Consider the following 144,179-nt stretch of genomic DNA (forward strand, 5'->3'; position numbering starts at 1 on the left):
CAAATCCACTGAGATGATGAGAACGATACAGCTAAAACATTCTACAGAACTGAAAAATGACTAACATGAACTTACAAAACACCCTAAATTGTACTACCTCACTGAACAAATCTAAACAGCTAAATTTGCTGCATAGCTGAAAATGCATTGAAATTACAACAAATAAAATCAAATAATCATTCAACTTCACTACCATGAATACAAAAAATGAAATGCCTACATATAAATGCCATTGATTGACAAATCTAATTTTGTAGGCCCTTGTTAGTGAAAATTAAAAAATACATTAAAGAATACTTGCCACACAATCAGAACAGTTGAAAAAAATGATGATCAACACCATCTGATAGCAGTAAGTAATTTAACTAACACACACAGCACTGCAAATGAACCTTCAAACATGTACATATTTATTAACACTTACTTTCACATCAGCCACACTCCTGCCATGTGCACAGTGAGAGTTCTGGAATCAAAAGGATACAAATGCAGAAAATGGTGGCTTTACACTTTCCAAAATGAATACAAAAAAAAGGACTATGAAACTCACAGAAATCTATTTTCCCCCACCCGGCCTCTTTCATAGCCACAACTATTTGACATGGTTGCAGACCTTGCTCTGTATCCGAGGCTGCACGAACATTTTTCTGCAAGCCCAAAATCAAACTAAATTGGCCTTCAGACTTTCAAATCAAATAAGTGAACAACTAAGTACATAAAAAAAACATCCAAATAAAATTATGTACTGTATCATCCACATAAAAATGTGATTATTGCATAGAACATGTATGTTTAAAGACGTGTCTTTAAATATGCCTGTGGTTCCAGCCACAACCAACAAAATGATGAATATATAGTGACACGGCTACACATGTGCTTTTTAATAGACACAGCTACAAATACACAATGCATCATTTGCAAGAATATAGCAGTGGCTGCAAAATGGTGCCACATTTACACACGGGTAACAACAATGCGCATAGAGTGGCTGCTGCATAGCCACGCTTTAGCACAACGGTACCATCAACCAATCAAAAACTTGAAAACACACACATCAAACAACCCTGCTCATACAAACTGTTAGAAAATTCAAGCTAGGAATACTTTTCCTGGAAACAGAAAAATTGCAGATATCATGGTTGGTTTGAAAACTGTGTGTGGCTTATTGGAGACAGTTAGCTGTTTTGGTTGCTGGCTTTTTGTGAGAAAATAAGGGGCGATTCATGGAACAATTGTGCGGCGAAATCGGTGGCAGAAGCATGAAAAATCCAGCGCACGCATGCGATTCGCATGCAAGTGATTCATGAAAGTCTATGCGCATGTTTTTCCTGGGAGCTGCGCCTGATCTGCACCTACCTTACATGCCACTGCGACATCCCGAATGCCGTGCGCAATGCACACCGTGAAAGCGCACAACGTGTAGCGCACATACCAAAAAGGGGATGGAACACACGGAATGGGGAACAACGCGTGAAAATGAGGGCATAACTGGGGAAGTACTGCTGGGAAATACATGGAAAGTCCACACGATCGCGAACATGTATTCATGGAATCGAATAAGGAAAACCCACCAACACCAAAAGACACACACAGGCGTAAACATGTCCACCACACGAAAGCAGGTGGAAGCTCCCCGTGCAGTATAAAAGTGCGCGCAAACAACAAACACGCATATACAGCTTCAATGAATGTCCCATTTCTCACAGCAGTGATGTGGGACACCGCAGGAGGAGGAAAATAGCCAAGCCCCACATTGTTTTGCCCAGGACCAGCCTTTTTGGGATGCCTGATGACCAAGTCTATGGCAGGTATAGGGTTGCACCTCATATCATCCTAGACCTGGTCACTGAGTGGGAGGATGACCTCACATCACCCACATTGTGCTCCCAAGCACTGAGCCCCTTGGAAAAGGTGCTCAATGTCCTGCATTTCTTGGCCACTGGGTCATTTCAGCAGACAACTGCCATAGTTGGGGGCGTTTTACAGGCCACGCAGTCGCACTGCCTTCACCAGGTGTTGGCAATTATGACTGCGCGCCCCTCAGTCCGCAGGCACATATATATGCGCAGAACACCTGCAGAAAGGCAGGCCGTGGTCCAGGACTTTTACAGGTGGCACACTTCCCCAAAGTGCTTGGTGCCATTGATTGCACACATGTGGCCCGAGTCCACCTAGGGCCACTGAGAACATGCAAGCACTGGAATTCCATCAATATACAGGTTGCAGGTGATGGCCAGGGAATCATCACATCTGTCTATGCAAACTATCCTGGGTCTACCCATGACAGTTTCATATACAGAATGTCCGCCCTGAGCTGGGTCCTGGAAGCTGCATGTCACACACGGACAAATAAACAAACCCAACTAATGACAACCATCATCACCTCCCCCGGAGACAGTGCCTACCCTCTGAGCATTCACATGATGATGCCAATACAGAACCCCACCACACCACCCCAGGTAAAATACAACACAGCCCATATTGCAACCAAGGCAATAGTGGAGCACACATTTGGCGTGTTCAAGTCACACATCCGCTCCCTTGTCCGCTCTGGCAGGCCGCTACTATCTGCACCCCCAGTAGTGTGCAGGATCATTATGGCAGCATGTGTCCTGCACAATGTTGCAACACAGCGGGGCGTACCGGTGGACATGGTGTTGCCCCCACATCCCCAACCATACGCACAGGTGCTGCGTATGGGAGGGGAAAGGGCATGTGGCGAGGCAGCACAGACCCAGCTTGTGGCCAAATTTTTCACCTAAACTCCCACCCCTGTGGAGTGCACACTGGCCTGGCACATACAAGGTCACAATCGATGATGACAAAGGGACAGTCAACTGTCATAACCTTATCACCCTGAGAATGTTTACACGGAAGTGCTACATTTTGTGCATCCCTAGCTAATTAAACATAACCAATCCTGTGTGACCAAAAAGTAACACATGCAAGGTGCGTAATCCACATTGGGCAATCCAAATGCGCAAATCTCAAAACCATGTGCTGTGTGTGTATCTCCTGCAACACACTGCTCAGCTCACAGCACAGTGAGCGGCCAATGCTTTTGGGATATATCTTAAGCATCATATAAAAAAGGACAGGCAACAAAAATTACCCTGTGAGGCATGTACACGATCCGAAAAATTGTAAGTGATCATGAGCTGCAGGGACACAGCATGGCAGAGAAGGCAATCTGTGTGCACATGTGGGCATGGATGGGTGGTTGTATGTGTGGTGGTGCATTGTGTAAGTCTGTGTGTCAGTAGGGACATGCACTCAATGCATGCATGTGAAATGAAGTGACCCTCAGTGTCCTGTACACATCACATGTGAACATTGCCCTTGTGGACCCCCCAGTCTCATAGACCATACCAATCCTCTGACACCTGAAAAGTAAACCCAACACAGGAACATCCATTGACCAGCAGAACACATCATGTACATATTACCCCACAATGACAATGTCAGACAGTGGCCAATCACTGTAGCCCAAGTTTACCAACTTGACATTGTCACCACACAGCCCCCTCCCATCATCAGTGTGGCTTTGACTGCTAAAGGGTGCAGGCCACCGTCTACAGCATAAAGTGCATCAATCATGTATACAGGCAAGTAATGAAAACACATCACAATCAACTTTTAAAAAAGCACAGTTCAAAAATATACTCACCAAAATTGATTGCAGACATGCCATGGAGAAAAAATCCTTAATCCCCACTAGGGGTGTATACACAAGTAGGACTGCAGACTGGCCACAAATATGATGAAAGTCCAATGCCCTTGGGTAATTTACTGTTCCACTGATCCATCCTTGCAAGCCCATGGAAAGGGGAAGCAGGAGTGGCATATGTATCAGGACCCTACGCCACAAACACATACACGTGACAAGCTTGTATGGGCCAAGCTGGAACACACAGTGGATGCTTTCAAATGTCACAAAGCACCACACCGTCACATGAATGCACAATAGCCAAACAATAATATTTTTAAAAAAAGGCCACATATTACCAGGGGATTGGGGGGGCACCCAGAAGCGGGTAGGTACAGGGTGCGCCTTAACACCCACATGCGATGATGTTGAGATTTAAAAAAAAAACTCCATGAGCTCAAAGCCTGCACAGCCTGACCTGTGTGGAAGATAAGTCGTCATCCTAATCATCCTCTGGATGTAAATCAGAAGGTGGACGTGGCACAGTTGCCTGACCACGCCTATCCGTAGCTTGCCCCTCCATGGCAGCAAGCATGTGGGTGTGGTAAGCCCGGTCCTGTGTGGCAATGGCACGTAGGTCAGCATGGAGCACCTCACATGATACCCCTGCTTCCTCTTGCAAGGTAGCACGTGTAAGACAGAGTTCTGCCTGCATGGCCTCACATGACCTTCGGATAACCTCCCGGCTTGCACGTAGCTCAGCCGAGATGGTGTTTTCAAGCTGCTCCATCCTCTATTCTGATCGCTGCCTCTGGGACATCGATAGCACACCCAGAGTAGATCTGAGGGATTGGTGTTCTTCCCTCAGGGCCTCCCTGTGTACCTCTGCCTGAGCAGCAAGTGCTTCGCGCAGAGACACCATTTCAGCCCAGCATGCCCTGTTTGAGGCCGCAATGCCCATCCTGAGTGAGCAGCACGTGGACTGTGTTGCCTGCTGCTGGAGCTCCACCTGCCTATCAGGGGGGAGCATGGATTGGGCCACACTTTCCATGCCTTGAGCAATCATCTCAATAGCTGCCCCCTGTTGCTGTGAACGGGCATACTTGGCATGTTCCCACTCAGTGCTCCCCGGTGGCGTATGGTCATTACACCTGCGGGACCCAAGGAACCCTGGTCCTTGCTGGATTGGCACTGCCTGTGGCTGCAGGACTGCATCCCTCTGTCGACATGATGCCCCAGGCACATCAGCAACTGGTGTGGCGTGTGACCGTGCACCCAGAACCACCACAGGTGGACGTTCTAACACTGCCTGGCCCCTCACTGCAGTTGTCGTGGACAGAAGATCATCCACATCAGGATCACTCACCGGCAACAAATCGGCATGATGTGCATCCAATTCAACAACATGCTCAGAGTGTTCATCAGAGCTTGACTGATTGCCAGCCCTGGACACAACGGTCTGGAGCACAAATGGGTTGTCGTGGCCTACCATCCCATGACCCCCACTTATGCTGGGTTGTTGATGTAAAATCAACCCTGTGTCTGGAATGACATCCTCATCCTCTGGCTCCATTGCATCATCACCTGTAACATGAACAAAACAAACATGAGTACACATGTCAGCAGCACATAACACATAGAAATCACTGCATCGACAGCCAACACATGAAGCAGACATGTCACACACAACTCGGGCATGCATCCAGTGGCATTGATATGCAATGACATCCGAAAGCAGAAATGGATGCGTGTAAATTGCGAAGCCTACACATGTACTGAATGTAGTATATCACCTGCATCACACACAACCTCTGGCAGGCACATATCGCAGGCAGAAATGACAGATGGCAACAAATAGATGGCACGTAGCATAAGCATGTTTGAACAACCAGATGGCCACAGCTGCAAGTGAATCAAAACACACCATGACACATGTAATTTGCATGTAGACATGCATCACTAAATCATCATCACCAATATAGCTTCATCGATCTGCAGCTCGGCCCGTACTGGTCGTCATGGGCCCTGAAGACATAGTTAATGTCCTGAGCAAAGCAAGGGCCTTCAACGAGGTATGAGGGACCATAACACCCAGTACGGTCCAAGCTGCCACTCCATGAAGCTTTTAGAACACCCTTCAGGGTCTGATTCAGCATATTGTGCAGTGAATGTTCCAAAAACCATGAATCAGTGTGTCAAATGACTACGCCCAGGCTCCATCAGTATTCTCAAGTGGGCCTGGGCGTACTTGCAGTGCACGACAGTGCACTTTCAGGATTGTGCTGGTTTAACATAACGGGTGCAATGCTGAAATCTCAGCAGCATTTTCGTAAAATAACGACATATTAGTTATTTAACAAAAATGCTGCTGAGAAAAAATGCGTAAATAAACACTTTCACACAAACCAAAGTAAGTAGCTGCAATGTTGCACAGCACGACATTGAAGCTTCTTGCATATGTGTATATGAAAGTGTTCAAATACACCCATGTTCATAATTCCCCCGTATGGTGTATTTGAACACCTTCCTATACAGCAAAGCAAGCAGCTTCAACGCTGCTTGCTTTGATGTATGTGAAAGTGTACACATACACACATGCAGGCAGCTCCACGGTAATTACAACCCGATTTGTGGGCTATAATCAATCTGCGGGCTATACCAGTTAGTATAGCCCGCAAATTGACCAATCAACTTTGCTAGACACCCGCTAGTGTGTTCTAATACAGAGTACATGTGTCACAGGATGCACCTGTGCTAGTGCGTTTCATAACAGTGAAGGGATGAACATCTGAACAGACATGCCAGGTCACTTTGACATTGCAGCAGTGAGTAGGCATGTAGAATGGTGTAATATGGCTCAGAAGTGGGTGGGGCAGTGCAGTACATGTGTGTGTTACCAACATTCTACACCATCAACAAATACGTTCTGATGTCAATCACTTAACATGACAGCAGTGTAAGGGCAAGTTCAGCCATCATGTGCTATGTGCATGCACTGGGTTGCAGTTAAAGTGAAAATGCAGTGAAAAGTTGACCAAAGAACTGTGTATGAGCAGACAGTTTTGGCTAGCGTCAATTGCATTATCTCAGTCAACTGACACCACAGCAGATGAGAATGGGACAGTAAACAGGACACATGATGAACCCTCAGTAGTACACCCATTCATGCAGAAGGCTCTACACCACTTGAACAGAGTCAGGGGGCCTGCAACAGGGGGAGGCCTGTTCCCCACACAGACAATGACACCCTAAACATGTGCGTGATGCAGGACTGAGCCAGAGTGAGCATGGAATGGATGACCAAATGCCATGATACGTATGTAATCCCGAACACGTACTACAATGATCATCCTGCCAAGGACACAGGGGCGTGCATGGAATGCACATGGAGCATGAATGGGCACTCATGTTGCAGGGGAGCATCTGCCATCTGCACAGACAGAGTGAGACACCCTGCATCAAGGACAAAGGATGTGCCCCACAGTATGTGTTTGGCAGGTTTGCAGAGGGAAGTGTGCATGTACACAGGAGCGTGGAACAGGTCATTACAGTAGTCCAACAGGTTACCCACCAGTGCCATGGTGAAATTGAGGTGCAGGTGGGTGGAGGGGGAAGGAAGCATGCCCGTGTGGAGAACCCTCATGCAGGCTGAACACACATGCACGTCAATCATGCGATGACACAGTCCGAGTGCTGAGTGGAAAGACACCAAAGGCTACATGCGGACAGGTCAGTGAGCTGAAACATGGAGCGGCGGGGCAGCGGGGTGACTAGCATGTGTGTAGGGTGCATGATGAGGACAGTTCCCGTCTGCTTCACATCCAGCATGCATCACAACAGGCATGCATCAGTGAAGCATTGCATGAGTTGCACATGACAAACATGTACACATAGCATGTAGTGGCAGTCAAGCATAACACATCACACAAGCAAACAACACATGGGCTGGAGGAACACGAAACAACACTCACCGCACGATGCATCATAATCCAGCATCTCTCCCACTCAATTCTGCCTGGATGAACTCTGCAGCGATCTCCTCGTGCGGATGGAGTTCTTCCTCCTCCGGTGGTGGCCCACTGCCAGTCACCTGAGACATGGCATATTTGGAGGCACACTTTTGCTTTGCACAGCGTCGGAGGTCATCCCAATGCTTTTTGCAGTCCTGAGCTGTGCGCACCTTATATCCATATGCATTAACACCATTCGCAATATCCTGCCAGTGGATCCAACACTGGGCAGGCGTAGTATGGCAATTTGGGACCACTAGTATATTGTGGTTGTGTTCCGACATGTAGCCCACAAGGAAGTCCAGTTCCTGCTTGTTGAAAGGCTTCTTCCTCGACATGCCGGAGACCAGAGCTGTGCCTGGGGTCCCAGCCTCTTGCGCAGGAGCAACCTTCCTCCTTTGGGCAGTGGTAAGGACCCTCCTGGCAAATGCCGCCATGATCAGTAGGGGCAGTGACACTGGTGGAATGGACCAGGGGAGGGGAGTGGCTGGTGGAACCAGGATGGAAGCTCTGACTTGCATCAGTGGCTGCCGGGTGCTGTTGCCAGGACCCAGCACAGGAACTGCAGCAGTGCCAAGGTCTGTGACTGACACAGTCCTGGCTGCCAGACTCACAGCCGGGGTGGTGTTGGCTGCATCTGCCCATGCAGTTACCAACAACCGGCTGCCTAGGGCAGCAGATGACAACACTGCCCCAGGGACATTTGCTTCGGTCAGAGCATCCCTGTGCGCACATTGCTTGTGCCTCCTGAACACCTGGAATTCAGCCTGGGTGTCCTCAGGTGCCAATGCATTATGCACTGGCTGACCCAGAGACTGGGTGGCGGTCGCCACAGCTGCACCTGCAAATACCACTACCGTTGGGCCTGTGACAGTAGAGGGAACTGATTGCCGGGTCACATGGGTGCCAGTGTCGGATGCAACAGCTGCATCTCCCGGAGCCATAGTGGGAGGTGGCATCACTGCACCAACACGTGGCAGAACATCCTGCCCAAGTGGCATACCCCTGCCTCTTCCCCCTCTACAGCCACCCTGGCAACCCTGAACTCCCCCTACTCCCTAGTCACTCCGTCCACGTCTCTTGCCACGCCCAACAGGTGGAGGACACCCAACTGAGGCGCCCCTCACCTTTCGTGGCCTCCCAACCATGGCACGGATATATTAGTGCCAATGGGAGGTGCACACGACAATTGTCCTGGCCAATTGCGGTGAAGGGGGTTGGGTACGTGAGGTAAACATCAACCCTGTGTTCCTGCAAGGCTGTATGTGACCCCTGGGGGAAATGACGGGCCACGCAAAGCTCAGGCACCACAAATATACAATACAACTCTGTATGTGACCCCTGGTAGCCCATGTGTGTGGAATTAACCTCCCGCAGTATGTGGTGGCACCAAGGGACACAAAAAACATGTATGCGTGGGACTCAGGCTACTATGGCCTCGAAAGCGGGTACATGATAGACAGGGGGACCTGCAGTGGGAAAAATAGTGTGGGCGACTCAGTGTCTGACTAGCGTGTGAAAGAAAAACCTGCATAGGCAAAACCTCCACCAAACAAAGAGGTACGTCCTCGATTCGCTGTGAAGTGATGGCGTGTGAAACAACAAGAAGCAGCAAAACACATGCTTTGGTCTCCACGAAAAGCAAGTACCGCGAACTGCTGACCCGTGCTCACCTTTAACCTGTGCCGAGGGAAACACCTGCGTGCGTCACGCCACTTACAAGCTTACGCGCTAACAGGCCTGGACTGGCCCACCGGGACACTGGGATTTTCCCCTATTTTGTTGGGGGAAGGATACATAAAGATCAATTGCTTCCATCCTGAGCCCCCTGGGCAGTTCGTTGGCACCTGCTTCCAGGCTGTGCCCGTGGTTCGCCTCGACTCTGCACATTGTGTGGGGCCCCACACCACACGTGCCCTAGTATGCTTGTGTCAAGAGGTACAGAGAAGTGGGGGTGACTTTTGAGAAAGCTGGTATGAGTAGTTAACTCCCTGATGGTGTGTGCCTACATGGCAGAGATTTTGCGGGGAACGGAGGACGAGCAATGGAGACCAGGTGACTTAGATGGAATCCGGTGTGTGCAGTGGGCTGAAGCAAGATGGGGTATGGTGGGGTGCAAGGGGGGCAATACCTGTGAACTGCCCTCGAATGTGGGGACACACCTGCTGGAGCTGGACCGGTGTGCTAGAGTGACAAGAGAGCCCTCCCACCCCCCCCCCCCCCGCAACGACACTGGGGAGTCAGTACAGCCTCTCTTGGTGACTGCCTCGTAGCAGTCATAGGCACGTGTTACAGACAGGTCATGGGCACTGCCTCTCAGTGGCTTACGGAATGGAAAACACTGACGTGCCGACTGCCGGACATGTGTTGTAGACACCAAAGTTGTTCTCTCCCTGGCTGGGACCAGTACCATGTGTCTGTGTGTGTGTCTGTGTGTATGCACGCTTAGCACTTGTTTTGAATATTCATCAGTCGCTGGTGGGGAGGTGTCCGGCACTGGCACAAGACTACATGCAGTGCCCTTGGCTGAGCACATCTGAGCGGTCTCTTGCCCCGGAGTGCCAGGGTGCTGTCACACGATGCCCACAAAGACATTCTAGCTGGAAGATGGGCGGGACGTGGCCCCTCGGCGATACCTTCGAGGTACCTTCTCATTCTCATACTGGACAAAGAGACACCGTCATTGCCAGCCTGGGCCTTGCTGGAGGGGGTTTTATCACTGGCCAGGGACTAAGCCCCAAGCCAGTGATAAAGGGGGTGCTCCTTTGGGGGGATTATCTTTAAGACCAGAGGGCATTGCAACGGGTAGGCACTGCAGCAGAGTGGACATTACGTATATAGTCAACTCACATGTGGCAGCACCCTACCTGTTGGTGCCATTGGTGCCCAGTTGCTGCATGCACAGTTGCAGAGGTGTAGCCTGGCGCCGCCGACGCCAATGCCCTGCTCCGTCCCATGGACGAGGTAGTCAGCTGCTGCCTGCTGCATAATCCGGACCATCCGTTGCAGTTCCACACAGGTGCGTGTATTTGTGGCCTTCATTCATTTCTTCATGCCAGATGCTGTGACACTGGAATGGGCGCAGTGTAAGGCTCGGGGGGGGTTGTCAGGGCCAATGGGAGGCAACGAGCATTGCTTTTAGTAAATGTGCCGACTGCTGCAGCAGGTCAGATTGAATGCCAGTTTGCGCTTTCTTGAAAGTTCAATCAACACAACTAGATTACACTGGCAACAGTTCTTCTTTGCATCCTTCCTTCTCTTTATGTGCTTTCAGTATTCCTTCCTCGCTCTCTTTTCTCCCCTCTTTTCTCCTGGCGTTCTTCTGCTCTCACGTTGTTCAAGCTCTCTGTTTTTAGAATTCCATCTCCTTTCTGGTTGGTGACAGCAAAGGACCGATCTAGTGCGACTGCTCCTCAATTCTGGCTCTTGGGTGCCTGCAGCTCCACTCACATCCTGTGTGATTTTCTGCCCTGCTGCCTGCCCTTCTGGCATTATGCCATAATGTGCTAATAAAGTGGCTACATTTGCGTTATTTGTCATGGTAGGTCTAACACGTGACTGACTTTGTCCCATCCCTCTCACCTGTTCACAGAGATGTGCGTACATTTTCAGATCTCGCTATTGGTGTCAATGGCTCAAGTTAAAAATGTCTCAAGACTGAGTCCGGGACTCAGTGCAACACATGGTGTGGAATACAGTGTTTTCCGTTACCTTCTACACACTTTGCTTGCAGCTCACCTACTGGCAAATGCACAGACCCGAGGGAAACTCTATGCCCTTCAACAACTACAGTCATGACAACACTGTATCTTTGGACGCTGCAGCTGTTTGCCTTAAAACGTCTTTGGATTGCATTCAAAGAGCACTGGACACCACTTAAGGAAGGTGTGGTGTGCCACCCGTTTTAAGATAGTCCCTCCCAGGGCTCTTGCCAATGTCAGATGCTGTGTCCATGTGACTCACTCAATAAAAGCGATGAGCGGTTTCCCGCTCATCAGTCAATACCAACGGATTCCCTGCCTGCCATGTCATTCTTTTGCAGCGCAATGCTGGCACTGTGTAGCAGGCAGAGGGCATGCCCTGCAGGGCCCTCTGCCAGGAAAGTGCCCCCTGCAAGGCAAAGCTGTCCCTGATGCCTCCATGTGAGCAGAGACCATGCCGTGCAACTCTGCAACTGTATGCCGGAGCCCCTGCTGGTCAACTCTGGCGCTGTGTGTCATGATGTCTGCGCCCACAAGCCATGGTCCGACAGGGTGCCCATGCTCTAGTAGGGTGTACCCTGCACCCAAGAGTCTTGGCTGGGTGACCCCCAGCCACTGCATGCCTGGACCCTGGTGCCTCCGGGATCCCAGCACAATAGTAGTGAAAACATGTGCCAGGCTTACCACCCTTTCCCATTACACTTGTCACAGGGCTGCTGACAATCGCTGGCATTAAACTTTTAAACATTGCAGCCCTAATGTGATGCAACGTCCGAGCCAAGTGGGGAGATGTGGGGGACGTCAGTGGTCTCTTTTAGATCTTGATTAGTCTCCCCTGGTGCCGACCAAATATTGAAATGGTATGGACACGTAGTCCACCATGGTGACCGCTCCACGTCATCTAGCACCAAAAATGACAAGCACCATAATTTCATAGAAGAGGTCCGTCATTTCACCAAAATGCCAGGAGTAGCGAAAGTGACATCACATGACCGATGACCTCTGATGACATCAGAGGAAGTGACATCCCGGGAAGTGATGAAACACAGATTTCCACCCCTCGACAAAACAGAAAGTGGCATCACATAGCAAGGCCAAACGATAATGATGTGTTATTATATAGCACTTACGCTTAAGCGCTCAATATGGAACAAATATACATACAATATCACCCAACCTGTGTTGGTACTCATTTATCAACCTCAGCAGGATGAAAGGCAGAGTCGACCTTGCTGGGAGTCGAATCTGCAACCTGCAGATCACACACACATTGTGGCACCCAGCGCTCAACCCACTGAGCTATTTTACCAGCTATAGCTGTCAGAAAACCAGCCACTCCAGAAAAAAAGAGCCACATGCTGCTGACCGCAGCCCATGAGCCTCAATAAAAAAATAAATAATAATAACGTTTGCAAATTTTATATTAGGGGTAGCAAGGGAGACCACAGGGGTCGCAAGGGAGGACTCAGGGGTCGCAGTGGCGACCCCTAAATGACGTCTATGGCAGTACATGTAATTAAACAGCACTTTTCAACAATTCTGCGAACCTTTTGGGGGAATTATGCACGTTTCAGCCCAACCTAGGCAAGACTGCACTATTCCATCGCAAGTATGACAGCCCTGCTGAGAAATACTGTTGGATACTCCCGAACCCTGCATAGAAGAGTTGGGCTAACGTGCTGTGCTTGCTCTTTCTGCAAAATATGGGGCCACTTTGAACACTTTTCCAGAGCCACTTTTGGTTCCCAGTCCAGCCCTGTGCGCTAAGGCCCTTTCCTTGAAATACACGCAATCTCACGCTGACGTGCTGTTTTTGCATGTGTGGATTCACTCTGCATCACGCTGGCCACGCAACAAAACACAGAAGACCACACTCCTTCCCAGAAGGCTATTTTCCTGCCCCCAGAGCCCCAAGTAGCCTCCCATGAGCCATCTGCTGCTACCTGCCTGCTGCCCACATGCCCTGCTATTTGGTGCCTCACATCAGCCATCTGCAGGGGTCCAGTTGCTGCGACTACCCCTGCCGAAACAGAAGACTCCCGACTGGTGTTCCATCGCTCCACAGCCCAGCCCCAGGATCCAGTTGCCCACCCACACCTGCCTCATGGGTTGCCATGTTGGAGTAAACTCCATCTGGGACCACTGGCAACCCCCAGCCGGAGAGGCAGAGGGCTGTCAGCTTCTCAGCCAAAGAAGTTGGCATCCTGGTGGAGCAAGTCCTGGGGCATTATAATACCCTTGACAGACGACCGTGCGCTGACAAGGAAGGAAGGAGGGGGATATGGTCAGACATCATGGTTGCCATCAACATGGAGGGGGTGGCAACCCGCGACTTGAAACGCATCCAGAAGCACTGGGAGGACTTCAAGTCAAGGACCCTCGGGAATGCCCGGTGCTTCTTGGACACAGTGGATGCTGTGGGCCCAGTTTACCACCGACCAGATGAGGGTCCTGGAACGTATTCGCCCAGTGCTTCTCCACCAGGTGCTCGAGATGCAGACCCGTTAGGAGTCGAGCGGTAAGTGTCCGCGCATTCTCATTCCAAGCAATGCATGTTGAGGTGTGGCAGAGGTGTGCAGCTTGGACATATGTGTGACATGGCCCATTCATGGATGTCTGTGTGCAGGCCGTAATTGCCGGGTAGTGATACACTGTTTAAGGCATCTCAAATCATCCTCATACAATGATTCTTTGCATACAGTTTTCGCAGTGTGAGTTAGTGCATCTGGTGACTTTAGAATGTGATATGGTTGTCTTCACATCTGTCCAGTCGACACACAATGGTGTTTCTGGCACACTGTGGTTGGCTAGTATTCTGGTGCCGTCTTCAGGACAAGTGTAGGGGACCTGGTAGTGTTCATCGATGTATCACAGGGTGGGACATCTAAAGGTAAGGAGGTACAAATTAGAAACTGGGTGTGTCTCTACAAGGACCGTGGTGCCTAGAAATTGTGCTGGGCTGTATCCTAGCTGAGCCAATTCTTTACAGTGTCACAGTTTGGTGAAGAAACCAAATCGAGTTCTTCGCTCCAAGCGCCTTCTGTGCGCTTTGTTAAATTCGATCCTGTGTGTCTAGGATCTGGTCCGCAGCTGAATAGCTGTTAAACAAGATAATTAATATCTATGTTTAAGAAAATGAATTACTGCACTAGCATTTATAGTGCAAATGTCGCCATTTCTGGCTGTGGTGTGAAACCATTGTCGGTGCTTGCTATTTGGCAATGGTGGGGTGCTGTGAAGCAACATTCGACTTAATTCCCAGTGTTTAGCTGGTTCGTGTTGATGTGAGCCCATTGTACAGTGCCCTAGGCATACCCTGGGCATACCATCTATCTAAGCACTTGTATTCTTTTGTTTCAAGTTTCATTAAAATAACAGCCAGGTTAATTCTGAAGGTGGTAGTATCATAAACGTCCATAAGAACATATTGCCAAATATCAAACCTTGAGATCCCAAGATATCCTTTGCATGTCTGATGACTTTTTGCACCTTGAATGACATTGGCATGGGAGGGTAGCACAGGGGCAACATGCTCGCCTTGGAAGCAAGACGAAGCAGAGCAACACGGGTTCGATCCCTGGGCCCACGCTTAGAAACCTCTGGGTATTAAGCACGTTATAAATAACCAATCATATCATATATCATTTCTGTATAACTGTTCACATTGTTGATAGACCCACTGGCTCATCTGAGAGTCAAACGAGTAATCAAGGGATCTTTTAGAGTCCATGATTGCAAACGCATGCACCATACTAGAAACAGCCATTGCACCACATGCACTAGACCTTGGCCACCTATTAAGCTGCCATCCACCTTTTGTGTCTCCTCCAGACACAATCCTTCCCCATGAATCCCATAAGTAATCTTGGATATCAAGTAAGTGAACATTACAGATTTGGCACAATGGCACTTATCATTCAAGAGAATGAATCCAGAAAGGGAAGCATCAAATACAACGTATAATTAAAGATTGCTAAAATACAAACATTAGATTTAAATCCGAAATGGTACAAAGCCAAATGTGAAATATACACATTTGCTAGCAACCTAATTCACCTAACATGCTTCAATTCTACCATGCAGCATTCCAAAACGCTCTGTGTTATCTCCATTCATGGTCAATGTTTACATTAGTTATTTGCCTTCATTGACTGTAAGTTTAGGAAATCCACACCAATTGTAGTGGTTGATTCTAAACGAATATCAGGATCAGGCAAAGATAGGACCAGTTCCAGCTGTTTGCATGGTTCAAAAACATGAAAAAGGTGTGTCTTCTTTCTGGCACATTATTCATGGACTAATTCGATGAGAACCCCTCTTTCCATTGTGTAATGTCAGGAATCTTACCATAACCCCTTACTCCAATATCCTCTTCATCCCTCATGTAGATTAAATGTCTGACGTTGGAACCTACAACATACTAATACATATACTAGTGATCATCAAAATCCATCAAAAGATTAATTTATACAATGCCTCAGTATAAACCAAAATCAATTATATCATAGCATGTATGAAACAGAGCCATTTGTAGAAGGTATACAGAGATGCCAGATAGGTGATATGTGGGCCTCATTCTGAGGTCGGTGGTAACCTGCCAGTGCCACCGGTGGGTTGCAGCTGACCCAGAAACACTCCACTGCCTGACCTCCCAGTGCCACCGGGACATTATAAGTCCTGGTGGTGCTGGAAGTCAGGTGGCAGTTTTGGTAAGTCCCCATTCCAGTGGAGTCCCATAGGACTCCACAGCAGTGGGGAGGCAGAAGCGCCGGCACTGTTAATAATGGTGCTGATGCTTCCATGAAAAGTCTGCCTGCAGAGTTGGCTGATGAGTAAGTGACCATGGATATACCACCAAGAAATCTGTGAAAGGTCCTGTGAGAGATAGAGAGTTGTGCCATGAGAAGTCAGAAAAGACCCTGAAGTTGGGAGTCTGTGACTGGTGCATCAATTAGAATTAGAACTGTACAAGATCCTGCATGATCATGACATCTTAAGCAAACGGAATTTGTGCAACTGTGCATGAAATTGCTTTTGACCTTACAAAAGGATTCACATATTGTTGTAATGAAGGGGAATGTGGAGTAGCTTTTGGCATATTTTCGTGTCCCTTGTTTTAAAGTCAAGGTCATAACTTTCATGTAACATGTGCACAAGGAGAATGAGTAAACACAGTGTGATCTCATTCAAAAGAGGATTTGCTATCCATGTGCAAGGATGCACTAAAGAGAGACTGTTCAACCAACAGTAGCACACCACTTCAGCAAATAAGGTTATCAAACTATCCACACTCATTTACCTCATTTACAGTGCCATAGACTACTTCCTGTTGATGATGCAGGAGAGGAGGATGCAATGATCAATGGTGTTGAATGCTGCCAAGAGGCCAAGGAGGAAGAGGCAGCATGATTCGGCTTTATCCATGATTGGGAGAGCATCATCCACCACCTGGATAGTAGCAGTTGATGCTACCCTTGGTGTGGAACTTCCGAGTGATAGTAATCTAGGAGGTGTCCTTGTTTGATTCTGGCGAGTAGTTGTGCAGCAACAACATTTTCCAAGATTTTGATGATAAACGGGAGGTTCATAATGGGCTGGTTGCTGGCTAGGTTGTTTGGGTCTAGAGCAATTTCTTTCAAAACATGCCACATGAGATCAATCTTGAGGGCTTACAGCAATATCCCTCCAGTGAAGGAGGCATTAATGATGCTGGTAAATGCACCAAGTGTCAGGCACATCAATTGTTTAATGACAGTGGGCTTTAGAGTAGGAGGTAGGTTGTCAGGAGGAGAGTTTTCTTATGAGGTCTTGCTAGAGAGAGGGGAGAATTCTGTCCACAGGGTCAGTGTGTGCAGGGGTGCAGGAGGGGCTAATGCTGTAGGAGTTTGATTTGATGATCTGTCAAATGTTGTCTATTGTTTCAATGAACCGGTTGTTGGTTCGGTTGCATTTTCTCTTGAGTTGCTGGTACCTCTGGGTCATGCGAGGGTCGTTGTGCAATGCTTTACTCTGCTTTTGACTTGTTTTTTCATTTCAACTTGCTTTATCATGCATCACTGAAACTTGGATTTCTTTTACAAACACCACTACACTGGTTTCTCTTTCCTCCATTTCTACAGCTTTCACACAGACCCCCCAAATGTCTTTACCACTCCTCCTTCTCCCTCTTACCTTCTTCTGCAGTCTTCCTTGTGTTTCCATCTTTTAAGTATCCATTTTCCTACTTTACAGTACATTTCTCTGTTGCTTTCCTTCTGTTATATCAATCTCCCAGCCCTATGAATTATTTTTGCTATGTTCTCAATGCTTTTCTTTCTGTGCTCCTCCCCTTAAATGTCCCTCTTATCCTCCTTGGAGATTACAATCATCTTTCTTCTACTCACTCTACCGTTCCCTTAATTTCTATTCTTGATTCCTATCATCAATCTGTTGTCTCTTCACTGCCATCCCATAACTCTGGGTACTCTTCTGATCTAATATACTATTCCTCTTTTTGCATGACCTCTATTTCTCACCTCCTATCTATTCTTCTGACCATTATCTACTTTCTTCCTCAATTTTCTTGCTCCTATTTAGCCTGTATGACCTAAGTCCTTTCTTCAACACAATCTATGCACATTTGACAAGCTGTCCTTCATATGTACCTGTACTTCTTCTCTTCCCTCATTATCTGATATTGCTTTTCTTTTATACGGCAATGCAGCTTCTTCACTTTTCTCTTCTCTATCAGTGACCCTTGATGCTCCCAATCCTGCATCTCCCTTATCTCCCATCTGTAAATCCTCACAACCCTGCCTCAGCCTGCAGCTTTGGTCCTAACGGTGCTTGCTCTACCGGGCCGAACAATGCTGGAACAAATCCCATGCTCTCTCTGATTCTCCCAACCGTTCTTCTCTATCATTTTTCTTTTGATGCCCCTCCACCAAGTGTTCTGACTTTTCTGATCTTCTGCACTCCGACTGATCACATCCTCATTGCTTTTCCAAATTCTGACTCCTATTCCCTCTCACCACCTCCTGACCTTGCTTTCTCTTCTTCTCTTTCTGCTATTGTCCTGGCTTCATATTTCTCTTTTAAAATCGCTGTCCTTCTTTCTGCTATTACTCCCTCTGATTTCCCCTGTTTTTCCCTTTATCTGTCTTTATCTTCTGCTTCCCTGTCACTCTTCAGCCCCTTCTTGGATACTGGTAGCTTTGCTTTGCTGACTAAGGCACACGCTACCTCTGCCCCTCTTGATCCCCTTCCATCATCTCTTATCCTTAAAACTGATCCTCTTCTTCCTTTTCTTACTACTTTGTTCAATAGCTCCATCATGAACTCTGTTTTTCTTCTTCTTTTAAACTCGTGACCATTCTTTCCATTCTGAAAAATACTTCTTTACACTCCTCTCTCCCATCTTGCTTTCATCCTACGTCCCTCCTCCCTTGTCTGTCTAAACTATTGGAGTGCACTGTTTATTCTGAAGTGTCGTCCTTTATCATCTCCAACTCTCTACTTCCCCATACCCAATCTGGATTTTGTCCACATCATTCTACAGAAACAGCTCTCCTCTCAGTGTGTAATTATTTTCTATCGCCTCGCTACGCTAATCACTCCTCCCTCTTAATACTTCTTGATCTGTTAGCAGCGTTTGATACTGTTGACCACTTTCTTCTCTTTTCTCTCTTTGTTGTACGAGATAAGGTCCGCAACCTCTGTGGTGTGAGTGACTGCTGATTGAATATTGAACAACATCAAGGAACGTGTGTCTGGAATAAGGGCGATATTGATGAGGTTTGCTAGGGTAACTTACTGGGACTGCCCAGGGAACTTCACTATTAAAACCCTAGCAATGGTGGACATAGGCTGTGAAGGGAGGAGGCACACAATGATGTATTTTGGGGAGTGGTATTAGTATCAACCACTTAGAAGGTGAAATGCAGGATATCAGATCTGTCCCTTGGCCCTTCAGGCCCAAAGAGGCACAAACAGGTGAGGTAAATGTCTTAGTCCATCCTTTGCTGAGGCAATGAGGATGCCTAAGGAGAACTGGTGAAATAGGTGCTGGGTGCAGCTGCTAAATGGCAGAGACTCATCAAGTGACCAGTCTCCTCCTCAGTACTGTCTGCCTGGAGCAGGCATGGAGTCCGTAAGTAGTTGCATAAAAGTTATGAAATCTTGTAGTGGGTGCAGCAGCTTAATGGCAGCACCTGGGCACATGCGTATCAGCCTCCTCACTGCTGTCTTGCTGTCTGCCTACAGATGTACTGCAGTTCATAAGTAGCTACGTTGAAGGCTCAAAAGCTAGTGATGAGTGGCAGGTCCTAGTCACGTGACCAGTGGCCGGAACAATGCTGGACTGGAGTCCTTAAATAGCTACCTCGAAAGCTCAAAAAACAATATTTGAGAAAGCAGCTGAATGACAGGGCCAGGTCACGCGACCAACAGCCACCTCAATGTTGTCTCATTTATGTTTATACAAACTCTGTCAGTTTTTCATGTCTCACCTTTTACTACACTAATTTCCATCAACGTACAAAAGGTTATGGTCAGTCTGGCGCATGTGCAAAGGTTCTTGCAAAGGTTATTATTATTATTATTATTATTATTATTATTATTATTATTATGGAATTTATTGAGCCTGGACCTAGCTTCAGCAAGCAACAGAGCACTTTACAATCATAGGCGGAAGAACAAGGTTACGGAACAGCGAAACAAAGTGGGGATCTAACAACAGGGGAGGGAAGGCAATTGTCAACAATCGGTATACAAGTAATTAGGGAAGGAAACAGTGGGGATCAGATCACCCTGTCTCAGGTATGGTGGTTAGTGGATGGTGTACGGGCCTAGGTGTTAGGGAGGAGCCATTCCTTGAAGAACAGCATCTTGATCTCCTTCCTGAACAGTACAAGCGAAGGGACGAGTCGGATGTTGATGGGGAGGCAGTTCTAGAATCTTGGGGCACAGACAGAGAAGGCCTGTCTTCTGTTTTTTTACTTCCTGTATAGGTTGAGTATTAGACTCTCTGCCTCACCCTGACAGTCATACCATTCAGAAAGCTGAGGAAGTCCCACACCTATGTCTACATGGTCAGCCAAGTAAACTTTTGTTCAGCATAAAAAAAACTTTAAGTACAAAAATTGGATATTATATGAAAAGTATTTTTTGGTTGTAAAGTACAATTTACAATAAAAGAACTTTAGATGCAAAGACAAGTAAGAATTTAATGTAATAGACTGTCTATAAAAACACATGTGTTACCAATAATTCTTAAAACAGGTACTTCAGTTAACTCTGAATTGTAGTATAACAATTATTAAAAATAAACAAATAATCAATGGCAAATTCATACGATGGCAAATATAATATACTGCTCCCGGAATAAAGCACATAAATAGAAGTTGCAAAATCATTCCTGCGTGGAAAGCATTTCTTGCAGCCTCGCAGGTGGTGACATGATCTATGAGGACTGACTACCCGGGCCCTACAATGGCATCTGTTGCCTCTGTGAGAGTATCCTTATTGGACTCATTATTTTGGGAGGAGGAATATTTCAGATTCCTCAATCTTTGCAACCATGCCCTTTATGTATATCGCACTGTTACAAAGACAACATGAGGCTGCATGGACTGTCTTAAGAATGTAATGGCCTCAGCTGAGGAACGGACGCTAGCTTCCCTCAAACCGGTTTCAAATAAGAGCATCTCATGTTTAGAGTCATAGGGCAGATCAGTAAATAATGTGTTATAGTTTCACTTACTGCGTCACACAAGGAACACAGCTTTGACCCTGTGTCATTCCATGATTTTGTAAAAGATGCTGTTTGCAGTATCCCCAGCCTCAGGCGTACATATTGTGATCGTTCACATGCTGGCACAATCTGCTCAAGAAAGGTGTTGTGCCTGGCCATCGCCTGAAGCGTGAAATACTCTGTTTTTAGGAGCACTGCTTTCACCTCAAGCTGCTCTTTTGCTCTTATTCTTGCATATTTTTTCAATCTTTTAGCAGCCGATCTTTTTTGGACTTCCTGGTGATCCAATAAACCTCTGACTCCTAGGCCAAAAAGAGCATTCTTAATGTTTGCAACCCATTTGGAACTTTTGGGCAACCAGGTCTCCGATCGGAGTGAAATCAAGCTCCAAATAGACCAGTACTGATGGGGCACTGTTCGGGAGAAGTACCCATTTTTTCAAAAACGTGCGTTCAAGTGTGTCCAGCTTCACTATATTGGCATAGCCCCATAGCTCAGAGCCATCGGCGGATGCGGGTAGTGTCTGTTTCTTATTTAGATCCAATGCAGGAGATACAGCACCACTGCAAAGTCTCATAAAAACGAATTGAATAGCCCCACTCTACTTCCCCATGGTGATACCCTACTTTTGCACCTGCTCTGTTCATCTGCCTGGCTGTTAAAACCTGAAGCCAAAATAGTCAAAATATTTGACCTGCTCCAGTTTTGTTTCATTCACTTCAATTGGCAGAGGACAATGCTTTGTGAATTGTGACTTAAAAAAGCATGACCTTAGTTTTATCCATATTTCGATCAAGATGTAATTCATTACATGTGAAAACAAAGAGGTGATAACTGGAAGGTTTAGAATGAATCTTAACCACTGGCATTGCTCTGGGCAACCCTCCAGACCACCATTCTTCGTCTGCCAAGCCATTACAGAAGTGGAAAGACCGTATGCAAATCAGGCTTGGCCGAACCTCAAAAGGGGCAGCCCAGCCCAAACTGCTATGCCACATCCCTTCTGGACGAGACCACAAGCATCCCCAAACATGTTTCGCCCTTGTTGGGGCTCAACAGTGAGGAGTAGCTTGGGTCCTTAGGCCCAGCAGGCACGAGACGTGGACCCCTTGCTCACTATTCTTAAAGAGGCACAGCTCCTCCCTACTGATGAGGTCCAACCGGACCGAAACACATGTCTGGGGATGCTGTTGGTACTCTTGTTCAGAGGAGAATTGCTTAGCATTTCGGTGCTGGACTGCCCCAGGGTGGGCAGGACAAAGACTGATATGTTTGGGGTATTACTTCTCTGTGAAAGATAGTGAGCTAAAGACTCTGGGTAAGTCTCTCGTAACCAGGACTAATGTCTGGCGGAGGGACTCCCAGGACCCCCCTTGCTAATTTGCATATTTAAGTAACTTTGGGTCTCACCCTAAGTTACTAGGGGAATCCAGACGTGGACCCCTTGCTCACTATTCTTAGAGAGGCACAGCTCCTCCCTACTGATGAGGTCCAACCAGACCGAAACATGTGTCTTGGGATGCTGTTGGTACTCTTGTTCAGAGGAGAATTGATAGCATTTCGGTGCTTGACTGCCCCAGGGCAGGACAAAGACTGATATGTTTGGGATATTTGTTCTCTGTGAAAGATAGTGAGCTAAAGACTCTGGGTAAGTCTCTTGTAACCAGGACTAATGTCTGGCAGAGGGACTCCCAGGACCCCCCTTGTTAATTTGCATATTTAAGTAACTTTGGGTCTCACCCTAAGTTACTAGGGGAATCCAGACGTGGACCCCTTGCTCACTATTCTTAGAGAGGCACAGCTCCTTCCTACTGATGAGGTCCAACCAGACCGAAACACGTGTCTGGGGATGCTGTTGGTACTCTTGTTCAGAGGAGAATTGCTTAGCATTTCGGTGCTGGACTGCCCCAGGGCAGGACAAAGACTCATATGTTTGGGATATTTCTTCTCTGTGAAAGATAGTGAGCTAAAGACTCTGGGTAAGTCTCTCGTAACCAGGACTAATGTCTGGCAGAGGGACTCCCAGGACCCCCCTTGTGAATTTGCAATCTTTACATGTGGTCATAAAAACGTGCATTGACTTTTTCAAGACTTGAGGTGTGGTTGCCAGGATGACTGCATCATTCGAGTAAAATAATGCTGGTTATTTCTCTGCCGCCATCCTTGGGCAATCTTGACAGTCCCCAGTAGTGTGTCAATGATCTCCTGGATGTATCTACAGAAGAGCAAAGGTACTAATGCACCCCCTCCCATCTCACACCCTTCTTAACAACAAAGGGTTGTGCCTGCTCACCCCTGAGGCCATAGCACACAGTGGCATGGTTCTCGTTATAGAGCAGTTGTATAGCCAAAACTAACTGTTGTGGTGCATTTTGTGTTGACAAGATTTGCCACAGGGTATTCTTCGATAGAGAATCAGATGACATTCTCAGATCAAGAAATTCAGTGCGCAGCACAGTGTATTTCTGTATCAATGAGAACAGCAAAAAGCATTGATCCATAGTCCCCCTATTCTTCGAAACCCTGCCTGGAGGTCACTGGTGACATATTTTCCGTCCACCAATTCTTGAAGATGACTAAGGACCACTTTCCCAAAAACTTTTCCTGTGCAGTCGAGCAGAGATATTGGGCAGTAATATCCTGGGGAACCTCTGCCACCCTTTTTATATGTGGGTATTTTCACCATTTTAGCCAGGATTTTGGGAGTGTCCCTAGTCCAATTACTGCATTGAAGATTTTACATAATATTGGGGCCCATATTCCATCCTCATCTTTATAAAGGTCAATTGGTATTAAGTCCGGACCAATGGCTCTTCTGCTTTTTTGGGATATCAGTATCCTCTCCTTTTCCTGAATTAAAATGTTTGAGTGTTGTAGTTGTAGGTAGAGCTTCATTTTGTGTCGAGGGTGCTGGAACTTCAGGGCATTTATACAAGCTAGAGAAGTGGAACTGCCAAACATCAGTGGTTATGGAACACTGCTGGGTCTGATCACCTCTCAGCTCATTGGCAGTGACCATTTTCCAGAATAGGTGTTATCACCTTCTTCTAGTGCTTTCTGGAGAACACTACACTGGTCTAGAGGAAAAATCCCTTTTTTTGTTATGATTAAGCTCTTTTGATAAAATATTAAATGGTGCAACAAGGCTTTGTCCATCCCTGAATCATATCTGGCACAGGACACTATTTTCTTTGTGGTCCTTGCACATGCATCGTGGTACCAAATGGATTTGATCAGTGTTTTCCTGTTTAAACTTGCTACATGTAGTGAGATATGGGGGATCAGGTTAGGACCAAGTTTATCAAACTCATCCAATATAACCATTTATGTGCACTTATCACTGCATATAGCTCCCATATTTTCCAGAATTGAATTATAAATAGCTGACTTGTTTATTTCTTGGTTTGTTTATTTATTTGTAATGCGCGCCAGACCCAAGGGTAACCGGCGCAGCGAGGTGAATATGCTAAGCTTTCAATGTTACATGGAATTACAAGGTGACATCATTTACAATGGTAGAGAGATAAGTATGTACAAATTTAGCAGGATACAGATCTGATCAAAGTTTAAGGTAATGCTGTCGAGCGAAGCAGTAGGTTATATACAGTGTTACTATAATTATTTACATTTATGGTATATCTCTAATAATACGTATATACAGTTCAGATAAAGTAGCACAACAAAGGTGTCTAGCAATACATTACATATTTTCGTCATTGAGGTGTTTGATAAGTAGGAGAAAGGTTGGTCTGTTCTCAAGTTGTGTGGCAGGGCTTTCCACCATTTAGTAGCTAGCACAGGGAAACTGATGCCGCCAATATTAGCAAGTTTAAATCTAGGTATTACCAAGCAGTTGGAGTTGGGGGTTCTTGTAGGTCTACTAGAGACTTTTCTTTTTATTTTGTCCATTAGGTAGCTGGGAGGAGCGTTATTGAGAGCTTTGTGCATCAAGGAGATCATTTTTAAGTGGATTTTGTTGTCGGTGGAGAGCCATTTATATTGGTGTCTGATGGAGGAGATATCTTCCCTTTTGTTTATGCCTAGAGCAGCTCTTAGGGCATTGTATTGTAGGATTTGTAACCTTTTGGTGATAGTTTTGTTGGCACCACTGTAAAGGGCATTACAATAATCAAGTCGGGATAATATTAAGGCTCTCGCTAGGATCATGCAACTATCATTAGATAAGAAGGGCTTACTTGCTCTTATTTACAGGTATATGCTGTGGTGGAAGCTAAGGAGTTAACTTGTTTGGTGAAAGACATGGTGGAATCAAGATAGAAACCTAGTGTTTTTACTTCCCTTGAAACCTTAATGCTATTGCCGTCTATGTTAAACATGGAGCAGTCTTTGCCTAACTTGTTGATATTGGCCTGAGTACCCAGGATAATCAGCTCAGTCTTATCATCATTTAGGCAGAGGCCATGGGATGCCATCCATGCCTGAATAATGAGGTACACCCTATTCACCAACCCCCTGTCCTTGCTGTGATCCCCAGAAAGCGGGAGGAGAATCTGTGTAACATCTGCATAATTAGTGTAGGTGATACCTAGAAGGTCCAGATCATCGAAGAGAAGTTTAGTGAATATGTTGTTTAAGGTCGGTGAGATGCAAGAGCCTTGACGGACTCCGCAAGTGATTGGTAAAGGGTCGGCCACTGCCGCAGGGGAGAAGACTCTCATTGTTCTCTCGCTCAAAAGGGATTCAATCCATTTAGTGGTATGGGTGGAGAAGTGTGCAGCAGTGTCCAAGTGTTTGCAAAGGACCTTGTCGTCCACTAGATCGAAAGCAGCTGAGAGATCAAGTAGAAGAAGGAGTGCTGTCTTACCTTGATCTCTCAATTCATCTATTTGGGTCTTTAAATCAATGAGGGCAGTTTCAGTTCCATGGAGTGGACGGAAGCCAGATTGTCTAGCTCCCAATAGATTATGTAATTCAAGGTGTCTTTGAATTTGTGTATAGGCAACTTTGTCTAGTATTTTCAGTAAGAAAGGTACTGTAGTAATGGGCCGGTAGTTGGTGGGGATAAGGGGGTCTAGAGTCTGCTTCTTGAGGAGCGGGAGCACCCATTATTGTTTTAGGTTATCCGGGATGTTACCTATGGCGAAGGAGGCATTTATCAGTTTGAAAATGAACGGTGAGAGGTCTCTGGCAGCGTCTTTTATTAGTTGTGCTGGGCAGATGTCACCTTTGCAATTAGAGGGTTTGAGAGAGAGGATGGTTTTCTCTACCTCTAAGGTAGTAGTTTTAGTGAAGGAGAATTTGTTGGTAGAGTCGTTGAAGGTGTCATTAAGTGGCGGCTTATTTGGGAGGTTTAAAGATTCTTTTTTTAGTTGGATTTTGTTTTGCAGCGTGGTCATTTTATTTGCTAGGGAAGTTTGTATATCTGTACACCAAGTCTGGTCCTTGACACAGGTATCTGGTGTGGCAATGGGAGATTCAAGTTCTTTCAGAATGGGAGAAGAGTTCCTTCATGCTTGAGTTAGAGTTGGCAATGCGATCATTGTAGGAGTTGTGCTTTGCTAGGCAGATTTCATTTTTGTAGTGCCGGGAGATGTTAGTTAAATTAACTTTGTTCTCCTCAGTTGGACAGAGTTTCCAGTCTGATTCACATTTTCTTTTTGTTTTTGTTAAACGTAAGGCTTTGAGTTCTGTTTAAATGTGCCTTAGGTTTGCTTGTTCACATTTTGAGTGGGGCGACTTTGTCCATAGTAGTACGCATGATGCTATTGCATTCATGGACCAATGCACTAGGGTCAAGGTTGTCTGGCAGAGCATTTAAGGTTGGAAGGATCAGGGGATTAATATTATCCACTGTCATGTTCTTTTTATTTCTTGTGGGGCAGGATGGAGCCGCCTGTAAGGCTGGAGTAGATGGTTTGATGATTAGTAGGTTAAAGGACACCAGGGAGTGGTCGGTCCAGGATAGGGGCATAATAGAGGAGACTATGGCCGTACAGTTGGAATCAGCGATCCAGTCAAGTATTCGACCCTTCACATGGGTAGGGGTGTTAACATTTTGGGTTAGTCCTAAGGTGTTAAGGGTATTGGCATTCGATGATGCATGAACATATGCGTGGTCGTTGAAGCTAAGATTAAAGTCCCCTAGTACCAGCAGTTGTGATGTAGTTTTGATATTGTTAGACAGAAGGCTGTGCAGATCCTCCTAAAAGGTTCCAAGAGGACCCGGTGGTCTGTAGGTTAGGTGAATGGATAGAGATTGGGTATTGTTTATGGGGATTTTTGCAGTGAGATTTCACAAGATTGCAGAGTTGTGGAAGGGGCTAATCTTAATGATAAGTTCGTTTTGGTTATAATGACGATTCCACCTCCATGGGAACCTTCTCGGTCTTGCCTGGATATGGTATAACCATCGGGAATGGCCAGCATAAGTGATAGACCTGCCGCATTGTGTAACCAGGTCTCGGTTGTAGCGATAAAGTCTAGATTGGCTTCTATAATTAAATCAGCAAGGTCGATGGCATGTGCCACTAAGGATCTTACATTAAGGAGTGCTCCCTTAAAGGAATGTCCTTCAGAATCCATTTTAGTTAGGGTAGTATTTGATGGGTTAGTATTTGTCTTGGGCTTGGAAGTTTGGATGTTTATGTTCGCTGGTAGGGAATGAGGAAGATTGGGACCATTACATATCCTGTATGTTGGCCTTTCATTGTGCGCTTTATAGCGGGAAGAAATCTTCTGCGAGGTTCATACATTTTATTGATTCTGGCATGTAATTTGAGGTTTCACTCGTGAGTTGGAATGGGCTGAGAGTTATTGGCTAGTTGGCCTGGTATGGCCTGGTGCATAGGGCTAGAATGGCCAGAGTAGTTGAGTACCTTGGGAGTGATGGGTGGGGGAGAGGGCGCAAGAACTGACTTGCATAGGGGGAATTCTGTATGGAACTTGTGGGTACTGGGGGCATAAAGTGTGGCCATGACCATTATAGTATAGATATTGAGTAAACTTGACATAGTGCAAAGCTATCACTGGTGACTAGCAGTGCCACTTAGTATGAGCAGGCTAAGATTTCAGGCAGTCTAAATTTCTAAGTGTCAGATAACTATATGGCTAAAAACAGTCAAGTTAAATGGCTAGGTATGTTTCTACCAAGTATGGCAGAATATATTCAATCTAGATGCCATTTACTAGTATGACCACACATATATATGGCAAGAAAAAGCAAGTTAAAAATGCTAAGGTACATTTTACCAGGTGTGGCAGAATCTATTCAATCTAAATGCCATTTACTAGTATGACCACAAATCTATATGGCAAGAACAAACAGGTTAAAAATACTAGGGTACATTTTACCAAAAGTGGCAGAGTCTATTCAATTTAGATGCCCTTTACTAGTATGACCACAAATCTATATGGAAAGAACAATCAAGTTAAAATGCTGGGGTACATTTTACAAAAAGTGGCAGAGTCTATTCAATCCAGATGCCCTTTACTAGTATGACCACAAATCTATATGGCAAGAACAATCAAGTTGAAAAGCTAAGGTACATTTTACCAAGTGTGGCAGATGTGATACAATCGGGGTGGCATTTACTAATAAGACCAGTACAGGCAATGGTTTGTGTACATTATGCATTCGAAGAGGGTACTATAAATTAGGAGTATAATGGGACATCCGGTGTTACCATTAGTGTTTTGACACGTTGCTGAGCATGTGGGCAGATAGTGTTCAATACAGCGTATTTTCGGCATACGAGAAGAGTTAATGTCTATGCGAACTGTGCGTCAGGTTTTGTGCAATGCACTGGATGAGTGACGGGAGGCCACGTGTGGCCGGAGACCAGATTCCTAGTTAGTGGACTATTAGAAGCTATGCTGGTCCGAAGGCGGGTTAAAATTGGGTTTAGACTGGTAGCAATACCTGGGCAATACTGGGCTGGTAGGCATATAATTGTACCGATAGTGGTGGCCCGTACATATGCAAGTCACACAATGTTTAGAGGCGCAATAGTAATGCAAAGCCAATACGTGGCCATAGGGGTGTGTGTAGGTAAAGGGAGCAAACCTCAGGTGGGCGAAGGCACTGCAGATGCAAGGGGGCTGGCAATGGCAAATACCGGCATAAACAGGCAAAAACAGGAAGGAGCCTTACTTCTGTGGGCCTTGCATGAGGTGGGCTGGCTACGCCTGCCGGCGGCCAATCAGGGTAGACATCCGATCGGAGAGCTGTATCAGGGCCTGGTTGGGCTTGGAAGGCACCCATCAGCAACGGGCGGCCATCTTTGAGCGGATTTGGTACCTCGTGTACCTTAATGGCGATGCAGCAAAGCAAATGCTGACTTAACTTCTTGCTTGATAATAGTGGGCCATTTAAATGATTTACAATCATGGCCCTGTATCCCTATTAGTTGGTTGCTTTTCGATACCAACACTTTGTCTTTAGCCAGCCTTATTCCTGAACCACCAATTGTTAGAGGGTAACGATCGATTTCTGATCTCACACAGACCTCAAAGTCGCAGACCCTAACCCACACATTACCAGAAATAAAGATATAATCAATATGGGAAGACCTGTTAAAACCTTTGAATGTTAAATTGGCCGCTGGTCACTAGGTAACCGGCCATTAAATGCCCTCAGGTTTAGATTGAATAGTAAACACGTTGACTCTGCTGCTAGTTGGTGGAATGTATTAGGGGGAACAGCAATCAGATAGGGTATGTCCCAAGACAAATCTTAGTCTTCCCAAATGCCATCTGTTTGCTTTAGTGGTTTAATCTGTAAATTCACATCCCCTGCCACCAGGGTATAGTTCTTCCCTGTCATGAGGGGATTTCTTGCACTTATTAATACCTGGAGTCTATTGAGCGTTGTCATTCCTTGGGGTTCTTGAGGCCTATTATAGATGTCAAACAGCGAAAAGCCCTCTCCCTCACCAGTTGTTATGGACTGAAATTGAAGTGTCAGGGGAGTCTGTACAATGATCAATCATCATTCAATGTAGAGTGACATCGATCCACAGTTGAAGTCCACCCCTTAGTCTTCCTTTATTTTATTTGTATTCATTTATTTATAAAATGTTTGTTACAGCCAGACCCGGAAGTATCATAGTGTTTGTACCAGAAAAGAAGTCGAGAAAAAACAAAGCAGTACGTAAGAGTACATTAGTGAAATGTCATGAACCATAAGTTGAGGTCTGATATGATATGATTGGTTATTTATAACACACTTAATACCCATAGGTTTCTAAGTGCGGACGCGGGTATCGAACCTGTGTTGCTCTGTGTCGTCTTGCTCCCAAGGCGTGCACATTGCCCCTGAGGTATCCTCCCGAGGCTGGTGGCAAGATATGTGCCCAAAAGTCAGATGGGAGCAGGATCACAGTAATGCACCTTGGCTGGAGAGGTTAGTCGTATTTGTCAAATAACCAGGTTCTTACCAGTCTGTAGAAAGTTGAATAGGAGACTACATTCCTAATGGTTGGTGGTAAGGAGTTCCAAAGGGTGAGCATGGTGACACTGAAACTCGTGCCGCCTTCTCTGACAAGTTTGAAGCATGGAGTGGAAAGTGAGATGCTGCTGGAAGACCGAAGGAGTCACTTCTGTTGTTTCCTTGTGATAGTGCTAGTCAGATACAGTTGGGCTTAGTTGTAGATGCAACCGCGGGCAATCGAAAGAGGCTTAAAGTCAATCTGGGCTTTTATGGGCAACCAATGGGAGTCGCAGTGTGCTACTGTGATGTGGTCCGAGCGGCAGAGTCCCAGGGCTTTGCACATTGCTTTATTCTGGAGGAGTTGGAGTTTAACAAGATTGGAATTTGACATGCCTTTTAGAAGCACATTTCAGTAACCAATTTTTCTGAGAAAGAGGGCTCTCGATAGAGTGAGGTAAGGCAGTTGTTGGTGGAGAGAAACTTCCTCCTCTAAGATGTGTGCTTGGATGTATAGGCTGTTTAGGATTCAATGGCACTGATGTGCTTTGTCATGGTGAGATTGGCATCTTGGTAAACCCTGAGGGTTTTAACTTGTTTGAGGACTGGGATAGTGACACCATTGATATGGAAGGAGGAATAGGATATGTCCAGGGATTGGAGGGGTTGGGAAGAGCCAACAATAAGTGACTCTGTTTTTTGTCATTGAGACAGAGGTTGTGTGAGGCCTGTACATTTTGGCTATTCTGGTAGAATCCTCAACATAGTTGCCTGAGATAGGAATGAAGATTTGAGTACCATCTGCAATGTTTGTGTAAGTGATGCCAAGGGAGTCAAGGATGTCAAAGAGTGGTTTTGTGTAGGTGTTGTAAAGGGTGGGGAAGAGGCTTGGGGGAAACCAAGGGGGACTGGGATGGGGTCCACGGCTGTGTTATCTATGGATTCTCTAGAGGTACGATCACTGAGGAAAGAACTGATCCAGGCGCTGGCTTCCATGGATCAGTGGAAGAGGGAGCTGAGGTGCTGTCAGAGTGTGTTGTGATCTACAAGATCAAAGGCTGCTGAGAGGTCAAAGAGGAGGAGGAGAGCAAGGTTGCCAGTTTCTCAAATCCTGTCCAGGTGAATTTCAAGGTTGAGTAGGGTAGTTTCGGTGCTGTGCTTTGGTCAGAAGCCACAATGTCCGATCCAAGTAGGAGGTGATGTTCTAGGAATGTATTTGTGTGTAAGAAATGCAGCCTAGTATCTCGAGTAGGAAGGACACGGTAGTGAAAGGGCAGTATTTGGTGGGTGTAGCTGGGTTCAGAGAGGGTTTATTAAGGAGAAGCATGTCCCAGGCTGATGTCATACTACTAGGGACAGTGCATGCTTTAAAGGAGACATTTACAAAGTCTATAATCATGGGGGTCAGGGAAGAGGCACAAAGGTTAATGATATGCGTGGGCAGACATCTCGCTTGCAGTTAGAGGGTTTTAGAGATTCAATGATCTCTAATACTGTGTTTTGGGACTCTTGGGAGAAGGTGAAGAGTCGCTGAGTTGCCATAGTAGTAGAGGTGACTGGGGTTGATCCTCCATGGGAGGCTTGAGTGGTAGGCTTGGCTACAAGGTAAGTGTTTTCTAGGATACATTTGTTTTGCGAGGCAAATCAATTGTGTTAGCTAGAGCTTCTTGAATGCACAAAGGTATGTTGCCCTAGTGTGAGAGTTGAGTCTCTAGTTGTCTTAGAATAGTGAAAAATGATTTAGTATTAAAGCTCACGTCTGATATTCTGTTGTTATAGGAGGCAGATTTGTTGGAGATAACTTCTTTCTTATAGGCCATGGTGGCATTGGCTAGGTTAAGAGAGTTGCCCTGGGGCAGGTGTCTACTAGCTAGATGCTCAAATTATGTCTATGGAGTTTGATAAGCTCAGAGAACTAGATGTTAGTAGGCTTGTGGCGTTTTCTGTTTTAGTGGGGCATGTAGGTCAATGGTAAGGCGGAAGCCATTGTTGTAGTGGTTTGCTATGTCTTCCAGTTTGCTGGAACAGGGTGGGGTGAGGGTGAATGTGGACAGTAGCATGGGCTTGAGTGTCTCGTGTGTATCATGTGTTAGTTTCTTAGTGTTCCTTATCATGATCTGGTTGAGTGTGGGCCTTTTTTTTCCAGGGGCACATTTGGTGTGCAGAAGATTGAATTCTCTTAGGTGATGGTCTGACAAAGACACCAGGTAGATTTTGATATTAGAATTGGTAGTGAGTAGCCAGCGAGGATGCAACCCTTGACGGGCATGGGGGAAGAAACTAGTTCAGAGAAGCTCATGTCTTTGAGTGCCTATGCAATTGTTGTAGTTTTGGGATCCGTGGGATCATTGTAACCCAGATGTATGCCACATAGAATAATACATTTGGATAGGGTTTTGAGGAGGGGGTGATGAGCAGTGGAATGTCAGATTCCGGTGCATTGAGTGGATTAGGTTGACGTTAGAGGGGGAGTATATTGTAGGTGGTCTGTGTATTGATGTCTAATTTTAGCAACTGCTTTTTGTAGCCTGTAACAGGCGTTGTTAGGGAACTATGGATAGACCTCGAGGATCTAGCAATGAGGGATACACCTCCTCCAACAGCGTTGGTGCAATCTGGTCTGAATATGGTGTAATCAGGGGGGAAGGAAAGTGCAAGCTGAGGACCAGATGCACTATGCAACCAGGTTTCAGTGGTGGCAAGTATAACAGATGTATCTTTTAAGTGGAGTGCACACTTAAGGGAGACATTTTGGGAAGCTGGAGTAAGGGTATATGAGCAGTGAGAATGGTGATGGGAGGAAATAGGGGGCTAGTGCGTGTTGAAAGTGTTAACCTTCTAGGTTCACCTGTAATTGAGTAAGAGAAGCACAACATGGGCAAGTGTCGCGTGTAGGTTCTGCTGTGTACATTCCATAACCTAAGGGCACCTAATTGAGATACAGAGGGATTGGAGAGGTGTTCCTGATGGGATTTGTCCTCTGTCAATAGGGAGCAAGCTTCATAGGTGAGTGCTGACAACGGTCTGTTGTGGCGGGTGGTAGCACCAGTGGTGGCTGAGAACTCTTTGTTGCAGGTGGATGAGCAGATGGAGTTGGGCTGGGTTGGGGGAATGGGAGGGACAGTCTTGTGACTAGGTGGGGAGGTAGCGGCTACCTTATAAAGTGTAGGCAACATGCACATTTGTAATAGGCCACTGACTGGACGTGTGGTTGGCAATGCAGGAGGCAGAGCAGAGGGCAACAAAGCATGGTAAGGTGCTGTATTTGGCAATACAGGTGTCAGACCAGAGTGCAACAAGGCACAGTAAATTGATGCATTTGACAATGCAAGCGGCGGAGGGAAACAAGGCATAGTAGAGGGCTAACGGGGACAATGCTGGATGCAGAACGGGTGTGGGCAGCAGGTACGGACACTGCTGGGAATGCAGGAGTGGCATGCTGGGCACATATGTAGCTGTGAACTGACCGCTTGAGGTGGCTCGCTTAACGCTGATGAGCACATCTGCCACCATGTTTGTGATGACAAGAAGCAGAGAGGCGGCAGGTAGCATTGAGGTGTATGGTAAGCAGACATCAGGAGGAGAGTGTAGTGGGAGAAGTAGAATGGCTCTGGGGAGAGTCAGCACAGGCCATGCGAGCACGGAGGTAGAGTGAGTTGTGTGCTGGTGAGTACTACAGAGTTGTATTTCGCAATGGACCAGAGAGAGTGCATGTGTTTGGTGCACTTGTAGGTAGTATTACAGTGGTTCTCAGTATACTGTCAGGAGTCAAGGCAGGCCATGGGAATAGTGTGAGCTTCAGGCAAGCATGGCAATGCTGGGTAAAAGGGTGTTGCATGGAGCGGGGAAACAAAAGACGCTAGTGCTGGGTAGGGGAATGAGGCGGGTGCAGTCCAAACAGACGAGTGGTGATACAACACCAGCAATGCGCATGGTAACAGATACCCCATGAGGTAGCTGGTGATCAGGCTTACCTTTGGTGGGAGTTGGCAGCAGACATCTGCTTGAGCAACAAGCGTGGTGGCAGTAAGACAGTCCCTGTGGAGACCTGCAGAGACTTGAAGCAAAGGCCTTAATGGCTGCTAGGCTTCACCTCCCGGCTCAAAGGGGGTGGAAGGGATTATTCACACTCCATCTAATTCTCTGCCATCAGGAAGTCAGTGGGAGGCTGGGAGCTCAACAGAGCTCTCAGCCCTGTGGCGGAAATCTTCAGATGGATGCAAGGGACTCCAGTCCCAATGCAGAGCTGGTCTTTGCAGGGCTCCCTAGGTTGCCCTTTAGGCCCTTTTGCAGCTGGGATAGTCTGACCATATGGGTGATGTCTAAGGTGGAAGGTCATGTGATCCACCTTCACCATCTTAATGAAAGCCTTATCCTGCCTTCCCCCCCTCTGTGTGAGCAGGCAATGGTGAAATTGCTAGTGTCACCCCCTCCTGACACTAATACTGTAAGAAAACATCTCTGGGTCCATCCCCAGGTGCTCTCCATTAGCAGTGTCCCTACCAATTCTCCCCTCTATCCGTCATCTACCTGCATTTCTGTAGCTACTTCCTCCTGTTATGATTGGTGTGCCATCTCCTCCATGATTTATCCAATGGGAACTTAGTCTCCCTCATTCTTCAGGACCTCTTTGAATGTCCCTGCATCTACCACAATTGCACCTGCATTGATTGCCTCATTGATCCTATCCAATCGGCTACTGTATCTGGTGCAAGGTCTCCGTGACTGACCATCCTCTTCCTCACACTTCCCCCTCCTCACACTACATGTCAACATCATTATGCCTCCCTTCTGATGCTGCCTCCAACTCCTGGGTGACTTATTTGGCCTCTGACGCAGAAGTGGTGGAGTAGTAAATCTCCCCATCTACTCATGAGGATCCACTGCAAATAAAAGGGCACGATGAGTGTATCAATTGTGATTTTGGTTTCATATATCGCAAACTAGCCAGGAAGAAATGGAGTGTTATACATATAACTGAGGTTAGCATATGAGGTATGAAGTGTAAGAGGATTCAATTCAACACTACAGCTAAGTCAATGCCTAGTCTGGGATACTGAATGGAAACCCTTATTGATATATCTTTATGTCCAGTTCATGAGTTCTGGATGACTACCCCTACATAACACCCCTCTATTAGAATCCCCATGACCCCACTGAGCCAAGAAGTAGTTCTGTTCTGCAAGTTTAAAAGGTTCATTTGAGAAATAAAACAAAATATAGATACCACGCTTTTATAATAAATTAATAATCGATATCGCCCTTATAAATATAATGTTAATCAACAATGGGTAATCTGACACTAGCACACTTCTTTATAATCAATGAGGGGTTAGTATAGGATGGATAAAGTAGCAAAAATACTTTTATGATTTCAAGGGAAAAGCAATGAGGAATAAAATGCAGTACAGAAATACTTGATATGATTTTAGCAAAAGATAAGATAATCACTTTTTCTCTGGCAATTCACCCTCCTCCCCTATGCAATTTAAGAAATGGAAGGAGATGGAAGTAACACACACAGTTCTCAGGAATGCAATCAAATACAATACGAAATTCAATTCCCACCCCAGCAAGCTTAGAGAAAACCGATATTAGTTTTAAAACACAGGCACAAGTGCTTTAAATGTGGTGGCAATGAAGTAAGAAATATGCTGAAAATGCTTTTAATTTCCTTTAGGAGGTTCAGGGTGAGTGAGAGATACTTGGGATGAGCTCAGGCTCACTTTAGCAATGATTCAGGGATGGTTATTAAAAGGCAAACTAATTTTTAGCAGAGGAAAGCAAAAAGCTGCTATCTTTTTACAGGTAAAGAAATCAGGCCAAATAGCAAATCGCGGCAAAATTCGCGAGTGCGTGAATCGTGATTACGGCAAGTTCTACTTAGGTTAAAATAGTTTGGATTAGATTATTTTAACTAAGAGATTGGTTCTGCACAGTTCTACTAGGTACTCACAATATAAATTTGAACTAGGCCTCGTCACGGATCTGGTCAGGTTTTGGACTGGACTCCGGTTCTGGTCTCGGCACTTCACAGTGATCTGGGTCACTGGTTCTGCTCACAGCGGTCTGGGTCACTCTGGATCTCTGGTCTGGTTTCTGGGTCTCTCTGCTTTCTCTGGGTACAGCACTGCTTCTGGATCTTTCTGGCGCAGGGTTTCAGGCCAGAATCAACAGCTCAGCCCAGCTGTGAATAGTCTGCAAATGATTTTTAGGCCTGCTGACAAATACTTTTGCTTGCAGTGGGCCTTCTTGGTTCAAGGTTCTGTAGTCTCTGTTTAGCTTGGAAGTCTAAGTGTTGGATCTCTGGATGTGAAGTCGTCGGTCAGCATGCTCCGCAGCAAATGGAATTGAATATCTCTACCTGTCCCAGCAGTCTCTTTTTATGTGTTTTGAAAATGGGTGTGTGCCTGGGCCTAGCTAAGCCTGCCCCTCTCTACTTGTCATTGGCCCAATTCTCCCCTCTCCCATGATTGGGGGAAGGAAATGGATTGTCAGCATGATGAAGTCTGTTTATGGGTCAGAGGATCCTCCCCTGGTCAGTTTGCCCACAAATCTATATTTGATTCAAATACATCCTTCCCAGATATACAATTTGTTGAAATTACATGTGCGCATTATATATTCCTTATGGTCCATGCTTGTCTGCATCTGATCTTCCTGGGGGCTTGCATTAAAAAATGACAACATTTTGCGCTTTTTAACTGGTTTTGCAATATCGGACATTTACCCAAAATTACACACATGTGCGCAAGGAGTATGGACATTAATTGATGAAGTGTCAGATTTTTAACATGCAGACATTTGGAGTGAGACCCTATTTTCCGCTAGCAACCCCCAAAATACACCACAGGGTCCTAACGCCTCTCAAAATGTTCACAGAAAAATCACAAAAATAATTTGAAGCCCGGCCGCGTAAAGGGCGACTGCAGAAACTCCTGCTGTTTGGCTGTGCTGCGCTGCAGAAGCGCAACCTCCTGCTACTTGCTTCAATATTCAATATTGAACTTCCGATCTCCAACCTACCCTTAACAGCGTGTTTCCCCTCGCGTCCCTTGCACTCTGCGAGGTCGACTGTGTGCGAGCGAGTGAACCGCTGCAATGCGACAAAGCGGGTGGAAAGCCCCGCCCATCTTTTGACTCCGCCCATTCCGGGAAGTGAGGCCACAAAACCAGATCCCAGCAACCCTTGCGGCGTGAAGCCCGGCCGCGTAAAGGGCAACTGCAGAGACTCCTGCTGTTTGGCTGTTTGCTGCTTTACTGCCGTCTGCCCATCACGACATTCTCCCAAAAAGTCGCATAACAGGAAGAACAGCAAGACGGAACGCAAGGGAGCAATCCTTGTGCCCATTCTCCATATTCTGCCGTATAGTCTGTGTCCTTTTCTGCTGTGGAAACACTAATCATGACCTTATCAGCTGACGGCCCTCAAACTAGGAAAAGAGCTTCACAGCAACAGCATATGACCAATCCTTGGGCAAGGATGAAAGCCGCGGCCGGGTCAAAGGTAAGCAAAACTGCCGGCCGTGCGCTTATAGCCGAAAGCAAGTCACCTGATCCAATTTTCCTTGTAACAATCAGTAATATGAACTCTTTAACATCTTCACTTTTAACAACCGCTGACAAACGTTCTGCTCCGGATGATGTTTCAAAGGCTTTGGCGCAACAAATTGTTCCATCGGATGCTTTTGCATCCAACTCAATTACCCAATGCTTGGCAGCTATGTGTATCTCCAATCCTAAAAGCAATTCACCCTTCAACGGCAAATCCCCTGCAAACGTGTCTCCTATCGTATCTGATGTTCTGGCTTCTCAAGCAGCCATTATGGACCGGCATAAGTCACTTAATGCTTTGGTGCTAACATCGGCGCCCTTCTCTGACGCAAGAGCGTCGGATACACCATATACGACAAATTCAGTTTTGTCAGCTAATATGCCCTATAAAAACAGAACTTCTCAGAATGACGTCAACGTCCAGAAAGAGAAAAGTAATATACAACAAACAGTGACTGATGAAGAACTATTAAAAATTGCAAACTCAGAAATAGAAAACTTTCAGCTGAACAACTCGAAATTCAAGCAAGCCACGAATGCCAAACGATCAGTCACACCCCCTCAGGCACCAATTTCTCACTGTATTGGTAAAAAAACTTCTTTACACCAAAAAATATCGAGCAATGCCTTGGTCAAGTCCGGCGGTTCTCAAATCAGCTTGGTCAATTCAAAAACTGCATCGAGGCTCCCTGTAAACATTTTATGTCCTCCACATGCGACCAACTCACCTGGCCCTCGAATAGATTTAATGCCACTAAAATCTGTAGGCCAAGTGACTTTGGGTACCTCTCTTGATGGAACTGAGTTTGAGAATGACAGTGCTTTAGCTTGCCAAGCACCCGAGGTTAGGCGGTCTTCCACATCAAGTACAAATGAACCGCTTACTGAGTCCAACTTTGCAAGCACTCCGCAAGTCTCAACATTAAAAGCAAACTCAGTCTCCACACATCTTGATCGGAGTGCGATTGCTCGCGCTGGCCGTCTTCAAAGAGTAGCCGAGCTTAAGGCAAAACGTATTTCCACCATGCACTCTCTGCATGAAAATCCAATGATGAATGTTAGCACTTCTCACCCCATGCAGTCTCAATCAGGAGACAAAGACAATTCAATGAATGGCGTAAAAAAAAGCTCTTTATTCAATCCACAATACAACTTGGACTACTCGACTTGTTGTTCGGCATTCCAGGACTTTCAACCTCAATCGCTCGGAATGTCACCTGAAGCACTCCTGCAGATTCATAACAATGTGTTGGCTGCATCAGCCGTTGCTCTAGCACCATTTACAAATATCTTAGAGTCACTGATAGGAACAATAACTGATAAAGGCGCTGCCATATCCAACCTAACGACTAAAATCAACAAGCTGGAAATCTTCTCAAGCTTCTTACAAGATCAAATGACAAGCAATGCAGAAATCGCAACGAGATGGCAGGAAAGGTTGAGCGATTTAGCCGCACGGCACCACTGCCAAAATGATGCCTTAATGGAAGGTCTCTTAGACTCGGTGAAATGGATGCATAAAAACACTATCAGCATCAATGCTGGCGCCCTGCCGACACGAAATGGAGTGTCTGGATCACCTCAACCTTCATCGTCAACTGCCTCTGCGTCAATGCCTAACAAACCCTCACAGTCTGGATTACCATCGAGCTCGTCAGCTCCAAATCATGATGTTCAAGATTCGAACCAGACTTCACATGGTTTGGGTTCCAATGCTAATTCTCTCGTCCTGAATGCTATCCCACCTAAAGAAACCGCAATAACCCAAACTCCTAAGTCAGTAAACTCATTTAACATTTTTAAAGGTCCAGCGAAAACAATTCTTATAGCAAATGAAAAAAGTTTGAAAAGACTTCCTGTGAAGCAAACTCAGCAACACAAAATAAAAAAAGATATTCCAGTGAAAGGATCACAGCAAAAGGTTAAAAAGTTCATAAGGAATATTACAACTCCAAAGAAGACAAGCCTGTTTACTCAACCAGTTCATATAACCAACAAAAAGAGCACTTTTGACAATGGCCCATGAAGTTCGTCAGACACTAATGCGAGCATACCGAAGATCTCAGTAAAACGCCGGCGAGTTGCCTCAAATGCATCTCTATCAAACTACGGGGCTTCAGATTCCTCGATAGATCTGTGCAATCTATCAACTTACTCAGCTGATCCAGAAAATTCCATCTCAGCTTTTCCAGAAGACCAAGCAATCAGAAAAACTAGGCTTCCCTGGAGGAAAACCCAAGAGGCCACTAAATTACTGAAGTCCTCGCAAGCAAAATCCATTGACGGTCAATCTGCTTCTGCGGCCAAAAGAATCTCTCAGCAAGCGCTAAGCTCGAGGTTAAACCCTAAACAAACATCGAACCAGCTAACCTCACGCTCGCGTTTAGCTCGGCAAAATTCTGGTCCCGGAACCTCTGAGGCTCAAACATGCAAGTAGAAACTTCGGCTTCAGAATATTCATTCTGATGATAATGAAGTTAACTTAAACAGAGGAAACATCTTAAAATTATTTGCTTGTATTCCATCACTACGAGTGATTTCATTGAATGATATCAAAATCGTGGAATACATTTCTGAAAGGTCCTCTGATCAGGTTCTCCTACATATTTCCTCGGTGGCTGTAAAAAATCTGCTACTTCATGCAAATGAAGACCTTTTGGTCTATGGCTTTGATCTAACCATTGAGTCAACTGCCTTAAAATCTTTACCTTCTAAAACAAATCTTGAGCATGAGGCAAGTCCTAGAACCGTTAAGCGTTCTGCTCTGCGTCAGTCTTTAGCCTCCTCTCCTGACATCCTTGACACCGCCATGCACCAGTCATTCGAAAGAAGAGCCATCAACGCGAAAAGACTTACCAACGGACAACGTAAATAACAATGAATACAATCGAAACAGCAAGAGCTAATTCTGCTGTCATGGAACACAAGAGGATTCACACATTTATTTAACACATTCCCAGTCTCATTGGAGAAAGTTTTCATCATATGCTTACAGGAAACATGGCTAAGAGATCCTCCTACATGCAATGGCTTTTCGATTCAGTTAAATCCTGCTGGGAAAAATCTGAAGGGCCTGCCCTTTTCATGCTTAATAACTTTATTGAAAATCTGGAATTGGTGGACGCTGGTGACTTCGACAAACCCAAATCCATTTGTGCAAAGCACTTTGATTAGACTGTCACTGAGAGACATGGATCTCAATCTCCTGATAATAAATGGATATTGGAATCCGGCTATGATTTCATCTGAATCTTTTATCCAGTCAGTAATTAATGAAATTGACCTCGCCTTCTTAAAGCACGAAAATGTTTCTGTTCTCATCTGCGGAGACTTAAACTGTAGTTGGTTTAAATTTGATCCATTCATTAAATCAAATGTGCTTTTGTCAGAGTCCGAAGTTATCTGGAGAGGTCAACGCTGGGGAAAAGATCTTTTGGATCGTAACTGTCACATGCTAAATGGATCTATCCAAGGTGACTCTCCTGCAAATCCAACGTTGCATAACATGACTCGGACAAACACACTCGACTACATCTGGGCTTCGTCTGATTTTCTTGAAAAATCTATATCCTTAAATGTGCAACCAATGACAGCCAGTGATCACAATATGCTGCAACTAGTTTGGTGTGAGGAGCCATGTCACATACAAGACAAATACTTGTACCCATTACAAACAAACGCAGCTGGTAATCGACTGAGAATAAATGATTCTTCTAACGCCAATTTAAAACTAAACCTGAACGAACTTCAGACGGTTGAATATTTACCTCTGCTAACAGACCACACTCAGACAACGCTTAATTTTAAAGTGCTTGGGACAATACCAAAGCACTTATATAGCTCTGAAATAGCAGAGGCAAAAAAATTATTAAGGAGAGATCTCAAACGAATAAAGAGAGTTTTCTGTGATCCAACTCGCAGGGCCTCAGAAACGAAGAACCGACGGCAAGTATATCAAAATTGGCTCAGATCGCATCAAATAATAATTGATCAGGGACGTGCAAAAACAATGTTAAAACTTCTTGTGCAGAAAAATACACGAGAAATTTGGGCCATCTTAAACAAAAACCACACGAAAGCAACCCATCGATCTCAAATGAAATCTCAAGCGACAAATGGCGCGATCATTTCACTTCAATCTATGAAAACCCAGTGACTGAAGTTTCGCTACTGCCTATAATGTCAAAATCAAGTTGGACCATAACACCCTCGTGCGAAGAGATTGAATCTGCAATTGCAAAATTAAAAAACTCACGAGCTGCTGGCCCTGACCAAATATCAAACCTTATGCTTAAAAAGCACAGGACACATTGGGCCAAATTCATTCACGAGCTGTTCTCCCAAATTGCAACCAGTAAGAGGCTTCCCTATTCATGGGTTAGGGCAATCCTGGTTCCCATATACAAGAAGGGCTGTCGGGCAGATCCTGTAAATTATCGCCCGATCGCGCTTCTTGACACCATCGGCAAGATTTTTGGATCTTTTTTACGACAACAGCTGGTAAACTGGGCCACTTCATTGGGATCCTTTGATATTCGACAATCAGGATTCACAAAGGATGTGGTAACGGACGCAAATCTTACTCTTTTGTCATTTTTAAAATTATCAGCATTGATGACAAAAAACAGAATATTTGTTGCATTTGTTGACCTTCAGCAAGCCTTTGATACCATTAATCGGTCCAAATTATGGGCAAAACTACGCTCATGGGAGTGCCCACATCATTTGCTAGAACCTATCATTGCCCTGCACTCCAATACTTCGATTCAAATCAGAGTTAATTCACAAGGCGATCTTACAGACCCAATAAGAGCTTTCAAGGGAGTCAAACAAGGCTGCCCTCTTGCAGCTGACCTTTTCAAGATCTTTTTAGCCGATTTACCAGAATGGCTGAAGTCTGTCCATTGTTTTCCTCCTAAGCTTAATAGTCATACCGTAAAACATCTAGTCTATGCTGATGACATAGTATTGGTCGACCAGACTCAGATCGGCCTCCAACATCTTCTTTCACGTCTACAAGAGTTTCTATCTGCCAACGACCTATGCATGAACACAGAGAAAACAAAAATGATGTGCATTGGACGATCTATGTCAAGGAAAGATAAATCTTTCAGATGGCAAATTGAGGAAAAAACACTACAAGTTGTCAAATCAATCTGCTAGCTAGGCGTACTGGTCAACGATTCAATACGTAAAGCCGCCTGGATCGACGACCTACTGTCTAAAATAAAGATCCTAAGTCTACAAGCGGCTAAAATCAACACTGACTATGGGAAATTTTCTATAACCCCTGTCATACTGTTCTACCTTCAAAAGGTAATTCCAACTATCACCTTCGGAGGTGAAGCTGCTTTGAACATTAATAATAATGTTTGGAGTCGTTTGGAAGGAAAATTCTGGCGACGTGTTTTGAACCTCCCGAATTACATTTCAATATCAGCAGTGAGATATGAGCTGGCGCTGAGCTCTATATATATGACAATTGTTTGGAAATCGTTAGCTACCCTGCGTAAGAATCACCTAGGGACTTCCACCACGTCCTACAACAATTTCAAGATAAACAAAGAATCAAAGGAAAATGCCTTGATCGAAGTCTGGAAATCTAAATTAAATCTGATCATGGCTGAAGCGGGCATATCAAACGAAGAACTAATCCAACGTCCACAATTGGCCAAGAAGAAGCTCGCAAAATGGGACTGGATTTCAACCTATAATTGTCGTACAGCCCTTAAATCCACCCTGCCTTTATTTGGTAATATGATTAAATTACATCATCAACCAAAATTCTTAACGGATTGTCCTTCGCGTCATCATAGGGCACAATTTTTAAGGTTGCGATTGAATGCCCTAAACACTAACGAGATGTTCTGGATGCGAAAGAACAAAGACACAGTTGACAATAAATGCAGGTTATGTAAAAGAGAAGCTGTTGAGTCTCTAAAACATCTGGCTGCAGAATGTCCTATGCTAACTACATTTCGCGAAAAGCACTTGAAGGAATTCAAACCAATATCTAGTGACTCAGAAAATTAGTGGAATTACGCCGTGGCTGGGCATAACATCAAGCTGTCTTGTAACTTAATTAACTTCTTTGATGAAGTGCTAAAGACAGCCTCTACCTGATTGGTGCACTTATCAACTGAAGGCTACGTAATCATGTTGATGGTGCCTTTAAAGTTTCTTCTTCTTATATTCTTCTTTTTTTTTTTACTTTGACAAGTTTAGGGAAGTGATTGATTGGATGAAATGTAACAAAAGCATGATATAATATATCATTGTTGAAGTTTTACAATAAAAATAAAAATAAAAAAAATAAAATAAATAATGATATTACTTATATAATTCTGACAAGTCCGCACTATGAGTTATCTATCTTTTTAAAATAATGCTGTGGTCAAAAAAGGGGTGTGGCTTCCCACATCACAGGGTGGAATAACTGGTTTATCCACTTCCCCCAAGCTCAGCTGCTAGCAGAGGCACTGCCCCTCCCAGTTTCCCCTAAGAGGAAGCCACTTTACAGCCCCCCAATGTAACATTTTCCTGAGTCCAGGACACGTCTTTGTTCAACTCCCTGTAGTCCCCAGCTGCTCCACCCCTAATCTAATCAGAGAGGTGACAACTCCTTTTGGCAAGGGGAGTGGCTGAGCAGGTTTCAACTCCTGTCGGGGGTAGTTGTCAGGCAGAATCCAGTTTCATTAAGCCAGGTTTCAGCTAAATGTCACTTTTTGTTCCCAGTTTTCTACATTCAAATCAAACTGACAATTTTTACATATACATTAAATAATTACTTCCTTCAAGTCATTTCAGAATATAGTTTTACATTGTATCCACCTCTTAGCAAGTCTTTCCTTGATCTGGTTTTGTTTCATTTGTTCAGTTTTACACAAAAGTCTGGTGGTTTTAAAACGCCGGCTTTCTGATAGTGGTGAGTACTGGTAATGCAACCATTTTTGGGATTAAGAAAATGAATTCCCCACAGTTCTGAGTTGCTTTTTTGGCAATCAGCATTGCCATTCCCAATGGTTTCAGGCTACTGTGTGTGTAGCCCAATGGTGGTTTTAGGCAGTGCCCTCCTGTGCTCACAACATAGGCAAAAATGGGTGGCAGCCTATTCTTCATGTTTTCCCTGTGCACTCTCTGGGGAGTTCTGGCCATCATGATGTTTTCCATGCCAGTACTGCACAGTTTTATTGTAGGGCTTGGATGCATGGGTAAAAACATCCCACAAGCCCCCCCTCTTGCGATGGCCATTCTGTCCTTTTGCTGATGGAACTCGCACGATCTGGGATGTTCGCCTCCTCTTCTTCCAATTCCATGGATGGCACAGTTCAGCATCTTTTCCTCCCTCCAGTTGATCAATCAGTTCTCCTTGCTGGTCCTGATGGGAGGATTGGGCGGTACCCCGGGCCCCTTGGGTCTCTGCTCCCGGTCTCCGGATCGTCCGCCTTGGCCAGTCTCCACATTTTCTTTCTCCTAGGACGACAAAGGAAAAGCGGCAATACCTATTCGTAGACATTTATCCATCACTACTAATGGTGTGGCAGACATATACATTTTATACTTTAACATACCTAACATTTTACTTTTGAGATACAAGTTATCATTCAAAGACAGTGGCTTACAAGAGTATAATATTTTAGAGACTATATGTGGGATATTTTAGGGTTGGAACTGAATTAATCTGGAGCGGCCCCCTCTGGGATTCCAGTGGATTCCTCCAGTTGTTGCAGAGTATGCCTGGGATGGCAACACTTTAGCTGATTTATATGTACCCACTTGTCTTCCCCCTCTGCCAAACTGCATTTGGGGATGCGGATCTTGTTGGCCACAGGGGAGATTTTGTCTATAATTTCAAACGGTCCCTTCCATGTAGGCAAGAATTTTCACTGTTTGGCCCCGTTCCTTCGGAAATTGTATAGATAGACCCGATCACCCACCTTATATTCCTTTTGGGTAGTTTTTAAATCATAGTGGGTCTTCATGCTCTCGGCTGATCTTTCTAGATTCCGCTGAGCATAGGCAAAAGCATGCTGAAGGTGTTTCCTTAAATTCTCCACATACTCATGAGTTGTGGAGGCATTTATCAACGTTTGCTCTTGGGTTCTGTAGAGCAAATGCTGGGGAAGCACCATCTTGCGTCCAGTCATCAACTCAAATGGTGACATTTTGGTTGCAGATGAAGGGGTAGATCAGATGGCCATTAGGACCAGAGGTAATCGGATATCCCAACTTTGCCCAGAATCTGCCTCAAACTTTTTTAAGATGCTCACAATGGTTCGGTTATATCTCTCCACTGCTCCAGAAGAAGCTGGCCTGTAAGCAATATGTAACTTCCTTTTGACCCCCAGTATCTCCCACATCTTTGTCATTACTTCACTGTTGAAGTGGCTACCTCTGTCTGACTCAATCCTTTGAGGTAGACCAAAACGGGAAAAGATGTGGTTAATCATCAGGGCAGCTGCTGTTTCTGCCTTGCAATTTGGGGCCGGGAGACATTCCACCCACTTGGTAAACAAGCATGTAACGGTCAACATGTACTTGTTTCCTCTAGACAAGCGAATCACAGGGCCTACAAAGTCGATTTGCAAATCTGACCATGGCAGTGTCATCCCCCTCTTTTGGAGAGGCGCACGGTGTGTGAGGGATGATGGCTGAAATTGTGCACACACAAGACACCCCTTCAAGTATTGGTCGAGGTCCTGCCCCATGTGTGGCCAGTATGCAACCTCTCTTAAGATTTCCAGTGTTGTGTGAAACCCCCTATGACCGGCGGTGGCCGCATCATGGGCGTGACTTAACATCAGGCTTCGGAATGAGGTAGGAACCAGCCACTGATCATGGCCAGCTTGGGATTTCCTTCCCAACAAACCGTCTTGGATTGGGAACATTTTTGGACATTTCATCAACACTCTTTCCCAATGTAATCGGTATCCGTCAGGGGAAAGTTCTCAGGGTCCTCAAGGTGTTGGAAAAACTTACCAATAATTGGATCCCCCTTCTGAGCTGTAATTAAATCAGCATCAGGGGTCTCCTTACTCCATTGTGCAGTTGAAAGATAATTGTGAGCATTTGTCTGGGACCTAGTGATAGCAGTGACCTGGACTTCCCCCAAAAGGGACTCTATTTCTATTAGATCCCCTTGGATGGCCCCGGTTTTGGCCAGCTGATCAGCTAAGTCATTTACAGTTTTGTCTGGTCCCTCTACTTTGGAATGACCCTTGATCTTTTTCCAGTAGATGGTCATCCCATTCAATGTGACCATATCATCAATGTTTTGGATTAACTTCCCATGTTTCAAGGGTTTGGTATTAGCACATAACATGCCTCTGGTTTTCCAATTAACCAGGTGCTGCACGAACCCGTTCAGTACATAATCCGAATCTGTGATTATGACCAGTTCGTGGAGTTGATGTTGGACAGCAGTGAGGATGGCCTGATCCACAGCCATCAATTCTGCCACCTGACTACTTCGGGGACCAATTTTGTATCCAGCGGAGGGTTCTGGTGACTCATTCACCCATGCATTCCCTACGCCGGCCACCAGTTCTTTCTCCCCATCGTTGTCAACATGGTAAGAGCATCCATCCACATAGACAGTGGGCATTCCCTCATACTTGTCTTCTTCAAAGACTTCGTGTGGGGAATTAAGGTATGCCTCCATGTTGTCCTTGATTTTTAGACTTTCGTCCTCGAGACAGTTTTCTCTGGCACAATCATGCAAGTCAGCCAGACCTTGCGCGAGGGGACTCTTCTTGTTTTGGCCATATCTGACCTCCACAGGAAAGCCTTGCATTGACAGAATACAGGAAGTAATTCGGGAATTACTCACATTTCCGGCCCGGATTCTGTCACTTTGGAGATATTGCAGAGGCTGGTGTGGAGTCTCCACTATGATGTGTTCCCCCTGGATAAACGAGCGGTAATTCTTCAATGCCCACACCGTTGCCAGGAGTGCCTTCTCACAATCATTGAATTTTTCCTCCACAGAGGATAAAGTTTTGCTCGCATAGGAGATTACTTTATTGACCTTGTCATGCTTTTGGTATAATACTGCCGTCAAGCACGTATTAGAGAACCCCGTCTCCAGGAAGAATTCCTTGTTTCTGACAGGGTAAGCTAGGCAAGGCGCTTGTGAGAGGCTTCTTTTGAGTTGTCTTACTGCCTTGGATTGTTCTGAGCCCATTCCCACTTGACCCCCCCCCTTCAAGAGATGAATCAGGGGTCTAGTGATCTCTGCGTAGCCTTCAATAAACTTTCTGCTGTAATTAGTCAGTCCGAGGAGGCTCCTTAGTTCCCGCAGAGTTGTGGGGTCTTTCAGTTTCTGAAGTGCTTCCACTTTCTTTTCCTGGGGACAGAGACCCTGAGGAGTAATCTCATGCCCTAAGAAATTAACATGGGTTCTACACCACTGTGCTTTCTGAAAGGAAAGTTTTGCTCCGGCGGCCCTCAACTGTGTCAGAACATAACGGATCTCCGCTATGTGTTCCTCCACAGATGAACTTTTGATGAGGACATCATCTACATCAGCCAGGTTACCCCTCGCACCCAGGTCGGGCATGGCCTTATGTAGGAAAATGTTGAATTCATTGCCGGAGTTGAGGTATCCGAAGGGAGTCCGGGTCCATGTGTACTGCTGGCCCCCAAAGGTAAAAGCCAGTTTGTATTGGTCCTCCCTACTGACAGGCACGGTCCAGTATCCATTGGTCAGGTCTATTGCTGTGAATACCTGTGACCCCTGAATCTGGGCCAGCCCTTGGTCAATGTAGGGCAGAGGACATTGGGAAGTATGGACCCGTTTGTTGAGCTCCCTAAGGTCGGCGCAGAGTCTCCACTGGCCGTTTGGCTTCAATATTCCCAGCACCAGATTATTGAAAGTGCTGTGGACTGGACGGATTATTCCCCGGGACTCAAGGTTCTTAATTATTTCAGTAAGGGACTCCATGGATGCGAGAGGCAAGCAATATTGCTTCACAAACACTCCAGGGTCTGTGGGAATTGTTGTGGTGTGGATGTCGGTGCGACCACAGTCATATGAGTCTACCGCAAAGAGATCTTGGAAATCCAAGAAAACTTGTTTCAACTTTTGCTTCTGTTCCAGAGTCACGCAGGCATCAGCTAGGTTGACTCTCTCTTCCAACATCTGCCTGAAGCCTGGAAAGACTTCTGGTTTGGCTATCTCAGCGGCCTCCTCCAGCTGGGTGGAGAAGTCCCTGGTCAGAGTGCTGATTTGGACTGGAGGCTTCAGGTGGGAAAGGCAGCCCTCATGGACCTGGACAATCACCTCATCCCTCCTGAAGTCACAAGTCACATCTTCCTTACCATAAGGGCAAGAAGTGTACACCAGGAAGTTCCCCCCATGCCGGGTGAAAATCCTGTCTGGTGTTGTATTGTCCTCACTGTCACTGTCAAAACAGTCCTTGGGGATTGGTCCTAACAGTTCATTTCCTAAATCAATGGAGAAATGTCTGTCATCAATCGCCATTACAATAATGGTGCCTGCGGCTAGAGTAATACTCTTTAAGTCGCTGTTATCCACCTCTATTGGAATGGTGTCATGTTATATGTTGACTAATGGTGTTGGGTTTACCCCTAACCCTTGCTGTTGGAGAGAAGCATTTAGATGCATATAAGCATCAGGGTGTTTCAATTTTTGTCCTCTTTTAACTTTCACTTCCAGGGAGAATTGTCGGGTCCTTTCTGGGATGGTGACTTCCTCTTTAATCTGAATTTCCACTACATAAGATAGCAATTGAGCTGACCTAAATGCTTTTTCTGGATCATCAAAGCCCATGGGATTATCCGCTAATCGGGACCAAGCTTTGAAGTTTATTAGGTCCAAACTAATGGCAAAGCGATTGAGAATGTCACTGCCTAAGTAAAAGGCGGCAGTGACGTCTTGCACAACCCAACAATTATGGACTATGCTCTTGTTGCCAATGGAGATTTTGAGCATACACCTGCTTGGCAGGGGATGTTTGGAATTAGGTGCTTCCAGGTCCATTTCCCATTTGTCTATCAGTTTGAATGTGGGAATGGCTGGATCTTTTGGGAGTTGGCGGAACATGGCTTCGCTGATGAAGCTCTTACCGTTGTTCACACACACTCAAGCGAGAACAGAGTCCTTCCCATCATTTAACTCAACAGGGATGAACAACTGATCTCCAATTTGCTGAATATCAGCCAGGCTCTGAGCTGATTTCACATCTTTCTGGATTATAGGAGTGGGAGTGTCTGATTGTGGATTGGTGAAGAATTTCAGAGTGTTTCCTTCCAGTGTGGAATACCACCTTAAACTGGAAGGAAGGTTGATTTTCAGAAATAGAGAGGACCCCCCATCACCAGTCTGTTGCCCTACTGCTATTACTGTCACATCTGGAGTTTGGTTGTTCTGGAAGTGAAGTTCTACTTGGTCAGATTTTTGTTCAACCATGTGGCAGGTGCCGTTTAAACTAACATGGTTGACACTCTGTTTTAATTTTATTGGTCGGCTAGTCTGGGTCCAGAGGATCTTGTTTACACAATCTATTAGGGGTGACAACCTTCTCAGGAGGTCATTCCCTAGTAAACAAGGGGTGCCCTCTGGAGTCAATACTATGACCGGGTGTTTCACCTTGTGTCGCCCAATTTTAATGTCCAAGTCTGCAGTCCCCTCAACGGGAAGTTCCTTCCCGTCAAAGTTCTGCAGTTGTCCAGGAAGAGAGGTGAGAGGAATTCGGTAATTCTCCCCCCTTCCTGCATTTAGTTCCTCAAAGGCCCTTTTGGACAGAAGGGTAGCTTGGGATCCAGTGTCCACCAGTGCCAAAATTGTACCCTGCCCCTGTACTTGTACTGGGGCATAGTATCTTCCCTCCTTCTCCTAAAGGGGGCACAGATAATGCACATTTTTGGACAACTGGTGGGCTAACTTTCTGGTTTTGGACATTGCTAGCGAAGAGATTTGGGCAGAATTCTGTGGAGAGCCTTGGGAATCTGAAAGAAAAAGTTGGCAACTGGAGATCAGAGCCATTGTGGGTTCCCCTGGTTCCGGTTGTGGGCCGCCCCCCCCCCTTTTTGGAGGCAGTCACCAGGATGGGTTTGAACAAGGGGATTTTGGTATGGTTGGTTCTGGGATGAGATGATGGGCGGCGGTAGCTCAGTCTCCACATCTCCCCAGTCTGAATTGGCATCCCTTGGGACCCATTTTTCCTTGGGAGGAGTTCCCCCATCTCTAAAGGAGAAGATCCTTTTCCCAGGATCCTCTGAGGATCCCTCTCCCTCAAATTGGAAGATCTGTATCTCCTCCACAAAGTGGGTCTGTTTGGGTCCTTTGTTTCTCCTACCCCCCCTCTGCTCCTTGAGAGACAGGCTTTCAGGGGCAGGAGATTTTGTTTCCGGTTCCTGGTTTTGCAGGGGCTGTTTACAAGTTGGGATGGAAGTTTCCTCCAAGGCTTTACACCCCCATTCCCCTTGTGCCTCCTCCCTGGGAACCGGTGTGTTATCGGGGTGCTGCCCCCGTCATTGTTCTGGAGCACCAGGTCCAGGGTTTGGGGCATTCTGCGGTGGCATGCTCATCTGAGGGTTCCGTTGAGCCCTCAGTATGTGACCCAGATCCTGTGCCATATTTTGGACCTGGCGCTCTAACTGTGAAACCCGCTCAGGCTGATACGGGGCTCTATTTTCTCCCCTGGGCTGATCCCGGGAAGGGTAGCTATCCCTTCTCTGGTAGTACCCCTGGTTGGGAAGATTTTGGTACCCCTCCACCCTTGGCCTCCCCTCTCCCGGATTAGGTTGTCTGGGCTCAGGGAATTGGGGAAAGAAGGATGGATGATTTTGGGGCGGGAAATTGGGTGGATACCTGGGGAAAAAGTTCTGCCCAGGATTTGGAGAATTTCTGCCCTCCTGTGGGAAGTTGGGAGGGAAGTTCCCTGGGTTAGGTGGTTGGCTGGATCCCCCCTTGGGCTGGATGCGTCCACACATAACCCATGATTGGTCGGTTTCCCTTATAGCGGGGACTTACATAGTCAGGGGAGCGGGGGACCCCATTTGTGGGAATACCTCCTCGACTCCCGGTCTGTGACTGGCCCAAGGGCCTTCTGGGCTGTGAATTATTTGGTGCAGGCAGGTTTTTAGGCCCCCCCATCTCCAAATCTAAAACAGGGGCAACCTTTACCTCTGCCACCTTGGCAGCAGCAGGGGTGTTCTTGGTTTTGGCGTTTTTCGGCACGTTATTTTTATTTTCGATAGGCTTCTGCACCTCATAGATCCGGGTAGCCTGTTCAATGACCCAGTCTAAAGATCTTTTCTCATGAAAATCTCTCACGAGCTGGGTCATTATGTATTTGGGTAAGGCATGGAAAAACGTATTGATAAATTATCTGCTATCCGTGCGTACCCTTCTGGTAGTCTGCGCAAAAGCACGCTTTAATTCTTGCACAAACTCTTGTGGGGCCTGATCCTCCCCACATTGCAAATTGTAGGCTGCCTTGCGAGCCTCTTGAGGATTTCTGTGCACAGAAAAATGTTTCATGATGGCCGCTCTGTATGTGCACCACTTTGAATGGTTTTGATCCTCCAGCCCCGCAAAGAAACTGGAGTATTCTGGTGAGAAGGTCCACTTTACATATTGAATACAGCTTTGGCTGTCCTTCAAATGAAAAGTCTCCATCATTTGCTCATAGAGCTCCAAGTGTTCCCAAACAGAATACTTGGCGTTCTTATGATAAGGCGTGATGACACTCCTTATTGCCTTTATTTGTTTCAATGGGTCCTTAAGCAAGACCCTTTTTGCCTTATTGGCCTTTTTGGTTCGGGTAACCCTGGTCCATTCATCCTCCGACTCAGAAGCGCTGCTCCCAGAGGTGCCCATCTGATCTTCCAGGTTTTCCTGGATTCTGCAAGCCTGGGAATGGCTGGCAGAATGTGGGGACCTGGTCTCCTGTGTCCTGTAATGCTCAGAGAAGTCTTCAGATCTCTCCTTGCTGCCAGGATTTGATGGGTACCCCCCCACTGACCTAACTGGGCAGAGGTTTTCAGGATACCCTTAATGGGCCTACTATCCTGGGGTTCCCCACTAAATTGCACTGTGCTTGGGTGCCCATACCTGAATGCCCATCCATCCATTCCTGGGAGGTACTGGCCTATGAGCCCCCTACTTCTAGCTAGATAGTAATCTGCCATCTCCGTGGCCCTGGGCTCATGTGCGCGAGGGGACATGGGGGTGGCAGAGTCCAGGGACTGGGAGAGATGAAGGCCTCTGGTACCAGGGCTCCTGAGGTTATGCTCAGGCGTTTCCCTTTCCCAGCGCATCTCGTCTCTATCAGCCCCTGCTCCATGTTGCAATGCAAGAGCCTGCACTTTCAGTTCCTCAGTTAAGGCCTTACTAGACTCTATCAGTCTCTCCTGCATCGCTACCTGTTGCTGGAGCCTATCATTGTGCTGACAGAGAGCATCATTTTCTCTCTGTGCCTCCTGATTGGTCCTGGAGTACTGGGCCAGTCTCTGCTGCAGGAGGGTTACCTCCTCAGTCCCATCCCTACTGGCCTGCTCCTTTCTTGCCAGAGCATCCTCCACCCTCCTGGTGTGCTCTAACAAGTTCTGGTGTTCTTTTTGGAGGTCACCCAGTCCCTGGAGGGCCAGGTGATTTTCTTCCATTTTCCTTTGTAAGTGGCAGACTTCGTGGCCTAAGGTATCCCTTTCCTGACTAAGAGCCTGCATCTGTGCCGCCAGGTCGTCCCTTTCCTTTGGAAGGCACCACCTTTCTGGCGCTCCTGGTCAAACTCTGCCTGGGTATCCAGGTCTTTCAAAATCAGTTTATTGCTCTCTGCCTTCTCCCTATCTAGGTGGCTTTGCAGGGTGACTACCTGCTCGACACATGCCCTATTGAAATCTAATTGTTGCTCCAGCTTTTTCTGGCTCTGCAGTAGGGAGTCCAAACCTTCTTGGTACTCCTTCTGCAAGGCCAGATATCTGGTATCCTCGTCCGCCATTTCCTGCTGCAGCACATCCATATCCTCCTTTATTTTAGTGATGTACTGTCTGCTGTCCTTTTCTGACTCCTGGCTCCTGAGCAGCCTCTGCTCAGAAGAGTCCAGATCAGATTGGGCCTTCTCTAACGCCATCTGTTGCCTATTTGCCAGATCTTGGCCTTCATCACATTTGTTCTGCATGGCTCCCATATATAGATACAAATATGCCGCTATCCTGGCAATCTTATTATGTTCATCTTTGGCTTTAGGAGCCATATATAGTTCACTCAGGGCCACATGTAGGGGACCCTGATCTCCCAATATATCTGACCCTGTTTCAGTGACCTGTTGCGCGATTGCCTGCAACCAGATCGTTTGGTCCTGATGAGTCCACTCACCTCTCACAAATAGCTTATGTAAGAAGTGCTCTCTGGCTATTTTGATGTCTACCAGTGTCGTCATTCTGGAATTTGAGTTCCTTCCTGACTTACAGAAGTTTGTATTTTATTTTGCAAAACAGACCGTTTCCTTAGAGCGTTCCTTTCAAGAGTTCTTTACAGCGTAACACAGCGTGATGATCTGACCGGATGTATGTCTCCCGTCAGTTAGCACACTGTATTAATCTGCACAAGTGATATATCTACGCCAGAATATCCCAGACGAGCCCCCACTTTGTAAGAGGATTCAATTCAACACTACAGCTAAGTCAATGCCTAGTCTGGGATACTGAATGGAAACCCTTATTGATATATCTTTATGTCCAGTTCATGAGTTCTGGATGACTACCCCTATATAACACCCCTCTCTTAGAATCCCCCTGACCCCACTGAGCCAAGAAGTAGTTCTGTTTTGCAAGTTTAAAAGGTTTATTTGAGAAATAAAACAAAATATAGATACCACGCTTTTATAATAAATTAATAATCGATATCGCCCTTATAAATATAATGTTAATCAACAATGACACTAGCACACTTCTTTATAATCAATGAGGGGTTAGTATAGGATGGATAAAGTAGCAAAAATACTTTTATGATTTCAAGGGAAAAGCAATGAGGAATAAAATGCAGTACAGAAACACTTGATATGATTTTAGCAAAAGATAAGATAATCACTTTTTCTCTGGCAATTTACCCCCCTCCCCTATGCAATGTAAGAAATGGAAGCAGATGGAAGTAACACACACAGTTCTCAGGAATGCAATCAAATACAATACGAAATTCAATTCCCACCCCAGCAAGCTTAGAGAAAACCGGTATGAGTTTTAAAACACAGGCCCAAGTGCTTTGAATGTGGTGGCAATGAAGTGAGAAATATGCTGAAAATGCTTTTAATTCCCTTTAGGAGGTTCAGGGTGAGTGAGAGATACTTGGGATGAGCTCAGGCTCACTTTAGCAATGATTCAGGGATGGTTATTAAGAGGCAAACAAATTTGTAGCAGAGGAAAGCAAAAAGCTGCTATCTTTTTACAGGTAAAGAAATCAGGCCAAATCGCAAATCGTGGCAAAATTCGTGAGTGCGTGAATCGTGATTACGGCAAAAGTATAAGGAGAAGGAAGTCGGCTTGTTGGAAAGCTTAGAGTCTAAGCTTTCAGAGGAAAGTTAGATCTCGTTCCTAGCCCAAACGGTTCCAGAGATACGGACGATTAAATAGAGGTAGTTTTTCGGATTTAAAGTAAACTCAAAATGACAGGTGACAGCTTGCAGCTTCAGAATTGACAGGTGACCGTTGTGCAGCTTTACAAATGACAGATGACATAATTTCTAGGAGGCAGTTCTACTTAGGTTAAAATAGTTTGGATTAGATTATTGTAACTAAGAGATTGGTTCTGCACAGTTCTGCTAGGTACTCACAATATAAATTTGAACTAGGCCTCGTCACGGATCTGATCAGGTTTTGGACTGGACTCCGGTTCTGGTCTCGGCACTTCACAGTGATCTGGGTCACTGGTTCTGCTCACAGCGGTCTGGGTCACTCTGGATCTCTGGTCTGGTTTCGGGGTCTCTCTGCTTTCTCTGGGTACAGCACTGCTTCTGGATCTTTCTGGCGCAGGATTTCAGGCCAGAATCAACTGCTCAGCCTGGCTGTGAATAGTCTGCAAATGATTTTGAGGCCTGCTGACAAATACTTTTGCTTGCAGTGGGCCTTCTTGGTTCAAAGTTCTGTAGTCTCTGTTTAGCTTGGAAGTCTAAGTGTTGGATCTCTGGATGTGAAGTCGTCGGTCAGCATGCTCCGCAGCAAATGGAATTGAATGTCTCTACCTGTCCCAGCAGTCTCTTTTTATGTGTTTTGAAAATGGGTGTGTGCCTGGGCCTAGCTAAGCCTGCCCCTCGCTACTTGTCATTGGCCCAATTCTCCCCTCTCCCATGATTGGGGGAAGGAAATGGATTGTCAGCATGATGAAGTCTGTTTATGGGTCAGAGGATCCTCCCCTGGTCAGTTTGCCCACAAATCTATATTTGATTCAAATACATCCTTCCCAGATATACAATTTGTTGAAATTACATGTGCGCATCATATATTCCTTATGGTCCATGCTTATCCGCCTCTGATCTTCCTGGGGGCTTGCATTCAAAAATGACAACATTTTGCGCTTTTTAACTGGTTTTGCAATATCGGACATGTACCCAAAATTACACATGTGCGCAAGGAGTATGGACATTAATTGATGAAGTGTCATATTTTTAACATGCAGAGATTTGGAGCGAGACCCTATTTTCCACTAGCAACCCCCCAGAATACAGCACAGGGTCCTAACCCCTTCAAAATGTTCACAGAAAAATCACAAAAGTAGTGATATTACTTATATAATTCTGACAAGTCCGCACTATGAGGTATCTATCTTTTTAAAATTATGCTCTGGTCAAAAAAGGGGTGTGGCTTCCCACATCACAGGGTGGAATAACTGGTTTATCCACTTCCCCCAAGCTCAGCTGCTAGCAGAGGCACTGCCCCTCCCAGTTTCCCCTAAGAGGAAGCCACTTTACGGCCCCCCAATATAACATTTGCCAGAGTCCAGAACAGGCCTTTGTTCAACTCCCTGTAGTCCCCAGCTGCTCCACCCCTAATCTAATCAGAGAGGTGACAACTCCTTTTGGCAAGGGGAGTGGCTGAGCAGTCGGGGTAGTTGTCAGGCAGAATCCAGTTTCATTAAGCCAGGTTTCAGCTAAATGTCACCTTTTGTTCCCAGTTTTCTACATTCAAGTCAAACTGACAATTTTTACATATACATTAAATAATTACTTCCTTCAAGTCATTTCAGAATATAGGTTTACATTGTATCCACTTCTTAGCAAGTCTTTCCTTGGTCTGGTTTTGTTTCATTTGTTCAGTTTTACACAAAAGTCTGGTGGTTTTAAAATGCCGGCTTTCTGATAGTGGTGAGTACTGGTAATGCAACCATTTTTGGGATTAAGAAAATTAATTCCCCACAGTTCTGAGTTGCTTTTTTGGCAATCAGCATTGCCATTCCCAATGGTTTCAGGCTACTGTGTGTGTAGCCCAATGGTGGTTTTAGGCAGTACCCTCCTGTGCTCACAACATAGGCAAAAATGGGTGGCAGCCTATGCTTCATGTTTTCCCTGCGCACTCTCTGGGGAGTTCTGGCCCTCATGATGTTTTCCATGCCAGTACTGCACAGTTTTATTGTAGGGCTTGGATGCATGGGTAAAAACATCCCACAAAAGGGCGGGCGGGATTATGATATGTAGCAATGGATGTTTCCGGCCATCGGTGGCACCCAGGTATTGACTAAAGAAAAATACTGACGAAGTGTCAAAGCCAATAAAGGCATTCACATACGTCACACAATGGGAAAGGGTTCTAAGAATTGTTACAAACCCAATGAGTGTGTTATCTCTCCCCAAAGGAGGGGCAACCAACTTTTCAGACTATGATTAATGCCCCCTAGAGCATAGAGTATGCAGGATCCATCTGGCGGTAACTCCCCCTTTGGGAAAAGGGAAACCCCAGGGAGACACTTTAGTCAAATCCCACCCCTACCAAGAATAACACCTTCATGGGGTTTGTCAGAACTAAGATGTGTGAGAACCCGTTAACAATGGCTGTCTCGGCTTCTGACCCAAACCTCCTTTCATCTCCTTCAGGGAAAACAGCAGAACGACTGAATAACCAGCCTCCTGAAGTCACATCAGGTGAGGAACCATTCACAAAAGAGTATCCACACAGCCCACAGATATTTATTTCGCTGCCGCACTCAGTGAGGAGGGAGAGAATGCCAGACATGCTGTCTCACACAGAGGTTGCCGCTAGGAGAGTGCAATGCTTCCCGTCAGACGAGAAACCAGAGCAGCAGGGTGTGGCATCCTGAACAAGAACAGAGTACATCAACGGGCTCAGGCAGAGCCCATAGGATGAACCACCGACAAGCTCCCACACTAGCCAGCGGGAACCAGGGGCAGATGCCCACTGCCATGGAGCCAAGTTGAGGAGTTGTGCAAATGGCTCCATGTGAGATGAGAAAAAGCCAGCCTAAATAGCCCTACCATGGAGCACCGCTCATCAGATTCAGGTATACTGAGGCTTCTGTGGAATAGGAGATGGGTGGCAAGGCCATAGGTAAGAGCCACAGTGTGGGAAAGAAGAAGTAGAAAAGCCCCAGAGGGGAGAGAAACCTGGAGAAACAGAAAAGAACCCTTAGTGGAGAAAGAGTAAGCAGCACTCCAGAGAACGGGAAAAGCTCCAGAGCACAGAGAGACTGGTAACACCCCAGAGCATGGTGTAAATAGGAGAAGAGCCCCAGAGAGTGGAGATACTTAGAACACCCCAGAATGGGTAGTATGAAGGAGAAAAGTCCCAGAGTGGGAAAGGACTAAAAACACCACAGAGTGAGAGTATGAATGAGAAGAGCCAGGCGTGGGGGAGAAACAAAGAAACCCTAGAGTGAGGAGAGAAAACAAAATAAACCCCAGTGTGTGGAACAAGCTAAGACACCCTAGAGTGGGAAGAGAAACAGATAGAAGTCTCAGTGTGGGAAAACAAGACATAGAGAACCTCAGTGTGGGTAAAAGGACCTAGGAGCCCAGAGTGGGATATGAGCAAGAGGGAGTCTCAGAGTGGGAGAAGAAGAGAGTGATGGAACCCTAGACTGCTGTGAAGAGAAATATATACAAATGTCTCCCCGAGGTGAGAAGTACTGTGAGAAATACTACTTTCATGGAGAAACCGAGAGGCCCAGCTTGAATCCAAGGATGACACTCCAGCCATAAATTAATGACATGTTTTGGTCCGATAACATAAACAAAGACCCATGGAAAAAGAGACTAAAGGGTGGAGGTCAGTATCCAGAAGCTATCCCTTTCCCTTGGGCAAAGCCCAAAAGTATGTCTTGGTTGTTTATATTTTATTTTTTGGGGTAGGTAGATAAAGTAGGTTAGAATAGAATTTCTGGAAAGAGGACTTTTGTTTTCATGTTTGTCCATCTCGACATACTGAAAAGTACCCCTTTTTATCTTAATGTGTACGGGCTAGGGCTTTGCATCGCATAGTAAGGGAAAGATTGGATGATTTGAATCTGTAGAGGAAATGCACCTTTATTTAACAATCAAGCCTGCGTGTCTGTTTCCTTATTTCTGACCGTTCACAGAACCCATAAACACGTGGAAAGGTACATGACTCATACATAGCACAGGAAGACTTCTTGGGTTCGCAAACAGGAAATGGAAGGAGTAAAGTGTTAACCTGTTTAGTTGTGTAAATGTTCTTGGTGATACAAAGTAAAAAAGGATCAGATGAAGTACAGGAGCGCCTATTTCGATGTATTTTTTACATATTTAAGAAAGGGTAAAAAGTTAAGATTGGAGAAGGGTCCTAGAACAAAGATGAAAGGTCTAAAAAACAGGGATGAAAACACACAATCAACAGATACAGCTACACACAGATAAACAATATTGAAGCAGGGATCAACAAACAGCAAAACCTATGCACATAACCAACAAACCCCTCCAATAACACCCAACATGTTCCTATACTGACCAGAGGCACACCAAATCCCCACAAACCCACCCATGAGTGAGACTGTCTGGCACGCTTCCTTCTGATCAGCTAAACAAAACCCACAATTGATTAAATCTGGCCCTTATAAAGTCCATCGGACCTAGCTTGGCATGGTTCCAGACCTATGTTTGGTGTGTTTAACTCCCCTAGAAAGCCACAGACCTCTCTATGGGATAGCATGACCCACACCCAGCTATTGCAACTGGAGGTGGGGTTTAAACCTTTATAAATCCTGCAGGAGTCCATCAAGGTGGTTCAAAAACGCTTGCAAACGTTCTACCTTTACATGGGTCCGTTTTATGGAGGGTGATCGAGCAACACTGAAGCTAAGAGAGCTAGGCATTAACCAATACCCTAACAGTTCTGTAAATAAATTGTTGGACCTTAAGAAGTGAAGGACCTCTTAAACAGGAATGAAAACCGAACAATCAATAATGGATGAATAACTTTTCCTTGACATCCCTGAAGAACAAGAGAGGTGGTTGCTTAGAGAACCAAGTAGATGTTCTGCTGCTGATACCTCACACCCTGGAAACCACGTTTGCCACAAGAAACAAGTATGCCCTGGGGGTGCATCCGGAGATGTCAGCCTCAGTGAGATAAACAGAAGAGAGCTACAATTTAACACCCAAAAATAAATATGTGCTATTTCTGGCATTTTCGGTTACCTAGTAGACCCCAAAACCATTTGAGACAGCACTGAGCTAGCAAGTCATCATGAAACCACCAGTAGAACCAGCAAGTCCCCAGCAGCGCATATCCACAAACGCCAGCAAAGCCCACTTGCTACTCGAGCCATTTGTGCCAGATACTTCAATTGCACTGCTTGAGCAGCATTATCAAAGCTATCACTGCACCATCAAGCAATCAATCCAATCCAATCCACCAAGACACCACCCGGAAGACAAAGGTCCTGTGACTGAGTACCAAGAATTTCATTGTCCCCTCCACATCAAAAATACTACTAGAATAACCCAATATCACAGAGCTAATTTGAAGACATTGATCCAGAGATAAATAATTTTGACATCCCTTCTGCTTTCAAATTGACAGTTTGCTTATTGTGATAATCAGTCTGTGCTGTGTTTTTCCTGCAACAGTATGTCGTTAATGTGTTATAGTGCATTCTGGAGGTCGTGTTCTATAGTGGTGTTACGTTAATGGAAGGCATAAACACTTGAGTAATGCTTTAATGCCTTCCATTCATGCCATGCCACATTTGAAGTCATTTGTATGGCAGGGAGGAGGGGTGGAACGCAACTTGCATTTCAGCCACCTCCTTCCTCTCTGCCATACAAATGATCCAGCGTTTAGGGATCCATTCTAAATGCTGCCTGCCACGTAGCATTTACAATTATAATTAAACCCTGCCTGGCATGCTCGCCTATCAGGCAGGGTTTTAGTGTAAATACTGTTTACCATGCAGGCATGGTAAGCAGTGTTCCCAGGTGAAATTAAACTGCTCGGCGCGCAAGCATTTCAGGCAGGGTTTAAATGTAATTTTGAGAGCGCTTTCCATACAGAGATAGATAGCTGCACTCGCAAATAAAAGTAAACGCTGTATGACGTGCAAGAAAGTTTACTCTTTGCATGACTGGGTGCAAAAATATAGGGCAAAAGGCGGCACGCACATGTGTACACTGACTTTTGCCCTGCAGGTCTGCACTCTGCAGTGCTAACAACATAAATTTGGCAGTGGGGAGCCATTTACCCTACAGTGCTAACGTAATGACTCCCCACTGTCAAATTACACTTATGAGCAAAATGAGCTGTGTTTTAGTAGCGAGTCCTGTTTTTGGGAATGGGGCATTCAATCAGAGTCACCCTGTTGGGACTCCCGATATGACAACCATTTGCAGTCAAGCAGGTCCATTACATAGCCATGTTCGGTGGGGGTTCAATGACGATTTGATTAAAAAAGTGTACAAATGGGTGTTCTGGGACAAATAAAAGGAAAATAAAATGGGTTATGAGGAGTCAACCATGGATGAGAGAAAGGGGAAAATCACAGGGAAAGACAGAAAGTGGTTCAGCTATTCCATCTGTAACTCAGAGAACATGATTTCTCCTCACACAGGCACTGTTACCTTTAGAGATTTTCTGGGCTGAAAAAAGGAATACAATTGCCGTGAAACCCTGGGAAAATCAAGGCATGCAAATATGTCATGGTAGAGGAATGCTGTTCTGAGATAAATTGTTAAAGATAGCACAAAGACAGTGCATCAAAGAGGGTGCCTGCAAGAGGATCAGCAATGGAAGTAGATTAGTGGCTCAGAACGCCCTGACAATTCTCAAATTTCCAAATCTCTCGAAGCATGGCTTTTTCAACAACATCTGAATAAGGACTAATTCCAATGGGTGCACATACCAGCCCACTGACCACAACTCACAGAACTGCACTACTGTTAAAAGATGGCAGCCCAAACGCTCTCGAGCTAGTTCCACTCTTTAAACAATAAAATAAGTTACGCTTAGATCTGATAATATTTTGAACTTGTTTAACATTCTTTTTATTTAATACCTACTGCACTGTGATTATTTGAACACACATCTGTTATCCCACCTCTCTTGTGAGTATAACCTGTCATCACAAGCAGAGGAGTGAGCAGGCACCGTTTTGGTATAATAACACTAATTCCGTTCACTAAGTGGAAATGAAGTCAATACGCATGCGGTGCACACCCTCTCAAAATTGCTTTCCCGCTGGGCAGTAACATACATACACCAACTAGACCTGGGCTAAAAAACCAACAGTGAGGGTTGCATTACCTTTGTCTATCCAAAGAGTCAGGGAACTTTGTCTTATGTATGTTGTATAAGCATAGTGATACTAATCAACTGTTGTCAAGTAAAACAAAATTCACTTGTAGTTAAAGAAGTAAAACGTGTTCTATAATTCATTGTTTTTTTTTTGGTTTTTTTTTAATACAACATTTTATTGGTTTTTGGAAACACAAAACATACAGCCCCATACAGCGGGGTAAACAAAACTTCCCATACCCGCCCGCCAACAACTCCCCGCTGTGGTCCCTTACCAACGAGCTTCAAAACATGCCACAACATTTTGTCCCTTTCGTATTACACCCACCAGTTCATTTGCAAGTCTCTGGATAGGGTAACGGTACAGTATAATAAGTTACTTTTAATGTGCCTCTTCCCAGCTTTGCCATATTTTTTGCACTTTTTCTGGGCACCCCCTGGCAGTATAAACTCTTTTTTCCATCGCAATGCCGATATCCACATCCGTGATCCATTGTTCAAGGCTCGGTGGCCTCTCAGAGCCCCAAAGTTGCGCTATGTTCCTTTTAAGTATCGCTGTGGTGGTAGATAAGAACGCTCTCTCATACCTCGTTAGATTAGTGTCTCCTTCTATCCCCAGCAGTAATTGCTTTGGATTTACAAGTATCCTCTTGCCCATTGCCCTTGACAGTTCATCACAGCACTGTTGCCAGTATTGTTGAATGATGGCACAGTCCCACAGAATATGAGAATAGGAGCCTTCCTTCCCCTTACATCGCAAACAGTATGGATTCGTGGCCTTTCCGCACTTGAACAGTGCCACCCTTGGGTAATAAATCCTATGTAGTATCTTCAGTTTAATTAATCTAAGCCTGGAGGAGATAGTTGATTCTCTGGGGTACATCAACGCAGTCACCCATTCCTCTGGGAGTATATCACCTACCTCCCTCTCCCATTTGGCTTTCAGGCTCGACAGCTCTTTCGTAGCAAAGGAGTTAATAGCACTGTACATAGTCGATGTGACTTTCTGTTTAAGCAGTTCTGGGAATACATTACGTTCTAGTGGAGAGTAATCAGGAATGTCACTCAATTCAGGGAGATGAGCCTGCAACGCATGTTTGAGCTGGATATAGTGGTATTGTTCGTTGGGTGGGAGTGCGAAGGTGGCAGCTAGATCCGCAAATGCTATTATTACATTTTTTTTCATCACATCGCCAATTTTCGTAATACCTAGTTGGGCCCATGCTTGCCATTTAGGGAGTTTGTTCACCTCCGGGAGATGTCTGTTGTTCCAGAGTGGTTGTGCTAGAGTTAGTTTTTTATCCCAACCTAGGTACTTATGTGTATCTGCCCAGACTAGGGTTATATGCGACAACATGGATGGGTCAGCGGGTCGCTCTTTTTTCCGGTAGAGGAGGCTCATGATGGGTCTTTCCTGTACGTCAGTGTCCTGTATTATGTTATGCGGTAGAGTGGTATCCCCATGCAATTTATCATTCACTATTGCCATTTGACTGGCCCAGTAGTAGGTCTGTAGCCGGGGGAGGCCAATCCCGCCCTCCCATGTGGATCTTTGTGGGGTAGTAAGTGCCATTCGTGGGTGCCCCCCTTTCCATAACAACCTCCTAAGTGTTTGATCTATCTTATGGAACTCACTGGGTGCTATTGGTAGTGGTGCATTTTGTAGTACATAGAGAAAACGGGGAAGGGCCATCATTTTGAAGAGTGCCGCGCGTCCCAGTAATGTGAGTGGTAGGGACATCCAGTGGCGAACATCATCCTTGAACCTGGTCGCAACTGGATGTAAGTTTTTCCCCACATAGTCCGTTAGTTTGTGTGTGATTTGTATACCGAGGTATCTAAATTGTTCCCTTTCAATACGGTAGGGGCACACGTCTGGTATTGCAATATCTATATACTTCACCGGGAATAGTATGGACTTTGACCAGTTGATGCGGAGTCCGCTGAACGCGCCATATCTCTCTAGTAAATGCGACACAACGGGACAGGAAACTCTCGGGTCCGCCAGATAAATTAACAGATCATCTGCGTATAAAGACACTCTGTCTTCCCAGCCTTCCGCCCACCTGAAGTCACTCCATGTTTGCCTGGATCCTAACAGGATTGCTAAAGGTTCGATTGCTAACGCAAAAATCAAAGCTGACAGGGGGCAGCCTTGTCGCGTGCCTTTACCTAGCTGGAAGGGTTAGGAAGTATACCCATTCACTCTTGTTACTGCTACTGGAAGGTGGTATAGTAGTTTAACCCAACTCATGAAGTAAGGGCCTATGCCCACTCGTCGCATAATTTCCCAAATTGCCTCCCAGTGCACAGAGTCGAAAGCCTTTTCGAAATCTATAGACAGTAGGGCTAGGGAGTTTGGTAGCTTAGGTGCTTTTTCTAGTGCTGTGTGTAATCTATATATATTTTGCCTGGTGGATCTTTGTGGCATAAATCCACATTGGTCAGGGTGCACTAGTGTGTGTATAACTCGCTGCAGCCGATTGGCCAGTACTTTCGCCAGTATTTTGGCCTTGCAGTTTATAAGAGAGATGGGTCTGTAGGAACTGCACTTGTCAGGTGGCTTATCTGTTTTTGGCAAAACTATTATTGTAGCTTTTCTGAGGTCTGGGGGGAGGCAACCCTGCGAGTGCGAGTGTTGAAAGAGGTGCAGTAGTTGTGGAGAGATTATGTTTACACCTATTTTTTTCCATATTTCGACAGGAAAACCGTTCGGGCCTGGGGTCTTCCCTGACTGGAGTTCTGACATTGCACAGGTTACATCTTCCTCTCTGATTTCTTGTTCTAGTAGGACCGCCTGTTGTTCGTCTAGGGTAGGAAGGATCATTTCTTCTAATATATCGGTCGGTGGCAGTGCAGGTGGTGCACTATACAGTTAAGCGTAATCTTTAGCAAATCCCTCCGCTATGTCCTGGTCTGTTACTAGTGGGTCTGGTTCTTCTGTTGTTAGTTTCCTAACTTGGGTGAGGCCTAAGTCCCTGCGCTCCAACCATGCCAGAATGTTCCCCGCCTTGTCCCCAGTTTCATATATTTTCGCTCGCATTGCTGCATGCGCTTGTTTTGCATTGTCTAAGGCTATGTGCTGTAGCTGTTTCTGTGCTAACTGCAGTGCACGTTGTGTCTCGGGTAGGTCATGGGCCAGGTGAGCAGATTCTGCATTCCGTACCTTGGTTTCAGCTGCACGTATCGCTTCAAGGTGTTTTTTCTTGTGGGCTGCAGTCCAGGCTATGATTTCACCCCTTAATACTGCTTTTAGTGCCTCCCATAGCGTTGTTGGGCTGTCCACAGAGTCAGTATTTATTTCAAAGTATGTTTCGGTAACCTTTTGTATGTGTTTCACCAATTCGGGAAATCCCAGGTAATAACCATTCAGTCTCCAACTGGGTGGGGGGATTGGCCTGCTGGTCTTAATCATTAACATGAGTGGGGAATTATCTGAAATACCTCTGGGGAGCAGTTGTGCATCACACGCCTCATGTATGTTACACATTGGTAGGAAGAAGTAATCCAACCTGGATAGCGAAGCATGTGCACCGGAGTGGTACGAATATTCTCTTGTGTTGGGATGTAGGGATCTCCATGCATCATGTAACCCCAGTGCATTGGTAAATGTGGCGAGTTTAGTGCATATGTCTGGATTTCTGGATCGTACATGTGTCCTATCCTACTCTGTGTTCATGACTTCGTTAAAGTCTCCTCCAATCAACGTGAGGCCTTCAGTGTTGTCAACAATTAGGGGTGTAATATTGTTAGTCAGGGGGGTTAGGAGGTTAGGTGGTGCATATACGGCGATCATATAGATAGTGCGTTCCCAAAGGGTTCCTGTCGTGTGTACATATCTACCTCCCTGGGTGACTGCAGTGGGGCTATAGGGGAGTCTTTTGTGTACTAGGATCAATACCCCACGTGATCCCATGGTGAATCCGGCATGAAAGGCTTGTCGGTAGTTTGTGCGTCTTAACAGTGTGCATCTTGTGCCCGCCAGATGTGTCTCTGTTAAGAAGGCCACATCTGGTGAGTGATGGTTCAGTGCTTGTAGGACTAGGCGTCTTTTAATACTATTTCCAAACCCGTTAACGTTCCATGTCATCACCCGGATGGCTCTGCTTTTATCTGCGTTGGTGCTCTGCACCATGTAACTTGTGCATGTGTGGTGTCAGTATATTGTATATCTAAGAGTGTTCCATGATCCACCAACCCGGGCAGGGATTGAGCTGGATCGTACATCTGTTGGTTCAATGTCGGGACTCGTTTGCTCTTTCGTTCCATGCGGGTCATACGCGAGGGAGTTATTGCTATGTACTTCTTGAACTTGGTGCAACTTTTAACATAACAACGCTCACCCTCCCAACCCCACCCTATACTCCACCCAACCTGAAGCATCTGTCACCCAATACAACAATCAAACACCTTGTCAAACGGACAGGTAACTCATTAACTAATAACCATTACCCAAGTGTCTGTGCTTCTGCTTTAACCAATCTCCAACTGTCTTACTTTGGTTGTTCCGTTGCCAAACTGACTGTTCTTGGTCACAGTCTAAATTTAAGTTCAAGTTCCTGGGAGGTGGCCTCGGGCAGCCACCGTTGCTATGTTGTTTTTGTGATGTTATTTGTGGCTCGGGTTGAGAGTGCATCATCTTGGCTGGTGCTCGGTGGGCTCCACTGCTTGTTCTAGAGCCACTGGTATCATGTCCGCCGGGGATCTCTCCCGGGGGGCCCGGTCCAGACGAGGCCAGGGTCTACCTTCCTGTCTCCTTGGTCGCCCCAACCAGTCGCCCTCAATGTGGGTCTCTGCCCATTTCCAGGCCTCCTGGGGGCCAGTGAAGTGTGTGGTCGTACCTTTATGATAAATCTTGAGCTGAGCTGGAAATAGCAGTCCGAATTTTACTTTCATGAGGGATAGCTGCCGCTTCAGTGGTTCAAATGATTGTCTTGCGCGTTGCACTTCTTTTGTGTAATCGGGGAAGAAGGCTATCCGGGAGCCATTATAAGTGACCGTTCCCTTCGCACGGGCCATCTGGAGCAGCGCATCCCTATCATGATAATTAAGGAGCTTAGCAATTACAGTCCTGGGCGGCATTCCTGGGATGGGCTTGCCGGAAGGTATCCTGTGGGCACGTTCTACTGAGAAAAATTTGGAAAAGGAATGTGGATCATAAATGTCCACTAGCCACTGTTCCAGGAACAGTTCCATGCTCGGTCCCTCCGTCCCCTCCGGGATTCCGAGGATACGCACGTTGTTGCGGCAAGACCTGCCCTCTCCCTCATCCACTCTGGCCTCCAGGGTCTTCAACCGGTGCAATGTCTGTGACAATTGTTGGTTAATGTTGCTAATGTTGTCCTTTGTACCTGAGATGCGTTGTTCCGCTTCCCCCATGCGGGAAGTGAGTTTTTGCAGGTCATGGCGGAGGAAGGACACATCCGCCGCTATACTGTCTATTTTCGTTTCCATGGAGGTGCGGGAACTCGCAATGGCCGCCATTACATCTTTCAGAGAGAGGGCGTCCTCCGCGTCTGGAGAGTTTGACAGCGGTGCTTGTCCGTCGGTTGAGATGTCGTGGCAAAAGCATATTGGTCCATTCTGCTTTGTATGCCCGATTTCCGCGGTTTGTCTTTCCCCATTCTGTAGCGTGGGAGGTGGCGGTATGGTGTGTGGGAGCTTGCTCTATTAAACTCTTTAACTGATTTCACAGGTATTACCTAGATATGCGATTGCTATGCTGGCTGAAATGTGCTGCCGCGCCCCCGCAAGGGGCCTCCTGTGAGTCCGCCTTGGCAGTGTCTGGTCCAGGCGCTGTGTAAGCACCTCTCCCTAATGGGCGGTGTCACCCGCACTACCCCTGTGCCTGCACACCCTGACTGGGGCAAAGTGGGTTTAACGCTTCGTGCTTTCTGGTGTGATTCCGTGCCTGTTTCGCTTCTCGGTAGCTGCTGAGGTAGGAGTTGTGTTTGAGTACTTTCAGGAGTGTCCCTGTAGGCGCCGGTTCTGGATCTATTGTTGCCTCTCTGCCCAGTCCGTGGGATGCAGATTTTCTCCAGTTCTCCCCGCGAGGGCGGGGGGCGAGGATAGGATCGGCCGTGGGCCGCAAAACCAGTGCCACTCACGGGGGGAGGCTGCTTCACGCCAACTTGAGCCTCTTGCTTCGTCCCCAGAGCGGAGTCGAAAGGATGTTCTCCGGTCTGGGGGATCGCGCACTCCAGCTGGGGGAAGGGGGGATCCATCCGCTCCCTCTAAAAACAGCGTCCCTTCCTACCTTCTTTCCGGGAGGCACACGCAGCGCTGTGCCATCCACTCTGCGTATCACCCGCCACTCCCGCTTCTCCTAGCGTCTCTCCCTCCGTCCTGCACCGCAGCTCCGTGCACGTTGCCTGCCTCCTTGGTGTTGGGCACACTAACCGGGCGACAGCACAGCCACATTCCCAGCCCCTTCGTGGACGCTGCAGCTCTCTTCTGCAGCTCCACTAAGTCACGGCGGCCATCTTGGTATCACGCTTTCGCGCCCGATCGGGTTTCGTTGTCATCGAATATCTCGGTGAGAGGCTGGTTTTCTGCTTTCCAGCTCCGTGTATCTGTTCCGCACCTTGTCCTCTTCACCACAGATGTGTTTGAAGCCAAATATGTTCCACCGAAAAGGATGTTTAAACAGGATTTCGTTGGCGGTCGCAGGAGCTCCACGGACTCACGTCCTGCCTGCTCGCATGCGGGCCACACCCCCCCTATAATTCATTGTTAATCGAGGATATTTAGTCAATGTGCCAATGCATTTCAGACATGCAAGTCCTTCATCAGGGCAATTTCTGCTCATATGCCGTCTCAGACACGTTGTTCTTCTTAATGAGGTATAAAAATGATTCTACGGTTCATCCTAGCGGTCCATACAGTTGATAGCGAGGGAATGCGTGACCACCTTCTGCATGAATTCAGTACATTGCTGCTGTCCCATATAAATCAAAAATGTCAAAACTGGAAACATTTGCTGCCAAGTGCCGAACACAGTGAACATCTCCTGTCCCGCGCATTTCGCACGTGGTGCTGTACTTAATTTAAGCAAATGGCAGTTAAGAATTCACTTACTATCAACAGTACAGACCGCTAGGATGAACTGTTAAACCATACACTTTCCAGGAAGTTCCAGAGAATTTTAGGTACGCTCAGGATGATTAGTGTGATAAACATGCATACAGTAACGTAAAGGGCTTCAAGAAATGAGATGAAGGATGGGGGAAAGAGAGAGGGGTAAGATGCTTATAGGTGGGCATAGGATTGGTTCTGTACATCTGTGAAAGTTATCTAAGTATGACAGCACGTTACACCCTGTAGTAAAATATCTCGATTGATTTGTCTACTGCAGAGAGTTATGTGTACCTGCTCATCCAAGGTGTGAATGTGGCTAAGGAGGACTCTGTCTTTTGCACTTCTGAAGGTGACCAAATTAGTAAATTCAATTGCATGCCAGACCAGAAGAATCATTAACATGTGGGTCATGCCTGGGTCTAGTTTTCATCATTTAGAGTTGACACATTTTGTAGTATTACAATATAGGAATTCACAATACACATGGTTCTCTAAAAGGCCTCTCGGACTGTGTTTGCTTCTGTGAGCACTACTGAGGATAATGTTTTTAATAACTGGAAGATCCCATGTATATACCTCAATGGCCACAGAAATGTTAGTAGAGCTCAGGCATAGACAGGAACATGCCTAAAGTTCATGATTTGGACTCAGAAATTACCTAAAAGACGACCGTTTATCTGGGAAGGATTTCAATGGTGTGAGCTCTCTACTGCCGAAAACACATAACACATATCTACACTTAATGTTTAGATGTGCAGGGAGAGCCATAGCTGCTCCCAGCCTCAACTATGAAAGAGGGCTGTCAGATGCATTCACCTTGTTTGCTGCAGCACAGCCCCCTGGAATTGTGTGGGAAACCTTTATGAATAAGGTGACCTGCACATTTCTGAGTAAGCAACCTATCTTTCAATCCTAACACCAGCTGGGTTTAGCCCAACTCAGGAGGGTGCTGAGACATTCACACTTCATCTAGGTGTGGAGGAGGACTTCAAAGGCTTTGAATGAATTTACAACATGCACCTGGAGCCTGCACAACCATGGCTATTAGGGCTGAGTATTAGCAAATGCTGCATGTGAGCTCAGGACAAGTGAAAGGCAATTCCACCCCTTTGTAGCTTTCCCAATATTCCATGTTGGCCACCAAACAACTGCACAAAAATCAGGTTACCTGGGAATTATGGACAAATAGGACATTCCTGAAAGATATTATCACATTGGACACTACATGGGAGTTTGGAAACCACTAATGACCTTGTAGGGTTTGCAAAATAATAATGAAGGAAATACCTGGTCTGTTGGTGACTTTTGCTAGTTTATTGATGCTTCCTTCAATAAGGTTAAAGACAGGAGAATCAAGAAGGGAGAATTGCCTTCCCCTTAAGGCAATAATGACAATAGTTGATCCTGCCTGTAGCTAAGGCCCAGAGACACAGAATGCCCAGACACCAACAGAAAAGCGGTGTGAGTTGTAGTGTCTCAAAAGTCTTCAACCTGAGCTTAGTGACTGTCATGATCCATTCCAGTCTGTAGGTGTGTATCCAGTCTGGGATTCTGTTTGCATTCTGGGGCTTGTAGTTCTGCTTTACCCAATATAAAAACTCAGACTGTAAAGTCCCAGGATTCAAAGAAAAAAAACTGGACTGGATAAGCACCTGCAGATTGGAATGGATCATGTTGGCAAATACGCCTGAGGGGAGAGATGAAGAGAACTCTAGTTCAAACGAATCATGTAAGAAGGAGCTGAGCACCCAAAAACAAGGAACTGTTACTAAGAAGTGCTATTTCATACTGCTGATGTCCAACACACTCTAAAAGTCATTCAAACAAGCATTTAGATGTAGTGCTGATATCGACCGCCCAGCCAAATCACCTTGTCCACATATGACCGCCTGCCACCAGAGAAATCGACCTGTCCAACCTCTTCAAATTCAGCACTGCACCATCTGAAAACTTTTTGAAACCATATAGCTACCATCTGAAACACAACCAGCTGCGCCAAGGTGTTCTCTCAATCATGAAGCCATTCAAATCAAAATCACCACTGTGACAACAAAGTAATGCTGCGCTGACTTGACGAAATAAAACCACTGCTTTTCGACTGTGGTCATTCCTTGTCTAGCACTAATCAGTTACATTTTGTTAAGTACGTCAGTAAATCCTTTTCACCTTGACACAGAGTGAAGAGATCTTTAGGAATTTATTTAAAGCGGCAACTATGTTGATTGCAAAAACAAAAAAAAACAGTCCTGTCATTGAAGAGTCAAGCATCTTTCTGTTCCAAGGGATGATAGCCATACTGATGTGTCACTTGTAAAGTGCATTATCCCCAAAGGTGTTTTGGACTGATCCAGTGCAAAAGCCGAAAGATGGGTCTGGAAATACTATTGAGACTGTGTGAAGAAGGTTTGAAAATATGACAGCGTACATGAATACCTCTCTGTGGCTGCTATGGAAATTCATATTATAGATAGTAGCGCAATTTGGTCAGTTGTTTGCTCCAAAAGCCTCCACTTTGCTTTGTAACACTTGTAATGACTTGAAGATGTCCATAAACAACCTGAGTCATTGGATCAATTTTGCTGAGCTTGAGTGAATGCATGCATTCTTTCTGTTTTTTTGGACAGCTACCATACTGGAAACATATTGTTGAAAAACTTCAAAAAGTGTTATGTGCACCACAAAGTGACATGTGCTTATTTTTACATATCCCATCACATTTTTTATTTCACCAGATTAATTGCGATGTTTTTGTATTTTGAAATTATTTAGTCTATTTGTTTCCACAATCGATATAGTACAACAGCAAAAAAAAAAAAAACTTTCATCTATGGTAGTTATCATAATCTCTCAGTAGTTTCTTTTTTTCTTTTTTAGACAAGAGAAGCCTAATGAGTGTCTGCTTTCATAGCAACCGCATTAATGGAGTTGTTCTTTAACCCAACATGTTTATGTCCAAAAGATCTACTGTTCACGTTTATGGTCATTCTGCAGGGGATTTTGAACACGCTGTTATAATGGCTGCAAAAACCACTTAGTCAGGCCAAAGATGAGTTGTATTTGTGGACAAATTCAAACAGATATATTCCTGTTTAACAGTTGATGGCTTGTTCTTGTGTTTCAAATGCAATGCTGCTTCTGTATGCATTCAACAATTCCGCCATGACTTATGTGGTTGTAGGTAAAGATATAGAAGATCAATTCCTCAATCACTCCTTCCTATTATAAGCCTTATGATGTGGTTGGACTTCAAGTTAGAATTCATGTTGGACCCATATTTGGTGAACAGTAGATGGAGTATAATAGTGTCATTCTTATTATTGTGTATCTTCACTATCTTGCAAGCACTACATCCACGCTCTTTTCAAGTGTTCATTTCACCCACAGTTTATAGAGTCATTGGTATCAGTGGCTTTAATTTCTTTGACGTTCTCACTTGCATGGCGTCCACACGCTGTGGGTTGCTCAGAGTACACATTGAATCTGTTTGCCTTTTTTAATAATTATTCCAGATACAATTCAATATGCAATTTATAATGGTTACATAGCCTTTCATCTGAATTCCTAAGAGCCATTTGCATGAACAACTGTCCAGGAAGTGTGTTGATGGTACTTACTTACCAAGGAGGAACCTCTTGTTTTGCCCTGATGTCCCCCATCTAACAATAGATCCAACAACTCAGATATCATAAAACACATATCTATACACGGTCAATAAAAGGGAGAACAATTATTCAAACTAATCCAAACCTCAAAATAATAGTCTCATGAACACAACAACAGACAGATATTAACACTGAACAACATGTGCGTCATTATGAAAAATTCATGTGCAAACAAGAACTATGAATTATTTCAATATGGTTCTACTCCAAACAATTCCTACTTGTGCATTTTTCACATTTAAATATCATTTTTCCAACATGTTTCTGTTGTCACTGTTACATTTTTTATTTTCACCAGCAACAAACATTACCTGTGCATGTCTGTCTGCCCTAGCGAGTCAACCACCCATCTCGCAGTTCAATAGGCTACCCAAACTATGACTTAATGGTTTATGATGTTATCACACGTGAGAAGGGGGTCACACAGAGAGTTTTTTAATTAGATAACACAGAGTTTAGAATGATCTTCACGTAGTTTGCATATGCATTTCTTGTTGTTTTTAAAATATTTCAGTTCTGAGTCACCAGATAAAGCCAATGTTCAGTCAATTAGCAGGTAGCCTTTCAATCAAAAATATTTATTTGATGATTTTCTTTATTTTGTGGCTTTTATGATTTTAAGTAAATTAATTGTGCTTTATCCAAGTTTCACGGTATAACATACCTATGCTTTAATAATTTTGAGCTTGTCATTAAAGGGATTCAAATATAATGATTTGTTGTTTAGAATAGTTGTTCACTTATGATAATGTATGGATTGTTTTCTCTTTGTTTTCTCTTTGTAAAAAAATGCTATTTATTCTTTCTATTCTTCATATTGATTGGCAGGAAGAACAATAGGTATGGTGTATTATCATGACAAGCCTTACTGATTTGCAGTATTTTGGTTGGTGCCCCTGTTGTGAATTGGAGACCATTTTCATTTAAATACATTATATTCTTTTGAAAGGAATAAAACTAAAATATTCTAGCCAAAACCATTGATTTCTTGTCCCAGATTGTTTGGCGGGATTGCCTCGCGGGGACTGTTAGGGAGAATTCTCCAGAATGGCTCATTTCCCTTACCTACTGAGTCCCTCAGCAGCTTTACTGGATTTCTAGGATTTATTTTTTTCACCTGGTAAAAGTGTGAGCCTTTTTCCCCAATCTTACATGTGTCTTGTTGTGTGTTTTACATGTTTGTGTTCATAGACTGTGGACCCTCACCTACTCCATAGGCATCATCTTTTTACTATGTGTCATACATCACCTTTAGTGCAGTGACAAAGGGTTGTCTTTTTCAAACTTTCCACTTTAAACTCCATTTTCAGGGGCTGACTACTGTCTCCCAGAACATGTAAAGTTGCAATTGACTTTATTAGTCTTTTTAAATTCACAGACCCAGTACAAACTATCTTCCATAGAGTACTGGAAAGTGTTAATAGTTATCCCTTTTTGTCTGTTTCTCATGGAACATTATTTTGTTCCCCTTTCTTTAAGATTTGGCTGGTGGCAGTGGTATCTACCATATTTTTACTACTGCGTCTATGAAAATAGCCTTGGTACTGTTTTAGGCTAAGTTAGTAGCCTCAAACTTTAATCCGCTGGACCCCATTTAATTTTATTTGGTTCCAGCTGGGTTTATTCGCCATTTCTTTTTGTAAAGGTTTTTCTTGTGTGTTGCTCTGTGCGCCAAACCACGCTTGGTTCCTTTGTTCGCCGTCCTTTGGCGGGTTTCTGCACAGAAGCCCTCCTTAGGCGCCTGAGAGTCTACTAGGTAGACAGGATGTGAGGGAGGGGTTTTAGGCCCCCTGCACAGGGTCTCCTTGGATACCAGAGTCGCACTCTTGTTTGATTGGCTAGGTGACTGTCCTGCCAAGATAGCCACCCTGCTGTGTGATTGACAGCTAGGCTGTGTGAATGGGGGAAAACTGCATAAAAACCAGGTCTCTGGGACTTGGAAGGCAGAGTCTCCACTGGATCGAGAGAACCGAAGAGAAGCTGAATGAATAGGACTGCTGCAACTACTGAACCTCCCGGTGAAGCCCTGCTGCGGGTCCGAATCTCCTAAACTTCGACGACAGAGAAGATCTGCAAGGAATCTTCTTCCCTTGAGCTGCTGGGACCAACCAGTTCGCCAAACACCAAGCAAGGCCTCCCTCCCCTAGTCGAATTTGTGTGCATCGCTGAAGTGAACCGGGTAACCAGGAGGACCGGACCATGTTTGGGTTTTAAGGAGCGCACCTTTTATTTGTTGCTTTGCTCTGCTGCTGGTTTCTTCCCTGGACAGTGCAGGACCCTAAAGTCTTCCTCCTTCATGTCAGTCTGACAGTTGGTTCAGGAACCGTGAGCCTGCAGGATCTGCCAGGAACTTCTGCCTCATCTACAGCATTCTTCTTCTTCTAAGGTACTGTTAAAACCCGGTTGTTTGTTCCGTCCAACCGCAGTGAAAGTGAAGGTGTCCCTTGTGTGTCCGGGGTATCCTCAATTCCACAAACAGACGAGCCAAAAAGTCAAATATTTGACATATTTAAAGGAACCACATTTCAGAAATCAGGCCCAAGGGCCTCCAAATCAGGACAGACAAAAAAAACAAAAAATCAAAAAACTAAAAACCAGAGACTTGGAAATAACTCAAGAAAATTTCTCCGGAACCTAAAAACTGTCAACGTCACTGTTAACAATACTCTCACAGATGAGCGAGGCCCTGCACCGAAAAAAGATCTTCCCATTGACAATGCAACTGTAAAGAGTAAGATCCCGACATTGTCTTCTGAACCTGCAGACGAAACTTCCATTGACCTCACTAATCTCTCTGTGTATGAGGACCTGGATTCCGAGGTCTTAGCTGCTGATACGGGAGTAGATGTCCAGGCAGTTGCTCCTGAATTACAAAAAAAAACAAACAATGAATATGATCTGGAAATCACCCAACTACCAACTGGAGCCTCAAGAATATGTACTTTGCCTGAAATGTCCACTGTACAGGAGATGCAGAAGGTCGTCCCTGTGAGTCCTACTTTTAAAACTTTGGAGGACAGACGAAAAGCTCTTGTGCATTTGCAGCCAACTTCTAAACTGATGACGAAAAGGGCTCTAGATCTGGAACAGGGCCTAAGAAATGATGGCGCCCCAAAAGGAGAAATTCATGATGGGCCTGATCCTAACAAAGAGAATAAAATTAGATCAAGACCGGCCCGACATGAGACCAAGGACTTAGGTCATGGCTTAGACCTAAATGAATGGCGCCAAATAAACAAGATGGACAAAGGACGCAGCGAAAAAGGCTGATCACTCCACAAAGCCCGGTTGGAACGCATTGAACATAGCGACAATCTCATCTTAAATCGAACAAACGTTCTATGCCTATTTCAGCATGTGCCATCTCTTAGAACGATTCGTTCCGATGACATCAAGACTGTAGAATTTAAGAACGAGGATCAAAATGATAAAGTCATCCTTCACTTTAGTTTAGATCCAGAATTGTCCTGAATATTGTCACGGATGCTGCATCTGCACTCATGTCCATGGGCTACGACATTTCAGAAGTGTCTGAGAATGCCAAAACGGATTACTCGACAGAAACTCACAAATTTAAACCGGACAATGTACATCAAGAACTGTCTTCTGTAAATAGAGACTCCGAAATCACTTCGTACCACAACTTAGAAATACTTAGTAAGAGTGAACTACACCTTGGACCCGATAACAAGAAAATGCAATCATCCTGTAGTTTCACTGGGAATGATTTAGGAAAACTCTCAAAAGACGATAACATTAAGATCACTATTAAAGGTATTGGTGCCACTGAACAAAGCTGTGGTGACTCAAAAACCCTTAAAAACTCAAGCACTAATCAAAAAGACTGGTCCTGGCTGGCGGAATCACTATGCAGACCCTCAAGAAGATAATGCCATGTGGTAGAGGAGCAACTGGAGTTCAGGATTGGATCCTGGAACACCAGGGGCTTCTCCCACCTCCTTGAAGATCCCTGGTCGGATGAGCTTGATGTGGTCTGCCTCCAGGAAACATGGCTAACTACCTGTCCGACCGTGGACACCTATGAAGTGGCATTTAATCCGGCCTCCAAAAAAACCAGAGGAAGACCCATGGCAGGCCTGCTGACACTAGTCAAAAAAAGTTCTAGATGCCGTATTATAAACACTGCAAATCTGTCGCCATTTATTCAAGTAACAACAATAGCTTCGACAGGTCCTAAACCGGACAATTTAATTCATTTCCATCTACTGAATCTATACTGGAACCACACTCAGGCCGGCACAATTCCCTTTATAGATCAAGTCTCATCAATAATTGACGACCTGATGCTCAAAAATGAGTCACATAACATAATCATATGCGGAGACTTGAATATCAACTGCATAGACATAAGACGGAAAAACAACGAAGTTCTTAATGCACCGAATAACCTGGCCGTAAAATGGATGGTAGAAATGGAAGCCAGAGACCTTGAAATGCTTAACGGAAACACTGCCGGCGACATACCTGCCGAACCAACATGGAGACGACTCACACAAAAATCTATCTTGGATTACTTTTTCGTCTCAGAAAAGATCCAACAATCAACTTTGTCATTCGTAGTAAAGCAGATGACTCAAAGCGATCACGAGATGATAATTCTAACCTTGCGAGTCGCGAAACAACCACTTGACAAATGCTGGAACCACCGGATCTTGGTAGAGCCTAACCGTGTGAGGCTCTCACTCCACCCTGACGAAGTCGCCAAAATCTCAGAGACATTTATCAAGACTGACCTTGGAGTGGAATATGTCCACCTTCTCAAACTGTTTGTGGAAAAAAAACATGGATCGAGAAACCCTGGATTTGCAAACAAACATAAATTCGACGTAGAGGTTATGAGGAGAAAGAGAGAACTTTGTGCAACCATCAGACACATAAAACTCAGAGACCCCACAACTTTTTTGCAAGGAAAACATGCTGCAAAACAGAATCACAAAAACTGGATTCGTTCTCACAAGGCTCTGATGCTCCAAAACGATGCTGAACTGATGCTGCAAAAGATGAGAAATAAAAACTCATCTGAATTTTGGAGCTTAATTAACAATGAAGGCTCTCCCCAAAGAGCACTGACGACAAACATAGTTTCAGAAGCAGGGTGGACCTCACATTTTGAAAATCTGTACAGCAAAAAAGGGAAATGGTTGTCCCCGATGACATCAAATCTAACAAAATGGGACCTCACTTTCCCCAAAGCGGATCTACTTCAAATCATTAAGAATGTTAGCGCCTCAAGGGCCCCAGGGCCGGACGGCCTCACTAACTTTACTATAAAGCAAAGTCCAGAGCAATGGGCAGAGTTCTGTGAAGAACTATTCACCCGAATCAGCAGAAGATGTGCAACTCCAAATTCTTGGAAATCTGCAATAATAGTTCCCATCTTCAAAAAAGGAAATCGCCTTGAGCCCAAAAACTACCGACCAATAGCGCTTCTGGACGTATTAGGCAAAGTGTATGCAACAATGCTCCAACAGAAACTGTCACAATGGATTGCAGATAGCAATCATTTTGACGTACGACAGACGGGCTTTGTAAAAGGGGTTGGCTGCGGCCTAAATTTTTTGCTAATAAATTTGCTAAAGATGGAAGCAATCAGATCTGGCAAAAAGGTCTACTTAGCCCTGATAGACTTCTCCCATGGTTTCGATTCCATCGACCGCGAACTTCTGTGGACCAAGATGACAAACTGGGGCTGTCCGGAGAGCTTATTAGCCGCCATTAAAGAAATCCACACTGCAACCACCATTAGAGTGCGCCTTGACCAACGTGGAACTCTTACAGAGGAAATTAACACCTTTTGTGGAGTTAAACAGGGCTGCCCCCTGGCGGCAATCATATTTAATTTGTTCCTCTCGGATATCGGCATTGCAATTGATGAGCCTCGATCCTTTTCCCCTAAAATACACGGCTCTGCCCTGAGTTGGATGTTGTACGCTGACGACCTAATCCTGCTAGACACCACTCCAATCGGCCTTCAGCGTAAAATGTATGCAGTAGAACGCTATGCGGATAACAACGGTTTGTACATCAATAACACAAAAAGTGAAATTTTGACGCTGCAAAACCTGCAAATGGGCCGCCACCGGAAAAGCAATACATTTTGTTGGCATTTAGGAAAAGAAAAACTAATCACGGTAGAAAGCACAAGATATCTCGGCATGCATGTTAACACAAACTTAAACGATAGCCCCTGGGTGGAGATTGCGAAAACAAAATGCCGAAATTTTGCTTCCCAAGCCATGATCCTAAACAAAAGATATGGGAAGTTCTCGCTCAAGCCAGTGATATCCTTCTATCAACAGAAGGTTGTCCCAGCTCTCATATAAGGAGCCGAAAATGCCTTTGGGTGTCCAGTGGAACTCTGGTCAACCCTAGAACACATCTTCTGGGTGAAAACCTTACACCTACCAAACAGCACTTCAACAGTGTGCTTACGATATGAGCTAGGCTTGATATCCATTGAGGCTCGGATTGCGTGGAACGCCCTTGCTCTATTTAGGAAAATCACGCTGCCTGACGCCGCTCCACAATATAAAATATTGAGCAATCCTGGAAACGCGAACCCAGATGGGCTGTTAGCCATATGGTCAAAAAAATGTGAAGAGCTTCTGACCATGTATGAGACCAATATCAAAACGCTGCAGGACAATCCACTCATGGTAAAGAAAAAGATCTATGAATTAGACTGGATTCAAACCAGCATAGACCGGAGGTCTTCGAAAACAATGAGAGATGCCCCTAGCGAAGCAAGAGCGCTTAACAAACTGCAAAATTATGTGGTCTTATTCCCAGACAACAGGAGGAGGGCCACCTTCATGAGATTTCGCCTAAATCTGTTTAGAACAAAAGAACGAATAAAGAACTGGGCTGGAAAGGACAAGTCAGACACAGCATGCAGGTTCTGTAAAGCCTGCATTGAAACACTCAAACATCTTGTCCGATTCTGCCCTTTCCACAGATCCTTAAGAACAAAACACCTAGGCCAAATGTTAAATGAATACTCACTGAGGAGTGCTGAAGAATGGTGGCACTTGATGTTTACGGGCTCCAATACAAAACTGACAAGGGTGCTGACCTTATTTTTGCATGAGATTGAAAGGAGCCTTGAGTTATCTGATGCCGCAGTACAGGGACTTCAGGGTAGTGCTTAACATTGCATAACCTTCAGATGAAGTACAGTGGGCACTCCCCGATAAGGCTCCTCTAGTACCAAAGGCTTGACCCCTGTCAAAAGGATGGAATTTTATCTCATGCTTATATGTTCTGCCTTGTCTTGTCTTGTCTTGCTTTGTATTGGCTTTTGGGTTCTGACAAACTGGATGTATTTTAAAGGTTTGTATAAACCAATAAAATAAAAAATAAAAAAGTGTTTTATATCTTTTGCCAATGTGAGGGCTTCTCCTTCTCTGCTCTTTTAAGTAACTTTTCTTCTGAACAACTTTGTTTTGAACTCTTGGCAAAGACTTAACCACAAACTACTCTGAACTGTGTGATCCTCTGCAAAGACTCTGAACCATTAACATTGGCGCAGGCCTATTGATTTGAATCCTCATTGTAGTAAGACTTTTCTAGATTGACCTGCCTACTTACTTGTTGGTGCTGCTTGATTTTGTATAACGTTGTCTTTCCCTCCCTTTTTAAATTACTGGAGTGCCATTTTGCTCACACTTCATTTTGAGCTTAACTTGTCCAGAATTCATTGGGTGTTGTGTAGTCTATTAAGATTGTGGTTTTCTGCTGATTTACTTAGTGAACTGCTTTACAATTAATGGTGTAAATACATGTATATTCTTTTACTCAGAAACCTTGAGTCAGTGTTTGTTTGAACCATAGCAATTGCTGTCCTTTGTGTAACTTCTGATACTGCTCACTTCTCTCTTGCGATAAGTCTGGCTGCTCAGCCATCACTATCACTTTACTGTGTAGTACAGGCTTGCACCAAAGGTGAATTTGTACTGTCAATTGTAGTCTTTATTGTATGTGGTGTTCCCAAAGGGTACTGCATATGATTCTGCCTAACGGGGTGTAACGCTCACCTGGTATCCACGGGGACGTCACTCAGCCTGTTCTGACCTCTTACGACCTCGAACCCTTCCCTGCAGTCTATTCGACGGGAGACTGGGCCTTGTTTTCTTGGAAAGTTGCTCTCCATCCTGCTTTCAGCACAGGGGCGCGTTGATTGATGCAGGCTCGTTGCTGCCTAGTTACTTCACTGGCAAGATTCCGACAGGTAAGTATAATGAGTCTTTTGAACAGTTCTCTAACTTCGTTCCTTTCCTTCCTTAGATGATGGCCGGCGTCTGGGGATGGCGACGTGCTGCTGAGATGAGTAGCGCTGAAGGTGAGTGAGAGCGCGATGCGCGATGCAACCCTTTCGTATTTGTATTGAACTGAGTTCGCTTCTGTGTCTTTTAGGTGCTGCAACGTTTTCAGCGTGGATGCCGGTTATGAAGAAGAAATGCGGTGAGCAAGCGCGGTATGCAGCGCCTCTAGATGTTTCCACGCTAACCTGGAGTGTCTTTTCCCTCTTGCAGATGGATGAGAAGTTCCAGAGACAGAGTTCCCCCAGAGCGGCTTGGATTCAGGTAAGCGTTTCAAGCTCGTACAGTCTTTAAAAATAAGCGAAGATTTGCTGAATGCTTACTAATGGCTTTTTTCTGTTCTTTTCCCTTTTCCTTAGGAAGCGGCGTGCCGGGATCGGAATGACACCGACGAATATGCCGCAGAACAGAAGAAGCGATGAATGATGGGCAGAAGCACCGCAAGGTAAGGCTGTTCCTAACGTTCTTGTTCTTGCAGGAGCTTAGCGCAGAAGAAAGATGCAGGCCTACTGGAGACCGATCCGAACACGGTGAGTGTCAAGCTGCAGGTGCAGAAAACACAAAGCATGTTTCTCAGCCTGGGCGTGGCTTAAATAGTCTCTGGGTATCCCAGGTGTCTCTGGGCTGAACCACACCCAAAAGACTAGACTGCACATGCAGTTCTGGGAACCTGAAATATGTGGGGGCATCCATCATATCCCCATCAATGCACTACAAGTCCAATCCCCAATGTTATCCCATGGGAGTGAGTGAGTCTGGTGCCACAAGCGCCAAGTCTGACTCCAAGTGGGTCTTTGGAGGGATGGAGAGGCCCTTGAGGGCCATGTAGGTGACCGTGGCCTTGCTCCAGCCTGACATCTTGGAGGGCTGGGGACATGAGGGGCAGGAATCATGACACAGGGACAATAAACACAGGTGTTATTTACATCCTTTAAAGGACCAAGATGCCATGATGAGAGAATCAACCTATCACATGTTTTAATTGTTGACCGAGAAGATGGAGGAAATTGAGCATTTACAGACTGGCTAGAGAGAGGAGACTGGTGCTGGAAAATATCAAGAGGAGGAGGATGGTACTGGAGATGGTATTGGTGGGCACATATACGAAGAAGATGAGGGTTGGCAAAGAAAATAGATTTGTAACAGAAAATAACAAGGGAGGATGTAGGGAATAGGAAAAAGATTGGAGCTGGACATCTTCAAGGCAAGAAAGTCGGTCATAGTGAGAAGGTCGGGTCAGAGAACATGAAGAAGAGGACGTTTAGAGTACTGAGAAGTTTGGTTGAAGAAAAAATCAAGTGGAGGAATTTGGGAGTAGTTGAAAATTGGGCCGGAACAAAATAAAAAGATTGAGCTTTGGAATAGCATGGAGATCGAAAGTTCAGAGACAGTTTTTAGGAACAGTAAGGAGATTGGAAGCATAGTATGCCACCGGGAGGAGGGGTTTTGGAATAGTGAAAAGGTTGGTTCTGGAGACATTTCATGGGGAGGATTTTTGGAATGGTGAGGAATGGCGGGGAGAGTTATGGTGGAGATTTTCAAAAGGAGAGGTGGGATGAAGAGAGACTGTCATGAGAAGGAGGATATTCACCCGAGTGAAGAGGTGAATCATTGTAAATACGTTGGATTGAGAGGGAACATGTCAAAGAAAGAACATAGAGGGAACATGTATGGGCTAGAAAGGGGTTTCTTAAATATAGAACTCAGAAGGAAGAGATTGAAGCTAGAAGGAAGCATGATAAAGACATATATCTGAGGGTAGTGAATGGACCAAGAAAGAGTGGACAGAGAGAGGTATCAAAGAAAGAACACTCAGCAGTGAGAGAATATTGATGAATATAGAAGGGAGGATGTTAGCAGATAGAGGAGTAGAGTCCCAGTAGGCTCAGTTGGCTGAATACATGTGACCTAGGCATAAGGAGGAAAGCGCAGGGATTTGAAGCTTCAAAAACTCAGAGAGAGGAGAAGGTGCAGTGAAAAATAACAGACCTCGGTTCTGGTTCTAACAGACAAGAAGACTCTTCTCTGTGTTTTAATCAACCACTGAAAAAGTATTTTTCTGCCAAGCTTGCAATTCTGGAGTCTGATATTCACTCTTGCTGGAACTAGTCATTTTGGTGTACAGTTTGTCAATAGATAATGGGGACCCCTGGAATACTGTCAAATCAGGGATTTTGACCATCTAAAGAGAGAGTGAACTAAGAGGGTGGCTTGTAGAACCCCAACCAAGAATGGCACCTTCAGAGGGTAGGTTAAATGGCATTATTACTTTAGCCATAACATAGAGTGAGTGAGGTTTGATGCAAGTGCACGCTCCCAATAATCCACACCAATAATCCACAACAATCAAAATAAGGGAGAAAACCAAGATGCACAAATAAATCACCTTAATTTACTTCATTCGGCTGGTAGAAAGTCCACAAATGTTCTCAATTCCTTCCTGGTATCCCAGGATTATAAACTAAACAACTTGCATTATCATATTCATAAAAAACACATTATTCACGAGCTACCATTGGCTGTAAGAATATATCACAGATATTGTTATATACATTACTTCTTCTACTTGGATAATTATCATCCTTGAGTCTGCCCAGGGTCACTCCTACTATGCAAGACGTCATGCCCCGGGCATCATTGGGCCGTGTTCTAATTGTTTGCCACCACATCATGCTTACATCATTACAATTCTGGTGCCTGTTACTGATGAGGCCTTGTGTGACACACTGCAGTCCAATTATCTTTTGGTGGGAAAGGAGAGATCAAAACTTTGCCATGGCCCAAAAAATGACCAAACCCACTCCCATTTTATCTTTCCACTCCAGGCCCCAATCTCCCATAATCTACTTTACTTTATTTTTTGTAAAGCGCCACGTGTCCAAATGCCTCAAAGTGCACAGAGATAGTTTTCTCAACCTTAGACAGATTAGCCTGTACTCATTTCTGATGCATACTGCTGCTTGCAGGTGCTTGATCTGATTGGGTCATGAAGTGCACAGCTTATTCATTGTAGTGTGAAGTCACTGTATGAGTATGAAACCATTTGCCTTCAGTTTATTGAGCCTGTTAATGTACTCTTCATGCATGAGTTGAAGTGCTTTCACCATTGGAGGCACTGTGGGTATATCTTGCTAGTGTGTTATTGACAACATCAGTGCATGTACCTGGCAATTGGAACTTGTATATTTCCATCTTCCATAAATAAATCTGCTAGCAAGAAAACGAACTTAATTTTGCGTATCTTAACTGGAACCATGAGAAAGGCCTATCTGTGCAGTTTCAGCTATCCTCCCTTTCTTTCAGTCTTAGCATTTTCAGTCGTTTGGGCACCATCATGGACCAACGAAACACCCTATTAAGCTATATAAGCAGCAATGGTGTGCTTTTTAACCAGGGCCTTGCAAAGAGAAATAATTATCTTCTCTTGATATTTATAATGCTGATTTATATATACCCACCTAGCTGTACATACCACCATTTGCTATATTCCATCTATGTGTATTCAGCAACCTAACACTACCTATAATGTGGCAAACTAGCTTCCTACTTGTGTTACATTCTACATGGTGGTGGCATGCCCAAAATTACACCTTAGTCTAGTTTTTATTCTGTATGTGTGTTGTCGTTTGGAAGGGAGGCATGACCTTGATCCAAGAGTTGAAGTTGCTGACAATTACTTTGCTGGTGGGTGCAAAGACAGATAAAATAGCCAAAACATTGTGAGGCAGGAAGATAGATGACTGCAGTGAGGATGGTGATATTGATATTGATGAACATGGTTAGAATGAAATGTTTGAAAGGGTTGTAGCGGGGACATTGTGGTGACCTAGTAGAAGTCTATTTGTAATCTGATAGCCACTCCTTGGGCTTGTGTGTGTAGGCAGTATGGGTAAAGCATGCAGTGGTATGGGGCAATTAGTTCAACAAAGATGGCAGGGCAGTCTGAGGTGAACCAGGTTTCCAAAACATAGAGTAAGACAGAGTGTGTGTTTTTGATAAGGATGAACATTTGGCGGGTATTTCTTTAGGCTGGTCTTTAAGTTAACGACCAAGGAGGGCATGATGGGCATGCTTAGTCAGGATGTGTCTACCTTGTAGATCCACTCTTATTTAAGGTTGTTGTGACATAAGCCCTTTGGATCTCTGACAAAATTCCCAAATATTAAACTGTATAAAACCTTAAAGTAATACTTCCAACACCAGAACTCTCCCTTCTACTCGTGGATACATTTGAAAGGTTCTAGGAATCCCCTGTTTCTTTTGGACTCACAGGACAGATAATATATAGAACCCTCAAGACTCCCATCACAACATCCAGCAACAATTCCCAATGCCATTCATGTGAGGCATTAAGTGGCATAAGCCATCAGTATTGAATAATGTGAGGCTGCAATCAGCACTCAATGGCAATACCTGGACATGGGATTCTGTACTTGCTCATGATGCTGTACTTGCCATGAAAGCCTATAACTGGCATAAGCAAGCAATAACTGGCAATGCAACATTGCATTGGCTTTTGAAGGCAGCGGGCCGCACCTATGACGGTTCTTTTGTGTGCATCTTCGGCATATCGTAGCTACTACCATGCTTTCATCAAGGCAGCTCCGTAGTACATATGAAGGTGTTTAATGAATTAACCGTTTGCCTGCTTCAAGAACTACTTTCAACTTTATAAATGCACGCTTGCTTTAGCTCGTCGTCAGTGATGGGCCTTCCAATGTATCATCAGGGTCAAAGGTTCTGTGACATCACATCCTGTGACATCATTGAGGTAATAGATCATGCAAAGTCTCTTCCTGTAGAGTCCACCGAGTTCTACTATAGAACTCTGTGGTTACGTCATAGAATGAACCATGTCACTTCTGCTAAAAGAAGCATTTTGTTAAATGTATGTCTCTGCAGGTAACGATGTCTTCAAACCATGCCAACTATGCAAAACTACGTATCATGTTTTATATGCAGGAAATTAGAAAACTTAAGTAGAGAAAGAAATGTAATTGGAAACTCGACGCTTTTGATTGCGCGTACAAAGGTACAGGTAAAAGTAGTTACATACGTGTGAGCCTGCAATTTAATGTAAGCAGCTGAAGAAGTCAATTAAAGCACGCTTGCCAAACCCAGCACGATATATGCGCTTTTGACTTTTGCTTGTATAGTTATTCCAGAGTTTAGCCAATTAAAGTGTGTTACTTGCTAAAAGATCGTTCTCATGGGACATTGGAGTCTGGAACTGAACAGATGTCTAAATATTCCAGCTGTTACCTTCCCCTTATACTAGCGTGTTAGTCCCCTCTGAATATAATTTTATAGAGGATTACCTTTCTTTGATGTTCCTTTCATGCAAGATATTTCTGTTTAGAAGCATATTTTATGTGTATAATGCATAAACAGCCTCTCTAAGTGAATACTAAGAGGATGCACCAGTCCGCTTCTCAGTATAATGCAGCCAGGCGTTGCTACTTTTATAAAATATTGCACGTTTCCAGTATTTTTGCAGCCAGCAATATAATGGGTGTCAGGTACAGTCACTTTTCTTGTACAGTTCTATTTGTGAACAAATAAGTATATTCAACGCAATTTATGATTACATTCGACAGATATAAAAAACAATGGTAATCATTGCCAGTTTGCTGGTAAAGTGGCAGTAATACCGGTCGTGTGGTTTTACCGTTATTGGTGGGGTGACCAGCGGAAATACCACTGTATTATGAGTCACTGGAAATGGTAATATCGGAGCACCAATTTTACCGGCATCACCGGCCATCAACTGTTATCACCAGCAATGTTAAAAGCGATGTGTACCAAACGAATTAAAAGCAACCATGGTTACCCCCATTCTAAAATAACCGGGACTGCCAATGGATAATCCGCTAAATTTCCGACCCATTTCCAACACACCCTTCTTACTTAAGATTTTGGATAGAGTGGCCTACAGTCAACTCGCAGAGCACCTAGACCTTTATTACATCCTCCATCCAAATCAGTCGGGATTCAGGAAGAAATATGGGACGGAAACCTCGTTATTAGAACTGAAATCTAAATTAATGGGGGAAATGGATAGAAGTGGCCTCTCCCTGATAATCTCTCTAGATCAATCAGCGGCATTTGATTTGGTCGAGCATTCGATCTTAATTCCAAGATTACAAGAGGTGGCTAACCTCTCGGACTCAGCAGCCCGGTGGATCGCCTCTTTCCTGGAGAATAGAACAAGTAGAGTTTGCTCGGCCACCGCTGAAGCTAGTCCACTTTCCGTTCTTTATGGGTCCCACAAGGGGCAAGTTTGTCCCCATGTCTGTATGACCTGTTCATGACCCCATTCTTCTTTATGTTACAGGAGGAGGGGGTCGTGTTCTCTAATTATGCAAACGACACTCAATGTGTTATCAAGTTATCAGGACATCACAAAAAGGATGAGGCGGAGGTGAATAGAGTTTTTGCCCTCATTGAAAAATGGATGTTGGATAATTTTCTAGCTCTTAATCACAGTAATACTGAGCTGCTAATAGTCGGCAGCTCTAAGGCGATTAGTAAGTTGAGTCAAGAATATAGCTCCTTTAAATAGGGGGAGGACATCATTATTCCCTTATCAAAAACAAAAATTTTAGGAGTAACTCTCGACTCGACTTTAAGCATGAAAGCTCATGTCTCATCAGTGGTGGCAGGGGTAGTCTATTATATCAGACTCTTGGCTCATTTGAGGCCAATGATCTCGCAGGAAAGCGCTGAGACCATAGCCAGGGCAATTATAGGTGCTAAATTGGACTATTGTTGTAGCCTCCTGCTGGGCATCAACAAAAGAGAGCTGCAAAGATTGCAGGTAGTACAGAATTGGGCGGTCAGAGTTGTTCTTAGACTCCCAAGGCATAGCCATGTAACTGTGGCCAGACGCTCATTACACTGGCTACCTATTGAAGCCAGGATTAATTTTAGAGTACTAGTTATAGTTTTCAAATGCCGGTTACAAGTAATGCCTGAATATTTACAACAGCACATCATTTCAAAGAGTAATGTAAGATTTTTGAGATCTGACTTCACTAATGAAATCATACAGCCAAGATGTAAAACAATGAAGGTGGAAAAGGGAGCATTTATGGTGAAGGCCCCCGCGATGTGGAATAATCTTCCTATCAGCTTGAGGAGTCACTATTCCCTCGCATCTTTCAAGAAGGAACTGAAGACTTTATTATTTGTCTGATCTACTGTACTCACGGATTTCTCCAATAGACTGCATCATACTACAGGGAATAGTGGAATAATTTACCGAGGATGCTTTGATCCTCACCTCTAAGCCTGTCCTCATTTGTGTTGTATGTCTTTTCGTTGCCTGCGCCGTTATGCCCAAGGGTCAATAGCGCGCATAACAAATGTAATGTAATGTAATGTAATGTTCACCGGTAATACCGTTTTTCTGCCAACAAGTCGGCATCCAGTACCCATAGTTTTGTCAGCAGCATGGCACAAGAGCAGAAGTCCTGTCTGCCAGATCTTAGGCTCTGCAAGCCCAAATTCAGCGAGACAGAGCCAACTGCATTGGCAGATGCAGTGGTGGAGTATGCCTACGCACTATTTGGCAGCAGGCACAGGAAAATTTGTGGCCAGCAAAAGACTGCTATATGGGGAGAAAACATGGCAAGGGTGATGGCAGTGGGAACTGTACCCCTTGCTGTCTGGGATTGCCAGAAAGTGCTGGATGAACTGAAAGCAAGGTTCCCCAGCATGATCTCCAAACACGGGAGGGAGAGCGCTGGCATGGTAGAAGAAATAGTGGAACCCTGCTGCCTCATGCTCTGGAAGGAGACGGCCAGCTCCATCCTCCACATGGAGGGCATCAGAGGGATAGGAAGTGCAGAGACTGGAGCAGGGACCTAAGGCGATGGCAGTGATTACAACTGACCCCATGTACATGTGCATGTAGTTACACATGCATGCTCCTCCAGCATGGATGTACAGAACGGGCACCGGAAATGGTTCAACACATAGCATACACATCAAATGGCCAGTGAGCACACACATGTGGGAAGGGATGCAGTTGAATGTAGCAATGCACATGCACTTTAGCCAAAACGTGCATGGACACATGATGAGTACCCATGTGTGCCAAGGTAGTCCACGTCAGAAAGTGATGCCACACCAAGTGATGTTTGGCCTTGGGGGTTGCAGGGTTGTCCCCACTTCCTCAGCATGGGAGGCAGGGGAATGGGAAACAAAATAAAAAAGTAGAAAAGGGGACCGTGTGGCATCGGATGCAACCTGCGTTAGAGGGATGGATCTGACCCTGCAGGGTTGTAGTGGACCTGCAGCTGAGCGAGCAGTTAAGTGGGGAAATGGGGGAAGGAGGCTTTTTGGGTGAATGTTGGCAGGGATGAGGTTGTTTCTTGGACATATCCAGAGTCACCTGCAAGGGAAATAGAAATAGGTGTCAATCACAGTGATCTGTGGATGTGTTGCCTGTAACAGCAACATATCAATAGACAGTCTGTGCATGCATGTCCCATGTGTCATCGCAATACACTACACATCTCTGGAGGATAGCTCAGCGGCAATGTGCACGCCTTGGAAGCAAGACAACACAGAGCCACAAAGGTTCAATCCCCGGGTCCGCGCTTAGAAACCTCTGGGTATTAAGCGCGTTATAAATTACCTATCATATCATATCATACACTATTTCACATTCCAGCACTTGCATATGGAGTCAACTACTTAGGAGGTGGGGGATGTTCAGGCTGTAATGGTACATATTGCACACAGCTCACAGCCGACACTTGTGGATTCCATGGTCGGTGATTGACAGGGCAGCATGCCATGCTGGGTGGTTTGGGCTTGTGCATTGCTCCCATGCATGGTTCCTGATGGCAATATGGGTTACATATACAAGTTGTCTATGTGAATCAGTTGATCGAATCAAATACATGGTGCCCTGGTTACATGTCATGTCAAATGCTAGTGTCATGTCTCTCAGTTGCAGTTTATCAGGATGTCATTACATGTATGTCTGTGCTCTTCTGGCCTTTACATAACAGACACCCCATGAGCTCAGTTGGGGATGGTGGTCCCTACCTCCAGTTGTTCCCCATTCCCCTCAGCCTGCACTAAGATTGTCTGGTGTTAGGCAGGGTGTTCAGACTTCCAGGGTGCTGTAGTAACAACTACTCTCCTTGTGTATATTTTGTATTGTGTATGTTGCCATCTGTCATCTTCACACTCCATCCCTGACTCTTAGGGCACCCCATGGACATACTTTGGACACCTATAGATGGGTCAGACTACCACCCTTGCAGACCATGCATGCAGTGGGATGTGTGATGTTGCATTCTGGTACCTATGGTCTAGTGTGTGTGGCCGTCCTGTTGGGGAAGCTTGTCTTGGCCATCCACTGCTGCATCATGAGTCATGTCATACTCCGGTGGGTTGCAGCCTGTCAGGTGTTGGGTGTGTGGGTGGGTCCTGCATGAATGGGACATGCAACCTCTGTGTGTGTGGATAATCCACTGCCACATTGCATGGCACTTATACAGCAAGGTTAGTGTGATGGAATATGTGCTCAGCTAACACCCAGGTCCTTTGGCTTCTATGCCTCTCCATGCATACTGGCAGCCTGCTGTTCCGCAGGACCATGGCGTCATAGGTTGATCCTGGGAAGTGGGCACAGCAGTGGGTGATCATGAGGTCGGCATCACAGGTGAACTAGACATTCAATGCAAATCTGAGGAGCTGCTGTTGGCAGTTGAGGTCGAATATCATGATGGAAATGGCTCGGGAAGGTTTCTTTTAATTAATCTGTACAATCCCCCAGGAGAACTGTTTCGGGACTCACTGCAAGAGGCAATACAAGACCTACTGTCTTCTTGGCTGTTAAGAACGGGCAATGTTGCAGTGGTGGTTATGGGTGATTTTAATTGCCATATGATGGACGAGACACTTATATCCTCCAACTCTGATCTCAATGCAAGGTGCTGGATGTCCCATGGTAAGAGGGAGGTTGAAGGATTAGGCTGGCTGCAATTGTTTGGAGCACGGGATATGGCTATGATTAATGGCCGTACTTCGGGAGACCGGCCGGGGTGACACACTTGGGCGAGTGGATCATCAATGAGCACATTAGATTATATATTCATGTGCCCCGAGATGCAGAGTAGAGTAAGTGATATGATAGTTAAGACTAATATATGGAGCGACCACGTGTCACTACAGTGTACATTTAGCATTCCTATATCATCTTCCTCTCCTGCTAACATGGATACCATCCAAGCCAACCGTGCAGGATCTAGAATAGTGTGGTCTGAGAAGAACATAAGATTGGCCACTGAAGCTCTTGAACCCATGTTAGATCGGGGCTTCTGTGACTTCAAACTTATGACGGCAAATTAAATTGAAGACTGGATATCGGGATTCTCAGGTCAGCATGCCACGGCCAACAAAAGACATATGTTAAAAATTGGGGGTGCTATACTTCCCTTTAATAGTGAAATCAGGGATGCCAAGAGAGGGCTAAGAAAGTCAATCCGAGGCATGAAAAACATGAACTTATCTAGAGCTCTATACCGCGAAAAATGAAGAAATATCAAAAACTTCTATAAAGCGAATATCAAGAACATTAAGATAATAGAGAAAAACACCAGATATCAGCGGCTGATACAAAGGATTTGCGCTAGAATTTCTCGTAGCATTTGGTCATTACTCAATGAGAATATAGAGAAGGTAAAAGGCCCCTTAATTAACCCAATATGTGAGGAGACATGGTAAAATTCCTACTAAGCCGAAATTCAGGGGGAGTGGAATCCATGAGCAGAGTATTGGAGAAGGTTCCTATCCATCTGCCTTTCGATGTATCAGTAGAGGCAATACTGAATAAAATAGCTACCCTTAAGTCCTCTAGAGCCCCTGGCCCTAATGGGCTGGCTAACGTAGTGATTAAGAACCATCCCCTTTTTTGGGCCGACTTGGTCTCTCTACTATTCAATAAGATTCTAGTGCAGGGGACAATTCCCCGGTCCTGGCAGACAGCGATTTTTATTCCTGTATTTAAAAAAGGCAGCCGTTCTGACCCTAATAACTAAAGGCTTCTATCCATGCTTGATATTTCAGGTAAACCTTTTTGCCTCTCTATTGCTTTGTGAGATGCAGAAATGGGTAGAAAATGGCAAAATACTCAGCAGATTCCAATGCGGCTTTAGACAGGATTTTTCCACTTCACATAACCTCTTGGTTATGGAAATACTCCGTACACGGGCGCTTAGTAAGGGGCAGCCCCCGTTGTATGCCCTCTACATCGACTTTAAGGCCGCATTTGACTCCATCCCACGTGAGAGGTTATGGACTAAGCTAGAGAAATTGGGATGTCCGCCAGGTATACTATACTACCTTAGATTACTCCATCAAAATACTACGGCGTGCCTGAGGTTAGATCAGGACGGAAATATGACCAGAAATGTGATCCAAGATAGGGGGGTAAAGCAGGGCTGCGTCACTGCACCCCTTATTTATAATCTATATGTGTACGATATTCCTGCAGTACTGGCTGAGGTTGATAATTGCCCTCCTAAAATTGGTGAAGCATTGTGTGTCGTATTAGCATATGCGGATGATCTGGTTGTCTTTGACAATAACATAGGTGGTTTGAGGCGTTCCGCTTCTGCTCTATGGGACTATGCCAGGACAAACGTATTGACTGTCATGATGCCAACTCCCCGAGAACCAGTCCAGGACCAGCGTCCCCGGAAGCAGACATCATGTTCCAGCGGAAAAGGCCAGCAACCCCTAGTAGGGGCCCTTTGGACACTGTCCTGGCCCTTTTGGCGCCAGGCTCATTTTGGACCTCAGTCCTGGCGCCATAGGCGCCAGGCTCATAAAGGGAGTGTTTATGTGAACTTACCGGACGCAGACCGTGCTGCCAGATCCAGGCCTCTTTGAGGCCTGAAGGGACTATTTTATCTGTGGGACTATTTTGCCACTCGGGCGTGGCCGGGGAAGAATACGTATCTGGAACTACTTTGGGGGCTATTTAAGCCACGCCCAGACAGCAGCTCACACTTCGCGCTGTTCTGCACCTAGCAGCTGGACGCTCACCGTGTCTGCTCCTGCATCCTGACTCCAGCCACACCCGGCTCCATCCTGGAACACCTGAAAGGAAAGAAGAGAAGGGAAAAGGTGAACAGAAGAACATTACCTGCTTCTACCCGGAGTCCGGAGTCATCACGCCGGCGATCCTAAGGGAAGACATTTATTTTAAAAACGCATTGCGTTGCTCGCTGCAGTGCCGCGTTCCACTCACCTGTTCACGAGGCATCTCCGTGCTCCTTAGCGACCATCTGCACGATCCGCCGCACACCTGCGCCTAAGGGGGAAGAGAAGAACAAAAGGTGAGCAAAAGGAACATATTGAGGAAAGCCAGATTTTCGCCATAAGACTTACCTGATTATTGTTGGGAGAATCTTTCCTCATCTCGGTTCGGCGCCGCTTCTTCGGCAGTACCGTACCCCGGCCCCTATGGGGAAAAAAGAAACACGCATTAGTGGGTGAATATAAGGACATTAAAGGAACCACCCATCTTAAACTCACCTGAGTTTACCTTCAGCGAATTGTTTCCTCTACGCGAACTCTTCACTCAGCACCTGTGATAAAAGGGATAAGAGACGGACTACTGAATATAAAGGCAAATAGAAAAGGAGGCCAACTCTTGAACTTTTACAACAGTATACTTAGGGCACCTTGCCAGGAAAGTCAAGTAAGCTTGGATCCTCACCAATCCGAACACTAGTGAAGTAACTGGATATAATCGCACCCCTGCACCAGAAGCAGGATGGAGAGCTCGTCCTTTCAAACCTTAAGGTGAGAGTTAACGGGGAATTTCGGAGGTGGTCTGAGGAGAGTGAAAGAGGGAAGTGGGAAGCTGATGCGCTACTCCGCAGGTAGTTAATCCCCTTTCTCCATCTGCAGAAGGATTCTCCTGCGAGTCAGACAAGCGGGATTTGGGGGTCCTGTCCAGTCGGTCTTCCGAGTTCTGCTCATCACCTTAGAAGAGGCCGCAGCAGTCCAGACCTGGTCAGCGTCTCTGTGGGAGTCAGGTGAGCGTTACAGAACGCAAAGCCTTCCTACAATTTCCCACCCAGGCGCTACGGAGACTTCCGAGACTGATCAGTTGGCCCACCTATTGGGGGAATTACAGGCCGAAGTGCATTCCGCTCGTCAGGAGACTAACGCTCTCAGGAAATAACTAATTGTATCTAAGGAACGAACTGATGACCCTGCCAGGCAGCTATTGCAAGGTCAGGCTGGACAAACTCCCCTACCAGGTTCAGGGGGTATTCCCGCCCCAGTGGTTTCAAGTAACCCAGTGCAAATTAACCTACCTGGAAATATGCCGTTGGCCCCACCTGAACGTTTTGCCGGGGACCCCAAAAGATTTGCAGTATTCATGAATCAATGCCGATTGCACTTCCTCTGCAGACCTGGGGCCTTTCCTAACGACCAAACCAAAGGAGCTTTTGTATTATCATATCTCAGCGGCTGTGCTGCCGATTGGTCAGTTCCACTGGTTACTCAAGATGACCCAATACTCCGGGATTTTCAAGGCTTTCAGACACGCATGGAAAGATTATTTGCTCGGCACTCTCAGGGACAGGCCCTGGACAACGAACTTCTGTCCCTACGACAGGGTAACCAGGATCTCTTAGCCTATATCGCAACCTTCAATAGGTTGGTTGTGGAGACTGGGTGGCCAGAGGATAAAAGAATCACATTATTTCATCGAGGTCTATGTGGAGAACTTAAGGATGTCCTGGCCCAAGTTGTAAATCCGCCCCAAGACTGCATGGAATATATAGACTTAGTGGTCCAATTAGATCACAGGCTTCAAAACAGAAAGGCAGATCGGTCCAAGTTTGAGACACGGGTGTTGGTCAAGACTCAGGTTAACCCCAAGGGTGCCGATGTTTCTGAACCTATGCAAATTGGAGGGGTTAAAGGACCTTTAACTCAAAAAGAAAGTGAAAGAAGATGGCAGATGCGATTATGTCTTTATTGTGGGGCTTCTGGACACTTTTTACGAGATTGCCCAGTAAAACCGCCCAAGAAGGCGGTAGGAGCCGCGGATAAGAACCATATGAAACCTGATTTGGGAAACGACCACGCCCGACAAGCGTAGAAGTCCGCTTGCCGAGCCTGAAAACTAACTCTCAGACCTCGCACTTCATCATGCCAATGGTCCTCATAGATCCGGAACAGCCTGGGCGGTTGCATGCAATAAAGGCATACATCGATAGTGGGGCTATAGGAAACTATGTGGATCGTGAATCGGCTTCCAGGATCAACCTCCCTCTTCGTCCTAAAACCAGTAAAGAGGTCATCATCACAATAGATGGAACCGAAATCGCCTCTGGGCCGGTACCACATTCCACTGCAGAGGTGACACTAGTGGGTCAGGACGGGCATTTTCCAAAATGGCCCACTTCATTCCAATAAAAGGTTTACCTTCAGTTTCCGTCCTAGCCAAGGAATTCCTTGAAAATATCATTTGTTTACGTGGATTCCCGTCCATACTAGTCTCTGACCGGGGAAGCCAATTCATTTCCCATTTTTGGAGAAAGTGTTGTCAGCTGGCACAAATCGACGTAAGATTATCAACCAGCCACCACCCTCAGACCGATGGTCAAACAGAGAGGACTAACCAGACCCTTGAACAATATTTACGGTGTATGTTGCATCAATCTGAAAGTAATTGGAAGGATATTCTTTGGATTGCCGAATATGCATACAATAATTCGGTACATTCGGGAACTGGGAAAGTCCTTTTTATACCTTATATGGGCATCACCCTCGAGCCTCAGATCTTGACTCGCCTCAAAATGCCCGCAGTAAACCATCTACATTCTACAATAACTCAAGCTTTCAAAGAAGCAACTACACATTTACAGCAAGCCAAGAGAAAATACAAGAAGAATGCTGATCTCCATCGAAGCGAGGCACCTCTATACCAAATAGGAGACCAAGTATGGCTGGCTACCAGACACTTATCGCTGAAAGGACCTCGAACTTTTAACCCAAAATATTTGGGGCCTTACTCAATTACGGCCATAATCAACCCGGTGGCCGTCAAACTCGACCTACCAGCTAATATGCGGATTCACCCTGTTTTTCATCTATCACTTTTGAAACCAGTACAACCTGGAACCCGATTAATCAAGCCACCAGAACCTATCCAAATAAATGGAGAACCTGAATTCGAGGTGAAGAACATTTTAGATTCCAAGGTGTCAAAGTCAAAACTTTTCTATCAAATAGATTGGAAAGGATACGGGCCTCAGGAAAGGTCTTTAGAACCTAGTGACCATGTACATGCACCTCGGTTAATAAAAAAATTCCACCGGAATTTCCCAAACAAACCGAAACCCCCGGAGAGAACAATCTTGGGAGGGGCCTTGGGGGGGAGTGCTGTCATGATGCCTACTCCCGGAGAACCAGTCCAGGACCAGCGTCCCCGGAAGCAGACATCATGTTCCCAGGGAAAAGGCCAGCAACCCCTAGCAGGGGCCCTTTGGACACTGTCCTGGCACCTTTGGCGCCAGGCTCATTTTGGACCTCAGTCCTGGCGCCATAGGCGCCAGGCTAATAAAGGGAGTGTTTATGTGAACTTACCTGATGCAGACCGTGCTGCCAGATCCAGACCTCTTTGAGGCCTGAAGGGACTATTTTACCTGTGGGACTATTTTGCCACTCGGGCGTGGCCGGGGAAGAATACGTACCTGGAACTACTTTGGGGGCTATTTAAGCCTCGCCCAGACAGCAGCTTACGCTTCGCGTTGTTCTGCACCCAGCAGCTGGATGCTCACCGTGTCTGCTCCTGCATCCTGACTCCAGCCACGCATCACCTTAGAAGAGGCGGCAGCAGTCCAGACCTGGTCAGCGTCTCCGTGGGAGTCAGGTGAGCGTTACATTGACCATCAATCCAGACAAAACAAAAGTCCTTAGATTCACGAGAAGAAGAGTATCGCGAGTGAATGTGAAAATCCTATACCCTATGCTCCATCCTATCGCTACCTAGGAGTTGAAACTGAGCCTCTTGGCGATTACTTACTATGTAGACAGGGTCGCATTACTAGGGCGATGCAAGCTATAGCATTTATTTCCTCCTTTACAAACAAGCAGGGTGGCTTTACCCTCTGGGGAACGCGCCACCTTTATATTCAAGTGTTTGCCCCCATGATTATATATGGCCTGGAGTCATTGCACACAATAGACCTAGTGTGGCTGCAAGTGCTGGAGGGCAAGTTCTGGTGACGGATATTGGGGCTACCCCCAGGGGTCCCTATGGCCCTGATTAGATTTGAACTGGGTCTTCCCTCTCTGAAGTCAATGGTATTGAAGAAAAGAGCAGGGTTTTACCTTAAAATGATAGGTTACACTATGAACCCCTTATTAACTGTGATACATCAGGAGGTGACCAAAAAATATACTACTTTGCCCCTACATAAAGATATGACCACATTTCTCGTAGATATTGGATGGAGACATAGAGGGGCTACTGTCACCAAGGAAACTTTAAATGCACTAGGAAAAAAAGTGGACCTCTGGGATTGGCTCGAGAACTTTACACACTTAGGTAGCCTTAAAACACACCAATTTGTGAAATATAGACTATACAATTTTATGAAACCGCAAGCCTATCTATATCTATGCCCCTCAAAAAGACTTAGACGCTTCATCATACTGTTCCGACTGGAGCAATTGCCTACTTTGCACATCAGAGGAGCATCGGATAATATCCCGGCTGCTGAGCGTATATGCCGTCTTTGTAAATCCTCAGAATGTCCGGAGACAGCTAGACATCTTCTTACAGAATGTCTGACTTTGAAGAATACAATCTTACGCTATCTGGGTGAATTCATGCACGATCCTACAACTATATGCAAAAGGTCATTCTGGCGATATTGCACTAACACCTGCAATATGCACCTATTCATTGCATTATATAACGTCTGGCAACAGGTCGAACTTAGCCTGGCCCGTGAACTGTAACTATTCCAAATTCTAGGGATATTAAGGAATACACTGAGTACTCTTTATGAGATAGAAATTGATTATGGTCTAAAAATATTCACTTTAATGACATCCGAGATGCAAGTTGTTCTATGTAATACACTTAGATATGAACTTCTGTAAATAGCATAAGGAAAGTTGTTTAACTGTCCTTTTTAGTTGATTTTTATATTGTTATTAATTCATGTTTTTTGTATATTTATGATTTGAGTATAATGTTTGTAATTTGTAATATGAGTAAAGTTTGAATTTATTTTCAATGTATACCACATTAAAGAATAAATAAATAAATAAACTAGACATTAAGTGAATGGAACTGCTTCTGATTCTTGTAGATTTCCACGGAGGATTGAGGAACCACCAGCTCTACATGCAAGCAATCCAGGGCAAACACCACATAGAGCATGCATGCAATGGCATACCATCTTGTCTTTGTGGCATTCCCCTGTGCCAGGGTGGTGGGGAGTGCAATATGCTGTCCCACATGTCACAGGAGTGTGGCCAGCACTCTTTTTAGAATGTAGGCTGAAAAATGCAATGCATTTGCCTCACAGAGTGCTAGAATGTGTCCATGGCAAGGAAGTGCAGGACCAACACCGGCATTAACAATGGCGGTACTGTTGTCCTAATGCCGATCCTGCTCCCTAAGGCATACTGGATCTGTTTGAGGATCTGGTTGAGGAGGAGTGCAATGGTCTCCCTGTTGAGGTGGTACAGGGTGACGATTTTCTTGTCTGTGAGGGTACAAGGTTTAGCCCTTTCATGGGTAATGGGAGCACATCTTGTGTGGTGTCTCCTCCTCACAATCCTCCTCCTCTTCCGTCTCTACCTACACTTCCTCCTCCTCCTACTCCTTCGCCTTCCCCTCCTCTCAACTTCCTCTTGTGCCATCTGGTGGTACTCCAGTCCCTGCAGCTCCATGTTGACCTGGAGCAGTTGCATGTCAATGTTTACTGATAATTGAGAGCATGGTGGTGTAGGTAAGTTTGTTTGGGAAAGGTGTGGACTTTTTGCACTCTTCCTGGGTGCATTGGGTGCACCTGTGGCCTCATTTACAACACCTGTATGTATTTAATGCTTGCTTTCTGGTGTAGGAATTTCTGTCTTGATTTTGCGGTTATTACCAGTGATGAACGGCGGCGTTACTGCTATTTTACTGAGTTGTAATTGGCTGGTAATACCGGCGCTAGTTGTGCCACTGTTGGATATTCCATTGCTGGTTTTACTGACAACTGATTTTGTGCCAACTCATAATTCAACGGAATGGTAAAAGTGCTGGTAACTGGAATTACTGCCACTTTTACCTTATACCGGCAAACTCGTAATGATCCCCATAATGTTAGGTCTTTTTGGAAAAGCTTGCTGTTTTAGTCCAAAATATCATGGTTCATTAAAAGAAGGGTAGTGCATGCATGCAGGCCTCATTACAAGTATGACAACAAACTGGTGGTAATTCAATGACTGCCAATTTATTGGCATTAAAGAAATTACATCCTTATTTATCATGCCACCTAAATACAAGTTTGATGCTTGAGGTAAATCCTCTACTTTAAGTAGAGGGGACTCCATGGGCATTCTGCCAGATTTACCATTGTGGAATTACTGCTGGTGGTGAATCCGGAAGAATATCCATGGAGTCCCATGTACTCCAAAAATGGGGATTAACACTGCTATACCATCACTCAGAACCCTGTGGTAACTCCACGGGACCGAGTGTGGTAACAGTAATTTCTTTTTGGCAGTAGTTTGGTGGGTTTACCGGCATATTACTGGTAAACTCAGAATGAGGCCCAATCTGAACACAATCGGACACATTCTGAATTTGATGGTAATTTAGAGGTAAATCTTCCAAAATATGTTACCGTTACTGAGAATCTGTCCGATGGAGTTGCCACAGAAATTCTGAGTGGTGGTAGGGCAGAGTGAGGACTCCATGGGATTATTGCCCCCCTCTTGGTGTGCCCACCTTATAGTCCCAATTCTGTTTCCTCTTTTTCTATGCAAGTGTGCTCTTCACTTTTCTGACCTGTGGATCTTGGTCCTTGCCCTACACTGGTGCCTGAGGTAAGGAATATGTGTTTCAAGTTCTCTTCCTCACTGTCTGCCTGTGTCCAGGTAGGTGGCATCTGCAAGGCCGGGTTCTTCCAACTTAGAGTCCTGTGCAAAGATCACCCATTTCTTCCGTCCCAGGTTAGGCCTTTGGTGATGACTTCTTTGATTCTTAGTTGCTTAGACTACTGTAACTCTTTATTTCTTGCTCAGTCCTTATATCAATTCAATCGACTACAGCTCCTTCAGAACCGCGCCGCCCGGATCTGCAAATGCACTCCATATGGCTCCCAAATTTGACTGGTTCTCTGCTCGCTTCATCGGCTACCCGTCCTACAAGTGTAGTTCAAATCACTTGCCATGGTTCATTGAACATTCTATGGCAAGTGAGCGGACTATATGCATGAACAATGCCACCGTAACCTATTGCCCTGTGTGCTTCGCTCTAAGGACGCCTGCCTTTTTCCGGTCCCTCGCTACCATTTTGAGCGGGTAGGAGGCAGATCCTTTTCAGTGGCGGCTGCCAAATTATAGAATTCTATTCCACCTACTCTTTGCGCCACAAGCAATCACCTTGCCTTTCGGCGCGCACTAAAACAGATTTGTTCTAATTCTTTGTCACTCAGCTTCCAAATCCTGTTGCACCTCCTTCTTAGCGTCAAGATGCTTCGGCAAATGTGCACTTTATAAATTCAGATAACATAACATAACATAGCAGATATACTGTGAGTGGTAAAAATGCTGTTGTTTTGCATTAAACCTTGATGCTTTACCTCTAGCATCAGGCTGGAGATAATTCTTCCTATTCATGGCCATTTGGCGGTGCTGTAAATGCTGCAGTAATTCTTTGACAGACAAAATAAGTGGTGGTAATGGAAAACTGTCACTTTTTTACTACTCCTACAAACATGTAATGACGCCCTATTCCCTTATAATATTTCCCCTCATATACTTTCAGAAGGACCGTCTGGCTTATATCTCTGATTTTGCCTAGAAAAGTGACCCAATGTGCATACATTCCCTAAGTATGGATGGTAATACTGATCACACTGACTTCTCACTTCTACGCCATTGAACCTAGCAGTAAGGGTTGGCAAAGCCTCGCCCGTCCTATCACCTGGTACAAGCTGAAATGTATTGTTCCCACAAGATTCTGAGCTACCCAATGGCAGCCCACAATCAATTGAAATATGCAGCCGCAGGCTAATCAGGAACATCTAACATCCCAGAGAACTTCAGAGAGCAAATAAGTGTCCAGATACTATGAGAACGTTTGAAAACTCATAACAGTTCATCATAGTTTCTAGGTCTCGGTGGCTTTTGCTGGTTGGTAGACAGGGGGCAAGGATGAGCCACAGTTGATCGGATCTAAGCCCCATGTCCACTGCCCCAGACACCTGCTAATCATCAACCATATTCAGGTGATATTTTTTACACTCTTTTTCATAGCCCTGAAACGTTCTGTCTGTACTTAAGATACCTTCTTGCATCTTTTCCATTGGAGTTGATCCACCCCACACACCTGCATATCACTGCTAATCGTTTAGTGCTCTTTTTCTTAGACTCATCCCTTTCTTTTGACCAGTCCACAACCTCACATCTAGCTTCTTCCACATTCCTCTCATCACCATCCACGGTCCACCTCCAAAACACAAACAAAACTTCATACAGATAATTTCTCATACGTGAAGAAGACGTTGATCACCTTGTCACCACTTGCATACTGTATCGCATAGACATGGTGCAGCCTCATCTATAGACACATGATGGATGTTCTCACCCCCACCAATTACAGCATCCAACACAAGTACAACAAAGGGAAAACTTTTGGAAGTCTTGCTGGTATCCACAAAACCTCATGGACATGCCGATTGTAGTCTCTAGGCTGCACCCCTGAAGACCTAAGTACAAAAGGCTCCATAAAGAAGGCTGCCTCCCGCATGTGAGTCATTGGGGGGAATGGCCTGGATGGAAACCATAAAAGTGTGCTGAGCATCAGAGGATAGTGGGAGGACAGGGCAAGTGTGGCAGTGGTGTCACGCAGCAGCAGGTGGGCACAGGCAGGCACCTCCCAAAATTGTCAAGGAGAAGGAGAGGGATGCAAAATCCTGAACTTGCAGGGGCAGCCTTCATGTTCTGGGGACTGGTTTTCCAGTTTCAAACTCTCTTTTGCATCTGTAAGCTTGTTGATTTCCCAGAATGGGGCTAAGGAAGCAATTGTATCTGCAAAACTGCTTGTAAAATCTCTGATATTCTCCCTTTCCAGCATACTTTGACTGTTACAAATGTTAGACCATTTTTTGACATTTCATCCATCTCCATTGATCGCTCCCTTGCCCAGTTAGACACCCACACAAGAACGTTAATGACTGTCTTTTGAGCCGTTTGTAAATTGAAGAATTGTATATTTAGTGTTTCTGGGGTCTGGTGCCCAGCATGATGTTGCCTATATGTAAGACTGGATTTAACTTTAGTATGTGACATGACTTTACCTTATGATTACATCCGAGAATTGGAGCAAACACACATTTTGTAACAACCACCAGCATCCTCTGCTATTTTCCGAGGCTCAGATTTGGAAAGCAACGATATGCATAACTTGGTTTAGATGCTTAGAATGTGAATTTATTGATGAGAATATACTTAATGAAAAAAAATACAATGTACTAGATAGAAGAGAATGTACACGGCGCTTCCAGATGTCTTGGGTACACTTCCTAAGGTCTGTTTAGGAAATTGGAAGCAGGGCTTTTGCAAAGTACTAGAACTAATACATAATGGGTACAGTACTTCTGCTAATATTAAGTATGATGGCTAGTCTGTCATTTGATAAAGAAACTGCCATGCCAATGTACAATGTACAATTATTTTTGATTTTGCCATATTATATTGTTTAAGAACAGCCCAGGGTTAAAGAGGGTGGGTGGGCTGTCTATGTGTTATTTTGCCTTTGCTAAGCCGTGACCTGTTATCTTTGATTTCCGTTATTAGCATACCCGCTAATAACTTGGGTATGTTTCAACAACACATGTTACAACACACCCCATCACTCAGTCTCTAACGCTGGAGTAATATACACATTTGTTTTTTTGTAGACATGTCAAACTACTCTGGTAAAGAGGCATTGGCTAAATCATGGTATATGTGTTCTATATTCTTTAGTAAACCAAGCAATACAAATACAGACATCTGTTGCTCTGCAGTCCCAGAACCAAAATTAAGAAGTAACACTTTGGCAACTGTAACAGAAACTACATTAAATGGGTTTATTGACTTTGTACAATTAAGTGTTGAACTGGAAAGAAAGCAATCCAACATTATGCAACATTAATCAAGATGATAAAAATAAGCCATGGAGAAAATGTGTTGGGCTCTCTCTATTGTCTACCGCTAATAGTGATCGCTCTCAGATCGTTTCCCATCTAACAATTTACCAGCCTCAAAGAGTGAAAGTGGCTCCTTTATCTCTTAATGCATTTTAGTGACTTATGGCATTCTCGGAGCTCCCCGTTAATTCCCATTTAGTTTACCATTTATATGGAACACTTTGATGGCTATTCTCTGTAAATATAGTTTGCAGATCCATTTTTTATGCTAACGACACACAGTTGCACGTCATAGCCTCTGACCGCTGGAGAATGTTTTTATCTTGATTATTGTCTTCCTGAAGTGCGATAGTGTATGATCTGCAATGGCCTCCAATTACATCCTGCAAAGACCGAGCAAATGTTTTTGGGGCTGAAACAACTGTTGAAAGGACCTCATTCCAAATACGGTGGTCCAGAAATAAGGGTGCCAATAGCAACATACCGGAACCCTTTCTGGACCACCGTACTATGAGAATGCCGGTTGGTGCACAGATCCACTGGCAGACCTAACCTGCTCGGAAATCAGGCAACTACCGTTAGTCTCTCACTGAAGCACCGGCACCGTTAGCAAAAGTGTTGGTGATTCAATGTCCCAATTCCCATGGAGTCCTGTGGGACACCACGGGAATGGGGATTTATCGTTCCTCCACAACCTATGAAATCCAGGTGGCACTAGGAAATCAGGCAGCAGAGTCAGTGTTACAGGGTTGGTGGAGGGTTACCGCCAACCTCGTAATGAGGGCCGAACATCTTCCTCCATCGCTTTCCTATCAACATTCCATCTTTTCAAATAATGTGATGCATTTGGTTGTTGCTTGGGGAAACTGATCTTAGCTTTGAACATAAAGGTAAGGATGTCGTGCATGCTTCATTTTTTGTCTTTGTTTGCTTACACGTACCCTTTTTTGCCCCAGGAAGACTATGCCGTAGTTGTTGGTTCTTTGGTTAATTCCAGTCTCGATTATGCCAACTGTTTGTATGCTGGCATTTATGAATATATTTGGATCCGTCTCCAAGCTTCTCAAAATGCAGGCATTTGGCTTCTATTTAAACTACCGAAATATTTAAATGTTTTTCTGTTTGCTGTTCTTGAAATATGTTACCTATCTGGCCATGAATTGAATTTAGGATACTCTACCTAAATTCCAAGCTGTTCATTGCTTGTTTCCTAAATACCTCAGCTATAAGATCAAATCTTACCAGCTAGTCACATTTTTGTCACTGCTGCACACGTATTTGTTTGTCATACACCCTAGAAAATAAGATGAGAAGAATGGTTCTCTGTTTTGGGACCCCACTTGTGGAACCATCATCCACTAAAACCTTTGATAACCAAATGACTTGATGTCTTTGGAAAGAAATTAAACACTTTTCTTCTTCAAAAAAATATAAAACATATGCTGCTCTTTCTTTTGAGATACTTTTTTTCCTCTGCACCCACAAGCAGTTCACTCTGACGTGTGGGATATTTTGACCCACTCTGCTGTGCTTTACCACATAAATAAGCTGCATTTGCGCAAGAAACAGCAAGATGGCTGCGCTGGCTCCTGTGCGCACCAGTACCTCAAAACTGAGTTTTGCAACAACCAAAAAGATGGCTGCATCATACTGCCACACACACTTCAGGCAGGATGAAACAGGGGACACACTGCAGGAGCGTGCAAGTGTGCCCTGAAACATATAAACAGAATTAAGTCAAGAGGCAGCATTGCTTTGCTGAAAACCCAATATTCCCCTTCAAAATGAAACCTTTTTCACCCATTAAAAATGCTGTCTGACACCAATTCCATCCATTCACCTGAAACCACTGTGATTGAAAAGGTCCTGCCGTGCCCAGGAGAATTCATTGTGCCTCAGCAAAACCGGGCATAATTCCTGGATGACAGGCCCTGTCAAGTTAGCTCTGAATAAAATCAACAAGGATCTTTCTTTTCACTCACACGGGAACGTGCATTCATTTTCTTCATAATGTAGCAAAACACCAGCTGTCTTCAAAGGAACTCAGCTATCTGAGCCTGGTCAGTTTCATATATCAGTGTTCAGATACTCCTGTCTCAAAGAAAAATTACTTTAACTGAAAAGACATAAGGCCTCATCACAAGTCTGGCGGTAACACTTAAATGTGGCGGTAGTGCTATTACTGCCACATTAAGGGTCCGCCAGATCATGGCCTTGGTGGATTTCCCCCAGCTCTGAGCTGGGGGGAAAGCCGTGGAAAATTTGCCAATTTTCTGTGCTATTACCGCCGGCAGGACATACACCGGCAGTAATAGCGCAAGTTTTCCCGATTGGGCCCAATGGGGAATGAGGAATTCCCAAATGGGCCCAATGGGGAATGGCCACTAACCTTTCCACCAAACATGTGATCTGGCGCTAATAGCACCAGAGGGTTTGGTGGTAGGGCTAATAGCGCTGGCGATACCGCCGGTGTTACCGCCCAACTAGTGATGAGGCCCATAGTGGAAATCCGAGGCAGCTGCATAATCGAAATTAAAGAAAGAAATGCTATCAGTTTTAACACATGTGGAAACATTGGCTTTTGCAGACTGAAGAAAAATTGGCCTGTTTAAAAATAAATTGTTGCATACAAACCTGCTTACTTAGCAATGTAAAGGGTTTATGTTAGTGGTGATAATACACACATATCCTCTTTCACAGGTTTGTTTAGTTCACGGCCCAAAATAAGAAATGAAAGAGTTTAAAACACATGGGCAGGATTTGCAAGCTCTCAGAAAAAACAGTCATTTCAGGTGCCAGCCACGAAACGTCCCCCAAGGCTAAGAGGACTATCATAAAAACTCTCAGCAGATACTGACAAATCCCTGATAATTATGGGGTTGAACAGACTTTTCTCTCTGCTGGGATCCAAACAAGGCAGCTCCAAGGGAAGGAAGCCAGAGGTGTGAAGAGGGCAATATAACTACTGTCCAGGCAGAACCCCCACCCCACACAGGGATGAAATGACAGTTGGTTGCAGTTGAAGTTAAGGAAAAAAATGACCCAACAAAGGAACTGCCTTTTGGTTACAAAGACTATTTTACAATGAAACTTTAAATACTTTTTATCGCTGCAGCAAGGATTAGTCAAAATGTACAATGTTTGCAGTTTCAAATCTAATTTTATGAACTATCTTTTAAAACTTGGTAGAACTCATTACCGCATAGGGAACAGAAGTTACATAATATAACAGATTCCAAGGAAAGTATTAATGGAACAAACATAACATTTTCTACATACATCCCTGGGGACAATTTGCATCGGTGTATAATATTGTGGAATTCTAGGCCAAATCTTTCATGTTTAAAACTACCAAAATGTATCAGAAGGGTGAAACAAGGTCGCACAGACCTGAGGATTGGACTGAAATGTGATGCACCAAATATGTAACCTGTGGATCTGATTTGCTAAGAGGTTGAAATTGTGTAAACATATGTTTGTGGCAAAATTAGATTTTAGTTCCAGTAACTAAGGAAGGCTTCTGGACACTATAAAACTAACCCCATAAACCTGACATCAATTTTTTTGAAATCCAACCAGCAAAAAGCTAGGCGGAGACTATTACCCCTGCCCAATCCGGTTTATAGAGGTGGGTGTAGTAAAGCCTGCCCAAGTCATATACTGTGATGATGTGACTAGGCATTATAAATAAGACTCCCTGACAACACATAGGAGACACTGATTCCTGATTTCCTACGCTGGTGTCCTGTTCCGCTCTGTTCCTGTATTCCACTTGAATTTATCCATCTAGACTCCAGATCCCAGCCACAAGGCCAAGCATTGCTGATCCTGCTTCAGGTAGGCCCCAATTCTAAGGTAATCCCAATAACCAAGGGAAAAGCTGTGGTGTTTTGGGAAGCATCCTGAATGAACATGGATTGCTGCTCACTAAATGCATGCCTGCTGCAAACCTGCCATCCAGCTGATCTGTAGTATCCAGTGACCAGTCCAGTGCCGGTCCAGTGCCCTCCGGTGACCAGAACTGCCCAGCTGCCTTGCCAGATGCCTTATTGTGTAGTGACCAGAACCCTTGACTGTCCAAAATCCAAAAACTAAAAAGTGGACTGTGAGTATCAATAGGAACCAGAGGAAACCATAGTACACCTTGCCCTGCTTTGTTCTATCCCAGTCTCTAAGCTATCCTATTCTGACCCCGATATCTTGTTAAAATTGTCATAATTATGTGTGAAACCCTGCCTATGATTCCTAGTGTCAGCGCCAATTTACCTCTTCATTTTTGTTTTGCATAGGACATGAGCCATTAGCGATTTTGATTAAATAAATTCATTTTCCATAACGGAAACAGGGTACCCCACATGAAGGGTTACAACGGCCACGTAACTGTGGAGATTCACTGGTGACATTTTTTTTCCTTAGTTATTAAATCCAGTTTAAGTCAAGTTTGCAATCCATTTTAAAGCTGCTTTTCTGTTTTTCTCTGCTCCATTTTCCTAAAAACAAACCTCACTATATGTAGCATAACTCACTCAATTTACCAGCTAGAGACCTAATTTCACGATCTATAGCTACACCCCAACTAAAGAACCGTTTTTATCAAAAACCGTTTGGTTAATTCCAGGCGGGAATCGAAATATTTTCAAAAGTTCCCACGTGTCATTTTGATTATAAGCTGTTTTAAATCTTCCATTCAATTTCGAATCGTATGCTTTTGCTCAATCCATTGCTTGTGATTGCTAGTATCTTTCCAGTGTTGCTCCAGTAAAGAATTGTTTTTGTTTCAAGATTTTTATACACATTCATTGTTTTATTCAGCCATTCCCGACTATCATTTTAACATTGCAAGGATTTCAAATCTGTTTTTCACTCTCATTTGAGGAGGGAAAGTTAGATTTGAATTCCGTTTCCAGATTCATATTCCTACCTGACTGCTGCTTCCTTATATCCATTCAGAAGTGATTATTTGTGGGTTGAGGGAACAATGTAGGGGGAAATCCTAACTTGAGTACTATCTTTCCGAAAATCCCAAAGTGTTTCTATTCCCTGGTGTTTTCTATCTGTGTTACTAAAGTGTTGAATTAAGTGCATTGCCTACATTCCTATTGTTATTATCATCACATTGGTGATTGCTGCCCCATTTATTAAAACATGTATGATTTCTTTTGAATTTTTAAATAAATAATTAACCTTTACCCACAAACCTGGTTCCTGGTCCATCATGACCCAGGGTATTTGAAAAGGAGGTGTGATATGAGTGGTGTATCTCTCAAATATTGAATCTATATATGAATAAATAAGCATTTCAGTTGTGCGCTGAATACTAGGCTGGGACCAGGATGTGTCGCCTGATTGAAATCCTTAACAAATTTGAGGGCTTGTGCCAGGATTTTGAGTTTGGTTACCACCCGTGACAGTCTAGAACACCAGAATAACCTGCAGGGTATTGTTTGTTTGTTTGTTTGTTTTATTCATTTATAATGGCACCAGACCCGACGGTAAGTCGAAGCAGAGAGGATATTATACATTAATTGCCGGTAGTGTACCATAGGAATTGTAGTACAGGCAATCGGAAACAGAACAATATGCTGTCTACAGGCTGTATCTGTAGTAGAGGTGAGTGGGTGTCAAGGAGGCATTGGCTAGCTGTTCGATTGCTTCAGATGATTGATGTAGTTGGATCTGAATTTAAAGTAGGATTTCTCAGCACGTATAGTGTGGGGCAATGAATTCCCTACTGAGCCCCCCTGGATGAGGAAGCTGGAGACTCCTGTCTTGGTCAATTTGAATCTAGGAATGATAAGTGTATTGGCATTGGAGGTTCTTGAGGGTCTGGGGGATCTTCTTTCTACAAATCTATCAGAGAGGTAGGGAGGGGCCACATTATTCAAGGCTTTATGTGTAAGGGAGGTAACTTTCAGTAAGATTTTGTCTTGGGTCGACAACCAGTTTTTATTGCACCTTATCTTAGAAATATGTGATCATTTAGAGATACCAAGGGCTGCTCTCAGGGCATTATTTTGTAGGATTTGTAATCTATGTTGGATGTATTTGTTGGCCCCAATATAGAGGGCATTACAATAATCAAGTCTAGATAAGATGAGAGCTCTAGCTAGAATCATACAGTTATCATCTGAGCTGAAATGTTTACCAGCTCTGATGAGCTAACATGTGTAAGCTGTGGCTGAGGCTAGGGAGTTCACCTGTTTGTTGAAGGAAAGGGTGGCATCTAGATAGAAGCCTAGAGTCTTCACTTCCTTGGCTACCTTGATAGTATTTCCATCGATCTCGAAGGCAAGGTATTGTTGGCCTAATTTTGTGAGAGTGGAATGTGTGCCCAGAATGATTAATTCTGTTTTGTCATCATTGAGGCATAGACTGTGAGTTGCCATCCATGCCTGAATCATGAGATACACCCTATTTACCAAGGCCAAATCCTTGTTGTAATCTGAGTAAGAATCACCCATCATTGAACCCCAGAATGAGCATCAAGTAAACCAAACTGTCCAAACCAATTCTGGGGACTGCCCCCAAAAAGAGGGGTGGAGGGCAGCCCAGAATGAGAAAAAGGGGAGCCCAAAACTCCCTAAATATCCAAATGTCAAATTTTTACTTTAGATCCCCAAGCTCCAACACAGTATTATGCCCAAACTACCTCTGTGTCAGAGTCAAAAATCAGGAAACTGACCACCCAACGTTCCCAAAATGCACATTACCTTTGTCCACTTGAGGAGAAGGAAGGTATATTTTATGCCCCGGTCCAGGTGCAAGGGCAGTATACATTTTCAGCACTGGTGGACACTGGATCCTAAGCCACTCTTCTGTTAAAGAGGGCCTTTGACCAGCTGAATTCAGGAAGGGGGAGAGATACCAGATCCCTCTCACCCCTCTTCCTGGACCACTTCAGAACTTTGATGGGAATGAAATTCCCATCGAAGGGACTGCAGATTTGGAAATAAAAACTGGGAGACACAAGGTGAAACACCAGGTCATAGTAGTGACTCGAGAGGGCACACCCTGTCAACTGGGGAATGACATCCTGCATAGGTTGTACCCCCTAATAGACTGTGTGAAAAAGGTCCTATGGACAGTAATTGCTGTAGGACAAGAAATGGGTGATGGGAACTCCTCTCCATTTCTGAAAATCAACCTTCCTTCCAGTTTCAAGTGGCATTCCACACTGGAAGGAAATATTTTGAAATTCTATACCAATGCACATTCTGAAAATCCCAATTCCATAGTCAATAGTGATGATAAACCAGCTCAAAGTTTAGCTGACATTCAGAAAATTAGAGAACAGCTATTCATCCCTATTCTGTTAAATGAGGGGAAGGAATCTGTTCTTGCACGAGTGTGCGTGAACAACGGTAAGAGCTTAATCAGTGAAGCCATGTTCCGAAAACTCCCAAAAGATCCAGCCATTCCCACATTTAAATTGATTGATAAATGGGAAATGGACCTAGAAACGCCCAATTCCAAACATCTCGATAGGCAACAAAAGCATAGTACCTAATAGTTGGGTCGTGCGAGATGTCCTTGCTGCATGCTATTTAGGCAGTGACATTCTCAATCGATTTGCCATTAATTTGGACCTGATAAATTACAAAGCCTGGTCCCGATTAGGGGGTAATCCCATGGACTTTGATGATTCAGAAAAAGCATTTCGGTCAGCCCAATTGCTGCCATATGCAGTTGAAGTTCAAATTGGAGAGGAGGTCACCATCCCAGGACGGACAAGACTATTCCCACTTGAATTAAAAATGTAAAGAGGACAGGAACTGCAAAATCTTGAGGCCTATGTTCACCTCAAAGCCCATCTCCAACAGCAAGGGTTGGCGTTAAACCCAACACCATTAGTCATTCTAGAACACAACACCATTCCAATATTGATGGATAACAGCGACTTTAGGAGTATCACTGTGGGCGCAGGCACCGTTATTGAAATGGCGATTGATGACCAACATTTTTCCATAGATCTAGGTAATGAACTGATAGGACCAATCCCCAATGACATAACACCAGAAAGGATCTTCACCCGGCAAGGGGGGAGTTTCCTGGTGTACTCTTCCTGTCATTACGGGGAGGAAGAGGTGACCTGTGACATCAGGCGGGATGAGGTGATCTTCCAGGTCCATTGCCTACCCTACCTGAAACCCTCTGTCCAGGTCAATATTTTAACCAGGGACCTCTCCACCCAGCTGGAGGAGGCCGCTGAAAAAGCAAAACCAGAATTCTTTCCAGGCTTCAGGCAAATAGTTGAATAGCGGGTCAACCTAGCTGAGGCCTATGAGACTCTGGAGCAAAAGCAAAAGTTGATGCAGGTGTTCATAGATTTTTAAGATCTCTTTGCGGTGGACTCATATGACTGTGGTCGCACCAAAGTCCATACAACAACAATTCCCACGGATCCTGGAATGATTCCAGTGTTTGTGAAGCAATATCGCTTGCTTCGCGCATCCATGGAGTCCCTGACGGAAATTATCAAAAACCTTGAGTCCCGTGGGATAATTCGTCCAGTCCACAGCTCCTTCAATAATCTGGAGCTGGGGATTTTAAAACCTAACGGCCAGTGGAGACTCTGTGCAGACCTGAGGGTGCAGATGAAACGGGTACACATGTCCCGATGGCCTCTCCCCTAAATTGACCACGCGCTAACCCAGATCCCGGGGTCAAGGGTATATACTGCTATTGACCTGACCAATGGGTACAGGACCGTGCCTGTCAGTAGGGAGGACCAATACAAGGTGGCATTTACCTGTGGGGGGCAGCAGTGCACATGGAACAGGGCTCCCTTTAGGTACATGAAATCCAGCAATGAATTTAACATCTTCATGCATAAGGCCATGCCCGACTTGGGTGAAAGGGGTAACCTGGCCTATGTAGAAGATATCCTGATCAAAAGCTCAACTGTGGAGGAACATATAGCAGACATCTCTTATATTCTTACCCAGTTGAGGGTTGCTGGAGCAAAACTATCCTTCCAGAAGGCACACTGGTGCAGGACCGATGTCAATTTCCTGGGGCAGGAGATAACTCCTGAGGGTCTCTGTCCCCAGGAAAAGAATGTGGAAGCACTCGTAAAACTCAAAGACTCCACAACTCTGCGTGAGCTAAGGAGCCTTCTTGGACTGACTAATTACAGTAGGAAGTTCATTGAGGATTACGCAGAGATCACAAGACCCCTGATCCATCTTTTGAAGGGGGCGGTCAAGTGGGAGTGGGGTCCGGAACAAGCCGAGGCAGTAAAGCAACTCAAAAGAAGCCTCTCACAAGAGCTTTGTCTAGTTTACCCTGTCAAAAACAAGGAGTTCTTCTTGGAGACAGGGTTTTCGAATACATGCTTGATAGCAGTATTATATCAAAAGCATGACAAGGACAATAAAGTCATCTCCTATGCAGGCAAGACTTTATTCTCTGTGGAGAAAAAATTCAAAGATTGTGAGAAGGCACTCCTGGCAACGGTGAGGGCATTGAAAAATTACTACTCGTTCATCCAGGGGGGACACATCATAGTTTAGACTCCACACCACCCTTTGCAATAGCTCCAAAGTGACAGGATCCGGGCCGAAAATGTGAGTAATTCCAGAATCACTTCCTGGGTTCTGTCAATGCAAGGCTTTCCTGTGGAGGTCAGATATGGCCAAAACAAGAAGAGTCCCCTCGCACAAGGTCTGGCTGACTTGCAATATTGTGCCTCAGAAAACTGTCTTGAGGACGAAAGTCTTAAAATCCAGGACAACATGGAGGCGTACCTGAATTCCCCACACAAAGTCTATGAAGAAGACAAGTGCGAGGGAATGCCCACTGTTTATGTGGATGGGTGCTCCTTCCATGTTGACAACTGGGAAAAGGAACTGGTGGCCGGCGTTGGGAATGCCTGGGTGAATGATGCCCCGCAACCCTCCGGTGGGTACAAAATAGGTCCCCGCAATAGTCAGGTGGCAGAGTTGATGGCATTCCATCAGGCCATTCTCACTGCTGTCCAACACCAACTCCACGAACTGGTCATAATCACTGATTCAGATTTTGTCCGGAAAGGGTTTGTGGAGCACCTGGTTAATTGAAAAACCAGAGGCATGCTATGTGCTAACAACAAACCACTTAAACATGGAAAACTCATCCAAAATATTGATGATCTGGTCATCTCTAGTGGGATGACCATCTATTGGAAGAAGATCAAGGGTCATTCCAGAATAGAGGGGCCAGACAAAACTGGAAATGACCTAGCTGATCAGCTGGCCAAAACCGAGCCATCCAGGGGCAGCTCCTCGAGATCTAGTCCCTGTTGGGGGAAATCCTGGTCACTTTTATCACTAGGTCCCAAACAAATGCTCACACTGAACTCTCAACTGCCCAGTGGAGTAAGGAGACCACAGATGATGATTTAATCATGGCACAAAAAGGGGATCCAATCATATGGAAATGTTATCAACATATTGAGGACCCTGAGAATTTTCCCCTGACGGATACCGATTACATTGGGAAAGAGGACCTCAGGGTGTTGATGAAAAGTTAAAAAATGTTCTGAATCCAATACGGTTTGTTGGTAAGGAGATCCATATCTGGCTGTGACCAGTGGGTTGTCCCTACCTCATTCCGAAGCCTGATGCAGCCACAGACGGTCATCGGGGGTTTCACACTTCTTTAGAAATCTTGTGAGAGGTTGCATACTGGCCACACATGGGGCAGGACCTCGACCAATACTTGAAGGGGTGTCTTGTGTGTGCACAATTTCAGCCAACTTCACTCACACACCTAGCTCCCCTCCCCCAGAAGAGGGGGATGTAGATTTCATCAGGCCCGTGATTCGCTCCTCTACGGGGAACAAGTACATGTTAACCGTAACATGCTTGTTTACCAAATGGTCGGAATGTCTCCCGGCCCCAAATTGCAAGGCAGAAACAGCAGCTGCCCTGATGATCAATCACATCTTCTCGCGTTTTGGACTGCCCCAAAGGATTGAGTCAGACTGAGGTAGTCACTTCACCAGCGAAGTGATGACAAAGATGTGGGAGATACTTGGGGTAAAAAGGAAACTTTACATTGCAGTCCTCTAGTGGTGGAGTTGAGAGGTACAATAAAACCATTGTAAGCATGCTAAAAACGTTTGTGGCAGACTCTGGGCCAAGTTGGTATATCAGATTACCACTTGTCCTGATGGCCATCAGAATTACCCCTTCTTCTGCAACTAAGATGTCTCCATTTGAGTTGATGATTGGATGAAGGATGGTGCTACCCCAGCATCTGCTCTATAGACCACAAGAGCAGGCACTGATAAATGCCTCCACAACTCATGACTATGTTGATAATCTAACAATATGCTTTTTCCTATGCTCAGCGGAATCTAGAAAGATCCGCAGTCAGCTTGAAAACTCATTATTATCAGTGATCGAAGTGAGGGGGGCCGGATCGGAGCGGCACTCCTCTACTTTCTTTTTTTCTTCCATTACCATTCCTATGCTTTTATTTAAAAAAGAAAATGCTCTGAAGCGCTCCTTTTTAAAGTAAAACTATAGGTACGATTGCAGCAATGCACTTTATGATGCAGGCTGCAGACAGACTGAAAGGCAGACCTTGCCCCACACCTGCGCATTGAGGTGCTGTGCCATTCATTTCTGCACGTGCCTCGCAATGCGCAAGCGTGGGGCAGTGACCCAGCCAGCAGCCTCTGTCTTGTTGGAGTTGGACTTAGCCCACCGCCAGGCCAGGGCCAGGCCTAGAATATCTGTTTTACCTCCTGCAGGCTACCAGCCAGGTAGGTAATGAGGGGGACCGGAGGCAAGTGTAGTGGGTCAGAAGAGAGGGACGGTTCAGTGCCATCCCTCTCTCCTGATCCAAGTATATTTTTACTTTTGGTTACTTTTTTAACTTGTTTGTAAGTGATGCAAATGTATGCAATGCAAATAAGGTTGTGTGTTTTCTTTACGATAAATGTGCTAAAGCCGTAATGAATTTATGCAAATCTCTTTGGGTGTGTGATGTAAGTCTAAAAATGGGACTCTTTCGGGCAGTATTTCCTAAAGAATCTTCTGGAATTTTGTCGACGTTTGTTCCCAGAGTGGTTCTCTTGAGATTTTACCTGGTGTAGGGGCGCAGCGTTTCGGCGCCCTGCCTGCATATTTATTGGAGCTCACCTGACACTTTATGACTTTATAACTTCCTTTCTTTCCATAACAAGTACTGTGTCTGTTTCATTTATATATCACCAAAATCACGGGGCTACCCAATAGCAGCTCAGAGGTAGCCCCTTTATCAGTAAAACACAGAGGCAGCCACACTGACATTTAGAACTGTGGCCTGTAGGCTAGAGATCTCTGCAGTTGGTGCCATCACCCAGTGAGCTACAGAAGTCACAGGATACCTTATTTGTGATGCGATTACACAATAAGCCAACGTTCTTATTGCGTTTAAAAAATTTCTATGAGCGTTGGAGGGCGCTACCTCTCTGAGGCAGGGAAGTACTCTGATACCCTGTGATGGCAGCCCACCTCAATGGGACTAGCCTCCCCAGGCATATTCCATCTTCCCCTCTTCCCTGCAGAGATCTAAAGAAAATCCCTCTCCTGGCCTCGCAGTGGGGGTGCAAAGCCTCCATTGCCCTCCCCCACTGCCCTTTACAAAAGCTACCTGGAAGGACATCTGAACGTTAGGACAGATGAAAGAAAGTCCTTGAAAAGCTCTTTTCGTTGTCCAGGCGTATAAAGACATACAAAGACTTTTAATAATCTAGCCGCGTGGGGTGCCGCACCACGAAATGACTGCAGTCTACAGTGGATTGCCTCTATTTCTTCCGTATGACCCACATAAGCGCACTTGGTCACAGTGCTATGCAAGCAAGACAAAAGGTTTGGGGCGGCACACAAGCCTAAGGGCGGGGAGCCCAGGTAATGGGACTGACCGCTCTTTAAACGCATCGTACATTTTCACTTATAAATGTCAGGTCGTTTGTGTGGCATTACTGGGCACCCAGACAATTTCTCAAGGATGCCTTGCAGCTGCAGTGTAGTAAATGCAGACACCATCGGCAGTCTGCGGAGCAGCTTGGGTGTTTTATCACCTGTTCAATTAATGACATTTATCACCTGGCTATGACTCCCCTACCACCTTGTATATATACATATATATGGTTTATACTGTAATGTGCACCTTGCATACATGTTATTCTCTTGTAACTAGCGCCTAGAAGCCCATGGGTTATGTGCGCTCCTAGTGGGCGGGAGCGGTGCTCCACTGCTTTTTTTAATTTAAGTTAGACGGTCCATATAATGTTATTTTAAAAATAAACCATTGCAGAATAGTTTTGTTTTAAAATAAAAGTGTAGGAAGCAGTTGACACATGCACTTCAGTGCACTGCACTGACAGTTCCCTTAAACAGCAGGCAAGTTTATTTGGGGGTTATATTGTTTTTGGGAGGGGAGCGTGGTGACAAGGTTTGTGGGAAACGGGTCAGGTCAGCTGGGAACATAGTTCCACTACTTCTTTTCATACACTTCGACCACTGATTATGATAAAAAAACGACCAAAAAGAAATACGAAGTAGGAGAAAGGGTCTACTTGTACAATTTCCAAAGGGACCAGACCAAAGAGTGAAAATGTTTGCCTAGCTGGCAGGGACCTTTTGAAATTGTAGACAAAATCTCACCAGTCGCCTACAGAATCCGCATCCCCAAAGGCGACTTGACAGGAGAAAAATGGGTCCATATCAATCAGCTAAAGAGTTGTCACCCTAGGCACACTTTGCAACAAATAGAGGAGCCCATGGAAAACCAAGTGGGGGATACATCTGAAACATAGGAATATTTCAATTGTCAGTGAATGCATGCGTATCCCACTGCTGTCATCCCGTTTGGAGGGCAGTTAGTGTGAAATTGTAGTAACCTGTTTGTGCTCTCTTTCTAGATTTGGACTGGTTGCACCATCCTTACCAAGGAGGACCTCCTCGGGGACCCGGAAAGAAGAAACCCAAGGAAACACAGGGTGTTGCTCCACACCAGAAAGGAATACCCAAAGAGAAGGCTGGGGGGTATTGTTCCATGTTCCAACCAGAGGCAGCAAAGGGGGCGTGTCGCAGCATTCGCTGATGGAAGAAGGGCTCATACCCGACAGACCATGCCTTGTCCGATGAAGGCGTCCCACTTGCCCGATTCTCCCTCGGCTCGAAATCTCAGGAGACTTGTGGGGGGGCGTGTGGGATATATTGACCCACTCTGCTGTGCCTCACCACATCACTAAGCTGCATTTGCAAAAGAAACAGCAAGATGGCTGCACTGGCTCCTGTGCGTGCCAGTACCTCAAAACTGCGTTTTTGCAACAACAAAAAAGATGGCTGCATGATCCTGCCACACACAATTCAGGCAGGATGAATCAGGGGACACACTGCAGGAGCGTGCCAGTGTGCCCTGAAATATATAAAGGGAATTAAGTCAAAGGACAGCATTGCTTTGCTGAGAACCCAATATTCCCTTTCAAAATGAAAACTTTTTCACCCTTTAAAAATGCTCTCTGATGCCAATTCCATCCATTCATCTGAAACCACTGTAATTGAAAAAGTCCTGCCATGCCCAGGAGAATTCATTGTGCCTCAGGAAAACTGGGCATAATTCATGGATGACAGGCCCTGTCAAGTTAGCTCTGAAAAAAATCGACACAGATCTTTATTTTCACTCACACAGGAACACGCATTCATTTTCTTCATAATGTAGCAAAACACCAGCTGTCTTCAAAGGAACTCAACTATTTGAGCCTGGTCAGTTTTGAATATCAGTGTTCAGATAAAAGTCCTGTCTCAAAGAAAAATGACTTTAGCTACAAAGACATAGTGGAAATAGGAGGCAGCTGCAAAACCGAAATTAAAGAAAGAAATGCTAGCAGTTTTAACACATGTGGAAAAATGGGCTTTTGCTGACTGAAGAAAATTTGTCCTGTTTAAAAATAAATTGTTGCATAAATACCTGCTTACTTAGCAATGTAAAGGGTTTATGGTAGTGGTGATAATACACACATAGGCTATCTTCTTTCACAGATTTGTTTAATTCAAGACCCAAAATAAGAAATTAAAGTGTTTAAAACACATGGGCTGGATTTGCAAGCTCTCAGAAAAGCCAGTCATTCCAGTTGCCAGCTGTGAAACTTCCCCAAAGGGGAAGGGGACTATCATAAAAACTCTCAGCAGATACTGACAAACCCCTGATAATTATGGGGTTGAACAGACCTTTGTCTCTGCTATGACCCAAACAATGCAGCTCCCAGTGAAAGAAGCCAGAGGTTTGAAGAGGGCAATATAACTCCCGTCAAGGGAGAACCCCCATCCCAGACAGGGATGAAATGACAGTTGGTTGCAGTTGAAGTTAAGAAAAAAAATGACCTAACAAAGGAACTGCCTTTTGGTTACAAAGACTATCTTATAAAGAAACTTCAAATACTTTTATCTCTGCAGCAAGAATTAGTAAAAATGTAAAATGTTTGTAGTTTCAAATATAATTTTATGGGCTATCTTTTCAAACTTGGTAGAACTGATTGCCGCATGGGGAACAGACACATAATATGACAGATTCCAAGGATAGTATTAATCGTGCAAACATAACATTTTGTACATACATCCCTGGGGACAATTTGCATCTGTGTATAAAATTGTGGAATTTTAGGCCAGATCTTTCATGTTTAAAATTACCAAAAATATATCAGAAGGGCGAAACAAGGTCGCACAGACCTGAGGATTGGACTGAAATGTGATGTACAAAATATGTAACCTGTGTATCTGATTTGCTAAGAGGTTGCAATTGTGTAAACATATGTTTGTGGCAAAATGTGATTTTAGTTCCAGTAACTATGGGATTGTTTGGAACACTGTAAAACTCACCCCATAAACCTGACACCATTTTTCTAAAATCCAACCAGCAAAAAGCTAGGCGGAGACTATTAGCCCTGCCCAATCTGGCTGTTAGAGGCGGGTGTAGTAAAGCATGCCCCATTCATATACTGTGATGATGTCACTAGGCATTATAAATAAGAACCCCTGACACACAGGAGACACTGATTCCTGATTTCCTATGCCGGCGCCTGTTCCTTTCTGTTCCTGTCTTTATCTTGCATTTATCCATCTAGACCCCAGATCCCAACCTCAAGGCCAAGCATTGCTGATCCTACTTGAGCTAGGCCTCAATTCTAAAGTAATCCCAATAACCAAGGGAAAAGCTGTGATGTTTTGGGAAGCATCCCGAATTAACCTGGCTTGCTGCTCACTAAATGCATGCCTGCTGCAAACCTGCCATCCAGCTGATCTTTAGTGTCCAGTGACCAGTCCAGTGCCAGTCCTGTGCCCTCCGGTGACCAGAACTGCCCAGCTGTCTTGCCAGGTGCCTTATCGTGTAGTGACCAGAAACCTTGACTGTCCAAAATCGAAAAACTAAAAAGTGGACTGTGAGTATCGATAGGAACCATCGAAAAGCATAGTATACCTTGCCTTGCTTTGTTCTATCCCAGTCTCTAAGCTATCCTATTCTGAACCAGATATCTTGTTAACATTGTCAGCATTATCTGTGAAACCCGGCCTCTGATTCCTAGTGTCAGCACCGATTTACCCCTTCATTTTGTTTCGCATAGAACATAAGCCATTAGCAATTTTGATTAAATAAATGAATTTTTCATAAAGGAAACGGGGTACACCACGTGAAGGGTTACAACGGCTGCGTAACTGTGGAGATTCACTGGTGACATTCTCTTTTCCTTAATCATTAAATCCAGTTTAAGTCATCCATTTTAAAGCTGCTTTTCTGTTTTTCTCTGTTCCATTTTCCTAAAAACGAACCTCACTATATCTAGCATAACTCACTCAATTTACCAGCTAAATACCTCATTGCAAGCCCATCGTGTACCTAAGATCTATAGCTACACCCCAACTAAAGAACCACACTCCAAATCAGTGAATTTCACACGTTTTTATCAAAAACCGTTTGGTTAATTCCAGGCGGGAATCAAAATATTTGCAAAGGTTCCCATATGTCATTTTGATTATTAACTGTTTTAATTCTTCCATTCAATTTCCAATTGTATGCTTTTGCTCAATCCATTGCTTGTGATTGCTAGTATCTTTCCAGTGTTGCTCCAGTAAAGAATTGTTTTTGTTTCAAGATTTTTATACACATTCATTGTTTTATTCAGCCATTCCTGAGTGTCATTTTAACATTGCAAGGGTTTCAAATCCGTTTTTCACTCTCATTTCAGGAGGGAAAGTTAGATTTGAAGTCAGTTTCCAAAATCATATTCCTAACTGCATGCTGCTTCCTTATATCCATTCAGTAGTGATTATTTGTGGATTCAGGGAACATTGCAGGGGGAAATCCTAACTTGAGTGCTATCTTTCCAAAAATCCAAAAGTGTTTCTATTCCCTGGTGTTTTCTATCTGTGTTACTTAAGGTTTGAATTAAGTGCATTGCCTACATTCCTATTGTTATTATCATCACATTGGTGATTGCTGCCCCATTTATTAAAACGTGTATGATTTCTTTTGAATCTTCAAATAAATAAATAAATACATAAATAAATAAATAAATAAATAAATAAATAAATAAATAAATAAATATTACCTTTACCCCCCAGCCTGGTTCCTGGTCCATCGTGACCAGGGGCATTTGAAAAGGGGGTGTGATATGAGTGGTGTATCTCTCAAATATTGAATCTATATATAAATAAATAAGCATTTCAGTCATGTGCTGCATACTAGGCTGAGACCAGGCTGTGTCGCCTGATTGAAATCCTTAACAGCACAGTCGTCTTAAGTTTTGCACGTTTACAGATACGACAGATCAAATCAATGAAATCATATTAGAATGTGATTCCAGAAATGCACCCTTTTAATTTAGTAGGTTTTTATATAGTTCTTTACATATTACCAGTACATTTTATTCTATTTTATGAAACTATTATGAAAGTGACTTGTGATAGTTGCATCTAACTTGCCATTGTATAATTGCATTCACCCTGATAGCGCATTGCTGCATTTACCCTGACAGCGCACTGCTATCTGATGGCTGCATCTAGCCTGATGGCGCACTGCCATTTGGTTGCTGCATTTACCCTGATAGCGCTCTGCCATTTGAGAGCTGCATTTAGCCTGAAGCGCACTGCCATTTGATTGCTTCTTTTACCCTGATAACGCACTGCCATTTGATTGCTGCATTTACCCTGATAGCGCACTGCCATTTGACTCCTGTAGTGCTGTTTGAGAGCGGCACTTACCCTGCTCCTGCAGCCCTGCCACCTTGCACCAGTCCCCAATAGTCTCTCACTCCTTCATATCTCATGTCCAAAAGTTATTTGCCCTAGCCTTGGCTAGCTCACTCTACCTTACCATCCACCTAGTGCTTACCTTCATCCACATCACGGCTCCGTCTCCACACTTGCATTATCACAATGCTACAACCATGCCTATGCCCACCGTCAATACCAATCCATACCTCAACAACCCTGCCCTTTGGCTCCAACACTTTGCAACTAAACCTACTCCTATCCAACCATGCTCACTTGTCATGAGAAACGTCAGGCTTGGTTGCAGACTCACAAACACATACTACCACCATCTGACCTCCTTCCACCATAATAAAGACCCACAACCTATCACCAGAACTGCTTCACCCCTACAAGTACTAACATCCCAACCCACTAACCCAGCTGTGAACACTATCAAAGGGGCATTCATTAATGCTAGATCTCTCACAGCTCACGCCTCAGAGGTTGCAGACCTTATCCTAACCCTTGACCTGGACTTTATGGCCGTCACGGAAACCTGGCTTCATGCAGCCTCCGGACCTCTACTATCATTAGCCATTCCAACTAGTTATAACCTCATAAGACATGACCGTAATACTAGCCAATCTAAAGCTGGTGGCATCGCCATCATTCACAAAAATTCCCTCAACGTCCGCCTATCCACTGCTCATCAAATCTCTTCCATGGAAGCACTAACAGCCAAATTCGCCCTCACCCCCAACCATACCATCTCACTCCACTTACTCTACAGGCCCCCGGGCCTTTATCTACGTTCGCTGAAGACCTCTCCAACATCCTGACAGACAACACTAAAACCAACTCCCAAATTATTGTACTAGGTGACTTTAACTTGGGACTCACTGATCCTAACGACTCGGCTGCCTTCACGATTGACAGCCTGCTCACCAACGCAGGTTTTACCCAGCATATCAACACCCCTACGCACTCCAAAGGTAGAATCCTTTATTGGATAGCTGACCTCAATTGCGGGATCAATGTGGTAGCTAACCAACCTTGTGCCTGGTCTGACCATCACTTAATCACCTTCAACATGCCCGCAAAAACCATTAGTTCCAGCCCAGACGTTGCGCCTGCCATCCCCACATGAAATAAGTGCGATATAACCTGTAACAAACTCCTCCCTCTCATCCTTCCATTCCTGAATGAACAAGCCCTATTATGCACAGACCCTACTGTCCTGGTCGACACATTCAACCATACTATGCTCAAAGCCCCTGACCTCATTGCCCCTTCCAAACTGAGTAAACCAAAACCACGAGCTCACCTCAATTCTTGGTTTACACCTCACCTAAGAACTCTTCATAAAGAAAAACGAATGGCTGAATCACATTGGAAGAGTAACCCTACAGAAGCTAATAAATCTAGCATCACTCTAGCCACATTAAACTATAAGGAAGCTATATTCCAGGCGAAAAAAGACACGTACAACAAACGCATTGAGCAAGCTAAATCCAATACTAAAGAACTCTTCAGAATCTTAAAAGAACTAGAAACCCCCGTCACTGCACCCGACACTTCCATCAAAGATAGCACTTGGTGCATTAATATCCAAAACGCTCTCCTTGGTAAAATAGCCACTCTCCAAGGAAAAACTAACGATAAACAGATTAGTCTTCAATCCAACGTGCAACCTAACTCTCTTCCAATCTTAAACAACTCTATCCCGGATTCATTGACTCTGTTTAGCTTCTCACCACTATCTATCATCGAAGTGGAAAACATTATCAATAGCCTTAAACCTTTTACCTGCCAAGGGGCCCTCTGCCCTGCGCCTATAATCAAGGAAGAGGCCCACTAGCTAGCTCCTTTCATCACTACTCTCATTAACTCCTCCTTCAGCTCAGGGACGGTACCGGACAATTTGAAGGATGCTTGGGTTATCCCACTTCTAAAAAAACCAACCCTAGATGCCAATATACCCACAAATTACAGGCCCATCACCACAGTGCCGTTTCTACAAAAAGTCCTTGACCGAGCCGCATACCTACAGATCCAAGACTATCTTGAATCTAATAAACTCCTGGGTCTAAGGCAATCTGGATTCCGGCCCGGCACGGAACTGAAACTGCCCTCATCGACCTCAAAATGCAGATCTAAGATCTAAGAGACAAGAGTAAACTTGCTCTACTACTCCTTCTTGATCTTTCTGCGGCTTTCGATCTCGTTAACCATTAAATCTTATGTCGTCATCTTAAATTAGCTGCCCATTTCTCTGACAAAGCCACAGCATGGATCAGTTCATTCTTAGACAACAGATTGATGCGGGTCTTCTCTCCACTTGCAGCAGCACCACCAGCACCAGTCACCTGCGGGGTACCACATTCTTGGCTCTCCTCAAAAACTGTCCAAACTAGCCCCCGAGTTTAATGCCTTCATCATTGATGGTAACACCATCAAGGCCTCTAAGGACATTAAAACGCTAGAGATTTACCTCGATTCTACTTTATCCTTGGCCAGGCAAACAAATGCTGTTTCCTCTGCAGCGGCATACACTTGTAAGCTTATCACAGCAAGCCGCCCTTTCCTGTCACCAGCCAACTGTGTCACTCTTGCCAGGACTCTCGTACTGTCAAACATTGACTAATGTAATGCCCTCTATCTTGGCACTAACAAATGTAACTTAAACAAGTTACAAATCATTCAAAACAATGCTATTAGAGCCGCTCTCAAGATCCCTAGGAACCAACACGTCTGAGACACCAGACGCAACCTACGCCGGCTCTCCGTCCCACAACGAATTACACTGAAAACACTTGCTCTCACTCATAAATGCTTATCCAACCAAGCACCTTCCTATTTAGCCAACAGATTTGTCCTCCACAACACTAACAGACCTCGCAGAACTGCTCAAACTAACTTCCTCACTATACCTCGTTTCAACCTTCAAAGATCTGGCGGAGCCAGTTTCCCAGTAAGGGCGGCAAAACTCTGGAACTCGCTTCCTAACGTGCTAAGATCTGAACCGTCCTTCCACAGTTTCAAAAATAAGGTTAAAGCCTGGCTCACCGCCCAAGACCCATCACCTACTTCACAACTCACTCCCATGCGCTAGTTACCAGCACTCATCTCTCTTGTTCACCGTAATGGCTTCATGTATATATGTCTATAAATTGTCAATTTAAACTGTAATTTTATTGCTATGTCTGCCTTAACATGTTGTAACTAAATATGCGACCGGATGCCTTCGGGCCTGGTGCGCTCTATAAATACAATAAATACAAATATTTTAAAATTATACAGTTACCTATATTTGTCACTGAGAATTAGAGTAATATTGTAACATATCAAGTGAAGAGATGTTGTGAACATGTATCAATGTCATCATCATGCTAAACATATAACATTTTTTAAAGAGCAAATACGTGTCTTTACCTGAAGAAAGAGAGAAAGAAACAGGCAAAGGAAGCAAGGAAGAATTAAAGAAAGGAAGATAGAGTGAGAGAAATCGTTTCTAATAAGAAGGTGCAGAGAGAGTGCAAGGCAGTAGTGGAAGTGGTTAGGGCAGAGAGAAGCCAGAGTGGGGGGAATGCAGTTAGAAGTGATAGGTGAAGAGAGTGTGCATAGGTGCAGATGGGGGATTGTGTGTAGGGGGAGGATGGTCTGGAGAGAGGTGAGGTGAGTGCTGAGAAGGGGGCATGTAGAGAAGTGAGGCGAGGCTTGTGTATCGAGGTGAGGATGGAGGAGATGATAGGAGAGGGGTGAGGTGTGAAGAGGGATGAGGAGAGAGGTAAGGAGAGAAGAGAGAAGGGAAAGCAAGTTTGATTAACTGAGGTACAGGAGGAAAGAGAGCAGGAAAGACAATCAGAGGGAGCGTGAAAAGATTGTAGAAAGGGAAGAGCAAGAGAAGAACCACAATATTCTTGTTGAGAACATCTGTGGGGTGGTAGGCTACCGAATTTTTAAAAGAACCCTGGACAAATCCAGATATATAATGCCATGGTCTTTAGGCCCTAACATACCTACGTTTGGGCTTAAATAGTCGAGGCTACCAATCACTGGTTGTAGAACCTGGCTTAGAGGGAAGCAAGCCCAGGGGAAGTTGAGAGAGGTAAGCCCGTTAGAGAACCTTGCCCACAACCCAACCAGAGGAAAAGCGATCCATTTATTTTGCGAAATAAAGACCTTTGAACTATCCTTCAGAGTCAGGGAGTTATTGGGGCCGTTTTCACTTCCCTTTGTTTGCAGTGTCGTGGTTACCTCTTAGAAAAGTTGACACAGTGTGTTTTGGCCATCTCTGGAGTCTAAATTGTTATTCCTATCAATTCCTCTTAGAAAAGTCGACACAGTGTGTTTTGGCCCTCTCTGGAGTCTAAATTGTTATTCATATATATTGCCAACAAAGGTTTTTATGTCTAAATAGCTGTATATTTTCAGAAAGTTGTCACAGGAAATATGTTGAATTGTCTAAATGTGGTCTGTGAATATGTATATATCACTTAATTTACCTTGTTATTTACTTGAATTAAAAAATATATATGTTTTAATAATTAACTATGAGTAGTCAGAGGGTATATAGTAAGAAGTGCAGCGTGTATGACATGGAGGCCTTGATCATCTTTGTTGCATATGTTTATGATAGCCTGGAAGATTAAGGCCTAACAGGTACCCTGAGTTTATAAATAAGTGGTATTTACTGGTCATTGATGGTAGCAGGTGCAACATGGTGTGGGTACCTGGGCATCTAATAGCAGTGCCTTGCAAATGTTGAAAATGCCTAATACTTAAACACATGTCAAAACTGTTGGTTTTGCCAATGCTTTTTTCTGACTGGACTTCAGTGAAGGACACACTGAATGCTTATAAATTGAGTGGCTGAAGGCAGACCTGGTATGATATTTTTATTACACCAGTAGCGGGGTTACAGGTGAGCCATTAACTCTCAGAAGACTGCTTTGAAAAAATACTGCCAGGGTAGGATGTGTCTTGCGTGGTGTGGGGGGACAGGAACTTTGTGGGAATGCCACGGCCATGGGTAGTCAAAGGGTGGGCACATAAACAAACAGCACCTACATGCAGTGTGTGCCTGCTCGAATAGCCATGCCTCCCTATAGTTTCAGCTTATAACCTAAAAGCCCAAACTAACGAGACTTATTGACTGTTCCAGTGGTTGAGTCATACATTTTCCTAATTGATTTGCTTGAAAAGTCATCAGTTGATTGGCGCCTTGTTGTACGCTATGACGAGGACACCCAGGCTGAACATGAAGGAATCCAAATTGGCCTCTGCTCATCTAATACACATTTTCAATACAATAACTTATGAAGCGTTTTACGATCGCCAGGCTCATAATTATCTAAAGCAAAGAAAAATATCTGCCAATTATTTAGTGATTACCTTGTCATTAATTTCTTACACAGTTTATTGATTAATGGTTAAGGTTATCATCTGCTTCCTCTGTGAGTATCGATCTTTTAAATTCCCTGTTGTCTTCAAAAGATCGGGGCGCTTTGTTTTGTTGGTTTCGCAAAGCAGATTGAGAGCTTCCGTTTCCAGTGGCGGCCCGCCCCACTGTTTTAAAAGGCGCACGGATGAAAGCAGCAAACAGATCCGAAAATAGCCTTCCCTCAGCAACAACCAAAGGCCGAACACAAAAAGAAATAGGATGCTGCTCCACGTAAGAAGCTAAAATAAGCATTGACACATCTTAAACGATCACCTGACACTGAACACGCTAGCCAACCCATCGCAAACAACATGTACACACATTGCAACGCAGCTAAGCCTTTTCTCCTGAAGGCTAACAGGCATGCTTTGAGGTGTGATAAATAATCAAAAGCCAGATCGTGTTAAAGACCTTCCGGAAGAAACTGCTTTCACACAACATTCTAGAGACTTTTATCCACATTATGCAGGATGACATAAAACGAAACGTTCCCTCCTAGTCCGCCATTATGAGCATTTTTTCTTTTCTGTCCTGCATGCACAGACGTTCTCTTTGCATCTGGGAAATAAAATGTCATCTTTGTTCAGCATTTTTCGAAATTCCAACTGTCGATTTGCTCCCTCAGATCTACCCGAGATATTAGATTGCAGATGTGTTTGTTCTTTCACATACCAGGCTGCATTTGTTTGGGCTCCAATGACAAGAACGGCAAGATGTCGTGTACATGGCAAATTATATATATATATATATATATACATATTTGTAACACGCATTATACAGTCATCATTCAACGTGTAATACTCCTATTATCCAATACACAATATAATATCACACATTACTTGTAAAAGTAGTATTCGGCCAACCTTTCCACACATCACAACATGTGAGAAAGGGACGTAATTTAAGGGTCGACAGGGGTCGCACCTACGACCCCTGAGATCTCCCTTGCTACCCCTATGGTCTCTCTTGATACCCCAAAAAATACTTTTTAATTATTTTTTTTTAACAAATTGAAGCTCCTGGGTTGTGGCCAGTGCCATATGGCTCTTTGTTTCTGGAGTGGCTGGCTTTGTTGTTCAGCCTGCCTAAAAAAAACCAGGGGTTCCACAAGTGTAACACTTTGAGCAGTGACATTAAATAAGAAAGAATATGAATAACACATCATTTGTCTTTCTGGAATTCAATACAAAAATTGCAAGACTCATTAAAGGTTTATTTCAGGCACACTTCAGGGGGTGAGTCACTGATTTAGTCTGTTCCTTAACACCTCAAATTCACAATGCAGACACAAACCTCCAAAAAGCATTAGAGTAGAATAAGCATCCATTTCGGACTATAGGCGTGATTCACAGACCGTTTTCCTATGGGATTGCGCCATTATAAAACGCTACTGTTAATCAGGCCCTATGTATTTGGCTTTTCCCCAGTTGCAGTTAAATCATGTTTTTTTTCTGCCGTTGTCTCTTTGCGGTCATCACAAGACGTTCCATCTCGGTTTCCTCGGTCACATGACAGAATCTGTATACCTACAAGCTTGTGTACAGTGGAGAAATGTTTGGCCATAGCTCATAAAGTGGCCCTGGATTTTATTGCGCCACAATTAACGCTTTTTGTAAGGTAACTATCTTTCCTATCTCCATGGCATGCTGTTCAGGATGTTTGTTTATTTGTAGGAGGTAAAGAGTGCCCAGAGTATGGGATGCCGTGTGACTGCACTGCTTTTCCTGCCCTACTCTAAATTCTTTAATACACAGTAATGAACCCTCCCAATGGTATGTATTTTGCCAATCTCTGAAGCCTGAAAAATAGATCCATTCAGGCTTGACATTTGGCCCACTTTGCACCAGACCTGCAGATAAACTAGCCTGCTGTTAAATATCTCAGTTAACAGTTTATTCGTATCCACTACAGGGTGTAATTTGCTTTTGACTTTGAGAACATTCAGACATGTAATTGCTCATTTTCCTACAGCCAGTAAGCTTGTTAGCTCAGGGGGTTGAGCCCTTGCTGCTGCGATATGTGTGTGATTTGCAGTTTGCAAGTTCGTATCCCGGCAAGGCCAACTCAGCCATTCATCCTTCTGTATGCATATTTGTTCTATATAAAGTGCTTAAGCGTAAATTCTACATAAAAACACATCATTATCATTTGGGCTTGGACATTGTTAAGATGGATTTCTGAACTATGTCCTGGAGGGGCAGAGGTTCAGAAGGCCAGCCTAGTTTCTTGGAACAGGGTAAACTCTGGACAAGCCAGACCAATCAAGGTAGCGATTGCGGCGGTCAAGACTAGGTCTCAAGAGGGGTGAGGGTGACTGAAAGCCCGCAATTTGCACACAAAGCAAGGACGCTTACAAATTACTCCATGCAGGTGTTATATTAAAAATATAGACACATTTATTACAAGGCCTTTGTAACATTGACCATAGTAAAGAATCACGATAAAACTCAAGTAAACCAACACATCACAATCAAATACAATATATATACAATTACTGAAGGGTCTAAAGAGTTAGAAGCACGAAATATGCAGACCACCTAGATGGGGAGGAAAACAGGCAGTGCAAGTAATGGTTAGACCCAGTTCACATTCAGAGGCCACCTAACTAGAAAGAAGTCCGAGCCCTACGAAGAGTGGAGCCTTGTGCTCAAAAGTACTTGCACACGCTGGTGCCAATGGGCCAAGGGGAGTCTCTTCAAGGAAGTCAGGCAGTTCAGACTGGTGAACAAAGGAGGGCGAACAGATCTTCGCTACTCAAGCACAGCCTCCACTTGCGGGCAGAAGCAGAGCGCGAGTGTGAAAAAGGTGTGCTGTTTAACACAGCGAGGAAAAGCTACGGCTACTGCAGGAGGGCGACCAGTTCCTAGCGTTGCTACTCACCGGTCCCCGATGCTGGCAGACCCAGGCTTCTCTGCGTCAGTTTCAGTGCTGGCAGGTTCAGATACGAGCAGGGGACGTCTCAGCGTCGTGTAGATTCCGCGGCATCAGAAGTTAGAGTTGAGGATGTCCCAAGCGCAGTGTTCCCACTATTCCAAAGGGTCGAAGTATCAGTCCAGGCCTTCTCGTTTGATCAGAAGCAGAATGGTTTCACAGGGCGACAGCAGTGCAGAGGAGTAGTCCTTCAGCGGGCCACCAGCGATTCCTCGGTTCAGCCTCTTAGTTGCATGATACATGGCTCCTGTATCCGTCGTTCGTGAGAACTCAGGAGATTGACATGGTAGTGGTGTTTTCAGCCTCCTCTTATCCAGAGTTCCCTTTGCGCCAAAACGGAGAAAACCTAATGGGAGATCTGCTCACAAAACACTCACACCATACGTGGACCTATCACGGACCACGGTGGTCCCAGGCATTCAAGAGACACTAGACTCTCTGGCACCCAGGATGTGTATTGGGACCAGACATCCCAGCCCACATGCTGGAGGCACACACAAGGAATGCAGAAGCCCGCGAAAGCATCTGTGTTTTGCGGGAAAGTACATGCCCAAATAAGGATGGCCCCAGTTCGGCTTGACCTGGGGAAGGTGAAGGGGCAAGACGGTCAACAGACAGGACAAAGACCCTCGTGGCATGGCCATTTTGGAAGCCAGGCCACCCATTTTGGCCAAACGCGAGAAGCGCGGTTAACAGGGGAAAAGGGAGTTCAAAAACACAAAGAAATGATCGCTGCCACCAGTCCCGTCCGTGACACACTTGCACAGTTCGTTATAAATCCATCGAGAGTTTCTAGGGCCCGTAGATTGACTATAGACCCAAGAGCACGGTAATGTAAGTTACGGTGCACTCTTGTGCCATGTTGCGCGAAAGCTGCAACATGAGAAAAGAACTACGGAAAACAACGTATCCCAGTACTGACTGTCTTAAGGGCATGTCTGTTTCCCCGTAAGAATGGAGCGAAAGCCCAGAGGAGTGCCGTGGAGGGCTGCGCTTCTCTGGCAAAGTCTAGATCAGGGTGAAAACAACAGCAAAAAGTTTAGGGGTTGCCACATGGAAGGAAAATTACCTACAATTAAGAAATCCTTCCTAACAGACATCTGCTTGCATTCACAATAATTTGGTAATATGGGCAGATACACACCAATATTAACGATTGATTTTGATGTGTGTATTTGTAATAGACATATCCCGAGGGAAGCTGGCAAAACTGCATTTGGGCACAGATGTCATTTTTAATTCAGCAAAAACATAAACAGCTTTCTTTACTGTAACCAGGAATTTTCATTTGAACAAATAGGTTTTTACACATTTTCGAAAGGTGGATAGAGATTGAATTTCATGCAAACATTGCGGGAGAGAGTTCCAAATACAAGGGACCCAGAAAAAGAAACATATCTACCCACATAGATGTTCAGGAGGAAGGAACTATTAATAGTCACTGTCTGTTTGATCGTAGATGAGTTGGAGGCTAGGGTAGGAACTTAGAGGTCAAATACAAAGAGCCCATCATGTGTATACATTTGAAAACAAGACACAGGATCTTGAACGCTGTTGTACCGGTAGCAGGTAGCCAATGAAGACTTCTTCAGAACTCTGAGATAGAGGCTTTCACTGGCAGAGAAAATAGCACACGTACAGCTGAGTGCTGAGCCATCTGTAGGCGTTACATATGGTGATCCATTCTTGTTTGAAATGTATATTACATTACATTGATATTGCAACCATATTTTTCCTAGTGTACTTATGAACAATGCTATGTGATGCTGCTTACTGTTTTGTCAAGGAGTGAAAGGTCGTGTTCCATTGTTTCTGGTGATGTCCCTTTAAGGTGGGGTCAAAATACATCACTTCCTGTGGTGCCATCAGAGCTCAAGGATCGTGTGATGCAACGTCCGCTCCTACTGTCATTTTGGTTAAATGGAGTCCCTGACAGAGGGAAAGGCAGAAATCGCAAAATGACTGCAATGTTTTGAGTCTTCCGGGACTGTCCTGCTTCAAAATCTGTCAAGGCTATGACGTGAGGGTTTACAAATGCGTTCTAGAAAATGTGCCTCACTCCCAAATTTAAGGAGTATCTCATGGAAATCTCACGTGAAACACTCCACCGAGGAGCCTTGCAGCATTGCTCGTCAGAATGGCTTGCTCAGCAATATAATAAGCATGCTAACTATGTAATACTGGGAAAATATGGCAATGCTGCGTCCACAGAGCAATAATTCTACATGCGAATGCAGTTTCAGGGCACAGTGTTGCAGTACTCTGTGGCGCAGTTTTGCAGCATGCCACTTTTGGTATTAGATCACAGTGGTGGACAGTTTGCAGAGCCTCAGGTGTTTCTGAGAACCGGGGTAGTGTACCCCGGAATTTACATGGGAGATGGACAGTGCTCCCGACCAGGAGAACATGAACTGAGTAGGAGCTGTACCGGCTAAGTCGAAACGGCAGCCTCTGTCATCTGATTAAAAAGTAAAATAGAACTGTGCACATAAACACAACGTCCATTTTCTTTTGTTTTTTATTCATCACCGCTAGCATGCGCATCAGATACGAAAAGCAAGCAAACATGTAGACAACTTGGAAGCATACTGCTCTCATACATGGATTACCATAAGGAGTAATTTTCCACGTGCCACAATAAGATTTCTTCAGTATACTAAATAAACAAATTGTTGATCAGAGCAGCCACAAAATGTAAATAAACGGATCCGAAGTGATATACAATTTGCAGGTGACTTTATTTCCGGCGTGAAGAGAGTGATATTTTTAATGATATTTTATAGCAAGTGGGTGCTTTGGGAGGTCTATAATACGCTTCAGAATTCTTGGCTGTCCACTGGATCAATTACACAGCACGCCAACAAACAATAAGCATTAGACATAGCTTTCAAGGGCTTGGCTATGGCCTTCTATTAAGTTGAACAAAAAGGTGATGGCCGGAAGATTTTGAATTAATCAGAACCACGTGCATAGTTCTGGGCAACCCTCAAGACCACCGTTTTTCAGCCTGCCAAGCCATTATGGAAGGGGAAAGACCATATGCAAATCAGGCTTGGTTCCACCTCAAAAGGGGCAGTGCAGCCCAAACTGTTAGGTCACATCACTTCTGCACAAGACCACAAGCCTTGTTTGGCACCATCAGTGAGGAGTAGCTTGGGTCTCTAGGTCCAGCAGGCTCTGCACCCATATTTTGAAATCTTAGTCCCACTCAGGATGACTTAAGGAAAACAAAAAGGTTATGGCTGGAAGGTTTTGAATTAATCGTAACCACAGGCATAGCTCTGGAGGGTTGCCCAGAGCAATGCCAGAAGTTAGGATTAAGACCCTATGCAAAGTGTGGTAGGGACCTATGCAATGAAGTGAACAGGGGATGGAACATGCATATTCCTCATTCCCCACGCAGAATGAGGAAGAAAAAGGTATTATGTGGGTGTGTCGAGGGATGGCCTCCGTGAGGAAATCACATGCACAGCACCACACAAGAACAAGCTTATTCATGGATCTGACCATGCAATATCACGTCAGGGAAATCAGCACAATGCTCCCCATCACACAGCCACATGAAAACAGGCGCAAGGTCAAAATCGCAGAGGAATCACAGTGCAAAGCTAAGGTACAATCGGGAATTTAGGGTGGGTGCACAAAGTTGGTATTTACCTGGGCATCTAAAATCAGTGCCTGTCAAAAGCCTAATACTTATATACACAAGCTGAAACTGTTGGCTTTACCAATGCTTGTTTTTAACAGGTCTTCAGTGGAGGACACACAAAGTGCTTATAAATCGAGTGGCTAAAGGCAGACCTGGGTAAGAAGTTATTATTACACCAGTAGCGGGTTTACAGATCTAATTAAGTCATTAACTCTCAGAAGAAAAAAACATTGGCAGGGACTTCAAATGCAAAGTTTGATGGTAAGGCTTGATTAAACAAGCTCGAAGAGTTCCTGTGGGGAGACGTTTTGGGCTGGGAGGGGCAGAAACTGGGTTGGAAAGGCCATAAATATTAGCATGGCCATGGGCAGTCAATGGGTGGGCACATAACCAAACAACACCTAAAGGCTGTGTGTCCCTCCTCATATACCATGTCTCTCTATCTATACTCTTTTACAATAGATTTGGCTTATAGGTAGTGCAGGTACACAGGGTGTTTCCCTTCTGGTCCAAAAGCTGAATGTGCTGACTTTGTGTGGGATACCGATGTTACCATGTGTGATCATGGTCTGTGTCTGTATCGGAGAGCAAGGGCTGCCGTGTGTAGAACCTGATATGACCATTGTCACATTGTGAATACAACAAAACATTTGTGGCACAAGTATGTATTATTTATATATGGAGCAGGGAAGGAAAAACTCATCAGGGCTATGGGGAAACTCCCTAAAACATTAAGGGGCGGAGGGCCTATAGTAACAGTATCAGGATGGAGAAATCTAGTGCAAGAGTCTAATCTAAGTGGACCTAATGTCACAGTAAAGTATCCAGTGTCCTATTGTAAGCAATAAGGGAGCCTCGTTTTCAAAGTCCCAATAATTGCACAGATGGGGCCCCCTACATTTACACTTGATGTGCAAATAGGTCCCCTCTGTGCACCTTAGTCATTTGCAATACAAAGTGCAAAACAAAGTTGTAAATGTGTGAGTAATCGACTGTGCACCTTTGTTTTTGCACGTCACAGTGTAAATAAGCACTGCCTGATATTTATGTATTGCAGGCAGCATTTACAATGGATTCAAAAGGAATCTGCATGCTTTTTGCTGGTTTAAAAACCATTCAGATTGTATGGGAATCGACATCTTTTACACCAGCATGAATATGTCATGCTGGCGTAAATGCAGTGGCATATGGATGGAGGACAGAATGGGGAGACGGAATCCGATATTAGGTTCCATGACCCCTTTCTGCCATATGGATGAAAGAAAATCAGGCATGACATCAAATGGATAAGTACAATTTTACACGCAACACGTACATTGTACACATGCACTATATGCTACAGACTGCTCAACATGAGTCTAACGTTGCCTGGCCCTTAAGGTTTTCTTCAGTGCACTCACTATCTCAGGGTTTAAAGCACCCAGGAGTGGAGTGGCCTATAGCGAACTCTGGAGATTTCCTGGTTGGCCTGTGCACCCTGGTCCCCTTTTGTGTAGTATTTACACATTTTCCCATAAGAAAATGTCTGGGCTTGCTGAAAATGTCCAATATGGGGCCTCTTTGAAAATGATTTCCAGGGCCTCTTTTCGTTCCCAGTCCACCCCTGCTTGCCATGGCTATGTCCACCAAATGTTGTTAGCCATAGAGAACTTGGTCTTGTGTATGTGTCTGACCAATTTCTGGCTGCACCAGTTGTCTTTAAAAAAAGAAAATGTCAGATAATCCCAAAGCGTGCCTCTCTGAACTCCTGATTAAAGGCCTTTGGCACAGTGCATCATGGATCAGGCACATCACAAAGAAATTATTTATCGTTATTCTCTAACCAGATAGAATTAGCTCGCTAATGAACATGCATAGCAACACACCAATGATTAACCCTTTAACTGCTGAGGGTTTTTGCTCCCTATGCTGAGCCCTGTTTTGATAATTTCGGAAGGATGATTTCAATCCCTTGTAACTTTTTTGTTACAGGTGATATCCTGGCCAAATTTGCACCCCTTTCCCCCACAGGTTGGTGGTCATAACACCACCAAGGAATCATAGTTTGCTGTGGGGGGGTGGGGGGGGGGCGTTGGGGAGAAGGGGGAGAACATTTTAAAAAAGGGACAACATTTTGTGTTTTTTCAGAAAATGAAAATAAATTGATGTACAAAGAAGCCTGTGGATGTTTTCTTGTAAGAGCTAGGGAACAATTGTTTTGCAGTTATGAATTCACCATTTCCAAGCTTTAAAGAACTGGCTGAGTGGAGAAAAAAATACATATCTTTCATATGGTTACCCTCGGTTTTGTGAGAGGTATGACATTTTTCCTTTTTTTTTTTTAATAGGACATGCGTGGAAGGAATGGAACAGGAGGGTAGGAAAGCTCAATAGGAACACAGAAAGCATACATTTCTGAAAAGTAGACCAAAATTCCAAGTTCAGGAAAGGGTTATTTGCGCAGGTCAGTCAACGACTAAGGGCCTGATTCATGATCCGTTTTTCTATGGGATTGCACCATTATAAAACACTTCCATGAATCAGGCCATATATACCTAAAATTCCCATAGTTTGATCAAAAATTGGTAATGCCTTCTGTGAATATTGAGAAAAGCAATGCACCGCTACATTTCCCTGACTCTTCTAGTTAGGGATACGCACATTTTGTGTAATGTTTCACAAAACAAGCAACACCACGAGCCAAAAACTGAGCCAAGCTACAGGATTTTTATGCCGACGGGCTAAACAGACATACATAGTATTTGAAAATAAGGTAAACTAATGTGGTGAAGAATGTCAAGCATACATTTCTTTTGCTAGCACAGGCAGACCTTTTGAATGATAGGTGACTTGTACAGGTTACAAAAGTGTATAGTGCCTAAAACAGTGACTAAATGCAGGTCACATTTGGGAAAATAAACTGTTGCGTAACAAAGCGCAGTAGGACATTTATGAAAACCTTAACAGAACCAAAAGAAAACAACAAATGTACTACCTTTAACATTCTCACAGGTGTCCGAATAAAAATGGTACCTCACATGAGTGGGTGTACTGACCTGGGCCCAAAGTGAAAAGGCTAAACCACTGGTACATCAAACGTTCTGGGAAGACTTGATTTGGCTCTGTGGACAACCCACAGATTTGGATTTAGGGTGTCACGGCCACCAAGGGAAACATGGAAATCCATGCATTTCTGAAAAAAAAGACACCTGTCGGAATCCAGTGAGGTCTGACTTGCATAAATTGCCCTTGAATTTATTATCCACAAGGACCAGCAAAGTCCACAATGAAGGGAAAAAACAAAATTGTCAGATATTTGCCACCAATAAACCACATCTAGCAACCACACATGTCCAACCTTCCCAAAACGGTACCTCACATGTGTGGGTGCACTTACCTGGGTGCAAATGGAAAAGGCTTAATGACTGGTACAGCAAAGGGCCTTGGAAGACCACATTTTTACAGTATTTGGTCTTGTGGACAATCAACAGATTTCGCCCTGGGGTGTCGCAACCACCTAGGAAGACACAAGTGGCAATCAAAAGAGGTCTGATTTTCACAAATCACCTTAGAATGTATTACTCACAAGGCCCGGCAAAGTCCAAAACATAGGGGAAAAAACTCAATTTTCAAACATTTGCCACCAAGATACCATCGAAACACGCCGGCAGCATGTCCTACCTTACCGCGTTCACACAGGAGTCCTTATTAAAACAGTACCTCACATGTTTGGGTGCACATACCTGGACGCAACGGGAAATGCCTAAACCATTGCTAAACCAAAGGGCTTGGGAAGAACAATTTGTTAGTGCATTTGGTCTTGTGGACAAACCACAGATTTGGGCCTAGGGTGTCGCAATCACCAAGGAAAGCAAGGAACCCCATATATTTCTGAAAAGAAGACACCTGTGGGAATCCAACGAGGTCTGACTTGCGCGACTCACCCCAGAATCCCCAACAGCTGTGTAGAGGAGGTCCCAAATATAGCATGAACTCCAGTCGCCCATTTTGAAGTACCAGGAACAAGAGCAGTAAGGTACCCATTGAGAAAACCCTATCAGCAAATGAAAACGAAATGAAGATTGTTTAAGTACTGTACAGGAAGAAACCAGAAAACTCTTAATGGAGTGTGAATGGTGACGTCACAAGAGCCCGGACAGACTCACAGATAGAACAAATGATGAACCAAGAATGACACAAAGAGACGAAACGCTCTGAGAAAAGAGATTGTGAGCTTAAAGTGATTGAAAGCTATTAAAGCGTAAGACAGTTGAGCTGTAAGCAAAACAAAGACAGTTGATCAGTTTACGCCTGTACATATGCTTGGAACCACAAGAAGATAAAGAGAACAGTGCGGCTTGCTATGCTAAGTAGAAGAATAGAGCGGCAGGTGCCATTGTATATACTCTACCTCAAAATGAAGCACAATTTTATAAGTGCGGGTCCACTTTGCATAAAAAGCAGAACCAACTCAGGTTATTACTGGCCAAATGCAAGAAGTTCCATATTCTAGCATCAAGAGGAAAAAGGCTGAATCGAAACTCGGCAGAGGCAGCTCATGCCAGGGAAGCTGAGGTCACATAGATAGAAGCTGTAGACAGTAGCTACTTTAATTAAAGCAAAGAACAGAATATCTTGCCTAGAATCTAGATAAGAAAGCAAAGACAGGTGGCAGGGTGAAACAAAAATCAAATGCACAAATGGAGAGAAACGAGGCAAATCCATGGTGTACCAACACGTGACCAGCTGAGCGAGAGGAGGCACGAGTTCGCACCTACGGTTGGCATCCGCCCAGACAGAGATATCAAAACTTTACAGACAGAAGATGCAGTTTTGAAGCCAACCACAGTAACATAATTGACACATAGTTGTTGAAGTGATGATTGATTGTAACCTTAATTGCAGGAAGGCCGGGTAGCTGAGGGGGGCACCCTGCACCTGGTTGACCATTCTGCGTGCTGCTAGGCAAAGGAGAGTTATGCATGGGGTTGATGCCAGACCAAATCACAGTGGACCAAATAATCTAGGATCCTATAGTTAGTAGAACCACTGAGACGTCATACTTTTAGTGATGTTTACAGCAGTCATTTATGAAGAGGAAGGGCTTAGATGCCCACCTGAAAGTATTGAATCAATCCCCTCACTCCTTTACCATATACAGATATAGAAACTATATTAAAGTTACCTTTTCCAACCAATAGACTTGCATGTTAACTTTGAGTGTTACACATCAGATTATGATGCGTTTTGAGCATAAAAGTTATGTTTTGTATGAAATTTGAGGGAGTTGAAGCAAGACGGGCTGTCGCACTGCTGTCAACGGGCTGTCGATTTCCATGTTTCCACGTTTTTTGTATGTGACATTAAACAGGCTCCCCTTTACCAAACCATTGAGTCGTCCTTATTGATTGGTGTTTGAGTAAGAAACCCTGCACCCCCATCCATCTCGAGGTGCAGCTACCTCGTCTTAAAGTGCTGAAGAGCAAACCCCGACTCTATGAGCCTGCCGGGGGTCTCTCACTACACTTGGTAGCAAAGATCGGATGGTTTATCGACTATCGATTATTGATTGAAGTAAGACACCTATTGACCGTCGACATAAAGTAACTCTAGGTCTTCGGCAATATCATGAGTCCTTTGCCATTCGGCCGAGTAGACCGTGAAGCTCCCCATAGACAATGGTAGTGTAAATGGACTGCAGTCAGGGCCTGAAGGAACCCGTTTTCCCAACACATCCCTTCCAAATCCTACGGGCAGCTGATTGGGCAAAAATCTGAAGAAGGCAGTAAAGAAGGCGGTGATCCCGAGGGTCCAGAGACGAACAATGCGAACAGTGAGTGAAACAAAAATGTAGTGCTTTGGCAAACAGTGCATGCCTTACAACAAGTAAAGGGAAAAAGATAACGGAGGGAGGAGGGAAAAAACAACAAAATATAGTTAGAAATATATAAGTGGATAATGACTCTAGAATAATTAAATAAATAAAGGTTACCGGGGTAGACACCCAAGAAGAGAGGTTACCAAGGTGGACACTGGGGAAGTGAGAGGATTCGCCTTATTCCTGCACTTAAATATAGTGTATAGAAGAAACGTGTACCCAGAGTCCCACATAATGGGGAACAAATAGACTACCGCAACGTTTAAAGACATTGTGAAAGGGGTTCGTTTACACTTCATGAAGGGGTACTGATTAGAGGCAGAGATATCTGTGTCCAGCTGGTGTCTGTCTAGTCTGTTAAGGGTCTGTCTTACATGTTTTCTGTCGTGACGTCACATGTGAAACTTTTTAAGAGAACTGATTAAAAATATGTTTGCGTGATTCAATAGCCAAGACAGAATCGCATATGAATTGATGGTTTTTGAGCCAATTGGTAATATAACATTTTTGTGAAAATGTAGATTGTAGCTTGCAGTGTTTCATGCTCGCTCATATTGTCACAAGTTGTTTAAGCCACACAAAAGCATTGGCAAGTGTTGGGGAAAGGGAACAGATTTAAACATGGAAGACATAACTCCATTAGCACACTTGTGCAAGCAATTGCCAAAACACGCACCCAGGCTAAAGAAGTATAGCATCGAGTGGGTCAAAGGTACTGCCCATAAGATGTTTATGCCATGGCCACAAAATGGGTTTTTATCTAAAGCCGTTTTACAACATATAACTACATATTTGCATGGCACATATACAAGCAAGAAGTTAGAAAAACGCCTTGCTATTCTTGAATTGTGGAAAATGTACGAACAGGTAAAGGAGGAAGAGCCGCCAACAGATTGGATACTTAATGTATGCACTGAGGGGGGTGAGACGCCTACCGCGCCACCTGCCCCACCCGAAACAAAAAGATGAACGAAGTAAGGTCGAGGGATTATACCCGTTGAGGGAACTTAAAGCAGCCACGGGGTACAGCAACCCTGCATATGAGTCACCTACACATAGTAGTGACGAAATCCTGGGAAGGAGAAGGACAAGAATATCACCTCCACAGTACCAAGGGACAAGGGGAGGCGCGATGATGAAAGGAAAGACCAGGCACAGACAAGTGCATCGCTCGACAAGGAGAGAGAAGGGAAGAAATGGAAAGTGAGCGGAGACAGAACTGATGAGATAGCATTCGCAAAGGACGAATGGATGGGAGGACACATTTTATTGAACTTCGAAGGTAAAGGCATTGATGATGCAAAACAAAAGGAGAGGTTAGATGAAACAGAGAGAAAGGGGAAAGAAAAGCAATTAAGAGATGAAAGGATAAGAAGGAAAGACAGACAAAGGTGAGAACAGCTATATCGCGAGGAGCAAGAAAAACAGCTTGATCGTAACCCAAGAGCAGCCTACAATTGAGACAGACAGGAAGAGCAAAGGTTAGAAGAAGAGCAAAGAATATGTGAGAAAAGAATAAAAAGACAAAGAGATGAGGAAATACGAAGGGCAGATGAATGTAGAAATGATAGAGAAAGGAAGAAGATAGGGTCAGAGTAGAGGTGAGGAAGCACAAGGAATTTGATGATGATATTGAACGTAAGCAAAGACAGAGAGCACGCAATCTTCAATATTTGGAAAGGGAGGTTAAAAAACCCGATCCAGTTGTAGACTGGGAAGACATTGAATGCTTTTTTCCTGCAGAAAATTCGGCACCAGGCACGTCTAGGGCGAATAATAACGATGACAGAAGCATCGGAGAAACGATCGAGAGAATATATGATGAAATGGGATGAGAACAAATACCGCAAGGAGAGGGGGAAGACGAGCGCCTGGAGAGCACTCAACTGTATGACACTGAGGATGTCACCCGGAGTAGCGGAAATAAAAACCTATCCCTGGATAGACTAGAAATAAGTAGGAATAAAGAAGATACAAGAAGTTGCGTAAATTGGGAACACACAATTTCCGAATCCGAAGGAGAGGAGCGGGAGCAAAGAGAAGGAGGGAGACAGAATGAAGGACGTCTCCCAAGAGACAAAGGGATACAATAGTCAGATAGTAGCAAGTCCGCACCGAGGGCATCAGGGTCAGCCACGCGATCTGACTGACAAAAAGCAGTGTCTCAAGGTCAGTGGGGGGTGTCTTCCCCGCTCTATGTGGACAGACTAAGGACATTGCCAGGTAGACGGCGATGCAGGAATATTACCCCTGCAATAGATAGGAGAACAATGAGAGAAGATAAAAAGGGCTACGCATTCCAGTTTCAGCTAAGAGAAGGGGGGAGTGAGACCACAATATATTCCATTGGCCACACATGGATCGGGAAAACTTGAAAAACAATCTTCCAATGCTGACACCGGGAGCCGGAAAATGGATACATGAGTTAGAAAAAATGACAGGGGGAAATACGTTAGCCATAGGGAACATTAAGGGTCTCCTAATTCCATACTTGGTGAGAGAGCAGACCACGTGTGGGCACGGGCATTGTACCCCGGTGTAACCACAATCAATACTGCACATGACAGAGTGCCATTTATCAATTGCAGAGCAGCAGTATGGAAAGCGCTACGAGTACTTTACCCAGACACTCCCAATATGGGAGCTATAATGACTCCAAAAATGAAGGATTCTGAAGATCCGTTAATTTATACACAGAATTTACAAGAGGCATGGGTGCTCAAAATGCATGAATCTTGAACAAAATCCATACCTGTGTTTTACCATATATTGTGCCAAGGATTGCCAGAACCAGTACAGAAAAAACTCAAGAAATTGGTAGGAGTTGAGGCTAAATCTTGGGCTGAAATACAGTTGACTATCACACACTATTGCAGACTATTACAGGAAAAGAATCGAAAGAAGGAAGCAACTCAAAAGGGTGAGGAAGCGAAACTGGTGCAGAAGAAACTATCAAAGTATGCTCTTGAAGGAGCCATGCTAACTAACACAGCTGAACAAAGCATGCAGCAGGTGGGTCCACAACAGAATACTCAGGGTAACGTAGGATTTTACCCATGGGGGAGGGGATTTAGGAGAAGGGGATATCAGAGCAGTCAGGGAGGCTTCCAAAGTAATCATGGAGGCTTTCAAAACATGCAGAATGGAAACCCAGATATGTCAAATGGGCAAATAATCCGACCACCACCAGTGTGTTGGCTGTGTGGAATGACAGGGCACTTGGCGCGCACATGCAGAAATCAAGAAATCAAGGCAACAACAAGCGCCAGGAGTGCAGCACAGATGATTAAAAGAGAAGTACCTCAGAAAATGATGTTGGCACTAAAACGTCCTGAATATTTTGATGACGATATAGCTAAAGTGCCTATCTCAGTGTGGACTACCGGACCCTATGACATGGGTCTCCTGAAAGGGGTGGGAGAAGTAAGAATTAAATTAAAACCAGGAGCAATCCTACCAAGAGCCCGACAATATCCCATGTACAGAGAGGCAGTTGAAGGGATTTCTAAGACAATCTCTGGACTAGGGCATCATAGTGACAAAAGAGTCACCATGTAATACGTCAGTTTATCCTGTTATGAAATCAACGGGGGGGTCTTGGAGGCTAATTCAAGATCTCAGACCGATAATCGATATTGTTGAGGCTGAGTTCCCTTTAGTCCCTATCCCGTCTACAATTCTATGTAATATACCCGTTGAGGCAAAATATTTCACGGTGATTGACTTGAAAATGCATTTTTCACAATCCTGCTGCACCGTGACTCACAAGATCATAGACATTCAGACAAATGCAACTGAAAAGAACAAGGCTGCCATAGGGGTACTGTGAGTCTCCGTCTATTTTT

Source organism: Ambystoma mexicanum, chromosome 2p (genome assembly GCF_040938575.1).
Source record: "Ambystoma mexicanum isolate Mex_15411 chromosome 2p, UKY_AmexF1_1, whole genome shotgun sequence".
In the NCBI taxonomy this organism is placed as follows: domain Eukaryota; kingdom Metazoa; phylum Chordata; class Amphibia; order Caudata; family Ambystomatidae; genus Ambystoma; species Ambystoma mexicanum.